Source organism: Mytilus galloprovincialis, chromosome 2 (assembly GCF_965363235.1).
Source record: "Mytilus galloprovincialis chromosome 2, xbMytGall1.hap1.1, whole genome shotgun sequence".
NCBI lineage: Eukaryota > Metazoa > Mollusca > Bivalvia > Mytilida > Mytilidae > Mytilus > Mytilus galloprovincialis.
In genome coordinates, this window is record NC_134839.1 from 90,284,729 (window position 1) to 90,398,963 (window position 114,235).

Here is a 114,235-nt window from a genome sequence, read left to right on the forward strand (position 1 = left end):
ATAATGGCTCTTAAACTCTTTTTTTTTTTTTTATAACAAGAAAGAAGTCATTTAAAAACATTAGGAATACATTTGACATAAAAGTCATTACTTTCTCATTAAAACAAAATGAACAGAAAATTCATTAGAAAAATCAAGCAAACAAATCCTAAATAAATTGCAAAATAAATTGTCCTTTTGAAGATAATCCTTTTTATCAGACTTCAGCACAAGGATTTCTGCATCATTGATTTATTATATCTCCATTGTAAAATTCCTCTATAAAATTACCCATGTCAACTCTGTAATGGGATTGATTTCAATGAAATGATGTGTCTTCATGATTGATTAGTCATATTATTCTAGAAAATTATTTCCAGATTGATGCTTAACACTATTATATGTATTGTATTTTTATGATATTTTAGTAATGATTTTGTAGTAAAGTACATCAAAGGGAAAACTGTACACTTATATTTCTTTTTTATATTTTGAGTCTATCATGAATAAAATTATTCTACTGCAGACAAAGATGTTCAGAAATGACAATTTATGCACATGGGTTTCTTAGAGATTCCCTTAGTCATGCTTCATTGATTTCAGAATGTTTACTTATTTAAAATGCATTGTCTGATCAAGTGTATTTGATTAGTAAAGACTAACTTATACTAGATATTTGAAACTTATTTTCAAGTGCCTGTGATTAACATTCCCTACATTTCAGTTTTGAGGAGTATATTAGACTTGCTAGCCTTTAGTCCAGCTTCAGTGACTGAATTTTTGCAATGCCCCTATGTTAATAATTAGGCACGTTAGTAATGAAATTTTATGCATCAGCATGCATCCTTTGTTTCAGTTTCAACAAGTAGAAATTATGTTGTGCATTAAAGTTTTTAATAAAGTTTCATTCAATAGACTATAATTGGCATTTTTAGATATAACATTAAAAATCTAAATACTTGTTTTTTATTGTTATACAACCTCAACAAATTTGTTAGGATTGTATAATGGTATGATGTAGTCGGCGTCATCGTGGTCCAAAGACACATTTTGCTGATGATGGTCCCAACCGTTTAGGAATAAGGGGCCCAAAACAAGATTTTTTTTACTTTCAGGATAATTACTTGTGTATAAGTATTTCAATTGCTCTGAAATTATACCACAATGTTTAATACCACAAGTAGAAGATTTAGAAGGAATTAAGGGCCAGAAAGGGGCCAAAAACAAGCATTTTTGTAGTTTCTGTACAATACTTGTGTGTATGTGTATGGATTTCTCTGACATTGTACCACAAAGTTCCAAATCACTGAAGGAAGACTATGATAGAGTTTGGGGGTTATCGCCCCATTCATGTAGGAATTAAGGACCCGAGGTCGAGTTTTGGGGTAATTGCTCCCAGGGGGGATTTAAAAAGTTTTTGGGGCTCCAATTTTTTAAGGGGTTCAATTTTTTTCTTTCAAAATCTCTCAAATTTCAAATTTTTGAAAAGTTTCAAGAAGAAATCTTTAATTGCACTGTATTGTGTAATATATTTGTTTGATCTTGACATTTGTTTTGTGTCAAAAACCTATTTTATGTCAAAAATTTGCTCACAATCCAAATTCAGAGCTGTATCAAGCTTGAATGTTGTGTCCATACTTGTCCCAACTGTTCAGGGTTCAACCTCCGCAGTTGTATAAAGCTGCACCCTGTGGAGCATCTGGTTAAATAAAGCCTACTTTTTAGGTCATCATTAACTTAGATTGAAAAAAAAAACAAAAAAAAACAATTCTGTCGCTATGTCAGAAGTTTAAGAATTAGGGTCAAACTTTTTATACTAGGGTATCTGTATCATTGGGATGGTACAAATATTTCATTACACTTCACCAGATATAATAACAACCTTTCTATTACAATAGGCTTACATTTTCACAAGTTCATCAGAATCAAACATGAATTCAAATAGCAATTTGTCCTATTGGTATTAAGAAAGGGTCTTTTTTGATAAGCACATTTGAATTAACACCTTTATATTGCATCCTAAGTCTGCAAAATCCTCCACAAAACCACTCAAATTTTAAACGATTTTCTATCTCCATCAAAACCAGCAACAGAACTACTAAGAAAATAATTGGTCTGTGTATGGTGTGAATCAATGGTGTTTTCCACGATCATGTACATGCTCTGTTTGAGTACATGCAATCTCCCTATTCACATGTTATGGGAAGGAACATGATGACCCAAGATTATTGTTGAGCCTGCTACTTTTGTATTCTGACCTTGAACTCATGTTCATGCTTCAGTGGTAAAGGTTAAGTGATTGTGTGTTGGTCCTTTTTGTCGAGCCTTCGACTTTAGTCGAAAAAGCGAGACTAAGCGATCCTACATTCCGTCGTCGTCGGCGTCGTCGTCGTCGGCGGCGTCCACAAATATTCACTCTGTGGTTAAAGTTTTTGAAATTTTAATAACTTTCTTAAACTATACTGAATTTCTACCAAACTTGAACAGAAGCTTGTTTATGATCATAAGAAAGTATCCAGAAGTAAATTTTGTAAAAATAAAATTCCATTTTTTCCGTATTTTACTTATAAATGGACTTAGTTTTTCTGCGAGGAAACATTACATTCACTCTGTGGTTAAAGTTTTTAAAATTTTAATAACTTTCATAAACTATCCTTGATTTGTACCAAACTTGGACAGAAGCTTGTTTATGATCATAAGATAGTATCAAGAAGAAAATTTTGTAAAAATAAATTTCCACTTTTCCGTATTTTACTTATAAATGGACTTAGTTTTTTTGCCAGATACAAGACATTCACTTTGTGGTTTAAGTTTTTAAAATTTTTATAATGTTCTTAAACTATCCTGGATTTCTACCAAACTTAGACAAAAGCTTGTTTCTGATCATAAGATATTATTCAGAAGTAAATTTTGTAAAAAAAAAATTCACTTTTTCCGTATTTTACTTATAAATGGACTTAGTTTTTCTTCCAGTTAACATTACATACAGTCTGCAGTTAAAGTTTATAAAACATTTATTAGATTCATAAACTATCCTGGATTTTTTACCAAACTTGGAAGCTTCTTTCAATAAAAAGACAGTATCGAGAGGGAAATTTTTATTGATGTTTTTCCTCATTTTTGTTGAGTCTGCGATTAACAGCAAACGTAGGCGAGACACTGGGTTCCGTGGAACCCTTATGAATTTTTTGGCATACTGTAGGCAATAGGTCAACTTCATTTAGTGTATTGAAATATGGGGTATTTTAGGATATACATGTCAGTTTGGCAGGTTGTATTTGACCTTGACCTCATCCATGGTTCATTGCTCAGTGTTAACTATACACAGTAGGTCAACTATATTTGGTGTATGGAATGATTGTGAGTTGTATTTGTCTCTCTGGCAGGTGTTATTTGATCTTGACCTTATTTGCATGCTTCATTGGTCAGTGTTAAGTTTTCATGGTTAAGTTTGTTTCTTAGATTCTAAAAGCAATATGTCAACTACATTTAATGCATAAATTGTTTGTTAGTTGTACATGTCTGCCTTGTATGGTGCATCTGATCTTGACCTAATTATACCCCCGCTTTAAAAAAGGGGGGGTATACTGTTTTACCTCTGTCTGTCCGTCCGTCCGTCAGTCCGTCCATCAGTCCGTCAGTCCGTCCGTCAGTCAGTCCGTCCGTCCCATGAAACTTTCGTCACATTTTTCTCAGGAACTGCACATCCACCCTTTCTGTAATTTGGTATCAACATTTATATATGTCAGCCATACCGTGTGATGCGTTTTCAGATTCATCACTTGACAACTTCCTGTTTACCGAACACTTGTCTGATTTTACACATGATAGCCAAGTTGAAAATTTTTCGTCACATTTTTCTCAGGAACTACAATACAAGGATTTCTGAAATTTGGTTTCAGGATTTATATAAGTCAGCTATACCGTGTGATGCGTTTTCAGATTCATCACTCGACAACTTCCTGTTTACCGAACACTTGCATATTTTTACACTATTAATATTATCCACTTGAGGCGGGGGTATCATCAGTGAGCAGTAGCTCGCAGTTTCACTTGTTTTCATGGTTCTTTGGTCAATGTTAAGTTTTCTGGTTAAGTTTGTTTCATAGAAACTATCACCATAAAATCAATATTCAGTAATGAAAGTGAGACATTCCAGCGTGTACTCTCTTGTTGATTTTTCATTGACAACATGTTTGGTTCAACTAACAGTTGGAAATTCCTATGGGAGCCAAGTGCACTTATTGTAATTGACCTGTTCCTGTATTGATATGAAGAAGGCTTCATTTATTACCTTCTCGAGAAGAATGAACAAAAAGCTAGCATTATCCTTAAACCTCAAGTTCCACTTGGTATATGATGTCCTCCTACTTAATAGTGAAAATTTTGGTGACTACATTGATCCCTTTGATCTGATTGAACTTGAATACTTAGAAGAATACTGCAGATATATAAGTTATGTTGCTTCATATCTTGACATACATCTGAAATTTAGATTAAGGATAGGTTGGGAGCTACTTAATTAACAACTAAAGAGATGATTTCAATGTTTTTATTGTAAACTCAATGTTTAAGCACCAAAATTCAGGCAATAAGTAGTTTGTTTTTCCCATTTGATACGTTATTGCAGGATTGGTCTTTCCTACTATTTCCTTGATTAGATGATAATCGCTTACAAGGAAGCATTTGAAAAGACTCCTTCCAGGTGGTAAAATTCGAGTCATCTATACGAAAGTTTTACAGATGCCATCATGATTTGGATGACAGAGAACGATCCTCATCAACGACCCTCACTATCCTCATCAACAACCCTCATCAACGATACTCACGATCCTCATCAATAACCCTCACGATCCTCATCAATAACGCTCACGATCATTATCATCGACCCTCACGATCCTCATCAACAATCCTCATCAACGATACGCACGATCCTCATCAATAACCCTCACGATCATTATCATCGACCCTCACGATCCTCATCATCAACCCTCACGATCCTCATCAACAACCCTGACTATACTCACCAACGACACTCACAATCCTCTTCAACAACCCTGACGATCCTCATCAACGACCCACACGATCCTCATCAATAACCTTCACGATCCTCATCAACAACCCTCACGATTCTCATCAACGACATTCACAATCCTAATCAACAACCCTCACGATCCTCATCAACGAGACTCACAATCCTCATCAACAATCCTCACGATCCTCATCAACAACCCTCACGATCCTCATTAACGACCCTCACAATCTTCATCAACGACCCTCACGATCCTTAACAACAACCTCACTATCCTCATCAACAACCTTCGCGATCCTCTTCAACAACCCTGACGATCCTCATCAACGACACTCACAATCCTCATCAACAACCCTCACGATTCTCATCAACGACCCTCAAAATCCTTATCAACAACCCTCATGATCATTATCAATAACCCTCATGATCCTTATCAACGACCCTGACGATCCTCATCAACGACCCTCATAATCCTCATCAACAACCCTCATGATCCTTATCAACAACCCTGGCAATCCTCATCAACAACCCTCTGATGCCTTTATGGCTACTACTTATTTTTAGCTCACCTAGCCCAAAGGGCCAAGTGAGCTTTTCTCATCACTTGTCGTCCGTCGGCCGTCGTCGTTAACTTTTACAAAAAGCTTCTCCTCTGAAACTACTGGGTCAAATTGAACATAACTTGGCCACAATCATCATTGGGGTATCTAGTTTGAAAAATGTGTGGCTTGACCCGGCCAACCAAACAAGATGGTCGCCATGTCTAAAAATAGAACATAGGGGTAAAATGTAGATTTTGGTTTATGACTCTGAAACCAAAGCATTTAGAGCAAATCCGACGGGGTGAAATTTTCAGATCAATCGGACAACCAGTGGTATGGTTGCTGTCCCTGAATTGGTAAATTTAATGAAATTTTGCTGTTTTAGTTATTATCTTGAATATTATTATAGATAGAGATAAACGGTGAACAGCAATAATGTTCAGCAAAGTAAGATATACAAATAAATCAGCATGACCAAAATGGTCAGTTGACTCCTTGAGGAGTTATTGCCCTTTATAGTCATTTTTACCAATTTTTCGTAAATTTTGTTATCTTTTAAAAAATCTTTTCCTCTGAAACTACTTTGCCAAATTTAACCAAACTTGGCCAATATCATCATAGGGGTATCTTGTTTTGAAAATGTGTGGGATGACCCGGCCTTCCAACCAAGATGGCCGTCGTGGCTAAAAATAGAACATAGGGGTAAACTGCAGATTTTGGCTTAAAACGCTGATACCAAAGCATTTAGAGCAATTCTGAATGGGTTAAATTGTTTATCAAGTCAAGATATAACTGCTCTTAAATTTTCAGATAAATCAGACAACCGGTTGTTGGATTGTTGCCCCTGAAGTGGTAATTTTAAGGAAATTTTAAAGTTTTTAGCTATTATCTTGAATATTATTATAGATAGAGATAAACTGTAAACAGCAAAAATGTTCAGCAAAGTAAGATCTACAAATAAGTCAACATAATCAAAATTGTAAGTTGACCCCTAAAGGAGTTATTGCCCTTCATAGTCAATTTTTAACTATTTTCATAAATTTTGTAAATGTTTGTAAAATTTTTACAAAATATTTTCATCTGTTTACTAAGTTCATTATAGATAGAGATAATTGTAAGTAGCAAGAATGTTCAGTAAACTGAGAACTTCAAACACATTACCATCACCAAAACACAATGTATTCATGCACCCATGTGTGCTTGTGTCCTTTGTTTAATATGCACATAGACCAAGGTGAGACACACAGGCTCTTAAGAGCCTCTAGTTTTATACACTCAACAGTTTCCCTTCGATATTTTCACTTTTATAGTTTTGGTATTCCATAATTACCTGTTGATAGTTTGTATTGTATCACACATTGGTATTCAAATCTCCTTATCTTTATAATAAAAGATTAGTATTCTTCACATATTCGTACCACTTAACATCTTTTAACATCATATATAATTCAAAAACAAACTTATCTTAGCATTTTCTCAAATTGCACTCATGGGTTCAAACTACTGGCAAGATAATTCCTCGTGATTTCAGCAGGGGATCAAGAATTAATATAAAACTTGTTAGAAATGAATATCCAATGTCACTTCAGTGAATTTGTTCATTGCCTTTATGTCCTTACATTTTTTTCTTATTGAAATATTATTGAGAAATGTCTAGTAACTCCGTCAGCTTACTAACAAGATATCCATCTGACTAATAGTTGTTGCGTGTTATTGGCACTAAAGTAAAAAATAAAGATATTAAGGCAATGGTTTCAACAATAAATATAAAGAAGTCAAGTACGACATTTAACAAGGCCATACAATCCTGACTTACTTTATCATCAGTTATAAGTATAGTGAAATCACAGATCTTCGTTCGATTGGGTCATCAACCTCATTCCTTTTTTGCATGTGCCATGTTTACGCTAAATTTCCTCTCGAACGCATGATTGTTAGTTGGCTTTTAGTTATGGCACGCCGTTATTATATTTATTCAATTTCGAGATATCTTATTTAGTTAAATAAGATATCTTATAAACTAATTGAGATATCTTAATAACAAAATGAGATATATTATATATTAATTGAGATATCTTATTTATTAAATAAGATATCTTATATATTAAATAAGATATCTTATATATTAAATAAGATATCTTATTAAAATGTTTATAAAGATATCTTATTAAATATATAAGATATCTTATTTAAAATATAAGATATCTCTATTAATTTATAAGATATCTTATTTACTTAATAAGATATCTCCATAAGTTAATAAGATATCTCTATTAGTTTATAAGATATCTCTATTAATTAATAAGATATCTCTATTAGTTTATAAGATATCTCTATTAATTAATAAGATATCTTATAAAGTATGTATTTAAAAGATATCTTTATAAAGAAATAAGATATCTTATATACTTTAATAGATATCTTATTAATTAATAGAGATATCTTATTAACTTATAGAGATATCTTATAAACTAATAGAGATATCTTATAAACTAATAGAGATATCTTATAAACTTTTAGAGATATCTTATTAACTTATAGAGATATCTTATTTAATTGGTTATAAAGATATCTTATTTAAGATATAAGATATCTCCATAAGTTAATAAGATATCTCTATTAGTTTATAAGATATCTCTATTAATTAATAAGATATCTTATAAAGTATATATTTAAAAGATATCTTTATAAAGAAGTAAGATATCTTATATACTTTATAAGATATCTTATTAATTAATAGAGATATCTTATTAACTTATAGAGATATCTTATAAACTAATAGAGATATCTTATAAACTAATAGAGATATCTTATAAACTTTTAGAGATATCTTATCAACTTATAGAGATATCTTATTTAATTGGTTATAAAGATATCTTATTTAATATATAAGATATCTCCATAAGTTAATAAGATATCTCTATTAGTTTATAAGATATCTCTATTAATTAATAAGATATCTTATAAAGTATGTATTTAAAAGATATCTTTATAAAGAAGTAAGATATCTTATATACTTTATAAGATATCTTATTAATTAATAGAGATATCTTATTAACTTATAGAGATATCTTATAAACTAATAGAGATATCTTATTTACTTTCAAATTAAATAAGATATCTTATAAAAATTAAAGATATCTTAATACTTAATAAGATATCTTGTTAAATAAATAAGATATCTTCAAATTGAATAAATATAAAAACGGCGTGCCATATTTAGTAGCTATACCGTCGGACCCAGTTAGGATTGGTAATGAGGGTGGTTTTAAACGACCGTGACTTCCCATTTAGGTCTTGGGAATTTGTACTTCTTGTCTCTTTTCCTATGGTTTCAAACATTTGTCTCGGAACAGACCTGATGATATGTTAGAAGTGAATTGTACGTTAAAAAACAATGGCTATTTTACCGGCTCTGATTATAAGGCCACTGAATTCAAACAAGGTTGTATAGTAAGAAGGTCTTACTATAAACAAATCCTTTGTCAACGTGAAAATAAGAACTTTATTTTATTGTAACAAGAAAGAAAAAATAAATAAGAGGCTCCCAAGAGCCAGAATCAAATACCTGTTATTTTTGTCATATAAACTTATTTGTAGATCTCACTTTGCTGAACAGTTTTACTGTTTACAGTTTATCTGCATCTATAATAATATTTTCGATAATAACTGAAAACTGCAAAATTTCATTAAAATTACCAATTTAGTGGCAGCAACCCAACAATGGGTTGTTAGAATCATCTGAAAATTTCAGTACTGATAAAACTTGACCTAATGAACAATTTTACTGCATGTCAGATTAGCTCTAAATGCCTTAGTTTTTGAGATGTAAGCCAGAAAACTGCATTTTACCCCTATGTTCTATTTGTATCCATGACGGTCATGTTTTTGACGAAACAGAAAATAAAACACAAACTTTATTTTAGATAACCTAAGGATCATTCAGCTTAAGTTTGGTTGGAATTTGTTCAGCAGTTTCAGAGGAGAATATGTTTGAAATAGTCTACACTGTACGGACGACGACGGACGCCAAGTGATGACAAAAGCTCACATTTCCTTCGGAAAGCTGGGCTAACAGTAGAGAGCATCCATTTGTAGTAATGCAATCTTATCCAATCTTATTAAAATATAGAATCGGATTTCGTTGTATTACAAACGTATGTAATATGACCAATCTAATTAGATTGTAATACCGGTATAACGAAATCAAAGTTTCATGTTTTAATTAGATTGAAATCATATCAAACATGTAGTTGCAATTATTTCTAAAATCAGTCACTGTCTAATGCTATATGTGTGCATAATAATAGAATAATATATTTGTTAACTGTACGGTTTAAAAAAAAAGTAAAAAAATATCAATGCATCATAAAAATCAAAGATTTTACAATATTACAAAATCAATTACATATTAAACAGTTATTTGCTTCTTTATTTCAAATGTAAATTTATTTAAAAAGGGACACGTGCTTGTGGAAACAGATGTCAGCAGCATTAGGCTATAAAAAGTAAAATCATAAAAATACTGAATTCAAAACAAAATGTCCCTAATCAAATAGCAAAATCAACTCAACCGATAACAGCTTTTGGTCATATACCTGACTTGGTACATGCTTTTTCTCATGTAGAAAATGATGGATTAAACCTGGTTTTATAGTTAGCTAAACCTCTCACTTATCATAGACACAGTCGCATCAAATTCTATAATTTTGTGTTTTATTAAGTTGCAGTCCAGTCGAATGTGCAACTATTACATCTTTTCGTGAGGTCACAGAAAAACTGATTGACGTATGGTAGTCACAGAAGAACCAATTGACGTACGGTTGTCACAGAATAACCAATTGACGTACGGTGGTCACAGAACAGAAGAACCAATTGACGTTCGGTGGTCACAGAAGAACTTATTGACGTCGGGGTCTCAGAAGAACCAATGAACGTACGGTGGTCACAGAAGAATTAATTGACGTGCGGTGGTCACAGAAGAACCAATTGACGTACGGTGGTCACAGAAGAACTTATTGACGTACGGTGGTCACAGAAGAACTACTAGCAATTGACGTATGGTGATAACTGAAGAACCAATTGACGTACGGTGGTTAAGAAGAACAAATTGACGTACGGTATCATGGTTGACCCTTATGATCATCCAGTCACCCTTGAACAAAGCTGGGATATATTTATGGTCGCATAACAGAACTAGTCCATAGCTGACGTCAAGTCTATTGACAACACTTTTGCTTTTAACCTTAACTGAATGCAATCAAAAATGTTCACACAATTAAACGCACTTTGGTCAGAAATTTTTAGATGACGCACTGTAAAATGCAGCTGTTGTTTCTGATAATACAACCCTTTTCACAAGTATTACCCATTCAAAACAAAAAGACAAATCGTTTTCTGCTTTAATTTTTTTACATTTGTAATTTCGAGGTCTTTTATAGCTTACTCTGTGGTATGGGTTTTGCTCATTGTTGAATGTAGAACGGTGGCTTTTATTTGTTAACTTCTATGTAATTTGTTCTCTGGTGGAGAGTTGTATCTTATACAATTTCATTTTTATATTTGATTGTTTTGTATAAATTCAGATATGCCTAAATTGTTAAAAACAATAAAAATAGAGATGAGGACAATTACTGAAATGTTACATAAAGTTTGTATATCATAGTGTTAATATATCACGAGGCTTGAAATTATATATATATATATATATATATATATATATATATATATATATATATATATATATATAGTGTCTAAAAATAGCAACAATCAACTCCTCGGAATCCAAACTTAACTATCGTTTGGGACAACTAAAAACACAGCTGAAATCAAGAGGATATAAAACCAAAAACATCACAGACGCTTTTGATAAAGCCCAAGAAAAAGATCGAGCTAGCCTCATGGAATACAAAGATAAGACGACCCGTGCAGATAGAATTCCGTTTGTTGTAACCTTCCATCCCGATTTGACAAATATTTCATCTACTATCCGAAAGCACTGGCGTCTTATCGAAAATGACTCTTCCTTAAAAGAAATTTTTCCATCACCTCCTGTTATTGCCTATCGCAGACCCAAAAATCTCAAAGACATACTTGTGACATCAAAAGTAAAGAAACAAGAAACTTCTAAATTTGGGTGTTACAAACAATGCGGTAGAAGCAATTGTAAGTGCTGTAAAGCCGCCAACACTGACCACTCTTTTAGCAGCACAGTAACAAAGCAGCGATACAACATCTATGTTACATCTAATTGCAAAACGGAAAATAGTATTTATATTCTTACTTGTGGAACTTGCAAGCTGCAGTATGTTGGTGAAACAGAAACTACATTCAACATCAGACTTAACAATCACCGGTCGTTCTATACAAAAGGAAGAAACTGTCCAATTACGAGACACCTCTTAAGAACAGGACATACTTTTGATAATATCACCTTTCAAATAATTGAGGTAAATCAAAATTGGGACTCCGACAGGAGAAAACAGAGAGAAAGGTTCTGGATGCATCAGCTACGTACTCTTGAACCTGATGGACTTAATGAGAGGGATGAAAAACAGTTCTACCCAAAACCAAAGGAATAAATCATGAATTTCATTCTATTTAACTAAAACAACTATTTGTTTAGATTTAAAAATTATTATGTACAATAAACGGCAAAAATATCTTGTATATACCCCATCAATCAATATTTTAAACTTTTACACAAAAACGTCAAGCTACAAAGATATTTTTTTGTCATGCATCCGATTTCACCTAGATAGATGCACACGCCCGATGAAGCTAATTTGTTTAGCGAAATATTGCGTGAATAATATATAAAATATAACAACTAATTTTATAACACTCATTAGTGTGTTAAAGTTACATTCTTAGACACTTATATATATATATATATATATATATATATATATATATATATATATATATATATATATATATATATATATATATATATATAATTGATATATTAACACTAGGATATATATATATATAATTTCAAGCCTCGTGATATATTAACACTAGGATATACAAACTTTATGTAACATTTCAGTAATTGTCCTCATCTCTATTTCTATTGTTTTTAACAATTTAGGCACATCTGAATTAATACAAAACAATCAAATATAAAAATGAAATATATATAGGTGCGGACCCACGATTTCGAAGCAATATTGGTGGAAAAACGGGGGGCGGGGGCGCCTGGCAAGACAACGTTTGGCTTTGATCATTCTAAGTCCGCATCCAGTAGTTGTATATATCTGGTATATCAAGATATAGGACACATTTATGTTTCCTATATCTTGATATACCAGATATATACAAGTACACGGATGACCCATCCGCACTATCATTTTCTGTGTTCAGTGGACCGTGAAAATGGGAGAAAAGCTCTTATTTTGCATTCAAATTAGAAAGATCATATCATAGGGAACATGTTTACGAAGTTTCAAGTTGATTGGACTTCAACTTCATCAAAAACTACCTCGACCAAAAATTTAACCTGAAGCGGGACGGACGAACGGACGCACAGACCAGAAAACATAATGCCTATAAATGGGGCATAAAAAAGGAAATCAAATGTCGTTTTCTGTCCTGTATCTGTTTTATTGTTTTGTGCGTTTTAAACTAAGCCGTGATTAATGAAAAGAGGATAAGGCATTTACGCATACAGGACAGCAAACCAACGACACAAAATTCATGCATCTAAGGATCAAAATGTGGACTCCAATTAACAACAGACAGGTGTCAAGATTTCAGTATTCTTCAAAATCCAGTTTGTTTGAAGTGTGTTAAGATTTGTCCGTCACTAATTAATTTGGTCAATTCTTTCAATAAATTCATGTTTATTGTTTCTCTAACAGTTTGGTCAAGCAATGCTATAATTAACTGTATATAAATGGAAAATGTATTGAAATAATGTCATGTCATGAAGGTGTGAAAAAGAAAAAAAACTGACACTTTTCGGTCATACGGAGTAGCAGTATTACATACCGGTATATCTTAATAGTGTTCCATGTTGGTGACATTATAATTTTGTTTGGTTTAAGAGTGAACAACAACATCTCGTTTACGTCAATGTGTCGCATCTTCAACTATAGGCATATTTGTAGAGTTTAGGCGTTCCTATAAAGGTAAATATAGAAAAGTGCTTATAACGAACCAAATTTATGAAGTATCATTTTCATTCACAAATTTACTACATTTTAGACATGATATATAACCAAAACAATAAAAACTTTAAAAACATGTTTTAAAAAATATCATTTCACATGAAAATAAGTATAGAGGAACAGAATATATAAGCAACTGTTAGTGTAGTAGATATTATAGATACGAGCAAAACACATTTAATAAGTGAAAACAAATTATCATATCAATGGTATTATACTAACTTTTAAATTTTTTACATCAAATAAAGAATAAGAAAAAAAGAAAGTAAAAGTGTGGTTCCTGCACAAAACGACTGTGTTTTGAATATTATATATTTTCAAGGGTAAGACAATTAATTTAATTTAATGTTTTGGATATATACATATATATATATATATATAATTTGATTTTTTTTTTTATATCTTTGTAAATGTATATAAAGCTTCTAATGATGATTGGGCCCTTCTTTTTTTTTTCTTCTGGTATACAGTTACAGCTTCGTTTAATATCGAAGATTACGAACCGAGTGTTGCATGCGCAGAGTATGTGATTAAAAAATATTTATTGCGAATCCTATCATAGTTTTCCACAGATTCACCTGCAAGTTACCTGTCCATTTAAACTTTTGTAAGTCCTATTGTCCCATCTAACAAATACAACAACTATTGTTCTCTGTTTAGTTTATTCAATGGGACCTTTAAATTTCTTGCAAGAGAAATCTATCACTCACTGATTAATTTACCTGAACAAAAAAATTGAACTGTCAATGATGGAAATACATGTACAAATAAGTAATTATGAAACTGCATGTGATGTTGTATTTATTCAATCAATAACACATTTTCAATTTGTTTGATATAAACACTGATTTAAAAATTAAAAGTTGATTTCTGATCTAATTTCAACATTTTACCTATTAAAATTTGCTTTTTTTTTAGTCTGTTCATAAGTAAAAACTTGAAATGATAATGTTTAAAAAAAGGTCTTCACAAATGTATTCTTTATAACTGAACAACCACAAAAAAACATGCAAATTCTTTAAAACATAAATGCATGCAGTAGTTAAAAAAAAAATCAGAAATAAACTTTTTATAACTAAAACAGTGCTTATATTGAACAGATTGAAAATATATTATTGATATTGAATAAATACTGTATCACATGCAGTTTATGTGAGTTTATACATGTATTTCAGTGAACAAAGAAGATATTTTTTTGGTCAGGCAAATTAATCAATGAGTGATAGATTTTTCTTGGAAGAAATTTAAATGTCCCATCAAATAAACTATACAGAGAACAATACCTGTTGTATTTGTTCAATGGGACAATAGAACTTACAAAAGTGGACAGGTAACTTGCAGGTGAATCTATGGAAAACTATGATAGGGTTCGCAATAAATTGTGGATCAGAAGTTAATAATGTAGAATATAAGGTTATACCGTTTATAAAATATATGATCTTAAATCTCAACTTTTTCTTTTTTTTTTTATTCTTCCCTTCTGATCACTGTAAATATCAAGAATCATGCTTAAGGATTGTATACTTAATAGACTTACTATAAATATTCTTGAGAAGATTGCGAAGAGTCCTAAAAAATACATGTAACTTTGTTTTGCTTAAAGTATTTTTCCGGGACAAAGCACATTTTAGACAAAGTTTCGAATCTCCATGACTTACCTGTGACAATTCAATTTTATAGACAAAAGAATATTCAAAGATATTATATATTGTTAGGAAAGCAGTATGTATCATCGTGACATACAGTCTTGGAAAAAGCATTATATTCACCTCTATTGAAAGCCTTTACTGCATGCTGGACTGACTTGAAAAATATATTAGCAAGGATTTGTATAGTATTACTATACAAATTGTTGCAATCCTTGCTTTAAGACTTAAAATCAAGTAGTGATATTACATTGTTTTACTATAAAATTCCATTGGGATGCTGTTGCTCTGTCTTAAGTCTCACGGTTTCCTATTTCGTTTGGAAATAGATTTATAGAATATTTGTGGTATTTTTTGAAAATATTATACGTCTTGCATGCGTGCAATCACATCAAATTTTAATATCAATAATAAAAATATCACAGAATGTTGTCTTTCGTTGACACAATAAAATGGGTTGTCATGACAACAAATCAATAATAGTATATCAACACCACGCACCTGTTGAATAAAACAACTCCGACCAATTGGAGTCAAGATTACATATATCTGTAGACGTGAAGTTTTGCAGGAAGTGCCAAGGTAAATTATCAACAAAAGACTTAGAGATTTGACAGACCATGCCTTACAGAAGTTTTACATCGTAGTTTATATCTAACGTATATTGACAAGGGAATATTTAAATTTAACACTACAGTTTCACTCTCTGACACTTGTAGCCTAATTCATGGACGAAAAAAGGGAAAGGTAAAGATTTGTTCAACGCAAATGATCAAGTACTAGTGTACAATGTACCTAACTTTTTAAAATTTTGCATACCATAAAATGTTACATTTATACATTTAAATAAACACATGGATTCCGAAATGAATTAAATTATTCAAGCTGAACATGAAGAGTTCTGTAAATCCACAATTTGATATACATATATATATATATATATATATAGAGCTTTAAAGAATTATCTCCCTTTGATACTTTTAAAATTTCTGCTTGTAATAATATACTTTACAAGAACTGAATATTTCTGTGTACAAAATTTAACTAAGAATTTCTAGTAAATTACTTATACCTATAGGTACATTATGATTTACTTCTGTAACTCAACAGTAAATGCAAAATATTAGATTGCATAGGGAAATTAATTTGTATTATATGTAAGAATCATGTAATGAGTGACAGGGACGAGTGATGTCTTTTGTTTATAAGAGTAGATGGGTTGCTGTCTTTTTGACTTATCAACATCTCCTTTTATTTAGACTCCTGTAAACCAAACATAAAAAAGTTAATTTTATATGTTCTGATATATAATGCCAAAAAATGTGCTCTGGAAACTTTTTTTTTTCCGAATTGGACAGAATATCAAATCATTTATTTGTGTAATAGCATAGATTAACCTTCTCAATTTATCTAAAATATGGAGTGAATGGCTTCTTTCCCAGAAAAAGCTTTGTGGTGCCTGATACATTTGAAGCTCATCAAATTGTAAAAGGTATTCTTGTGGAATTTTGCATTCTTCAGGTGCCCTTCTTCAAAATTTTTGTTTTTAAATCTGAGAGAAAATCTAGTCATCATAATTGTTTGATGCCACATGAGAGAGACTGGATTTAAATATTCAGTCAACCACAATATAGTTTAAGTCATTTTAGGCTTTGTTTTTTTCCATTAATTTTATTCAAATAAACAGATTAAGGGCCTCAGTGGCCCAGTGTTCTAAGTTGTCAAATTACTGTATCATTAGCCTGTCAACACTGATGTTGTGAGTTCAAATCCTGCGTGTGGCAGGTGTGCTCAACTCAGATCTTAATAAACAAGGTTTTTCAATTTTCCAACCAAAGGTTGACAACAACCCAACCAAAGACCAAAAACAGTTCAAGACCACAAATGTGTCTACAACACAGCGAGATAATCCCATGCATATTCTTAATTTTGATGTTTATTAATCAATTATGTTGGTAGACATTTCTGCATGTCCATTCTTGACTCCTATTTGTAATGTAAAATAGTGGTGAAATACCCTCATTTCAATGGTTGTTTTGTGTATTGATATTTCTGTACAGCAAACAAGAATTTAGTCCATTTACAACAGATTGAGTTGACTTACTCTGATAAACATATCATACCAGGAAGTTGTTAGCATAATCTCTGTCAAATATGCATAGTAATTCAAAACATTAATGTCTAGATAATCTTCACAAAGTCTTCTTGGTAATTAGATAACAATGTATAACAAAGTCACTGACCATCTTCAATGATATGTACATCCTACAATGTATGAAGATATTTTCACACATGAATTGAAACTCTCCAGATCTTATTTTGAGCCAGCCAAAATTCTAGTTCAAAGTCTTTAGTACTATATGTTTAAATACTAGTCTCCAGAGGTAAACAGACAGAAAGTCACAGGACATAGTCACAAATTTGGTAGGACAAAAAGTCACAGGATAAAAAGTCACAAATAATATGTTGACAATTGTTTTGAATATATAAGAGAAATATCTTGAAATATTTACTTTTTAACACATATATTCATATTAAAGTTTAGGGAATGTGTCATTATACTTGAAAAATGAAGATTTATTTAATTTTAATCAGGCAAAAGAAAGATTTCTTGGCACCATGAAGCCATTTAAGTGCTAAGCCACTTTGACATTTTTTTTTTTTTTAACAATTATTTGATTTACTTTGACATTTTTTTTATAATTTTTGTTTATAAAGTTAAGATTTTATACAATAGTTCATGAGAAATACAAACATATTTTTGTAGAAATAGGCATTTTTATTCAAATAAAGTAGTCAAAAAAACTGAATTGTGACTTTTGTCTGTGACTTTCTGTCTGTGACTTTTTGTGCTGTGACTTTCTGCCTACATTTGTCTCCAGAGAGTGAAGTCAATCCTCCATGACTTGGTGAATAGCTAATACTTACTCTGTCTTTTGCTATTATTTAAATAACATAACAGAAAACAGCACACGATTAATTTTATGGTATATCACATTTTCTGAAGTGGGAGATCAGACTTGAACTTTTTTTGTTAATATCAAAGTTGAAACCTAAAAGTAAAATATAAATTAAGTAAGAAACAACTTTGAAGTACCATCAGCACTGTAGGCACTTTTACCATAAAGATGATATGCCAATATACTAAAAATCTGTTAATACATGTATACAATTTTGAATAACGGATAATTTGTAAAAAAAAATGGAAAAACATGCATACATGACCGGCAAAAAAAAATCAAAAATTTTAATTGCTCATTATCAAGTTTTTCATGCCGGTATTATACCTTCAGAATAATTAAAAAAGTCCTCTTCATAGTTTATAATGCTACAAACTAAATTTTGTCAGATCTTTGATTTTTTAGTATCTACAATCAACCATATTCCATAAAAAAAATAATAAGCGACTGTGTTTGATTTGACAAGTTTGGTCTTTGTTCATCTTATTCCCTAGGAGACTTTGACAAGAAATTCTCATATGTTGTGTTGTAATTAGATTGTGTGATCATTTGTGGTTATAAATATTGATTCTAACAGACAGCAATAGAGCAGGTGTGCAGGTAAAATATTACCTGTGTTCATCATATTTACAAATTGACCAATTGACCTTTTAATTTGGATAGAAATTGATTTTAGAAATATTTATATCAATTTGAGGAGACAGGTGTTTTTTTTTACCTGTCTAACTGAGGTGTATGCAAAGGATTATTTGATGTTCATTTGATTAGGTATTTATTGCAGTTCTCAGTTTGTTCAATTGATTAAACTTCATAAAAGCAGATAAATTGAAAATTGGATAATTAAAATTGTGTGTAAATGTTGAACGTTAATGTATATTTGATGTTTTGAGTGAATTGTTTCCAAAATATCTATTTTACATATTGGATTTGTGATATTATTATTATTTATGGTACATATCTGTTGATCTATTAGATTCATCTATATTTGATGTGAAGACAAATGATAAAAGCCATTGATATTGGGAGTTATTTTGGTAACTAAGCGCTGTTTAGGGAATTCACGTTTATAAGGTAAGGACAAATTATGGTATGACAGTGATGGCTGTACTGAATGTTAAATGAAATTTATTCCTTTTGTTGAAACAAAAACAATATCTTATTGTCTATATCAGAACTAGACCAAATGAAAGTTGAAAAATCCTGCTCAAAATGAGATACCATGCTCAGAAAGCACAAGATGCTTTCATGAACACTGATTTCTAAAAAGTAGAATTATATCATTTTTACATAGAATCAACTGATAGATTATAATCAAAAATTTATGTGCTCTTAAAGAAAAGTCATGTGAACTTCCTGATCATACAGTATATATCTTTCGCACTCCTGACCAAAAGTATTAAATCTACATACATAAAAGAAAAGATCATCTTCAACTGGAAATTACTAAAATTATCATCAATGTAAACATCAGATGACAAATGTTGTATATCAAACTGCATTTGTGTGCATTTACAAAGAAAAGTACTTTTGTTTCTGTATGGTTTTATCAGTATAAGGTTTTAGAATTTCAAATGTTGAATTATTTTAAAATTATTGAAATGTGTATTTGGTACAGTTAAATATGCTATTGATGGTTTTTTCTGAAAGAGCTTTAGTTAGATTGAATGTGATAATCATATTCAGTGGTGGGCCCAGGGGAGGGTTTCGGGGGTTGGAACACCCCTTTTTTGGGGGTGATCAAGGCATTTGACTGTTGGAACCCCCTCCCCCTTTATCTAGGGTTTGGAACCCCTCCTTCAAAAATGTCTGGATCCACCCCTGATATATATTCAAGAAGCTGCTTTTCTATGGTGTATTATGTTTTTCTTCAAGTATAGGTATATAATAGGATGTATATAAACTCATCTTATGAATTTTTATGTTTGTTAATTTTATAATATTTCACTGAAGGCTCTTTCCAGAAAAAAAGATGTCAAACTAAAATTTCAAATTGTATGCTTTTATAATAATTGTGCAGCTATCAAAATAATTTAGTTTATGACATTTTATTTTTTTTTTAGAAATCTTAACAATTTTTCAAAATAGAATCAATTACTTTTTCAAAGAAAATAAAATATTTTTAGGCTTTTCTAAATTGTCTATATGGGGTTAACTTCAACCAAACCAACTAACATGGCCACTGTTACTATAGATACAAATAACAACATAGCGGGTAAAATAGTAAAAATCGGCTGCTTGTAAATGTTTTCATGCATTTCAGTATGTAGTACATCTAAGTGATGACCAAGGCTTATAAGTTTGTTCCAGTAGACATTCTTGAACAGGATAGTTTTCTGCTCTGTTCATCCCTCCTAAATAAACATTACATGCATTAAATAGACATTTTTTGTGAGTCACAAGTTCAAAATTACAGATCAAATTATATACAAACAAGGTATTATCTGGAATAATTTTGAATTCTGGAAAATTGAAGAGAAATGTATGATGAAAACTAACCAAACTAAAGAGGGCTACCCATGTAGGCTGCGATCATGGCTCTCCCATGATTAAGGATAATTTTATTTTCACTGATATTTCAGTTTGTGCTGACTAACCATAAATACTCGGCTAACCATCCTATATTTGGTTAGTTTTCATCATATATTTCTTTTCATTTTTCTAGATTTTGAAATTATTTTTATTTTTTTTAATAATACCTTGTTTACAGTATAAGTAGTTTACAAGTTTAAAAATTGGAACAGTGAGCCTTTGACAACTTAATTTTTCTTAATAGAGTTTAAAAGGTTTTATTTGCTCATTTGAGTCTTAAATTATGTTTGAAAATACTTTACAAGTGACTATTTTAACAGTATTTTCATACCAACTTTATTTTGCTGAACCCTTGAACATTGGTTTGAAATTGAATCTTGTTCATTCTTTAGTTCACCTGTATACCTTGAGAATTTAGTTTCTGCTCATGGGAAAATTATATTATCCATATAATTTTATATCTAGTGGATATTAAAATAAGGAGATGTGGTATGATTGTCATTGAGAAAACTATCCACCAAAATTCAAATGAATTGGATGTAAGCAATTATAGTCAACCAAACGACCTTCAACAATGAGAAAACCCATACCGTATGGTCAGTCAACATATTGTTATCTCTTTGGTTCCATTTAGTTGTATGAACTCTTCAACACTTGTAAAGGGAGTTCGGTGGCTGAGTGGTCCAAATAGTGGAACTTCTATATCACTAGCCTGTCAACACTGAGGTTGTGAGTTCAAATCCCACAACATGGCAGGTGCGCTTGACTCCAATCTTAATTAACTATTATTGTCAGTTTTAACTACCAAGGGTCGGTTACGCTTGGCACTCCTCCACCAATAACAACTGACTACCATGTAATTGAAGAGATATTCATTTGTTAAAATGTGAAATTGTGGATCAGGTGTGGTATAAATGGTACCATAAATGTTGTAAGAGTCAAATACATTTTAGTCTTTATTGCTATCTTGCAGAAGTCAAAATATATATGTGCAGTGGTATAGAGAAAACTTGTCATCATATATTTGTTCCTCCTAATAGTATGTAGTTCCCCTGAAAATTTTTGTTGAAAATAATGCCATATTAATATGTTCCTGTTGGAACAAACATTCTATACCCTTTATTTTGTAAGGAACAAATACCGTACTGTTGGTACTGTAATATTTGTCCCAGTGGTTTTTTTTTTTATAAAAGAAATTAACTTCTATTTTATGACATACTTAGTATTAGTATCATGTATGATGTATTTTCCCGTGCTAATACACATGTTGTCAATATTTTCTAAATTATAAGAACTGATTTTAGGTAACGACTTCATTAATGGCTTCATTATTATAATTTTAAGCAATGCAACAGTTTGAGCATGTCAATTTATGGATTAGAAATAAGTGAGTTGTTACGATAAATAAGTAATGAGAAATTTCTTTACCCAGATCTCTAATTAGTATTAAAACTTATCATTAAAAAAACCTGCTGTTATGTATTGTAAAATACCTTATAAATATATGGAAAAATTGTAAATCTTGTTATAAAAGTTCTTTTTCATGTCACAAAAAGACTAATGAATTAGAGAAATAAGGTAGTATTTTTGTTTTATTATCCTTGAATTTTTGTTTATCATCAACATTTGTTTTTCTTTCCAATTTGAAAGTGAATGATTTTGAAACTAAAGATAATTGAAGATTTATTTTTTCTTTGCAGTAGGTGTGAAGACCAAATGATGATCGATAGAACAGATTATACTATAGATTTGATGACAAAATGTTAGAATTCAGTATTGCTGGATCATCTGTAAACATGTGAAGTTAACTTTTTGAAGGTAAGTCATAACTATTACCCACTCACTTCTAAACCTTTTTTAACAAACTATTTGTTTTGATTTTGAAATATTTCATATTTGTCATTGATTTCCTAAAGGAAACAAAGGATTTTTGAAGAAAAGAGAATTTTACTGATCCATTGCTAAGTTATTTTGTTTGACTTAATTCTTTTGGTTTTGATGACCCTAGCCTCCATCCAGTGTGGTTGTCAATGATAAATTGTAAATTTGACCAAAGATTTAAAAATAAAAGTTAGAAATCCTGTGAAGAGCAAACTACTAGCCAAACTTGGTTATAGATAAATATAGGATCCCTCTAAGAATCATGCATGATTTCAACCAAACTGCCAGGCACATAGCTACTTTTACGCAAAACGCCAGGGCGTACACTTGAATCTTAATCAAAAACTATTTTAGTCTAAATAAAATTAAAAAAAAATGATTAAAAGTACTGCAGCCTTGTAATTCTTTCTTCAATGGCTTGACATTGCGAATAAATGAGATGAAATTTACTTTTCAACCAAATGGTATCATATTATATATTTGTTCCGTGAAGGTCTAATCTACTGTGAATTCTACTCTCTTTTGTTTTGTTTGAAGTAATTCATTATCTGCTGAGATTCGATATGTGGTTTGCATTTTTATCGAGTCTGTGACAAAGCGATCCTAAATTTTGTTGGTGGCATCAATATTAAGTTCAGTATGTGAGTTAGTTTTCGTGAAATTTTACAGAAGTTTGACAGAAACTGATTATGATCAAATGAGGATCCATAGTATAATGATGAAATTTTATACAAATTTATCATGCTTATGAGTGGTATTTTCGAAACATACCGCTTCAGAGGTAAACAAATTTCCAGATCCGCTAAACAAGGGATTTTTTATACCTTTCAACAGGTATTATGGCAAATACTCCTTGTAAGCATGATATATTTGTTTAATTCCACCAAATGCCACTAATATTTAAACTGGAATTCATTGTATAAAATAAAGTGTTATTCTTAAAACTTGAAGGTAAGGGCTTATTTTGTGCAACTTGTTTACATGTGTGTTTAAGTGCATGAAGATTATGATTCACTGTTTTTGTCCAAATTGTTTACAGAGATATTGCTGTTTTTTTACTCTAGTGAAATGACCATATTGTTTCATATTCGTCTGTGCTCGTAACCCCCACACCATTCTCCCCTTTAATGACCCTCCAATCTAATCATAATCTATAAAAGTTCATAATCTTTTCCATCGATTATCATTTGGTCTTCAAACCATTATTAACAGCAAATAAGAAATCATCAATAATCTTAGGAATAATTTTTAAGTTTCATATATTTTCCTCTAAAGGGTCAGTTGCCACAAGACATCAAGTAAATAAAGCACCAACCATCCCCTTAAAATGAGGATTGATTACCCTGGGTTAATTATCAAAACTTACTTTTATTTTAAGAATAAAGGTACAAAAAATATGAAAAATTGCAATTAGTTTTGGAAAGTGGTTTTTGTTGAGCCTTCGATTTCGCTCGAAAGCGAAACATAGTGATCCTGGATTTCTACCAAACTTGGACAGTAGCTAGTTTATGATCATAAGATAGTGTCCAGAAGTAAATTTGTAAAAAAAAAAAGTCAATTTTTTCCGTATTTAACTTATAAATGGACTTAGTTTTTCTGCCAGGAAACATAACATTCACTCTGTGGTTAAAGTTTTAAATTTTTTTTAATTACTTTCTTAAATTATCCTGTACTTCAACCAAACTTGAACACAAGCTTGTTTATTATCAAAAGCTTATCTAGAAGTATTATTTTTTTTTTAATTTTGTATCTGTTTATCAGTATCTTACTTATAAATGGACTTAGTTTTTCTTCCAGTTAACATTAATTACATTCAGTATGCAGTTCAAGTTTTTTAAACATTTATTAGATTCATAAACTATCCTGGATTTTTACGAAACTTGAAAAGAAGCTTCTTACAATCAAAAGATAGTACTAGTATCAAGAGGAATATTTTTATTAATTTTTATTTCATTTTTGTTGAGCCTGTGATTAACAGCTAAAGTAGGTGAGACACTGGTTTCCGTTGAACACTTACCAATTTTTCTTACAATTTACATTATAAGATAACATAGAAGTTTGAAAATGGAACTAAAAATTTATTAAAATAACTGAAAAATCTTGTAAAGAGACTTTGGCTTAATTATAACGTATGATGTCTTTGATCAATTATTATAATAAGTATTAAATCAAAGTAGCTTATAACTAACATTGTAAGCGGTTATTGTATTTAGTTTATAAAATCATTTATTTTTAATAAATCAAGATATTTGTGCAGCTTTGACGAAAAAGTTGTGGTTAAATTTTACTGTGTCAAATTTTGACTTCTTTTGGTTACCAATTTATTATTTATACAACCGCAAAAAATTTTTTGCGTCGTATAATGCTATCATGTGATCCTCGTCTGCGTCATCTTCATCCGAAGACGCATTTAGTTTCGGGACAATAACTTTAGTTTTTGTGAATGGATCTTTATATTTTTACCAGCTGGTTCAATACCACTAAAGGAAGGTTGGGATTAATTTTGGGGGTTATGGTCCCAATAGTTTTGGAATTGGAGGCCAAAAAGGGGGCCCAAAATAAGCATTTTTTTCAGTTTTCAAACAATAACTCGTGTTTTAGAGTTTGATTCTCTCTGAAATTATTCCACAAATTTCCATACCATGAAGGGATAGTTAGTATCAATTTTTGGGGTTATGGTCCCAATAGTTTAGGAGTTAGAGGCTAAAAAGGGGGTCCAAAAAAAGCATTTGTAGTTTTCAAACAATAACTTGTGTTTAATTGTATGAATCTCTCTGAAATTATACCACAAGTTTCCATACCATGAAGGGATAGTTAGTATTGACTTAAGGGGGTCATGACTTAATATGTTTTGGAATTAGGGGCAAAAAAAGGAGAAAAAAATAGGTTTTTCTGGTCAATGGACAATCAAGACAATTTAAAAGCAGTGTAAAGGAGGTAATTTAAAAATATTTAACATGCAATGTTGGGTATGTTTGGATTTACCTCCTTTACACTACTTGTAAGTTATGTATAAAGGAATGTCAGGTTTTGGACTAATTGCAAAAAAAAGGGGGGGTGGTAGTAGTTTTCAATTTTTTTCTCCAAATTTAAAATTTTAGAAAAGGTTGAAGAAGAAATCTCTAATTGCACAATATTGTGCAATAGATTTGTAAGATCTTGACATTTGTTTTGTATAAGAAACCCTTAATATGTCAAAAATTTGATCACAATCCAAATTCAGAGCTGTATCAAGCTTTAATGTTGTGTCCATACTTGCCCCAACTGTTCAGGGTTCGACCTCTGCGGTCGTATAAAGATGCGCCCTATGGAGCACCTGGTTTCCCAAAAAGTTAGTGTTCAATTAGTTTTATTGTTGACTACCTGTAGCTTACATTTTGTTAAACAGCTGTACTTTGACAAAATATAAATCATTAAAGACAAACACTATTAGGATAATATGTATATTGACTTAATTTATATATGAGACATATCATATTATTGCATAGCAATATAATGTTTCCCACAGAAAGTAACCAAAAGTAAGCGTGCAATAAATTCCAATATTGCACTAGTGCAATGAATCTTCAAAATTCATGACGTCATCAACGACAAAATCTTTGTTTAAACCCATTTTTGTCGAGCCTGCAACTTTTGTTGCAGAAAGCTCGACATAGGGATAGTGATCCGGCGGCGGCGGCGGCTACGGCGGCTACGGCGGCGGCGTTAGCTAACTTCTTAAAAGGTTTATATTTTAGAAGGTGAAAGACCTGGATGCTTCATACTTTGTATATAGATGCCTCATGTTACGAAGTTTCCGTCAGTCACATGTCCAATGTCCTTGACCTCATTTTCATGGTTCAGTGACCACTTGAAAAAAAAAGTTCAGAATTTTTGTAATGTTGAATTCTCTCTTATTATATTAAAGTAATATGATAACTATATTTGGTATGTGCGTACCTTGCAAGGTCCTCATGCCCGTCAGACAGTTTTCACTTGACCTCGACCTCATTTCATGGATCAGTGAACAAGGTTAAGTTTTGGTGGTCAAGTCCATATCTCAGATACTATAAGCAATAGGGCTAGTATATTTGGTGTATGGAAGGACTGGAAGGTGTACATGTCCAACTGGCAGGTGTCATCTGACCTTGACCTCATTTTCATGGTTCAGTGGTTGTAGTTAAGTTTTTGTGTTTTGGTCTGTTTTTCTAATACTTTATGCAATAGGTCTACTATATTTGTTGTATGGAATGATTGTAAGTTGGACATGTCTAGCAGGCAGATGTCATCTGACCTTGACCTCATTTTCATGGTTCAGTGGTCAAAGTTAAGTTTTTAAGTTTTGGTCTTTTTATCTAATATTATATGCCAAAGGTCAACTATATTTGGTGTAGGGAAATATATTATGATCTATATGTCAGTCCCGCAGGTTTTATTTGACCATGACCTCAATTGCACGGTTCATTGCACAGTGTTAAGTTTTTGTGTTTTGGTCTATTTTTCGTAAACTATAAGTTATAGGTCAACTATATTTGTTGTATGGAAGCTTTGTTAGCTGTACATGTCTGCCTGGCATGGTTCATCTGACCTTGACCTCATTTTCATGGTTCATTGGTCTTTGTTTAGCTATCTTGGTTAATGTTAAGTTTATGTGACAGTTGTAATAAAGCATTATACTTAGGACTATCAACATAATATCAATGATTAGTAAAGAAGGCGAGACATTTCAGTGTGTGCACTCTTGTTACTTTCAAATATTATATTGCTATACAATAAAAGGGTAATTGCTTGAATATTGGGGAATATTGTCTCTCGGTAGAAAATATACTAGTATTGCACTCGCAAGCTCGTGCAATATAACATTCTACTCGGGACAATATTCCCCAATATTCATGCAATAACCCTATATTATAATATTGCAATAATTCAATTTACGGTAGTGGTGTAGGTTTGCCCATAGTTTACTTTTTTATGTTGTTTTACTATAATCATTTTATGTTTTAACCAGACAGGATCATTGAAGTTTATTGTCATTTGTTGAAATGTAACTTGGCCTATTAATTAATGCAAACCAATTATTTTTTTATGAAACATGTACTTTATTTCATGTTTAACCACATTTTTAGCCAACTTAATTTGCATCATTTTTTTTCACGCAATCTAGCTCTTAAATTCTAAATCTTCCAAGGCTGATCACTTCCTTTTTGATACACAAAATAAAGTGCATTGATTATAACATTCTATACAACCTATCCATGAACATTTAAAGAAGTTTATCAATGTAATATATGCTCAGATATTCTAGTCACAAAACAATGTTACACCTGTCAAGAAAATTATATAACTTTCGCAAGGTGCAGGAATCTAATATCTGTTCTGAAAATATAAATGATATCATTGTTAAGTTATATTTCAAAAATTGGAGCTATCTCCCATTGTCCAGAACTACGGGTTGAATCAACTACAACCAATACTTTATTGACAATGCAATATTTAATTTTACTTCTTACTTATAAATTAACGCAATCTTTACCCTTCTGTTCTTACAAGCACTTTGACTATCTAGTTTTAGGGAAGATAGAACATTAATACATTTGCAAAGATTTATGTTTGTGTTATCTTTTTATTTGCAAAAAAGGCAAAAAATAATCGCCTAGGAAAATGACTTGTTTACTGTATATACAGTGTAATTGCTTTCCCTCATTTAATTATAATACATTTATCAATAAATGAATGGGATATTATTATCTGGACACGTCTGTTATGATGTCACTGTGATATACATTTTGAAATTGACATGTTGTTATTTACAAAAATAAACATGAGACATGTCCTATTCCAAAAATATATTTTTCAAACATCCTGACCTCATAAGAGATATCTTGTAGCTAATTGTCTTTTTTTGGACAAACCTTGATTCTATTTTGACAGTTATTGCTGGTTTGCATTAAAAGCAAAATGTGTGAAGCTTGAAAAACACATGAGACAAAATAGAAAATGAAAAATACTGATATCTGACAGACTTAAACTTGCCAACACCTGAACAAAGTCGTTCTTTTAATCTGAACATTACATCTTATATTGCTATTGTGTTACTACCATGTAGAGAAGAAAAATTGCCAAAGAAAACAAACTACATTCTAATGCAACAACATTTGTAACGTTCATTTTGATTGGATAACATCACTTATTTACATGGCATCAATTGACAATTGATGCTATGGGACGTACATGCAAGAGCAGATGGCATATGACAGATTTTAAATACATGTTTTAACGTTATTTTCTGTCGGTTTCATTAGAATGGAGATAACAATATTGTATGTTAAGTTCCGACACCTCAATTGGGGATTTGATGGTCGCAAATACCCGTTTACTGTCTCTGCTAACGCATCGCCAGTAAACTTAATTTGCGACCATCAAATCCCCAATTGATGCCGTCGGAGCTTAAAATACGACCGCAAAAATTGAAAATTTTTTGGTCGTATATTGGTATCACATTGTCGTCGGCGTTGTCATCGTCGACATCCAAAGACATTTGGTTTTCGCACAATAACTTTAGTATAAGTAAATAGAAATCTTTGAAATTTACACATAAGGTTTATGACCACAAAAGGAAGGTTAGGATTGATTTTGTGAGTTTTGGTCCTAACAGTTCAGGAATCAGGAGTCAAAAAGGGCCCAAATAAGCATTTTCTTGGTTTTTGCACTACAACTTTAGTTTAAGTAAATAGAAATCTATGAAATTTTGACACAAGGTATATGACCACAAAAGGAAGGTTGGGATTGATTTTGGGAGTTTTGGTTCCAACAGTTTAGGAATTAAGTGCCAAAAAAGGGCCCAAATAAGCATTTTTCTTGATTTTTGCAAAATAACTTGAGTATAACTAAATAGAAATCAATGAAATTCAAACACAAGGTATATGACCACAAAAGGAAGGTTGGGATTGATTTTGGGAGTTGAGGTCCCAACAGTTTAGGAATTAGGGGCCAAAAAGGGCCCAAATAAGCATTTTTCTTGGTTTTCGCACCATAACTTTAGTATAAGTAAAAATAGAAATCTATGAAATTTAAACACAAGGTTTTTGACCATAAAAGGAAGGAGGGATTGATTTTGGGAGTTTTGGTCCCAACAGTTTAGGAATAAGGGGCCCAAACTTTGTTTGATTTCATCAAAAATTGAATAATTGGGGTTCTTTGATATGCCGAATCTAAAGATGTACTTAGATTTTTGATTATGGGCCCAGTTTTCAAGTTGGTCCAAATAAGGGTCCAAAATTAAACTTTTGTTTGATTTCAACAAAAATTGAATCCTTGGAGTTCTTTGATATGCTGAATCTAAACATGTACTTAGATTTTTGATTATGGGCCCAGTTTTCAAGTTGGTCCAAATCGGGTCCAAAATTAAACTTTATTTGATATCAACAAAAATTGAAGCCTTGGGGTTTTTTGATATGCTGAATCTAAACATGAACTTAGATTTTTTATTATAGGCCCAGTTTTCAAGTTGGTCCAAATTGGGGTCCAAAATTAAACTTTGTTTAATTTCAACAAAAATTGTATATTTGGGGTTCTTTAATGTATGATTAATCTAACCATGTATTTAGATTTTTGATGTTTGGGCTGGGTTATCAAATTGATCCACATTGAGGTCTAAAGGATCCAAAATTGAACTTTATTTGATTTCATCAAAAATTGAATTCTTGGGGTTCTTTGATATGCTGAATCTAACCATGTATTTTGATTTTGGATATTGGACCATAATAGTTAATGTCCAATTTAAAATTCAAAGTTTTTAAGGTTAAGTTCTTGGACCACATTCATTATGTGTCAGAAACCTGTGTTGTGTCAACTATTTAATCACAATCCAAATTCAGAGCTGTATCAAGCTTGAATGTTGTGTCCATACTTGCCCCAATGTTCAGGGTTCGAACTCTGCGATTGTATAAAGCTGCGCCCTGCGGAGCATCTGGTTCATTTTAATCTTATTCTGAACTAATCAGTTTCTGCCTTTTATGGTGCCACTATGACATCATTAGGATAAGAGTTGTTATGCTAAACTGGTCAAACTTGATAATTTTTCTGCAATGCAAAATAAATTGCTGTATGTTTTCTAGTTAAATAAATCAAGAATTTGTTATTAAATGATTTTTTTTCATGCAGTTAGTACACTTTGATCATGATCAAAGATGTAAAATAATCAATTTTATTTTCAGATGCTGGAAAACCTATATTGTTAATCTGAGTTAGGAAACCTTTTTTTTCCATTGCTAAATGTATTCTTTGGCTGTTTCAAGATTGTCAAAGTGTACTGTAGATTCATTAATATTCTAGGGATACCAATTTTCGTGGATTTGGTGGTAACATGTGACCCTTCAATTTAAATGATCAACGAAGTACAGAATTTCTATTGGCTATTACATGTATATGCTGACTTTGGAGAAACCACGAAATCAAATATCCAAGAAAATACATTTTTTTCAAACCACGAAAATTGGTACCCACAATAATAAATGAATTCTCAGCATCATTTTTTAATTTTAATAGTCCTGAAAAAGTTTATTCAATTGAACAAAAGTCCCAAACCACATTATTTAAAGTAAATGGATTGAAATATTAACTCAACAATTTTTCATTTCCTGCCAAATTTCTAAACTAACTCATATGTCAGATATTTTGCCATTAGATAAATGCAATTATATTTGCTTCATTTTAAGGTTCAGTGATAAGCATTTTATTGGTAGACCTGAATATTTGTTCACCAAATAATAAAGTTTTTTTCAAGGGAATTGGCCCAGGGAAATATGATTGGAAGGCTGTGCAGAGTCTTATGTTTTCAAATTTCTACATCATTTTGTCTCTGGTTAATTATATACAGTATTAAAGTTGTCTCATTGGCATTCAAATCATCATCTTAATATCATTTTGATAATTTTTTTTAAATACCAAGCTTATAGAGTGAACTAGGACATATCATATGGTTATAGTGTGAACTAGAAATGGAGTTGTCCTATGCTGAAAGTATAAACTTGGTATGTACATATCATATGCTCATAGTGTGAACTAGGCATGGATATGTCCTATGCTTAAAGTGTGAACTTGGTATTGACACTGATAAGCTTGTAGTGTGAACTTTGACTAAGGTATGGATTTATCATATGCTAATAGTGTGAACTAGGTATGGACATTTCTTATGATTATGCTGTGAACTTAGTATGTACATTTCATATGCTCATAGTGTGAACTAGGCTTGGACATTTCTTGTGCTAAAAGTTTGAACTAGGTATGGACACATAATAAGCTTCTAGTGTAAACTAGGTATGGATTGATCATATGCTTATAGCTAGTGTGAATTAGGTATGGACATATTATGCTTATAGCTTGAGCTACAGAGGAACATATTGTATAATTTATGACTGCATGACATTAAAAGCCCTCATAGGAGGGATTGTTGATAATTGTCATATGATGAAGACATTATCTTTCATTCAGTTTAATTTTAGAATGGAGTTGGCATTTTAGTTACTTAGCTAGTAGTCCCTCTTTGTTTAACATTTTTATTTTGCTTAGTGTCTTCTGCATGTTCTGGTACCTATTCTAACATTGGAATTAGACTTATTTGAGTTTCACTGTGAGTTTCACTGTGAGTTTCACTGTGAGTTTTACTGTGTGTTTGTTTATTCCATGTTGCCTAGAGGTATAGGAAGAGGGTAGAGATCTCACAAAACAATATTTAACACTGCCACATTCTTTTGCCTATCCAAAGTCAGGAACCTCTAGCCTTTGTTAGGATAATTGTATCTTTGAATCATTCCCTGTTTCCATTGTCCATTCCTTATATGGTTATCACAGTGTTTATCTATTTACTTTTATTTTATAGATATGGAGTCTGAAAAAGTTCCTCATCCACATCTTGTCCTAGACACAGGACAAGTTCAACAGAATGGTCATATAATACAGAAATTGGAATCAAGATCTAGACTACTAAATGGAAATACTGACAGGAATGGAAATGACAATAATTCTCATATTGTTAACTTGGAAGGTACTGTGTCACCAAACAGTCTTCGTCCAGACACACCCACATCGGCTACAAGGAAATCAGCATGGGAAAGAGCAAGGGACAAGTATAAAGCTCAAGAATTAGAATGCAGCAAAAAGAAAACAAAAGTAAAACCTTTTGTTGATCCTGATGAGAAAGTAGAACAGAAGAAATTTCTAAACTTAAGTGGTGTTAAAGAAGTATTTTCATCTAGTCATTTCCAAAATAAGGATCTTGAACGATTATACCAGCGGTATTTCTTCAAACTTAATCAGTTGAACCTATGTATTTCTTTGGGATTCATTTGTGTTATTAGTATAATACTGCTAGTGACTTACTATATTTATGGAGCTATTATGCCGGCAAGAGCCATTAATTTTGGCATTTTGTTTTTTTTGTGTATATTTTTAGAATTTTTATGTAATCGATCATCTTTTGACCAACAGCAAATGTTGATAACCTTGTTCATCATTATTTTGTTTTTCTGTGCATCATGTGTTCTTGTTTCTCTGGACAACTCACCCAAATCAGGATCTGATGGAGTGTGGATGAATGTTATATTTATATACATGATCTACACACTGTTACCTATTAGAATGAGATTTGCATGTCTGACTGGAATCACACTGTCCATTATTAGTGTGTCTTGTACTGTCAGTTTTACAGCAGACAAAGGATACAGAGTTAAGCAGGTATATAGTATAAACTTTTTATACGACCGCAAAATTTGAAAAATTTTTCGTCGTATATTGCTATCACGTTGGCGTCGTCGTCTGCGTCGTCGTCTGCATCGTTGTCTGCGTCGTCGTCGTCGTCGTCGTCGTCCGAATACTTTTAGTTTTCGCACTCTAACTTTAGTAAAAGTGAATAGAAATCTATGAAATTTTAACACAAGGTTTATGACCACAAAAGGAAGGTTGGGATTGATTTTGGGAGTTTTGGTCCCAACATTTTAGGAATTAGGGGCCAAAAAGGGCCCAAATAAGCATTTTCTTGGTTTTCGCACTATAACTTTAGTTTAAGTTAATAGAAATCTATGAAATTTTGACACAAGGTTTAATAATTATCACCACAAAAGAAAGGTTGGGATTGATTTTAGGAGTTTTGGTTCCAACAGTTTAGGAATTAGGGGCCAAAAAAGGGCCCAAATAAGCATTATTCTTGGTTTTTGCACAATAACTTTAGTTTAAGTAAATAGAAATCAATGAAATTTAAACACAATGTTTATGACCACAAAAGGAAGGTTGGTATTGATTTTGGGAGTTTAGGTCCCAACAGTTTATGAATTAGGGGCCAAAAAGGGACCCAAATAAGCATTTTTCTTGGTTTTCGCACCATAACTTTAGTATAAGTGAATAGAAATCTATAAAATTTAAACACAAGGTTTATGACTATAAAAGGAAGGTTGGTATTGATTTTGGGAGTTTTGGTCCCAACAGTTTAGGAATAAAGGGCCCAAAGGGTCCAAAATTAAACTTTGTTTGATTTCATCAAAAATTGAATAATTGGGGTTCTTTGATATGCCGAATCTAACTGTGTATGTAGATTCTTAATTTTTGGTCCCGTTTTCAAATTGGTCTACATTAAGGTCCAAAGGGTCCAAAATTAAACTTAGTTTGATTTTAACAAAATTTGAATCCTTGGGGTTCTTTGATATGCTGAATCTAAAAATGTACTTAGATTTTTGATTATTGGCCCAGTTTTCAAGTTGGTCCAAATCGGGGTCCAAAATTAAACTTTGTTTGATTTCATCAAAAATTGAATAATTGGGGTTCTTTGATATGCCAAATCTAACTGTGTATGTAGATTCTTAATTTTTGGTCACGTTTTAAAATTGGTCTACATTAAAGTCCAAAGGGTCCAAAATTAAACTAAGTTTGATTTTAACAAAAATTAAATTCTTGGGCCTCTTTGATATGCTGAATCTAAACATGTACTTAGATTTTTGATTATGGGCCCAGTTTTCAAGTTGGTCCATATCAGGATCCAAAATTATTATATTAAGTATTGTGCAATAGCAAGAAATTTTCAATTGCACAGTATTCAGCAATAGCAAGAAATCTTCAATTGCACAGTATTGTGCAATAGCAAGAAATCTTCGATTGCACAGTATTGTGCAATAGCAAATATTTTCAATTGCACAGTATTGCACAATAGCAAGAAATATCTAATTGCACAATATTGTGCAATAGCAAGAAATTCCAATTGGATTTCAATTGGAGTTATCTTTCTTTGTCCAGAATAGTAGTTGAATCGACTTAAATCATTGTTTTATACAATATACAATGTATATTCACTTTTACTACCAACTGATAGATTAAAACAATCTTTACCATTCAGTAATAACAAGCACTTTTTTTTCATTTTAATATTTTATGATGTATTTAAATGAGTAGTTATTGTTGCAAACTTCATTAGAAATTTGAATTGAGATCAGTTTTGAAATAAGGGAAAGGGGGATGTGAAAAAAAAATCGGGGGGTCAATTTTTTTCATTTCAGATTTCATAAATAAAAAGAAAATTTATTCAAACATTTTTTTGAGAGGATTAATATTCAACAGCATAGTGAATTGCTCAAAGGCAAAACAAAAATTTTAAGTTCATTAGACCACATTCATTCTGTGTCAGAAACCTATGCTGTGTCAACTATTTAATCACAATCCAAATTTAGAGCTGAATCCAGCTTGAATGTTGTGTCCATACTTGCCCCAACCGTTCAGGGTTCAACCTCTGCGGTCGTATAAAGCTGCGCCCTGCGGAGTATCTGGTTGAATTTAGTTATACAATTTCATCTTTTTTGAAGTTTCAACTAGAAAGAAGGCCTTTAGGGAAACTGGTTATGTAAATTTGTCTGTTTGACCTCTTTAAATAAAGGGGGTGCAGCACTGCAATCTAAGAAAATGACATAAAAATTATATTCTTCATGTTCCTTTTTAGCTCACCTGGCCCGAAGGGTCAAGTGAGCTTTTCCCATCACTTTGTGTCCGTCGTTCGTCGTCGTCCGTCATCGTTAACTTTTACAAAAATCTTCTCCTCTGAAACTACTGGGCCAAATTAAACCAAACTTGTCCACAATCATCATTGGGGAAAATAGTTTAAAAAATGTGTCCGGTGACCCGGCCAACCAACCAAGATGGCCGCCGTGGCTAAAAATAGAACATAGGGGTAAAATGCAGTTTTTGGCTTATAACTCAAAAACCAAAGCATTTAAAGCAAATCTGACATGGGGGTAAAATTGTTTATCAGGTCAAGATCTATCTGCCCTGAAATTTTGAGATGAATCGGACAACCCGTTGTTGGGTTGCTGTCCCTGAATTGGTAATTTTAAGGAAATTTTGCTGTTTTTGGTTATTATCTTGAATATTATTATAGATAGAGATAAACTGTAAACAGCAATAATGTTCAGCAAAGTAAGATTTACAAATAAGTTAGAGTGACAAAATGGTCAGTTGACCCCTTTAGGAGTTATTGCCCTTTATAGTCAACTTTTCACCATTTTTCGTAAATCTTAGTTATCTTTTACAAAAATCTTCTCCTCTGAAACTACTTGTCCAAATTATTCCAAACTGGGCCACAATCATCTTTGGGGTATCTAGTTTAAAAAATGTGTCCGGTGACCCCGCCATCAAATCAAGATGGCTGCCACTGCTAAAAATAGAACATAGGGGTAAAATGCAGTTTTTGGCTTATAACTCAAAAACCAAAGCATTTAGAGCAAATCTGACATGGGGGTTAAATTGTTTATCAGGTCAAGATCTATCTGCCCTGAAATTTTCAGATAAATCGAAAAACCCCTTGTTGGGTTGCTGCCCCTGAATTGGTAATTTTAAGGAAATTTTGCTGTTTTTGGTTATTATCTTGAATATTAGTATAGATAGAGATAAACTAAACAGCAATAATGTTCAGCAAGGTAAGATTTACAAATAAGTCAACATGACCGAAATGGTCAATTGACCCCCTAAGGAGTTATTGTCCTTTATAGTCAATTTTTAACAATTTTCATAAAATTTGTAAATTTTTATTAACATTTTCCACTGAACCTACTGGGCCAAGTTCATTATAGATAGAGATAATTGTAAGCAGCAAGTACAAACACATCACCATCACCAAAACACAATTTTGTCATGAATCCATCTGCTTCCTTTGTTTAATATTCACATAGACCAAGGTGAGCGACACAGGCTCTTTAGAGCCTCTAGTTTAAAGAATGACCTGGTATTTCTGCATTTGTAGCCAGGGCAATTGCAGTACGTAGACTTATCTGTTGGGCAATAACCTTTATTTAAAAGCAAACATCTATTAACATTTTATACATTACACTGCCGACAGAAAATTTCTTTTTAAAAAGACACATATTCCACTTTTTTATTATTGCGATAAATGTGTCGGGGTTATAATCGCCTTTATTAAAACTCGCATATTGAAATTTTTAATATGAATCAAACAGGATTCTTCTGAATATCAAAAACTTAAATCACATTTCAGTCTAAAATGACAAAATTGCAATAATAGAATTCTGAATTTACAGTATATGTAGAGTCAAAGCAATGACCAGATTTGTGACTCTGTCACTGACTACACAATTAAGCTTCAACTTCTATTTTCCACTAAATTCAATGAAAAAGAGTCAATTTCCTTTGGTTTTCAGATAGAATTATAACTTCATAGCTTTTTCAAGAGTTCAGCATGATCGTTACCTAGTTTTTTCTGTCTCATTCAAAGAGAACATTCTGTGATTAAAATATAAAAAATTGTAAAGAAAATACAAGTCGACCAACTCTTTTGTCCAGTTTATTTTTTTCTTTTTTATTGCCAATTTTACTTTAATTGTTCTACATGACAGAATTAATTTGATGGAGATATGATAAACATTGCATTTGATGAGATGTCAGAAATTTTCTGTTGAGATTAAAAAATGATAGTAAACCATTTTATAACATGTAATGAGCACTATGTTTCTAATTGCAAATCATGTTGTTATTTTATTACTTGATGCAAACATTTTCTGTTGCAGGGGATTGCAAATGCATTGATATATACAGCTACAAATTTGGTAGGGATATTTACACATTGGCCAACAGAGTACAACCAGAGACAAGCTTTTCTGGAAACAAGGCGATGTATAGAGGCTCGTCTGACAACACAGAGAGAAAATCAAGAACAAGTAATAAACTTTTGTATATTTTATCAAGCACAGCAATTTTATTTATTGTTGTTTTCAGTGTAATGTCTATTTTCATTGGTTGAAACCAGTCATTTATTTATGATAGAGGAGGAGAGTGATGGGGTGACCAAGAGCAATTTTGCCCACTTAATATATCAATTGATTTATATTGTATTGAAAATAACATTATTTCATCTCAGCTTCCTGCAAATTTTTAATCCCCCTAAGCCTTGTTGACTTTTTCCGTGATCATTCTGTATTTGTTATCAGCCTCATCCTCTTTATTAATTGAATCTTTCATTGTATGTTTGCATGTTTCTCAATCAAACTTGTATGATCAAGTTTATTGTTTCTAAGTGGAAATTGTTTGTTGTACAGCAGATTTATTTAGGTTATAATGAATTCTAAAACTTGTGGTATAGATAATCTTTTTGTTATGACCCAGGTTTCTCAGTGACATTTGAAATGTGATTTAATTTCTCGTCCAGATTTCATGTAAAAGAATCTACTAATCAAATTCTCAAAGAAAATCTCACTTTATAAAATGTTATGTCTCAAAAAACCTAGAGCCTTTATGTCTAAATCATTGTATAACTGCAAGCAATTGAATACTAAAGGCGAAAATTTCCAATATCTCTACTTCTGTTCAGGGTATTGGTATATTTAATTTAATTTGGAGAAGTTAAAGTGAATTTCATGGGATACTGATTAGAACTATTGTGCTAAGGACACTGAGGAATTGAAGTTAAGGAAAAGACAAATTACATTTGTCATTGATGGAAAAGACATCTTAGCAAATTAATGCTGATTGCTTACAATGTCTTGTTTTCTGTCAAAATAACAAACGAGCTACAAAAGATATTTCAATCCTTTGATAGGTGGATATTGGCAGATTAAGTTAAACCAAAGAAATGGAACTCTTTATTATAGATTGTGAAATATTACCAAAATGTCAAATTAAGATTGTGTTGAAGACCCATTATTGGCCTTTGGCTGTTATCTGCTTGTTTGTTGGGTTGTTGTCTCTGAAATATTCCCCATTTCCATAGTCATTTATACTAAATTGGTGATTTTTCTATGTTAAATAATACATATTATTGTGTGGATAGGGGTAATAGATACATTTGTTATTCATAAAGTTATCTTTTATCAATGGGGTCATGATACCTTACATGACTTATTTTTGGGGTTTTACAATGACCTTGGCTGGCTATAAAGCCCTTGCACGGTCAGTACCTTACATGATAAACAGTAGTCCATCCAATGTAAACCTTGGTTTTAATATCTCAAGATTACCTACCTGTTCTATTGTAACCATGACAACTGTCTCTAATGACTGTTAATACAGTAGTCTGCTAATGAACCTTTATATGGTAGAAATGTTTTATTTTAGAAGGAATCTTGTAGTTATTGATTTCTATCCCTATTCTCACAGAAATGTGTTAATCAAAAAAGATTAAAATATTTCTCTTACTCACAAGAGAGATAGAAGAAAAGTAACTAAAGTTCAAATTATATGCTTTGGCTCAGAATTTGTGATTATCCATCCTTTAAATAAGAATAAAGATTTGTTCAGTGACTGATGAAGAAATAACAGAATATGATTTTCTTTTCTGAATTGTTTCACATTTTGTAATACCAGAAACTCTATAACAGGTTATAGGTTACATAATATATTGTACAGGTTTTGCTCATTGTTGAAGACAATTATATTATATGTTATTTGTAATTGTTCACAAACTTGTTCTTTTATCTTTGTGGATATTTATGTCATTGTCAATTATTATATTTACAGTACTTCTAAGGTATCTCCTCTGCCCTGATTACATTCTTATAAATGATTAAAACTTTCTTGTGATTAAAGCAATCACTTTGAACATGGAAGTATTGTATAATATAATACTTCCATGCTTTGAACAATAATGTGTTCTTCCATTTGTTTTTCTGGAAGTTTCTGTTGTTTAGAATTATTACATCATGTACATGTTGGACTGATTGTTGGTAAAAGTTATAGATTTAGGGATTGAAAAACTCGCCTATTTCACTGGTTCTTCTGACAACACTAGACAACAGCAATTACTTCTATAAGAGGAATAATGATGATTTAAGTCTTATTGTAAATCTTAAAAAGGGTGAAACACTGACTTAAAAAAAAAATTGACTTTAGGGCAATAACTCCTATAAGGAGTCAATTGACGTTTTCATTCATATAGATCATATGACGCTGTTTACAATTTAAATATTCTATTTTAAATTTCAATATGACAGGCAAAATTTGGTTAAATTTTCTTTGATGAATTGGCGACATATTCCCTTTAGAACCCTGCCCCTTTTTTAACTCACCTGGCCCGAAGCGCCAAGTGAGCTTTTCCCATCACTTTGCTTCCATCGTCTGTTGTCTGTCATCCGTCGTCCATCGTCGTTAACTTTTACAAAAATCTTCTCCTCTGAAACTACTGGGCCAAATTAAACCAAACTTGGCCACAAGCATCATTGGGGTATCTAGTTTAGAAAATGCGTCTGGTGACCCGGCTAACCAACCAAGATGGCCGCCATGGCTTAAAATAGAACATGGGGTAAAATGCAATTTTTGGCTTATAACTCAAAAACCAAAGCATTTAGAGCAAATCTGACGTGTGTAAAATTGTTTATCAGGTCAAGATCTATCTGCCCTCAAATTTTCAGATGAATCGGACAGACTTGGGGTAATTGTAATTGTAATCATAAATCAGCTGTAATTGATTACAATTTTTCAAGTAATCATTGTAATCATTAATCAGCCAAAAACCTGATTACATGTAATTTAATTTAATCAATTACTTTTCAAAACACCCTGTAATCCTGATTACTTTTAGATTACATTTTGATTACAATGCATGTCTTTTTAACTGTGTTTATGGTCAAGAAATTAACCTTTTTGATATTTTTATTTAATAAATATTAAGCATGTTAAGATAGTTTTGTTTACTTTATAAAGCACGTATTAATTTGTATACTTTAGTAAAAAAATTAATTGTTACAGCATTAGCCTTAGAAGAGACATATAAATACAATTATGTCTTTGGCCTTAGTAAAAGATATTGTACATATATTGACAATTTAAAGATGTACATATATATTTATTTGTAACTGTTATATTCTAGTAATACTTCTCTTTAAACCTGAATTATAATCTTTTGTTAATATTGTGATTTTTGTCAACTTTGAATTGACAGGTAGGAAACCAATTAAGGTTTGTTTTTATTGCAATTACCAATTGAGTATAGCTGAAGGACAAAAAATTCTCTAATTAGCACAAACAAAATTATAAGTTGGAAAAATATTGTTTAAAATAAGCAAAATTTTATATGTATTTGGACTGGACATGTAAAATGCAATGATGTTTATTTAGTACTTGTATTTTGTTTACAATTTGAATAAACAATTTTATTGAAATTTTACATAGATTTTTACTGCTAACTTTATTTCATCCATATTTCAACTTCCATAAACTGCACCTTGAAATACATACAAGTCTGGAAGAGGTTAGAAGACAAAAAGCAAACTCTTTATAAAGTTTTATTCAATTGAAGTCAAAATAATTCATAGATCAAGGATGACAAAGTGTAATGGATTAAAACCTGTGACACAATGTTCATGTATGTAGTGAACTTTTGTGCTTTATCAAATAGATGAAGTTAAAAGTTATCATTTTATAATATATGAAACATAGTCCTTTCTAAAATTGCTATAATATATTAAACGTTTATTCATTCAAAATGTTTTGTTTTTAAAATTCATTGTAATCAGATGTAATCATGATTACTTTGCCAATGTAATCATTAATTTAATCAGACACTTTCAGAAATGATGCAATCATTAATTTAATTTAATCGTACAAATGACAAAGTAATTGTAATTTAATCAATTACATTGAAAGTAATCGAACCCATCTCTGGAATCGGACAATCCGTTGTTGAATTGCTGCCCCTGAATTGGTAATTTTAAGGAAATTTTGCTGTTTTTGGTTATTATCTTGAATATTAATATAGATATGAATAAACTGTAAACAGCAATAATGTTCAGCAAAGTAAGATTTACAAATAAGTCAACCTAACCGAAATAGTCAGTTGCCCCTTTATGAGTTATTGCCCTTTATAGTCAATTTTTAACCATTTTTCGTAAATCTTAGTGTATCTTTTACAAAAATTTTCTCCTCTGAAACTACTGGGCCAAATTAATCCAAACTTGGCCACAATCATCTTTGGGGTATCTAGTTTAAAAAATGTGTCCGGTGACCCGGCCATCAAATCAAGATGGCCACCACGGCTAAAAATAGAACATAGAGGTAAAATGCAGTTTTTGGCTTATAACTCAAAAACCAAAGCATTTAGAGCAAATCTCACATGGGTAAAATTGTTTATCAGGTCAAGATCTATCTGCCCTGAAATTTTCAGATGAATCAGACAACCTGTTGTTGGGTTGCTGTCCCTGAATTGGTAAATTTAAGGAAATTTTGCTGTTTTTGGTTTTTATCTTGAATATTGTTATAGATAGAGATAAACTACAAACAGTAATAATGTTCAGCAAAGTAAGATTCACAAATAGGTCAATATGACCAAAATGGTCAATTGACCCCCTAAGGAGTTATTGTCCTTTATAATCAATTTATAACAATTTTCATAAAATTTGTAAATTTTTATTAACATTTTCCACTGAAACTACTGGGCCAAGTTCATTATAGATAGAGATAATTGTAAGCAACAAGACTGGTCGTATATTGGTATCAAGTCATCGTCGGCATTGTCTGCGTTGTCGTCATCGTCAGCGTCATCCAAAGACGGATTGTTTCCGGATAATAACTTTTGAATAAGTAAAAAGAAATCAATAAAATTTTTGACACAATGTTTATAACCACAAAAGGAAGCTTGGGATTGATTTTGGGGGTAATGGTACCAAAGGTTTAGAAATAAGGGGCCCAAAGGAGCCAAAAACAGCATTTATCTAGTTTCTGGACAAATAGTTGTGTATTAGTATTTCAATTGTTCTGAAATTGTACTACAATGTTTAATACGTAGAAGGTTGGGATTCATTTTAAGGGGTTATTGGTAAAACAGTCTAGCAATTAAGGGCCAAAAAGGGGCCAAAAACTAGCATTTTTCTAGTTTTAAGACAATAACTTGTGTGTAACTGTATGGATCTCTCTGACATTGTACCACAAGTTTCCATATAACACAGGAAAGGCTGGGATTCAGTTTGGGGTTAATTTTTCTGAATATGTAGGAATAAGGGGCCAAAAAAGGGCCAAAAAGAAGCATTTTTCTAGTTTACAGACAATAACTTGTGTTTAAGTGTATGGATCTCTATAACTTTTTACAAGAAGGTTCAATACCACTAAAGGAAGGTTGGGACTGATTTGGAGTGTTATGGTATGAATAGTGTAGGAATTAGGGGACAAATAGGGGGCCCAAAATAATAATTTGTGTAGTTTTAAAACAATAACATATGTTTAAGTGTATGAATCTCTCTGAAATTAAACCACAAGTTTCCATACCATGAAGGGATAGATAGTATTGACTTTGGGAGGGTTATGGCTCAAAATGTTTTAGAAGAAGGGGCAAAAAAAGGGGGAAAACTAGGTATTTCTGGTCAATGGACAATTTAGACAATTTAAAAGCAGTGAAAGGGAGGTAATTCTAAAACATTTTACATACAATGTTGGGTATGTTCAGATTGACCTCCCTTACACTACTTGTATATGATGTATAAAGAAATGTCAGGTTTTTTTTCTCCAAATTTCTCAAATTTAAAATTTAAAAAGTAAAAAGAAAAAATCTTTAAATGCACAATATTGCGCACTAGATTTGTAAGATCTTGACATTTGTTTTGTGTCAGAAACTTATTTTATGTCAAAAATTTTATCGCAATCCAAAATTCATAGCTGTATCAAGCTTGAATGTTGTGTCCATACTTGCCCTAACTGTTCAGGGTTCAACTTCTGCGGTCATATAAAGCTGCGCCCTGTGGAGCACCTGGTTAAAATGGCTATTTTAATAAACCTCTCTTGGTTCATGAAGATGATAACAAAACTATTATTGTATTTTAGGAAAGATTGCTACTTTCTGTATTGCCTCGACATGTTGCCATGGAGATGAAAGCAGACATTGCTGGTGCACCAAAGGATACAATGTTCCATAAAATCTATATTCAGAGACATGACAAAGTCAGGTCAGTAATGTTTAAAACTTACATGAACGTTCTCATGAACTGAAAATATTAAGTAAAGCTTAGGTCTGCTGAAAAAAGGGAAACTGGATAAACCTTAGTTTTATGAATAGTATAGTTGACTTAGGATTATTTACAAGTTTCAAGTGGATTATGTTATTCTTGTATATTTTACAATGATATGATAAGAAATCCCCAAAGGGGGGGATTATGGGTTATTTTCATATGATGAAGATATATTCTTTCAGTTTTCAGTAAAAGATCATTTTACTGTGCATATGTCTGTGTGTTTATTTATTCTTATTGGCTAGAGGTATAAGGGAGGGTTGAGATAGCACAAAACATGTTTAACCTTGTCTTATTTTTGCATCAACATATTAGAATGAATCCAGTTTTATCAAGACCATAATGTTTTGTACAGTACACCTTCAAGTACCATAACTTTTATTCAACATGACATAACATTGTACATATGAAATGTTGGTAGTATGTTGAAAACAACGATTCTGTCTTTACACTACCTTTATCCACTGTTTGATTGGAATCTGTCTCGTGTTACCTGTTCACAATAAGACAGAGAATTGACGTTACATATGTTATACAAGGAAGCTTTTGTTATACCACACATGATGAAGCTTGTTATAAGGTGTTAATCATATATTTATATATATGAAATAATAGCTGAGATTGAAATTGAGTATATGAACTATATGTTCCTAGGTTAATGATTTGTTGTAGGTATGTTTCTGTACTAATGAACCCTCACAGACGATTATAGACATTGTATTCAGTAGCAGGAGTAAATTTACTTTGTTTTGTCCACACAAAAGTATTGTCAGTGATGGATGGAATCATAGATAGTATATGTTTCTAATACACTTACAAAAACATATGTCTTTCTTGCAATGAATGTTTCAGACTGATATACCTAGGCTTGATAATCTAGCGACAGTGTGAAATGTTTTTGATAAAATTTATTTTTGATGAGGTAAAATATTTGGTCAGTTAACGTTTATATCTACATCCAAGCATGACATACACTTTACTTTGTTTATCTACAAATGGTGTTTCTCTGAAGGTATTGTGGCTTCCCCCACCAGTAAAAGCTGTCCAAGGTATCTGACATTTTAACTTGTTTATCTACAAATGGTGGTTCTCTGAAGGTACTGTGGCTTCCCCCACCAGTAAAAACTGTCCAAGGTATCTGAGCCAAGAGTATCATTAAACAACCAACAAACAAGTATCTACTTACAAATATGGAATACTTAATACATTGAAACATTTTCTGTATATATGTTTACAACTTAGAAAGACCTTTACATTATCACTGAAACTAAGTCTGTATAAATTGTTTAGACATCTTTTTTAATGGCTAAAATTTGTGTGTTACAGTATTGTGTTTGCTGATATTTGTGGCTTCACAGCTTTATCCTCCCAATGCACTGCTCAGGAACTTGTACAGCTACTCAATGAATTATTTGCTCGTTTTGACCGACTTGCTGCAGACAACCATTGCCTTAGAATTAAGATTTTAGGAGACTGTTATTATTGTGTGAGTGGACTTCCAGACATCAGAGCAGATCATGCTCAGTGTTGTGTAGAGATGGGTCTCGATATGATAGAAGCTATTTCGTAAGTAATATTTTTGTGGAGATGATGCTTAATATAATAAAACAGACTCTTTATGTAGATACTTGTGATTAGCTTTATCTGAAGTTAGGATGTTATTTGATAAAAGTTTTTAGGGAGGTCAGTATTGTATTAGGTTATATTTTTTTTTTTTAAGATGGTTATTTGGTATGTCAATGTGTATGAAATTTGAACTTGATGAAATAAATGTTAGAGATGGGATATTCATGTTTCTATTTCTGAAAATTTGCAAATCATCTACTCAATGGTATGTTTGTAGTCAAACTGAATAATGTTAATTATATTGTTATTTACTCTTTGAAGCTTATTTTGTTAAACATGGCTTAATATGATGTGGGCTAGTTGAAACGTAAACTAAGTGTTTGCTATAATTATACAGGAGTTTGATTTGCAGCTTTCTTCTTACAGTAAATGAATGTGACATCTTAATGGAAGGTTTTTCATCAGAAAAGTTTTGTTAGTTGTATTTCTCAGCCAGTTGAGGTGTGATGAATGTTATTACAAATCTTTTGAAATTTTATATTGCAGTCCTTTCACTGATGGAAATATTTGTAGCTATTTGCGCTAACATAAAAAACAAAATCACTGAAAATTCAAAGGTTTTGTTTAAAAAACTTAAATCTAATGAAAAATAAGAGATATTGTGAAGTAATCCATGTAATAAAATCCTACATGCACAAAACTTAACCTATAGCAAATTTAAGAAACAGCACTATAATTGGCATTTATTGCTGTAATTCACTTCTTGTTGGTAATCTCAGAGTGTTTATTCTGTAATCCATAATGTGACTCATATCATTTGTCGTACTAAAATTTATTGTGACTTTGTAAAAATTAAATAGAAACTTGTTATTCAGTTTAAGAGACACAATAAAGCTATAGAAATAAAACCATAACTTGTACATGTAATGATTTGGTATGACTATGTTCACTAGACATGCAATAGGAATAGCATATCTGGATTAAATTGAGAAGATATTGTTAAAGTTATTGCATAATTCGTCATTTCAATATTTCTGTCATTAACTACAATTGTTTGCTTTATGGTGGTAGACAGTTAAATGAATATTTTACAATAACTTTTGAGGTCTAACATTTCAAGAATTATGCAAGCTATTGACTATGATGAAATTAGCATTGATAAGAATTGTAATATAATACAAGTAATTTTTTACCTCCCTTATTTTAATGGGTTTACCAAACAATGAGTGCCTTTTAACAGTTTATTTTTGAATACATGAAAGAGACATCAACAGAATAAGTGTCTCATTTGTTTCAGAATTTGTAATGAGGAAACGATATTCTTTGAGTCATTAATCTTATGACGTTAAAAACAAAGTGTTTTTTTATTGTATTTTACTGTACTTATTTTAATGGCTTTGTCCTTTCAGAATTGCAATTGGACATAATCTCAAGTTGAAGGTTAAATTCAAATTTTACTTTCAAACTGATCAACTGATGAAAATGTTCAGGCCATTGATAGTGAAATGGTTTTTATTAGTAGATATTTTGAATCAAATGGAGCACAATGAAATATAAAAAAGAAGATGTGGTATGATTGCCAATGAGACAACTGTCCACAATAGACCAAAATGACACAGACATTAACAACTATAGGTCACCGTACGGCCTTCATCAATGAGCAAAGCCCATACCGCATAGTCAGCTATAAAAGGCCTTAATAAGACAATGTAAAACAATTCAAACGAGAAAAAGTCTGTTAATGCAATGTATCTTATGTCACACATTGAAATTATGAAGAATATTTTAGAATAAAAAGTTCAAATGATCAATTGACAAAATTGTTATTTCAGACTTGTGAGAAATGTAACGGGAGCAGATGTTAATATGAGAGTTGGAATCCATTCTGGAAGAGTCCATTGTGGTGTTTTGGGTCTAAGGAAATGGCAGTTTGATGTCTGGTCCAATGATGTGACATTAGCCAATATAATGGAAGCAGGAGGACTCCCAGGGTTAGTATGTAGGTCTTGGCAGTTTGTACTATTAGGAAGTAAATCATTATGGCCTGGACTCGATTTCACAAAAAAAACTAAGATTGATCGTAAGTTATGAACAATTCAGTATACTTACGACCAATATTTATCGTAAGGTATTTTTGTGAAACTGTCTCCTGTCTTTCTGATAAAATCTTAGAAATTATCTAATTTTACAATGGACAAAAATGGCATTGTTACAGCGCTGTAATATTTTTTTCCTATATGATTGTTTATACAGAATGACAATTATTTCAGATATCATTTCTATGTCAATACTTTAAAGTAATTGGCTTTTTACTGTCTAACCATCAGTAATCTGTTGACCTTATGCTTTTATTGTCACATCCTAGAAGGCTTTTTTTGGCAGTTACATTCAGATACTATTTGGGGTGAATTTTTGAGACCTCTATAACTTTGTCCTACCTTCATGGACTGTTATGAAGCTTCTTCAAGATCAAGAAATAGTAATAGAAATAGTATTCGTAGAAAAAGGTTCAAGTATGTTTTATTTTTTACTTATTTAGCTGACTAAAGGTCTTTAGTATTCTACATTACAATTTTAATATTCTGACAGCAGAAATAGCAGATGAGACGCACCAAATGTTTTGATCAAGCATACGACAGCAATAAATTATACAGATTTACTTTATTTATAGGCGTGTCCATATCACTGAGGAGACGATGAAACTTCTGAAAAATGACTATGAAGTTGAGGAAGGCAATGGTGCTGATAGACATCCATATCTTAAAGAACATAATATATCTACTTATCTTATTGTACAGGAGGAAAATCGTACCAGTAAGGTGAGGGTTTACTTAAAAAGTAAAAACTTGTGCAATTCCAAAATATAAGTATTGATAGGATGTAGCTCACTTAGTACTATAGGAAAAGCCTGTTACCATGATAGAACTTTGATTTAAGTTTTATTCTTATTAGAAATATTATTTTGATTGAATATCTGAAATATGTATTTATGATATTTTGAAGGTTGGTGTATAACCACAGAATACCATCATGACTAAAAAAAATTTGGCTGGTAGGCTGAGATTGTCAATATCGTTGAACATTTTCACCTTTGAAACATTTTTCATCTTGATAAACTTACCTTATTGTCAGTTGTGGAAGATTCACTGTAAATACACACATTGTTTTTATACGACCGCAAAAATTTTAATTTTTCGTCGTATATTGCTATCACGTTGGCGTCGTCGTCTGCGTCGTCGTCGTCGTCCGAATACTTTTAGTTTTCGCACTCAAACTTTAGTAAAAGTGAATAGAAATCTATGAAATTTAAACACAAGGTTTATGACCACAAAAGGAAGGTTGGGATTGATTTTTGGAGTTTTGGTCCCAATATTTTAGGAATTAGGGGCCAAAAAGGGCCCAAATAAGCATTTTCTTGGTTTTCGCACTATAACTTTAGTTTAAGTGAATAGAAATCTATGAAATTTTAACATAAGGTTTATGACCACAAAAGGAAGGTTGGGATTGATTTTGGGAGTTTTAGTTCCAACAGTTTAGGAATTAGGGGCCAAAAAAGGGCCCAAATAAGCATTATTCTTGGTTTTCGCACAATAACTTTAGTATAAGTAAATAGAAATCAGTGAAATTTAAACACAAGGTTTATGACCACAAAAGGAAGGTTGGGATTGCTTTTGGGAGTTGAGGTCCCAACAGTTTAGGAATTAGGGGCCAAAAAGGGGCCCAAATAAGCATTATTCTTGGTTTTCGCACCATAACTTAAGTATAAGTAAATAGAAATCTATGAAATTTAAACACAAAGTTTATGACCATAAAAGGAAGGTTGGGTTTGATTTTGGGAGTTTTGGTCCGAACAGTTTAGGAATAAGGGGCCCAAAGGGTCCAAAATTGAACTTTGTTTGATTTCATCAGAAATTGAATAATTGGGGTTCTTTGATATGCTAAATCTAACTCTGTATGTAGATTCTTAATTTTTGGTCCCGTTTTCAAATTGGTCTACATTAAGGTCCAAAGGGTCCAAAATTAAACTTAGTTTGATTTTAACAAAAATTGAATCCTTGGGGTTCTTTAATATGTTGAATCTAAAAATGTACTTAGATTTTTGATTATTGGCCCAGTTTTCTAGTTGGTCCAAATCAGGGTCCAAAATTAAACTTTGTTTGATTTCATCAAAAATTGAATAATTGGGGTTCTTTGATATGCCAAATCTAACTGTGTATGTAGATTCTTAATTTTTGGTCCCGTTTTCAAATTGGTCTACATTAAAGTCCAAAGGGTCCAAAATTAAACTAAATTTGATTTTGACAAAAATTGAATTCTTGGGCTTTTTTGATATGCTGAATCTAAACATGTACTTAGATTTTTGTTTATGGGCCCAGTTTTCAAGTTGGTCCAAATCAGGATCCAAAATTATTATATTAACCCTTTCGCCGATTAGTCCCGGTTTACCGGGATTCACGCTTCAGACAGCTGACGACGAGTCCCGTTTTACCGGGATCGGAATACCTCTTTTATATTTCCCGCTCAAAACAGTGCAAACATGAGTTATCTTTCTTTGATGAATACCCGGATGAAAGTGTAAACATGGTGCTTCCGTTTGTTGAAAACCGTGTCAAAATCAGTCGAAATTTACGAATTTTACGAGAATTTGAAATGAGGGAACATTTTTTTTGAAAGAATATGGAAGAATTGAAGCGAAACTAGTATACTTTTTTGACATAAAATGTCGTTTTATGTACAAAACACTTGGAATGGACATCGTTCAGTGTGAGGAATTTGTACAGCCTCACAAAATTTTTCAAAATTTTGCCGTTTTGGGTTAAAAAATTACGATTTGGGGTCTAAGAGCAGAATTTTGAGAATTTCACCAAAATAATGCCGAAAATTTGAAAATTTGAAAATTTTATGAGGAAAAAATTATCAAAACATGAACAAAACTGTGAACATGGTGTTAGTGAATGAAATAAATACACAAATAACTACAAACAAGTTTTCATTGACATTTATTATGAAGATCTCCCACTTGAGTAATAGTAGCCAGGGAAGCCATCGTCTCAGAGTAGCTTCTGTCTGGGCAGCAATCGGTGAAAGGGTTAAGTATTGTGCAATAGCAAGAAATTTTCAATTGCATAGTATTCAGCAATAGCAAGAAATCTTCAATTGCACAGTATTGTGCAATAGCAAGAAATTTTCAATTGCATAGTATTCAGCAATAGCAAGAAATCTTCAATTGCACAGTATTGTGCAATAGCAAGAAATTTTCAATTGCTCAGTATTGCGCAATAGCAAGAAATCTTCAATTGCACAGTATTGTGCAATAGCAAATATTTTCAATTGCACAGTATTGCGCAATAGCCAGAAATATCTAATTGCACAATATTGTGCAATAGCAAGAAATTTTCAATTGATTGGAGTTATCTTTCTTTGTCCAGAATAGTAGTTGAGTCAACTTAAATCATTGTTTTATACAATATACAATGTATATCACTTTTACTACCAACTGATAAATTAAAACAATCTTTACCATTTAGTGATAACAAGCACCTTTTGTTACATTTTAATATTTTATGATGTATTTAAATGAGTAGTTATTGTTGCAAACTCCATTAGAAATTTGAATTGAGATCAGTTTTGGAAAAAGGGAAAGGGGAATGTGAAAAAAAATGGGGGGGGGGGGGGGGGGGGTTAAACTTTTCTTATTTCAGATTTCATAAATAAAAAGAAAATTTCTTCAAACATTTTTTTGAGAGGATTAATATTCAACAGCATAGTGAATTGCTCAAAGGCAATAAAAAAATTTTAAGTTCATTAGACCACATTCATTCTGTGTCAGAAACCTATGCTGTGTCAACTATTTAATCACAATCCAAATTTAGAGCTGTATCCAGCTTGAATGTTGTGTCCATACTTGCCCCAACCGTTCAGGGTTCAACCTCTGCGGTCGTATAAAGCTGTGCCCTGCGGAGCATCTGGTTTGTCTTGCATTGACGGAGTCAAAAAACGAGACATAGGTATATTGTTTCTGGCTGTGGCGACAGCTGCCGCAACGGTGGCGTCAACAATGTATTAGTTAGTGATTAGATCTAGTTTATGGTGAACCACAAGTGGTAGGTCAATCATATTTGGTATGCAGTTGTATAAGCATTGGCACATCTCATTTCCATGGAGATTATTTGGCCCTGCCCCCTCAGTCATGGTTAATTGACTTCAAAACTTTTGCTTACTTACATGTATTTGTTTGTGGTTAGGTCAGTTTATGGGGAACAACAAGTAGTAGGTCAATGATATTTGGTATGCAGTTGTGTAAGCATCGGCACATCTCATTTCAATGGAGATAATTTAGCTCCTCCCCTTAGTTGTGATCTATTGACTTTGAAACTTTTGCTTATTTTTTCATTTGTTAGTTTGTGATTAGGTCAGTTTATGGGGAACCACTAGTGGTAGGTCAATGATATTTGGTATGTTGTTGTGTAAGCATCGGCATAACTCATTTCCATGGAGATAATTTGGCTCCGCCCCTTAGTCATGGTCTATTGACTTTGATTTTTTTTTCTGAGTTATCATGTTTTATTTTGTGATAAGGTCAATTCAAGGGGAACCATTAGTGGTATGGCAATGTTAATTGGTATTCAGTTGTATAAGCATTGGCACATCTCATTTCCATGGAGAATATTTGACCTCACCCCTCAGTCACAGTCTAATGACTTTGAAACTTATCTTAGTTTACATATATTAGTTTGTGATTAGATCAGTTTAAGATGAACTGCTAATGTTAAGTCAATGATATAGTCATTTGCAAGCATCGTTTCCATGGAGATTATATAGCCCCCACCCCCTCTTATTGACTTTGAAACTTTTCTATAGTTTACTAGTTTTAAATGTTTGTATTTAGATTTGGGAACAACTTATAATAAGCCAATGGTCATAATGGTATTTGGTATGCAGTTGTAAAAGCATTGGCACATCTAATTTACATGGAGATTGTTTAGCCATGTAACTCAGTCATGGTTCATTGACTTTGAATATTTTCATAACTTGTGTAAGATGTTAAAGTATTGTTATTTTGATTTTAACATTTGCATAAACAAAATTACAAAAAGGCGAGACATATCTCTGTGATAACAGTTTATGTTGAGTAGTTTTGGTTTTACACTGTCATAAAATCTAATCTGTTTTAAATTTTTAAAGGAAAGACCACCTTCACCGAAGTCTGCTTTTCGTAAGAAACATTCCATTGGCATGTTTAATGGTAGTGCTAAAGATAAAAAGTTTCACAGTGATCCTAATGCAGCTATTCATCAGAAGTAAGTATAAAAATTGTTATCCACTGTAAGGGGATCTACTATAATACATGTAGTAGTTTACAAAAGGTATTATTATACGCATAACAGTAATTTGAAGTATTCGGATTCCTATCCACATTCAGTGTTTATAATTCACAGTGAGAATATTTTACAAAGCTGTTCAAATTTGTCATAGGCATATCAGGTTCCTTTTTCTTCTCAGTAAATAGTTATGAAGTATTTTTTTTAAGTATATGCTCTATGAAGACATTGAACTTGTTAATTTTATAAAAAAAAAAAAAAAGAATCCTTGTGTGTCATTTTTAAAAGAAGATGGATTGAAGGCCTTGAGCACAGAGCTTAATGGTGAAAATTGAGTGATCAGTAAATAAATAGAAATAGGAAATTAAATGTTGGAACCTTGAGTCAAGTGCAATTGCTATGTCATAAATCAGGGGGGAAATATAAGAATATGAAGAAAAAGAGGAACAGGACAGAATTGAAAACTTTCGTTATTGCGTATTCTTTTATTTTGATCATTTGATCATTTTAACACATGAAGTTCAACACTTTGTTACTAATAACAATTATAATACAAACCTTTCAATGTTTTGAAATGAAACTTTTATTTTGCTTAGACTTGGTATTGGTGATGATCAGAATACTAAAGACCCTAACGATGAAGTAAACGACTATCTCCGTCGAGCTATAGATGCCAGGAGTATAGATAAACTCCGTTCAGATCATGTGAAATTCTTCTTTCTCACATTCCTAAAGACTGATTTAGAGGAAAAGGTACGTAAGCTAATATTATGATAAACACATTTGCACAATTTTACATATTACATCACATTTCTAAGTAAGTTGTTTGTTAGGTACTAATGATATTTTACTTGGTACATATCACAATAGGTCTATAGTAGACCAGTTAGTTTACTCACAGCCAAAAGGTATGAAACAGTGAATAGTTTGAAGTCTCTTTTGCTTGAAGAAATGGATGCATCACAGAGATTAAACTGTTATAGTGTGCATGTTATTTTAGGAATTAGTTGTTGATTAATCACATCTTTATTAGTCTCAACTGAATTAATTCATATCTTTTATTTAACCCATAGATATATTTTTATGGTGGTGTTAAGTATAATACATGATATTTGATTTTATGAATGAATTGTTCTGAGTGACCTCGTGTCATTTTTGCAAAAACATGTTGTATGACATTGTGATGTAGAAATATTTGCTTTGTGACTTTAATTTTTTACTGGAAACATCATTTAATGGAAGATCATGTATTGACATATACCCCATTTCTACCTTTGGCCTTGAAGCTATTTTGAAGCACAGGAACTTACATTTTACCAGGTAATACTCCATATGGTTTGGACCTCTGGTATCTTTATAGATGTCTAAAGTTGCAATGGCCATTATCCAGCTGGAATAGCAAATATAGGGATATCAAAACAGTAGAAATGTCTAAAGTTATTCAGAATTTTGATTTACATTTTTAATAAAGCAAGAATAACCAATGCTATTAGCCAATACATAAATATTTTTATTTATCTTTTCAGTATTGTAAAGTACGAGACACAATGTTTACACAACATTGATATTAGCCAATATATATATAGATATTTTATTTGTCTTTTCAGTATTGTAAAGTTCGAGACAGAATGTTTACACCACATTGATATTTAAGGAATGACTGTAATATTTTTTCTGTCTATGAAGAAATAACATAAAAAATTTGGTGCACACTGAATAATGCGCGTAGCAGTGTGCACCACATTTTTTATGTTATTTCGAATAGACAGAAAAAATATTACAGTCATTTCTTATAATTTAATTCTAAATTCCATTTTTAACCGTAAAAAACCATGAAAAACCGTTGATGATGTCACGGTCACATGACTAAATTATGTCTATGGGCTCATAACAAAATTATGTCAGCCAATCAGAAGACGCATTACATCCAAAATTAAATTATTAGCCAATATATATGTATAAAGATATTTTTATTTATCTTTTCAGTATTGTAAAGTACGAGACACAATGTTTACATCACATATTGGTTCCACACTGATCACTTTACTATTTGTTTGCACCATACATTTAGTTATTTTACCACAGTAAGTAACACCACTCTAGTAGGTTTGTCAGATTGTCACATGTATTGATGTTTATAGTTATTCTTATGTTTTATAGTGTAATTCAATTTATTTCTACTGAATATAGAGAATATCAGAAGAGTACATATATTTACATCTGAATTCAGGTCACATATTAATAAATTGACGCACAATGGCAAATTGTAAACTTTTGCGGCCAAAACAAAAAAAGACCATGACATTAGTTGATACATACCTCAATGCTAAAGTGTCATCTGCAGACCAATTCACATATAAGATTTTTCAACAGAATGCTCTTCAGTACATGGTTAACACTGAAATAAAAAATTACATGTTGTATATAAACGAAACTGTAAGGGTGATTTAAAGTTTGACACAGAGGCTCAAGTAAAATGGGGATTAGCATGGCAAGAAAGGTCTCAATGTAATATATGTGGATTCAAAAGTGTATTTAATAAATTATATGAAGAAGAAATAAGACTTCTCTTTAAAACCATTATTGTTTTACCATTTTAAATCAAACAGTCTTGGTAGGGTTTGTGTTTTGGACACCTTGTTGGGTGTGTACCACGACAAACTTGGCGGTCTTGGTTGATATGAGGTGGCTCAAAAGAAAAGTTTTCAGGGTTGATGCATCTCTTCTGATGACAAAGATGAGACACATCAACTTCCTCTGATAGGTCAAATTTCTCAGTGTGCAACATGTATGCAAATCTGTGACCATACAATGGTTTTTTTTCTGTCCCAAGGAAATCTAACACTATAAACTGAATACAGCTTCGTCTGTCCACCCATTTGACTTAGCAAACATCCGTAAACCCCCATTTTAAGGCAATTTTCCCTTAAACATGTTTTTTGTGTCTCAATCCATTCCGAATAGTACATGTTTACAACGTGCGAACTGGTTTAGTAATAATTTTTAAAAATGAAAGTACAATAAGGTCATGATTGCACATGTAGTTTCCCTAAATAGGTGTAATACCACCATTGATTTTCTCCTATTAGTCTATGTTAAATTGGCACTTTTAAAAAAATTGTACAGTATTTACCTTTATTTCAACCAAAGAAATACTTTGCATGTATAAAGTTAAATCTTTTCCAGTGCTACAGTGAAAATTTCACACTACATTTCATTGCATATTAACAAAGTAACCATCACTGGAAGTAAACAACCCAATTTTTACACTGTTGTTTACTGGTTACCTGCTTTGGTAACTATGTAACCTTAACTTTCCAAAATATCAAATAAAAAAAGAATGATGCTTTCAGACACCCAACATACATGTTTATGACTCAGAAAATTTAAGTGCGATGAAATGCAGAGTTAATTTTCTACAACTGTCAAATTCAAGGGAATATTTTTTTAGGCCTACTTTCGTATACAACCAGATGTGGCGTACCATGATTTGGTGGTATTACACCTGTAAGATTTAGGGATAAAAAAGAAGCCAAAAACAGTTAGTTTCTGGACAATAACTTGTGTGTAAGTGAATGGATCTCTCTGAAATTGTACTACAAGGTTTGATTTCACAAGGGAAGGCTGGGATTGAGTATGCTGCCGATTGCCCCAAACGTGCAGGAATTGGGGGCAAAAAAGGTGCCAAAAACAAGCACTTTACTAGTTTCCATACAATCACTTGTGTTTAAGTGTATGGATCTCTCTAAAATTGTACTACAAGGTTCCATACCACAAAGGGAAGGCTGGGATTTAGTTTGGGGGGAAATATTTCAAAGGCCAAGGGGATTTTTTACTCAATTATTTTTTCAGGGGTACATATTCTTTTTCTTCCAAATTTTTGGAATTTCAAATTTTTTGAAAGTTTCAAGACGAAATCTTCAATTACACAGTATTGCTCAATAAATCTGTAAAATCTTTGTCCACATTTATTTGTTGTATCAGGCTGCACTCAGCAAAGCATTTTATTTTAATATTTTATTTTTATTAAAGCTGAGAAAATACTAATTGTAAATAGGGGAGAATTGAGCACTCACCAACATGTTTAACCATGTCACATTCTGTATGTGCCTGTCCAAAATCAGAAACCTGTTATTCAGTGGGTTCATGTCTGTCTTACCACTTAACTCAGTTTAAGTTCAAATTTTAGCAGTATCACTTTTAGTTCTTGAGTTATGTCCCTTAATAATGCAATATGCTAGCCTGGACATCATCTGTGTCTCTATGGGACACATTCCCCGTTTATTTATTTTTAAGTTCTATAAAAAAACAACAGTATTGCTTTGTATGATGTTTGACCAAATACTATTAATTTATTTGCAGGTCAGTTGTAATGTTTGTAATATTTCCAATCTCCTGTCTAGCCATACTTGGTTTATTTTTTCTAATGTTATCAGAACCATTTTTGGTAAGTTAGTACAATACTTTATATTTTTGAGTACTGTTATTGTGTAAAATAATAAAATTTACCGCGCAGAACAAAGATGTAGAAAATTGAAAGTTTCTGACCCATCTGTCTGTCACCTGAATAGAGTTTATCAAAACCTTTTATGAGTTCAATAATCAGGAAAATGATAAAAGAACTTCTACTATACAATAATATTTACAAGGGGAAAAAAATAGAATTTTCTTTTATGTTTGACTGGAAATGGGCATATAATGATTTCCATCAATTGAGACCATTTGTCAGCATACATGAATCACCTCATTGAGATTACCCCTAGTTTTTTGTGGGTTTGTGTTGTTTATTCTTTAGTTTTCTTTGTTGTGTCATGTGTACTATTGTTTGTCTGTTTGTCCTTTTCATTTTTAGCCATGGTGTTGTCAGTTTATTTTCGATTTATGAGTTTGACTGTCCCTCTGGTATCTTTCGCCCCTCTTTTATTTACAAAAGCAATTATTTTATTAATAATTTGTTGAATGAAGACAGTTTTGAAACAAATAAGTGAAAATGAACACCTTATTTTACAATGTCTACAAATCATTGTAAATATAACAACTAGTGATTATTTTCAAATCATTGTACATGTGATTCTTCACTTAATTTTTTTTGTGAGAAAAAATAAAATTCACGAATTCTGGTAATCAGAATCATGTAACTTTTGCTCAAATCAGGAAAATTCATAGCCCCAATGAAAAGCGCTTTCAAAAAAAAAAATGTTAAAAGAACAACAAATTTTCATACCAAAGATTTAAAGCGTCAAGAGTGAAAACAATTTTTTTTTATATAAAATGGATGAAAACTTATTTTAAAGGCTTAACATCTCACCCATAAAAGGTGAATATTAAAAGTTTGATCAAGTTGTATAACTAATAGCCTAGATTTATCTTTGAATGATTAACATGCCTCAAGACTGTATTGCTATCATCTATTAATTTTTAGTGGACACCAAGGAGAATCAAGGCTATAGCCAGAACAATAGCTGTGAATCATTGGTATAATCAAATTGTAGCTGTGATAGTCATTATATTTCTATATTCTAGTGCCTTATTTCCTATGGTAAGTTAACTTTGACCTTTGATCTTGACCTAGTTTCCTATTTTTTGTACCAAGGACCTCAAATCAACAGACCCTAGGTCACTAACAGTTATGGTTTACCAGTTACAAATTCATAACACTTATTCCAAATGGTAAGGGGAAATAACTCTCATATGGAGCCTTTGTTTCGCTTCCGTCAAAATTGGACAAAAAATCCTGAGGAATATTGAAAAATTTGGTGAAATAAATTTGTTGATTTCTTTTATGGTTAAGGAGCTGGCCTCGAAGTCATAAAACTTTCAAGTCAGTTTTTTGTACTCATACTACAAAATCAACCAATCAAAATGCTAGATTTCATGTTTTGAGCATGATTTTTGTGCTCTGAGCACTGAGCAAAGTTTTATGACTTCAACCCCAGATCTCACCACAAAAAAAACTGTGTTTGAGAAGATAACCCTTACAATAAATAGTCTTAGATTAAACAGGGACACCAATGTGCCATAACTGAGGGGAGATAGGACCTTTATCAGGACTCTGGGATCTGGTGTTTTTAAGCTCGGGATTTTGGGGTTGACCTTTTATGGATCCCAGAATTCTTTTTTTGAATTTCAGGATGTTGTGATTTTATATTATTTAAATTCGAGACCTCAGGATTTCATGCTTTTAAGCCCCGGATTTCAGGATCAGGACCTGTCCTACCCCTCCTAATAACTGATATTATATACAAAAAAATCTAAGGGACATCTTGTGAAACCATAAAACAGGGACTGTAACAAATTTGGCAGAAGAAGAAAAAAAGTACAAATACATCAGCTCTTTCCACAGAATAGTGGAAAAACCTAATTATACAATTTTATCCAGTAATTATATGATTAGGTTGGATACTGAAATGATAATATCACATTTAATTTTACAGCTTTTACTTCTCAAATAATACCTTAAGTTTATCAAGGGAACATATTTTGAGATCTGTTTTATTATTGATTAGTATATGAAGAGTGTCCCAAATGTTATATTTGATTTTTTTATTACTAAATGAATGCTTCCTATATTTATTGTCAGCTATATTGTAATTTCAGGTGTCTGTTTATCAGTATGATTTAAAAGAATGTCTTTCCACACATTTTGGTATTCCTGTATCATCAGTAAACCTAACACATCTGGACCAAGCCAATATCAGTCTTGGTATCGAGTATTCAATATGTAATCCTTTACATAAAACTTCACATTTTCCAGAGGTAAATATGATTTTTATTTTCTATAATTCTTACACATGATATATCCTTTTCCTGACATGTTGATTATTTATATTTAATTAATGTGTGGTTCTTTTCATCTCAGTTCTTCATTGGTCAAAATTTGACTTTGATTTCGAAGGACCTTGTCTGATGACATCATATTGGAAGAACACATTTTATTGCAGATCATTTGGAAAGAAGGAATAATTTTGTCTGCATATTGTTTAAAAATTATTAGAGAAACAGATTCTACCACTGATTTAAATGTTTAATTGTCTGGAGCGGATAAATATCAAAGGCTGTACTGTTTAAGGAGCATTGTTTGGTAGTCCCAACTTTTTACATGTTGTATTTTGTAGTTGATGACAACAACAAACCATTGTGTGGTCTATTTAATTTTCTATTATGATCATTCTTACATGTAGTTGGTGTTGAGTGGTTATACAAGCCAGCAGTGGTCTGTTTTCTTTTCAGTACACATCATTTTGTATATTGTTGGTGATGATAGCATAAGGTCTAGGAGCATGTTATTTTATTTTTCAGTATCTATCATTTTGTATATTGTTGGTGACGGTAGCATAAGGAGAGCATGTTATCTTATTTTTCAGTATCTATCATTTTGTATATTGTTGGTGATGATAGCATAAGGAGATCATGTTGTTTTCTTTTCAGTACACATCATTTTGTATATTGTTGGTGATGATAGCATAAGGAGAGCATGTCATTTTATTTTTCAGTATCTATCATTTTGTATATAGTTGGTGACGATAGCATAAGGAGAGCATGTTATTTTATTTTTCAGTATCTATCATTTTGTATATTGTTGGTGACGATAGCATAAGGAGAGCATGTTATTTTATTTTTCAGTATCTATCATTTTGTATATTGTTGGTGACGATAGCATAAGGGAGAGCATGTTATTTTATTTTTCAGTATCTATCATTTTGTATATTGTTGGTGACGATAGCATAAGAAGAGCATGTTATCTTATTTTTCAGTATCTATCATTTTGTATATTGTTGGTGATGATAGCATAAGGAGAGCATGTTGTTTTCTTTTCAGTACACATCATTTTGTATATTGTTGGTGACGATAGCATAAGGAGAGCATGTTATTTTATTTTTCAGTATCTATCATTTTGTATATTGTTGGTTATAATAGCATAAGGAGAGCATGTTATCTTATTTTTCAGTATCTATCATTTTGTATATTGTTGGTGATGATAGCATAAGGAGAGCATGTTGTTTTCTTTTCAGTACACATCATTTTGTATATTGTTGGTGACGATAGCATAAGGAGAGCATGTTATTTTATTTTTCAGTATCTATCATTTTGTATATTGTTGGTGACGATAGCATAAGGAGAGCATGTTATTTTATTTTTCAGTATCTATCATTTTGTATATTGTTGGTGAGGATAGCATAAGGAGAGCATGTTATTTTATTTTTCAGTATCTATCATTTTGTATATTGTTGGTGACGATAGCATAAGGAGAGCATGTTATTTTATTTTTCAGTATCTGTCATTTTGTAAATTGTTGGTTATAATAGCATAAGGAGAGCATGTTGTTTTATTTTTCAGTATCTATCATTTTGTATATTGTTGGTGATGATAGCATAAGGAGAGCATGTTATTTTATTTTTCAGTATCTATCATTTTGTATATTGTTGGTGACGATAGCATAAGGAGAGCATGTTATTTTATTTTTCAGTATCTGTCATTTTGTAAATTGTTGGTTATAATAGCATAAGGAGAGCATGTTGTTTTATTTTTCAGTATCTATCATTTTGTATATTGTTGGTGATGATAGCATAAGGAGAGCATGTTATTTTATTTTTCAGTACACATCATTTTGTATATTGTTGGTGATGATAGCATAAGGTCTAAGAGCATGTTGTTTTATTTTTCAGTATCTATCATTTTGTATATTGTTGGTGATGATAGCATAAGGAGATCATGTTATTTTATTTTTCAGTATCTATCATTTTGTATATTGTTGGTGACGATAGCATAAGGAGAGCATGTTATTTTATTTTTCAGTATCTGTCATTTTGTAAATTGTTGGTTATAATAGCATAAGGAGAGCATGTTGTTTTATTTTTCAGTATCTATCATTTTGTATATTGTTGGTGATGATAGCATAAGGAGAGCATGTTATTTTATTTTTCAGTACACATCATTTTGTATATTGTTGGTGATGATAGCATAAGGAGAGCATGTTATTTTATTTTTCAGTATCTGTCATTTTGTAAATTGTTGGTTATAATAGCATAAGGAGAGCATGTTGTTTTATTTTTCAGTATCTATCATTTTGTATATTGTTGGTGATGATAGCATAAGGAGAGCATGTTATTTTATTTTTCAGTACACATCATTTTGTATATTGTTGGTGATGATAGCATAAGGTCTAAGAGCATGTTGTTTTATTTTTCAGTATCTATCATTTTGTATATTGTTGGTGATGATAGCATAAGGAGATCATGTTATTTTATTTTTCAGTATCTATCATTTTGTATGTTGTTAGTGATGATAGCATTAGGAGTGTTCATACAAGCAAGCAGTGTACTGAAGTTATTGGTGTGGACTGTGATGGTATTCTTTCACTTGTTATTGGTGGAAGTATTCTTTGTTGATCTCCTTAACAACAGAGATTTTCTAATTAGTGCTAACAGAGGGTAAGTTGATAAATAATCTGGATGTTCTAATTTGAAAACTTTTAAATAGATAATCAAACACAAAACTGTATGGTTATAATAGAGTCTATTATTCACAAACACAAGGGAACTAACTCTATCTCATGGTCTAACTCTTGACTATTGTATAACTCTGGTGACACTTTATTAATTTGATACATTCAAGCACTTTTGTGGATTTACCTTCATCAGGAACTGACAAATTCAAAACGTTGAAAACAAGGAGTTGATTTCACTAAAAACCTTATGAACAAGATTGATTGTAAGTCATGAACAGTTCATAGACTTACAATCAATCTTAGTTGTAAGTTTTTTTTATGGAACTGACTCCAGGGATGTATCAATTCTTGAATATTTGAGGTGCTATATCATCAATAGGAACATATAAAAAAGAATAGGCAAAATTTACCTAAGGTCAACTTTACCGGAGGGACTTTAAATCTTTGTCTCTAAATAATTTCTTAATTTATCAACAATGACTGTTATAAATCCTGTAAGTAAAAATTGAAGTATTACTGCGTTGATGATACCCTTGGAGATAAGCAGTCGGAGTCCACCAGCAGTGGTATTGACTGAGTGCTTAAACTTCTTTTGCTATCAATTTTCCAGACAGAAAATACACATAGCAACAGTGCAGTATGATAGAATAGGTAATCATTGGGGCGTTCTAGTAGAATAGGAAATCACTGGGGTATTGTTGTAGAATGGAAAATCACTATGTGTATAATGCGGTAGAAAAGGTAGTCACTGTTGTATTGTTATAGAATGGGTAATCACTGGGTGGGTGTATAATGTGGTAGAAAAGGTAATCACAGGGAAGTTGTGGTAGAAAAGATATTTATCACTAGGGGATTGTGGTATAAAAGGTAATCATTGGGGTATTGTGGTAGAATAGGTAATCACTGGCATATTGTGGTAGAATAGGTATTCACTGGCATATTGCGGTAGAATAGGTATTCACTGGCATATTGTGGTAGAATAGGTATTCACTGGCATATTGCAGTAGAATTTTCCATATCTATTTGTTTTACAGTTTACTGTGGTACAATTTCTCAAGTATAAACACTAATTCTAATGCAACATCACTTGTTATGTTCATTTTGATTGGATAATGTCACTAATTTTCATGGCATCAATTTACAATTGATAGGATGAAAATGTACCCACAAACGCAGACGACGTATGGCATATTTTAAATGTATGATTTGACTTTGTTTTCTATCAGTTTCATTAGAATGGAGATAACAATATTGTATTTTAAGCATGAATTCCTGATTTGATGGTTTCAAATACCCATTTACTGTGTTCGCTAACATGTCCTTAGTAAACTTAATTTGCGACAATCAAATCACCAATTGATGCTGTTGGAGCTTAAAATACAATACAGTTATCTCCTAATTTGACTAAATAAGTAGCTGTAATTTTTTTTCATTTGTAGAATTATTAGCTGTGATACCTGTATGTTGTCTATTTCTAGTATAAACACGTGGGATACCTTGACGGTGATACCTCTGAAATGGGAGATAATTTTGTTTTTGATTTTCTTTGTGGTTTTGCTATTTGTACACAGTCAACAGGTTGAAGCAACTGCAAGATTAGATTTCTTGTGGAAAATTCAGGTATTTATAAGTAAAGACTATTTGATAAATATTGTTTTTGCTGTAGTAACTTTTCTGTTGGTTTCAAAAGCTACACTAACATACATTTAAAAAGGATTGGCAATCATTAGTCAAAATTTACAGGCAGCACTAATATGGTAATTAGGGCTCTCAGTATTATCATTTTATACCATTTAGGACAAACAGCTTTCATTTTAAGTCATGACTGGCAAATAGGACTGTTTCCCACCTGTGGTTACTGAATATTCACTAATTTTATAAACATGCAACCAAACACTTTAAAACCTGTCTCTTTCCAATGAATCAATCATTGTTTTATATTATAGGCTACAGAAGAGAAAGAACAAATGGAAAGTTTACGAGCATACAATCTCAAACTGATAGCAAATATATTACCTCTACATGTGGCTGAGAATTTCCTTAAAAATCAACACAAGAAAGATGAGGTAAATACACCCTCATATTTGTTTTATGTTTGTATAAATGTTTTTCAGACTTAGACTTCTTTTAAAACAAGTTTTACTATGCATATTGCTGTGTGGTTTTCTTTTTCTACATTTGCTAGAGTTATAGAGGGGAGGGTTGAGATCTCACCAAACATCCTTTACCTTACCAAATGTTTGAACTTGTCCCAAGTCAGGAAAAATCACCTAATATAATTATATCTTAAAAGAAAAAAAAAATGAGATGTTATTGTAAGCTTTTACTTCTCAGTAGTATCTTGTGTTTGACACCGTTCAATAGATAAGTAAATTTTATCAAAGGCAGCATATGTTTTTACCATTGAAGAAGGGATATAACAATGATTTTATTTCTTACAGGATCTGTATCATTTAGATATAGATAACACAGGTATAATGTTTGCATCTATTGCCAACTTTAATGATTTCTACATTGAGTTAGAGGGCAACAATGAGGGAGTGGAATGTCTGAGGCTGTTGAATGAAATAATAGCTGATTTTGATGAGGTAAGAGTTATACCTTCAATTTTACCTCAGTTTATATGCTAGGTTCTATAAGATTGCCTTAGGTTTATCCAATATGCTCTTAGTGAGTGTGCAAAACAAAACAGTTCTTTAATTAAGCCCTTCATTTATGTTGCTTTAGGGTTTGATAATAAGCCCTTCATTTATGTTGCTTTAGGGTTTGATAATTACTATTCGTTTCCAATTTCTATACATAACTGGTTTAGAATCATTCTTATATTTGTTTCTATAACACTGATTTTCATGAGTAAATTATGCCCCTTTGATTCAGGACTGCAGTTAAGATAACAGATTCATATGTAAAATTTCATCAGATTTACACCACTTTTTACCTTTTGTCAGTATAACTTAAACTTTGGATAGCATTTTTCAGAAAATATACATTCATACAATTTCATTGATGCTTTATTTTTTGTTGAAAGGTTCCAGCAACACGCTTGACTTTTGAGTTGAAAATGAAATAAACGACCTTCAGTAGCTGCTCAGGTCACATGACTACTTTCACTTTTGATATAAACAAACTGTGAAAAATTAAATTTAGATTTTAATGATTAACACTACTACTGCTGCTTAGAAATTGTTTCTGGCAATATTGATTTAATATTGTTCAAAAATAATATACTTTTTAACATATTTTTCTCGTAAAGTGCCTTAATATCACTGTGTAGTTATTGTTTATATTTTCAGATCATCAGTGAAGAGAGATTTAAATGTTTAGAAAAGATCAAAACAATAGGATCGAGTTACATGACAGCCTCAGGTTTAACTAAGGAAACAAACTATGCTGACATGAGGCATATTGTAGCCCTAGCAGAGTTTGCTTTTTCACTCAGAGAACAACTCCAGTATGTCAATGAACATTCATTCAATAACTTTAAGTTAAGGATAGGTAAGTCTTAAATCAGGTTTGTTAGACAAATAGGGTTGAATTAGCTGTAAATATCCATTAAAAAGCTAAGCTTATAGTGTGAAAAAGTGTTATAATTTAGAATACATAAAGGGCAGTTATATGTTATTAAAGTTGAAAGTACAAATGATAAATTGCTCTTAATTTTGGATTCTTTTCATTAATTGCTATGTTTAAACACACAAAGTTAATGCATTTCTGACATTATGGGTACAAATAATTGATAAAAAGTGATGTTAGAAACTCAAGTTATGTTAACATGATTTATTCTTGAAAACTAATTCACAAAATTATTTTCATAAACACTGAATAATTCTACTGTTTTTTAAAGTGAAAATTCTATGAAAATCTCTGTGGAAGTAATTTAACTATACTTTTTGGAAAAAAAATATGTTTTTTTATATAAAATATACAGTAAATGTACAAATAACTTATAAACTTCAATTTTTAGGTAAAGATGGCATGAAATGCAATCAAAACCTTATGGGACTGACTTGATATATAAATGTTCCAAGCCTTATCACTACCTTTTTTGATATACAAAATATAGTGCATTGATCAAAACATTCTATACATCCTATCCATGAACATTTCAAGAAATATATGGATGTAATATATGCTGAGATATTCAAGGCACAAAACATTACACTTGTCAAGAAGATTATATAACTTTTGCAAAGTGCAGGAATCTCATATCTGTTCTAAAAATAGAATGATTTCATTGTTAACATCATCTTTAAAAATTTGGAGTTATCTTTCTTTGTCTAGAATTGCTGTTAAATCAACTACAATCAATGCAATAATTAATTTTACTTCCTACTGATAAATTGGAGCAATTTTAACTGTACAGTTCCTTCAAGCACTTTGATTAAATTTAACTACTTGAAACTTATCTTCAATTGTAATATTACTTGTTTGTTTAGGCATGAACATTGGACCTATAGTGGCAGGTGTAATTGGTGCTAGGAAACCACACTATGATATTTGGGGAAACAGTGTTAATGTGGCAAGTCGTATGGATAGTACTGGTGTTCAGGATCGTATACAGGTAATCAATCTGAAATTTTTTTATGGATAAAAGTTTAGAAAAGGAAAAATTTAGTAAAACCAATTAGTTGTCAACCAAACATCACTGGTTTACAAAAAAAAACTCTCCATGATTATGACCTTCAAAAATGATGAAGCATTCAAACAAGAAAACTTATGGCCTAATTAATGTACAAAAAATGAGTGAAAAACAAATATGTTACACAGCAACAAGGCTTACTTCTGAATTATAGATCATATTTGTATAATCTCTTCTAGGTGGAGGATGAGTGCAAAGTAGGTTTTTGATAACACACTATATATTTGTAATCAATTTCATATCTTACAATCAATATCAATTTTTAAAATAGAAACCAATGTGACCTGTAAGTGCATAATCATTTGATAATCCATGAAACTTTTTAGAACTTCTTTATTATCCTATTGGCAATGTGGTGCAGGGAACTTGGAAATACTGGATGTAGCAAACTTACCAGAATTTTATGAAATTTATACCAAAGAGTCATTTTAGCAATTCCTTAGAAAAGTTTGAAAATCAGTGCCAAATATTTAAGAGTTATGACCATTGGAAATATGATATATTAGAAATATTTCATTGTAAGTGCCCTCAAGCCTACATTTGTTGTAGGATTATTATTAATAACTTTTACTTGCATATATTTATAGAAAGTTAATTTTTCTTTTGAAATAGGTCACCCAGGAAATACACAATATTTTACATAAGAAAGGGTATGTTCTTGAGTGTCGAGGAATTGTTAGGGTCAAAGGAAAGGGTGACATGACAACCTATTTTCTTACAGACAGGCCATCAGTTGCTTACAGTAAAGCTTGAAACATTCCACATAATTACAATTAGTGATGTGCAAAACAGTATGAAGACATATGTTGTCATGGAAACAGTTTCTTGATATGATTGCATAATCTTCTATATTCAAGTTTGGAGAGAAAACTTGTGAATGGTAGACCTTGGCTCTATACTGCCACTAATTGTACTATATTGCTACTAATTGTACTATACTGCCCATAATTGTACTATACTGCCACTAATTGTACAGCCGGTTTTGAAAAATTAATCTATAAGGATTGTGATCTTCAAACTTTGTATTATATAAGGATTAAAAAAAACAGAATTACAAACAATATTCAAGACAACTACTAAAACACCCTTTTAAATGTTTTTTATAAAACTTTTATTTTTGTCGGAAGAAAATTATAAAAGTAAATTGATTTTTTGTGAAGCATAATTGATTTTATTGATGTTAATATTTTACCAAAACAAATTTTAACCAGGTCAGAGACAACACAGTTGCTTCTGTGCCTTATTTCAACCTGTCACCAACAAATAGGACACAGACTGTCAGTGGTAAACGTCTTGTGTCAAATCTTCAATGACTGGTGATAAGCCAGATTAATCTAAAGGGTCTTTATTTTTATGCATAGTTATGCACAATGTTCAGTTCTATGGAGACCAGCTATCATTTGATTTTAAAAAAATCAGATTTGTCATTTCATAGTTATGGAACCTAAATTAGAGGAAATTTGATAAAGAAAAAGCTTGTCTTATAATAAATAACAAGGTTGTTTTTTTCATTGGTGATTTAAGGGATACTGCAAATTGTCATTCCAGGGTAATAGGGATAAATTTGTTAAAAATGAATTATTTGTAATGTCTTTAACAAAGTCCATAATTTATTTCATAAAACCTGAAGGGAAATCAGCAGCAGAATGAATGAGCATGAAAATCAATAATCTGAAGTGACTGCATAAAAACTATATAACATAAGTAACCAACAACAGTGGCTATGGCTTACTAGGAATAGCTGTAATTTGGGACAAATACATTTATACATTGGTCCCAGCTATAACTTAATATGTTTGGTAATACATATCATATTTTTTAGTCCTTTGATATTATGTATGGTTCTATTTAAGTATTATGTAAGTGCAATTATATAATTTATTTTCCTGCCAAAATGTTTATATTTTATTTTCATGTCAAATTTCTCGTTTGGCTCATCATATTTGCTAATTTATGTTAAAGATCTAGTCAGTTTTGTCATGTTATTGTTATAAGTTTAGCATACTATTAAGATCATTTGTTATTATGGTATTTCCTCTAATATAACTGCAAAACTTTTGTGATATTACTTATATATATATATGTTATGGGTAGTAATCTTTCATTTATAATAGTAGAGGACAATTAAAAATAAAACTAGCTATGCCCATTTCAAGACAAAAATTATTACATTATTTTTTGACACAAAAGGTAATTAGTTGAGTCTAATATCAAGAATTCACAATGTAAAATTTTTTTTTTTATTTGCTATTGGGCATTCCTGATGATGGTAAATTTGATAACCTATGGTACATTTGGACACTATTCATTTTTGTTTTTGTATTATAAATTGGTGCAGTATGAAACTTTGGTTGGGATTGCTCTCATTCCAGTTCTATTCATAAGTCAGTGAAATATTTTATCAGTATCAATTATAACAACAATGAATTGATATCATTCCCTTTCTGTTGTGATCTCATTTAATTTTTATCAATATATGTTATACACACTACAATATAATATTGTTTTGTTTCATAAATCATGTAAATGTAAGATACATTTTAATATACACTATCACATTATTCTTGATGAATGTCATGGTTGTGTTTTGTATTGTATCAGTGTCATTATCAATAACATGAAATCCTTGTTATAAATGTGATTGCTCAGATAATTTATTAATTGTTTAATTTATGACAAGATTTTTGTTGGACACATTTTTGTGTTTAATTAATTTGAAATTCAGTAAAAACATTCATAACAACTATTGTGAATCGGTTAAGAACAAGATTGACAGTCTATTACAGTAGAATGAAGTTGTAAATCTTGTTTATAAATAGATTGCTAGATTATTCCTTAATGTCCTACAATGTGGCAAATATTTTGTCAATATTCAGGACTAGAACTTAAGATGTATTAAATCAGTAAGGCAGATGCAAACAAGGGGAGAGATCAGTTTGCGCCAAAAATACGTCCTTTTGCGCCACAACTTTTTTTCTTCAATGCTACGTTTGCGCCACCTGTTTTAAAATTACATGGTATCATTTGCGCCAAAAATAAAACATACGATTGCGCCAATTAGAAGAAAAATGACTTCCCTCCTCCTTTATTAGGACTTTGAACCGGCAGTTTATACATGGCAAATGTTTCCTTTTCTGAAACATACTTTCTTCTTACTGCTGCTCCATGGGTACAATGTATGTAGTAGCTTGTGACTTCCCTTTATTGTCCAAAAAGACAAATATTGAAGAATTAAATGCATAAAACCGTTCATAATAATTACTGGGGAATGCTTCAGCTCCATTACTGGTACGTCTTGCGGTCGATAGAGTTTCAGTCCATATGGATGGTGGAAACAAATCACTGTGTTATCAACATATGTGGTTAAACATAATCAGCAAAAGGTTTTATTTTCTTCTCTTTTGCATAACTTGAATTAAATATTAAGCAGAGCAATAAGTTTTCTTCTCTCTATGTATATGGACTGTCTAGTGCATTTCAAGTCATTTCTCTCCAGATGCTCATCTTCATGGTGCAATATCTCTGAACATATGATTCTTTTTAAGCAAAAATGAGAATAAATAGATAGATATGTGTACAGGTAAATTGGCGCTAATGAGTTCCGAAAATTGGCGCAATTGATACATTTGGAAAAATATATTTGGCGCAAATGATACCCCTGAAAAACAGTAATTGGCGCAAAAGGACTGCTGCCCAAACAAGTGGCTGTAATAGGAGAAAGACATTAGTTTTGACAACAACTAGAAATTGATGACATGATGGAAAGGTTTTGAAAGTTTGCATTGCAACTTGTCACCTACATAATCCTATTTACTGCAAGGGTTCTTGCTGATGGCAATGAACATAATCCAGGTAAAATCATAGTTAATAGCCTCATTTTGACCTGATGTTTTTTAAAAGTTTGAATATTATCAATTTTTTCAGAATCCACCATTTTGAAAACATTAAAATGCACTGATATGAAATCCATTTACATAGTTAAATCAGAAATCACACAATTTATACAAGAGTCCTCTTCTCTGCCCCACAATTTCAAGAAAATTACATTTATGATGTTAAATATTTTTCCTTTGACATTTACATAAATTTGAAATGTAACCAATTTGAAATCAGCTCTCCTACATGGGTCCTAGTGGTATGGTAATTTTGAGCTGTTCTTATCTTTTATAGGCTGTTATGTATTTTATTGTATATAATCAGCAATACCTTTCTCTGAAATTGCAGACTGAATAAATTATAAATCAAATGGAATAATGATTACTGCAGAAAATTAGAATCGCCCTGTTTTCTTTAATTTAATCTTTGTCAGTAGACAATGACTGTTCATTATTACTTTTGGAAATTAAAGATAGGTCTGTTTTCTTGCTTGTGATTTCCAAAGTAAAACAATAATATATTTTTTTTAATGTCTTTACATTTTTTATTTAGGCTTAAGTAATTAATCATCATCAACATAACCTCTATAGCTCAATGAAATTAAAAGCTCAATGAATCAATGGCATAAATCATAAAATCATAAAGAAGGAACTCCATTATAATTCCAATATGTTATACGGTCATAGACCAAGTCTCATACTAATTCTAGTCAAGTGTTTTATGCCTGAAGATATTTTTTATTTTTTACTAAATCATGACATAAGACAATTACAATCATTTATGATATTATTATTTAAGGTTTATAACAAAATCTAGTCAATTATACAAACTATTTATTGATTTGTAATGTTCTACTGTAATATTTAATTTTTACTGACTTTGCTTTCATTGACGTGCATTTATTTGACTAGGTAGAAAGCTTTAAGGAAATAGGATATTTGTTTTGTAAAATGAAAATGGTTTGAAAAGAATACATGTATTAAAACTTTAACTTCTTGCTTTAATACTTAAGATTTATCATCTTGCTTTAATGTTAGTGTAATAACAAAATGTAAATCAAACATTCCATTTGAAGTGGTGAAGTACATGGTGTTTTAAACTAATAAAATATTTATATTTTAAGTGGGAATACAAACGTTTAAAAACATTTCAAGTGGGGTTAAAAGATAGTGAATGTTTTAATCAGTGAATGAACCCTTTTATTTTTTATTGATGTTGATATTTCATTGTTATCTGAATAAATGTTATATTTCTTATAATACATTATTGTGTTATCATTTACAACCTTTTCTGAAGACCTCAATTCCACCATCTTCAGTTTCATAGTTTGTGTTAGAGGCACATACTCATTCACAGTAAAATGAATAACAAGAGAGAAGTATAAGTAGCAACCAAACGTATAGCAAAGAATGTGGTACTAGGTTTAAAGGAGATGTGGAATCTGCAGAAATAAGCATCTACACAACAACACATAAATTGCCAAAAGGTTTTAAGAAGTCAAAATACTGTCTTCAAAAACAGGAAGGTGTTAATTTAATATGCCATGCTCTAAAATGTCCCTAGTCTACTAAAGATATGAATAAAACAGAGGCAATATATACCAAAAGGGATATTGAAACCCATAAGTAGAAAACAAACAATGCCATGGCAAAAAAGAAAAAAAGATGAAAGACAAACAACAGTACACAAAAGACAACATAGTAAACTAGACTGGGCAGAAACTTTCGGTGGTCTTAGATGTTCCGGAAGGATAACAAAATCCTGCTCCCATTTGTCACCCTTTGTGTTGCTCAGACATGCATGTACACATTTGAGGAAATTAGGATGTGGTCTCAACATTTGGAACATATCTGTCATCATCTGGGAAAAAGATATTTGGCATAACGGTCAACCAACTTGTGCATAATTGTGTCCGTAAAACATTTGAAAGTATGATTTCAACTTCATACTTGGAACTTTTTGTTTCACTAGCTTCCTTGTAAGCAGAAACCCTCTTTGAATTTGAATAAGATAGGACAAGAAAGAACTGCTGACAAGGTGCCTGACTGGGGACATGCACTGGAATACATGGCGTAGTTAACTAGTTTATTTGATATCTCAATATCCTACCTTTCAATGCCAACATGTGGATAAAATAAATGTAGATGAAAGAGAAAACAATGAAAAATGGGACAGGAAAATAACCTCTTTACTCTAATAAAATTATATTGTGGGTATTATGAATAACAAAAGCAAGCACAAAAACAAATACTAATATACCGTATTAAAGAATGCTCAAAGTAATTAATAGCAAGTTCAAAAACTTTATTTGGATCTTAAATAAAGATACGATTTACTACAGAATCAAGTACAAACAAGACAATAACACTAATATAGCTTATTAAAGAACAAACAGCGAGAAACCCTTCAATTTCCAGTCAAAATTGTTTGAGCTATAAGCAATTATTTCACCAAACTTCAATAGTTCAATGATATCTGATGATTATTGTTTGTTATTTGTTGCTGTATATCATAATTTCGTTTATTGTTTTGTACATAAATAAGGCCGTTTATTGTATCTTTTGAATTGTTCTACATTTTTCATTCCAATCCTTATATAGTTCACTATGCGGTATGGGCTTTGCTCATTGTTGAAGACCGCACAGTGAGCCATAGTTGTTATCGTCTATGTCATATTGATCTCTGATGGAGAGTTGTCTCATTGGCAATCATACCAGTCAATTTATATTGTCAATAATTCAGCTAGAGTAATTTCTTTGAAAAAAAAGAAGTTTTGTAGGAAAACAACTTCGGTTAACTTGATAACCAAAACAATTGCAAAATTAATATGAAAATGCTGTTTTGTCGCGTTTAAATCTTTTCAATGTGTTATTTGAACACAATTATAATATTTCGTACTTATTTGAATTTGCTTCTAAAGATACTAAATTACCCCATACTATGTTTAAGATAAGAATTTATACTGGGGATCATCATCATACAACCCCTTATATGACACCAATGCGTTGAAGAGAAATATTTGAAAAAGCAAACAACATTCAATCATCACTATCACCTTTCAGTTTTCAGTTTTCAGCGGTTATCGCTATTACAACAGATGGTTTCTAAAGATTTTATATTGACTTTAGAAAGTTAAAATAAATAACCAAATAAAACTTATATCCTTTACCGTATATAGATGATATATTAACATTGTTATGTAAAATCTTTGGAGTTTCGAATGTTTGCAAAGAGCTGAATTTCCAGTGAATTCCATTGTACAAAAATAGAGATTTATACTAACTGAAGTGGCATTTTGTGAAGGCTTTTGGGGTTTACCATTTTGATAAAAAAAAATTATAAAACTTCGAACTTCGAAATAAAACCACATCTGTCAAAATGTCTGTTTCGAAATGAGCCATCATTCATATCCAATTTTACGATATGGGCAAAGTAACTTGGGAAATGGCTTCCATTACCGCCTACCTGAAATGAACTGTGCATCTTAATCAATTAGTTACTTTCGGAAGCACAGAAGGAGGGACGGACATACGGGCGGACATCGCGATGGCTATTTACGCTCCTGCAATTTTTCGGGGAGCATAATAAGACATGTATTTCGAAAGTGGCAGTGAAAACAACAATAAAGTGCCTCCCTCACTGAATTACATTGAGTATGGAAAGTATTGACCAACATTTCATTATTTCCTGATGCGAAATACAGAACACTCAAACTTTACACAAAACTACACGCATATACAATTAAAAGACTAGATATCAACAAAAATAAAAATTACTCTACAGAATGCAAAACTCAACTAATTCGGAATCTTATTATTTCTATAATGAGAAAAGTTCACATGACTGTTTGATCCCTTAGGTAAGATTATATGAAAGGATCGTTAACCTTGACAGACTGAGAAAGTACATTTTCCAACGTTTTATGTTCTCATAAAGGAAACCAATTATTACTTTATTATTCAAGGAATGTTCACGATCGTTCCTGTCCTCAGTGATTTGGTACAGTATTGAGTAAGCTTACAGTTGAAAATTACTTCATCAGGTAAAACTTCACATGATGCTTGACCTGAAATGTACAAAACACCATTTTAATGTAACTTCTGAAGTACAGCCCACATAATGATTATTTTCATTTTAAGTTGATGTGGATTTAATGAACATCTTCATTCACCGACCCAGTGAGGACTGAAAAGCCAGTCAAGGTCGTTAAACACTTCCATCATCATCATCTGAGGAAAAATGTGGACTTGTATTGTCGAACTTAACATGATTTCCCATAGAAATTAAAACCACATAATCATGGCAATACATGAATTAAGAATCATCTTTTCAAAATTGTCATTCATCAAATATCCGCATTGCCTTTGGGCCAAGTTTTTCAAAACACAAGGAGAAGAAAAGAGTTAGTTTTGCCTGAGAAGCTTTAAACCATGTGTCCTAACAAGCAGCGATCCTGTCAGTGCTGAAACCGACCGTTTGATGGGTGAAACAATTTGTTCAAAGAGTGCTGCATTCGACCACTTGGTGGATGAAAGCATCTGTCGAAACAACAAACGGAGATTGAAGAAACATAAGATATGTCCCAACAACAAATGAAGAACATGTCCGTGCTGAAGCCGACCACTTGATCGATGAAAACATCTATCTAACAACAAACGGGGAAATAGTGTCACTTACTGTTTGGTTTGATATATGTAAAATATGCATTCCCCTTGATAGCATTACATTCTCTTCTATTATTTTTCATTTTCAACATATACAGTTATATTTTCGAAGATTTTGACATTTAACAAGTCTTTTAAAAGCTTAAATTTTTGAGACTGATATTGATGCAAAACTGATATGTCGGTAAACATTGCCTTACATGAATTATTGATAAGTAATCAAGTTTTGACAGACTGATATAACCACCAAAGAACAAATACCCTGTATGTTCCTTAATATGAATTTTGAGCATGTCTGTTGTGCTCCCGTTGTCATTATGTTATCATTTTTGATTTGTTTTCTGCGTTTTATTTTGTTGTTGCTTTATACCTATATGATGAGTTAAGTCCTTTTCGACTGTTTTTTTTTTTATAGTTTGTTTAATATGTTTAACCATCTTGTTGAAAATGGGTAATCGTGTCGCTTTTTTTGTGCAGAAAGTAAAGAGTATTCTTAATATAATGTGTTGAAAGTGTGCATACTTATCGGCCTTATATGCAGGAAAACGACCAATTTGTTTAACAATCGTCCCTAGATTACCTTACATTTCCCATTTCCTAGTTGCCTGGATGTAGACTTTGATTGCCATTTTATGTATATGAAAAATACATTTTACATAGAAAAAGCAAAATTATAATCCTGAGTTAGTCTATAATTCCAACAATTTCATTTGTGAAGAAAACATCCTAGTAAAGTTAAGTTCGTATAGTTCAACATATCAATATCTTATTGTGTTTTTACCATTAATAACATCCATAAAATGTTGTTTTTCCAGTCTATAAGCCTCAAAGTATCGCGGTAGACCATTTTGTTCTATTGTATCCAATAAACGTCCATCTTGATTCCACAACTGAAGATGTGTGGTAGATGGATTCTCTATACAAAGCATCCCCTTTTCTCCTAGTACCTACAAACATTGTACATCGTGAATCTTGAAATTAAGGTATTCTTATTATTCCAGTATTAGTATTCTACAGAATAAGTAAGATATTAAAAAAAATATCAGAATGGTACTCTTAGGTTATAGTTCAACATATCAATATCTTATTGCGTTTTTACCATTAATAACATCCATAAAATCATAAAATGTATGAGTTTGACTGTCCCTCTGGTATCTTTCGTCCCTCTTTTATGTCTGTAATAGCAGTACCGATTTGGTGACTTAAAAATATATGATATCGATTTCTGAGTGCCCTGCATGCGTTTCTCGAATAAATTGCATCAGCTATGTTGGAGAACTAACATTTGGATAGCCAATAATTCAAACTAGAGCATGAACATTAAATACTAGGTGTTAGATTTGAAATGTAATTCCAAATTGTTGGGTTACTTCATTTATTATTACTGAAGTTATTTATTTTATTTGTAATACTTGTAGATATGATTTTTTGGTATTTGCGCATACATGTAACGTTGCGCTCTTATGAATTGTTATATTTCCCGTTTTTAAAGTTTTATGACGTTTAGCCTTTTACGTACGTTACGTTGTCTAGTTTTTATTCATTGCAAGTTATTTGATATTCGGAGACACATCATTATTTTTATAGAGAGATCATAATCGTTAAGAGATAATTTATGTACATTTTTAAGAACAATATTTATTTAAAGAAGAAATATTAAGAATTGTAAAAGTATTTTTAATTTAACAAGTTATTCATGAAGCGTGAAAGAAAGTGTTTTCTATTGTTTGATTAGTATTATGCCTTTAGTGTTTTAAGTTACATTTTAACTTATGTGTATTTGTATTTTATTGTAGAGAATCGGTTGATATGATATATAGTATAAGAAGCCAAAATTAAATGTATTTGAAGAATAAAAGATATATAGACCGCATACTCGAATTATCGCCTTATTTGATGCCTGATTGATGTGATCCGTTACAATTCTCGATTTACTCCAAAAAGATGGATAGTGAAGAAGCGGAGCGAGCGTATGAAGAATCCCGGAAGAAAAGAACAGTTAATTTGTCTCAGCTTACTAAGTTATACAATGAATTGGAAACAAAGATGATTTCACGTGATAATGTGGAAACTGTGAAAATATGATTCACAAAATTGTGTGACCGCTATGAACACTTTAAAGCTGCACATTTGGAATGTTTGGATTTTTGTACAAATTCGGATATAATTGAGACATTAGAAATGAACTTTGACAGCTCACAGAAAAACTTCATAGAATTCCGTGAAAGATATAATGAGTGGATTCGCGAACCCGAAAAGAAAAAAGAGGAAGAAGACAAGAATAGCCGTATTACGTCTGTGTCTCGGACTTCATCGTCAACACAGTATAGGCTGAAGCTAGCGAGGGTTAACCGCTTAAAGGCCGAGGTTCAAGTGAAGAAAATGGCAGAAAAGCAAGAACTAGAACGCGCTCGTCGAGAAATAGAAATGAAAGAACAGATGTTAGAAAGAAAAAGTCAGCTAGAAGAAGCAAAGTTGGAAGAATCTGTGTGGCAAGAAGAAGAAGAAAAAGATACCGAGGTAACATTTAAGAACTATCAGAATATAAACGTGCCGTTAAACACAGAAAATAAGACACTTAATAACAATGAACATGTTACAACAAAGAGTACAGAAAATGCCGTTTCAAGGATAGAGTGCACCACTGCCGGAAGTTTACAGTCAAACAGCAGCATCGATACTGCATTCCAAAGATTAGCATCAACGCTACAAGAAGGATTCAATCTACCTAAACCTGAACTTTTGACTTTTGATGGAAAACCCACAGATTACTGCAAATTCATAAAGAACTTTGAAACGAATGTTGAATGTAGAGTTACAGATGATCAGTTAAAGTTAAGTTATTTAATTCAGTATTGTAAAGGTGAGGCTAAATCTTCGATCGAAGATTGTGTATTGTTAGAGAAAAGGGGTTATAAACGTGCTAGGTCTATTTTACACTCACGTTATGGCAGGTCACACATGATAGTTAGGTCATATATAGAAAATCTTGTATATGGTGCTCCGATAAAGGCGTCAGATTTTGAGTCACTTTCAAAATTAGCTCTTGAAATGCAAAAGTGTGAGATAACTTTATCACAATTAGGATATGTTTCTGATATAGATAATACTGATAATCTTAGAAAGATTGTAAAGCGTTTACCTATGCATTTAAGGGTAAAATGGGTTGATATTGCTCATTCCATAACTGAAAATGGTAGAGAACCTAGATTTTCTGATTTAGCAAATTTTATTGATAAAAAGTCTCGTCTAGCTTCGTCAATGTTTGGTCTAGATCTCGTAAGAGAGAACTCAAATACATATAGAAAAGATATAGACAAACATACTGATATAATTCTTATATCATTTGCATATCTATAAATACTTGAATTGGATTGGTCAAGTAGAGTTTTTCTCTTGGTTTACACTTCGATAAACCATGTTTCCGAAACTACTTTTGTAATCTATTCATGCGCGATACACATTCTTGCAGGGATACTTGGATTCTCTGCAAGTTGAGATTATAAAACAATTGCATAACAGTTGTTTATATTCTAATGCATATATAACCAAAAGAAAAGAAATAAAATAAATGCACTAAAGCTTCGAAAATGAATAAAAATAAAATTTAAATAAAATTCCGGGAAATTTCACGAATGATTTGACGAACTCACGTCATGGCAAAACACGACGTCATACGATTGAAAACTTTCAGACGGAAGATTATTTCGTTACTTGTACGCTTCAAATTCGGATAGTTTCTAATTAAAATGAAGTTTTTGAGGTAGGTGCTAGTTCATTTTAGATTCTGTTGCATTTATCAAACATTTAAGTTTTTATAGAAAGTCAAGATGGCGGCGTACTCCAAAGTTACGACATGCCATTGTGCTTCTGATGGTACATGTAGTAGCCATCAAAGTAATAATGTAAATTAATAATCGCGTATGTTTGGCCGAAGAATTATAAGGATTAAACACATTTTTTCTAGAGGTTATTGATGTGTAAACCGGGTCTCTAACTCACAAACTTGACATAAAAGTCCTTCGGACTTTTATTCAGTTTGTGAGTTAACCGCCCCGGTTTACACATCAATAACCTCTAGAAAAAATGTGTTTAATCCTATAATGAATACAAGAGAGAAGGTATCTACATTTGCTTCTAATAATATGTATGTCAGCAAGGCTACGACACAAGATCGTAAATGTATTTATTGTAATGGTACATGTAATAATTTAGAATTGTGTGTAAAATTCAAGTCTATGAATTTAACCGATAGAGTCAATTTTGTAAGAACTGCTAAGCTATGTTTTAATTGTTTAAAGGGTAAACATTTTTCAAAGGACTGTAGAAAAGCTAAAATGTGTACTGTAGAAAATTGTAGCTCTAAACATCACATTTTAATGCATAGTTGGGGTAAAAATAACAACACTGATCACACGGCTACAAAGGTAAGCATCAATTGTTCATCCGCCGGGACAGTTATTAAGAATTGTCTAGGAATTATACCCGTCGAGGTTAAAGGGTCAAATGGGAAAACTTGCCAAACTTATGCCTTGATTGATGATGGAGCGGATAAAACGTTATGTGACGAGCGTTTGATAAAAATGCTAGAAACCGAAAGTAGACCGGTTACATTTAAAATGACAACAGCAACAGCACAGCGAGTCCGACATGAAGGTCAAGAGGTTGACTTACATGTACAATCAGTTGGCAGCAACTGTCCGATAACGCTTAGTAAGGTATGGTCCGTTAAAAATCTACCGATATCGACACATTCAGCCGCAAATAATAAAGATATTAAGAGTATTAAACACTTGTCAGATATTTATATACCAGAAATAAGCAGCAATAAAGTTCTGCTTCTAATAGGCACCGATACACCAGAAGCACACATTCCCATAGAAGTGCGTTCAGGAAGTAGTCATGAGCCATATGCCGTACGAACACGCTTAGGATGGATCGTTAGAGGACCAATCAACAACACAAGCACCAGTGATGTAGTTAACATCAATTTTGAGCATGCAGATAATGTACTTTTGCAGCAGCAGTTAGAGCGACTTTGGACCACTGATTTTCTCGATCAGCCTAGCACGGAGAAAGTATGCATGTCTTTGGAGGATAAACGCGCCTTGAAAACAATGGAGTCAACAATAGCCTATGAAGATGGACACTACAAACTTGGATTACCGTGGCGGTATGAAAATGTAAAATTGCCGAATAATTTGCCTTTAGCACATGCTCGATTAAATCAATTACACCGCAAATTGTCACATGATCCTAAGTTGCATGAGATGTACACAGCAACGGTAAGTGATTATATACAAAAAGGATATGCAAAGGAAGTTACTGATGTAAGTAATGAGTCAAGTCACATATGGTACCTCCCGAACCACCCTGTCACAAATGAACATAAACCCGGAAAGGTGAGAGTAGTCTTCGACTGTGCAGCCAAATTTAAAGATGTTTCGTTAAATAGCCGATTATTACAAGGTCCAGACTTTATGAACAGCTTGGGAGGAGTTCTAATGAGATTTAGACAAGACCACATTGCATTAGCTGCTGATATGCATCTGTTTGGTGCAACATCATCGCCCAGCTGTGCCGCATACGCATTGAAAAAGACAGCTATTGACAACGGTGAGTTATTTGAAACAGAGATAGCATCAACTGTAGAGAGAAACTTTTATGTAGACGACCTCTTGAAGTCAGTGGACACGGAAGAAAGAGCCGTTCAGCTTGCAACGGATTTACGAGAAATTATGAAACGTGGTGGATTCCGATTAACGAAGTGGTTAAGTAACAGTAAAGTCGTTATAAACGAAATACCGAATTCGGAACGAGCACCTTCAGTTGAAATTTTGAAGTCAAACACAGCTTTGCCGACCGATCGCGCACTAGGCGTAATATGGGACGTAAATGATGATGCCATCAAATATAAAGTCAAACTCGAGGAGAAGCCGCTGACAAGACGCGGAATAACTTCTACGGTAAGTTCGATATTTGATCCACTGGACTCATAGCGCCAATCATTTTAAAAGGGAAGATTATATTACAAGATCTAAGTAAACAGTCAATTAAGCTTGGATGGGACGATCCTATACCAAAAGAAAAAGAAGAAGAATGGATAAAATGGAAATCGACACTGCCAGAAATTGAAAATATATCAATACCTAGATGCTTCAAGACAAAAGACATGAAAGAAATATCTGATGCTCAACTTCATATATTTAGCGATGGTTCTGAAATTGGTTATGGAGCATGCGCTTACTTACGTCTAGTAGACACTAATGGAAAAGTGAACTGTTCACTTATTCTGGGAAAATCGCGTTTAGCGCCATTAAAACAGACAACGATTCCCAGACTAGAGTTATCAGGTGCCGTTGTTGCTTGCAAACTTTAAGAAATAATAAGAGACGAATTAGAGATTAAGATTGACAGCGTAGTATTTTGGACTGACTCTATGATAGTACTTGGATACATTAAGAATGAATCTCGTCGTTTTAAAACATTTGTTGCAAACAGATTAAGCAACATTCACGAGTTGACATCACCAGGTCAGTGGCGATACGTAGATACAAGATCAAATCCTGCCGACATAGCATCTAGAGGCATTCTTGCAACAGAAAATAAACAGATCAAATTTTGGCTCCATGGACCAGAATTCTTGTTGAAAGACTCGTTTGAATGGCCGAAACCAAAAGCTGTATCAACGGTTGACGAGCAAGACATAGAGATCAAAAGGGTCGTTATGATTAATTCAACTACAACTGATTCGATACGCGATATAATTACATACTTTTCAAACTGGCAAGTATTACAACGGACTGTAGCATGGCTAATCCGTTTCAAGAAATATTGTATACGTCGTTTCTTAAAACGAGACGATGAAATAAAGACAGACAGCTTAAATGCTGATGAATTACAAGAAGCAACAAGGTATATATTGATACATGTACAACAAGAATCATTCTTAAATGAAATCAAAATGATTGAAAAGCAAAATCCTGTTAAGAAAGATAGTCGTTTAGCACCTTTAAATCCTGTCATGCATGATGGGTTATTGCGCGTCAAGGGACGTCTCAACTTGTCACTAAGCAAATGTCCGGTCATTATACCAAATTCTCATCACGTGACCACTTTAATAATCAGGTCGTTTCACGAACAAAATGGTCATACAGGAATGGCACAAGTGCTAGCATCATTACGGGAAAAGTATTGGATTTTAAAAGGACCTAGTACTGTCCGAACAGTTTTGAACAGGTGTGTAAGATGTAGACGATATCAAGCACCGCTTTGTTTTCAGAAGATGGCTTCTGTTATAGACGATCAGAAAACTCTTGATAAACCACCATTTACCTTTGTTGGAATAGACTGCTTTGGTCTATTAAATGTTAAAGTTGGACGTTCAGTCGTTAAAAGATACGGTTGCCTTTTTACATGTCTTACAACAAGAGCTGTTCACATAGAAGTAGCTCATAGTTTGACTACAGATTCTTTTATTTCTGCTTTCCAACGTTTTACGAGCAGACGAGGCATACCTGAAAAGGTGTATAGTGATAACGGGACAAATCTTGTAAGTGGAGAATCGGAACTTCGGAAATATATTGAACAATGGAACAAAACAAAAATATCCAGTTACATGTCACACAAGGATATTAATTGGACTTTCAATCCGCCAAACGCTAGTCATCGTGGTGGTGTATGGGAAAGAATGATTCGTACGACACGCAAAATTCTGAGAGCTCTTGCAAATGAACAACTAATTACCGATGAACAGTTACTTACCTTTATGGCTGAAGCCGAAAGAATCGTCAATGATAGACCGATATCACCAGTCAGTAATGATTCTCGAGATTTGCCAGTTCTCACACCGAATATGTTATTACTAATGAAAAACAACACTTCAATACCGCAAGGTGTGTTTGATGAGAAAGATGTGTATGCTAAAAGGTGGTGGAAGCAGATACAATACTTAGCCAATGTATTCTGGAGACGTTGGTTACGGGAATATCTACCAACTCTACAGCAGAGAAACAAATGGCAAAGAGAACAACGAGATGTAAGGCTTGACGACATCGTAATCATTGCAGATGACCATACACCGAGAGGACAGTGGCCATTAGGACGAGTAATTGAGGTCATTAGGAGCCGCGATAGTCTTATCCGTAGTTGTGTGATCAAAACAAAAGAGTCAAAATTTTTAAGACCAGTAACTAAATTATGCCTACTCGAATGTTCAGAATAGAATTATAATTTTTTGTGTGATGACAATTTTTAAGAAATGTCATGGTGGGGAGTGTTAGTTTTCTATGTTGTGTGGTGTGTACTATTGTTTTTCTGTTTTTCTGTTTGTCTTTTTTATTTTTAGCCATGGCGTTGTCAGTTTGTTTTAGATTTATGAGTTTGACTGTCCCTTTGGTATCTTTCGTCCCTCTTTTAGATTTGAAATGTAATTCCAAATTGTTGGGTTACTTCATTTATTATTACTGAAGTTATTTATTTTATTTGTAATACTTGTAGATACGATTTTTTGGTATTTGCGCTCTTATGAATTGTTATATTTCCCGTTTTTAAAGTTTTATGACGTTTAGCCTTTTACGTACGTTACGTTGTCTAGTTTTTATTCATTGCAAGTTATTTGATATTCGGAGACACATCATTATTTTTATAGAGAGATCATAATCGTTAAGAGATAATTTATGTACATTTTTAAGAACAATATTTATTTAAAGAAGAAATATTAAGAATTGTAAAAGTATTTTTAATTTAACAAGTTATTCATGAAGCGTGAAAGAAAGTGTTTTCTGTTGTTTGATTAGTATTATGCCTTTAGTGTTTTAAGTTACATTTTAACTTACGTGTATTTGTATTTTATTGTAGAGAATCGGTTGATATGATATATAGTATAAGAAGCCAAAATTAAATGTATTTGAAGAATAAAAGATATATAGACCGCATACTCGAATTATCGCCTTATTTGATGCCTGATTGATGTGATCCGTTACACTAGGCTAAAACAGAGCAACTCGAACACTATATGGTCAACTTAGATTTAGGGAGTTGCAGCCATTTAAGTAAGAAGATGTGATATGAGTGCCAATAAGACAACTCTCCACCCATTTCACAATGTATAAAAAGTTAACAATTATAGGTCAAAGTACGGCCTTCAAAATGGAGCCTTGGTTTACACCGAACGGCAAGCTATAAAGGTCCCCAAAATGACTAGTGGAATACTTTCCTCACTGGAAAACCAAAAGTCTATATAAAAAATTAGAACCACAGCAACAACGACAACCTCTGATCAACAAGCTCCTGACTGCAAGTACTTTCCAAAATATATATCTTAATTCAATTGTTACATATTTATTGCTGGTAAACAATTGTCGAAAGGTGTTTCAATTGTATTCATATGACATTTCCTAATTATTCAAAGTATAATTAAATAGATTATGGCATTATGCAGCAGTATTCAATTCTATAATAAACTATTGTTTACAATTATTAATTTGTAGTATAAGTATAATTTGCAGATTCATAACATGTCATTGCCAAGCTTTTGCTATTTCAACGTTCTTACTGATTCTTACTTCAAATCTCTGATCGTAGCCATAAGGAACCCCTCGTACATTTTCAATATATCCAACAAGTCCGCTAGGGAATTTAAGCATGATCATGGCACACTCGACATCGTTACATTCTTTAAACATCGGATTTTTGGCATGTCCAAAGCATACTGCACTTTCTGGTCTTTCTCCAGACAACCAGCATATCAAGTCAAGTTCGTGTATAGCACTGTCTACAACTATACCTCCTATAATGGGTAGAAACTCAGTAATGGACATACTAATTGTTTGGTCACAGAACTAACTTTTCATATATATTAAAACATAAACCTTTAAAATGTTGGAACCGAGAAACTTACATGTCAGAGGTTGATTTCATGGATTATACTTTCTACCTGTCTTAGACGGAGATTACATAGACAAAGATGAAAACATTTCTTACAACACTGTTTACAATTGCAAAATATTTAAGTATAACTGATAAAATTTTGAAATAGTTTCAAATCAGATTGTATCATAAAATGGTAAATCCAATGGCAGAATCGAGAACTACGCCTTACTGTTGCTCGGATAAATGGTATACAGGTATTTTTTTTCACCGAGATTTTGTCTCAATCTTAAACTATTTATGTTTCTTGTATTCAACATTTGCAGTAAGGCAATATTTCTCATCAAAAAGGCATGCTAAATAGACACGTATTAACATTAATTCCCATCACTGATAAAGGTGAATATCGCTTTAACAATCGTATAAAAGGTAAAGAGGAAAATGTGTGTTATACAGTGAAACACCCCCCCCCCCCACACACACACATATACAACATTTATAGAACTTACCGCTCGACTTCAAATATTCGGCATTAATCCATGCTGGAAGCTCACGTGCAACTAGTTTTATCATGCGAAGTTCGCCCAAATCCCCTGCTTTAATCTTGTCATACATTTTACGTATGCTGATATCGAAACGCCTGTACAAAAAAAATGGCTGGGGAGATATTCTTCATCAATTCAGCTTTTATCGATACAATTTTAATTAAATGTAGTTCTGAACCTGTTTTTTTTTAAACAACATGAACATGTATGTTATAAACCTGTTTTTCGATGCCAAGTATTGGATAACCTGTATAATAACGAAATATTGACAGTTCTTAATTAAATTTGAATACGTTACAAAAACCATTTCAGTGAAACAGATCATGATAGTTTGTAATTTGATTACTTATCAAATCCACATTGAAGTGTTTTTCCATGTTCTTCTGCCAACTTGTAACATTCTTCCACAACGCTTGGATCAAGGTCAACTGGTTTCTCACAGAATACATGTTTTCCTATAAATTTTCAAAAATATCAAACCATGATATGAAACAGTCATTAAATATTTGAATATGGCCTTTGCATTTATTTAATAACAAATACTAGTATCAAGAACTATGATTATTTAGCAGATACTTTTTGAACTTTAGAAATGCTAAGATTGTTTTTGCATATCTGGTACGCCGAGATGAAGAAAATTGGTCATAAATTCAAACCCAGGCTGATTAGCCATATCAGTCCTATGTGACGCCACGTGGTAGGGTTCAGCCTGAATGTGTTCGTATATCGTTTGTTTATGGTAAAAAAAGATGTCTATAAATAGAATTTTAAGCTACTGTAATACAATGAGAGGTTTAGCAAGCTATAAAACGAGGTTCAATCAAACATTTCTATATCAGTAAATGCATACACCATCTATTCGTTTGATGAGTTTGAGCTTTTAATTTTGCCATTTGTTTAAGGACTCTCAGTTTTGAATTTTCCTCGAAGTACGGTATTGTTGTTATTTTAAGTCGTTTATATATATATATATATACAACTCGTCTAAACATCAACCCAACAATGTTAGATCTGTAAATTTGCTTTCGCAAATTTATGGTTCTTCCTTCGCCGGGATTCGAACCCATGCTACTGTGATATCGTGACACCAAATCGCCTGCACTGCAGCCGTCCCGCTAGACCACACGACCACCTGGGCTCTTATAAAAAGAGCTTTCGCTGGCCGTGTGTTACCTTTCCATGTCAGTTTTAATCTAGCGGCGTACTGCAGTACATGATATATAAGGCATGAAGATGTTATTGTTACAGATCAGCTAAATTATCTATAGTAAAGGATCCTACAAATTAATGTAAGATACAGTCACAGAAAATAATTATATTTATAAGTACGTCTGAGTTAGTGACAACCCTACAACAGATGTATCCATCGGATCGCCATCAATGATGGTGATACATGGCTGTGTACATAATGTATATACAACTCGTCTAAACATCAACCCAACAATGTTAGATCTGTAAATTTGCTTTCGCAAATTTATGGTTCTTCCTTCGCCGGGATTCGAACCCATGCTACTGTGATATCGTGACACCAAATCGCCTGCACTGCAGCCGTCCCGCTAGACCACACGACCACCTGGGCTCTTATAAAAAGAGCTTTCGCTGGCCGTGTGTTACCTTTCCATGTCAGTTTTAATCTAGCGGCGTACTGCAGTACATGATATATAAGGCATGAAGATGTTATTGTTACAGATCAGCTAAATTATCTATAGTAAAGGATCCTACAAATTAATGTAAGATACAGTCACAGAAAATAATTATATTTATAAGTACGTCTGAGTTAGTGACAACCCTACAACAGATGTATCCATCGGATCGCCATCAATGATGGTGATACATGGCTGTGTACATAATGTATATACAACTCGTCTAAACATCAACCCAACAATGTTAGATCTGTAAATTTGCTTTCGCAAATTTATGGTTCTTCCCTCGCCGGGATTCGAACCCATGCTACTGTGATATCGTGACACCAAATCGCCTGCACTGCAGCCGTCCCGCTAGACCACACGACCACCTGGGCTCTTATAAAAAGAGCTTTCGCTGGCCGTGTGTTACCTTTCCATGTCAGTTTTAATCTAGCGGCGTACTGCAGTACATGATATATAAGGCATGAAGATGTTATTGTTACAGATCAGCTAAATTATCTATAGTAAAGGATCCTACAAATTAATGTAAGATACAGTCACAGAAAATAATTATATTTATAAGTACGTCTGAGTTAGTGACAACCCTACAACAGATGTATCCATCGGATCGCCATCAATGATGGTGATACATGGCTGTGTACATAATGTATATACAACTCGTCTAAACATCAACCCAACAATGTTAGATCTGTAAATTTGCTTTCGCAAATTTATGGTTCTTCCCTCGCCGGGATTCGAACCCATGCTACTGTGATATCGTGACACCAAATCGCCTGCACTGCAGCCGTCCCGCTAGACCACACGACCACCTGGGCTCTTATAAAAAGAGCTTTCGCTGGCCGTGTGTTACCTTTCCATGTCAGTTTTAATCTAGCGGCGTACTGCAGTACATGATATATAAGGCATGAAGATGTTATTGTTACAGATCAGCTAAATTATCTATAGTAAAGGATCCTACAAATTAATGTAAGATACAGTCACAGAAAATAATTATATTTATAAGTACGTCTGAGTCAGTGACAACCCTACAACAGATGTATCCATCGGATCGCCATCAATGATGGTGATACATGGCTGTGTACATAATTTATATACAACTCGTCTAAACATCAACCCAACAATGTTAGATCTGTAAATTTGCTTTCGCTATATATGTCTAAAATCGTTATTTGGTCAATAGTTTCCTTGGTATAATTATTTAACAATGATTGTTTAATTGTTATCATAACAGGAACGGTAGGTTTTGAAAATTTACAAATATATATGTCTTTTAGTTAACAAACCTGCCTGTATAGCGAACTTTACTAATTCGCTTTTCTTGTGTGGTTTTCCGAACACAGGAGAGCAGATTAAGACAGCATCTAATCTAGAAAAGGTAAAAAAAGTTATAATAAACATTACATATATATAAACCATTGAAAGTATGTCGCTAAACGGGCTGTTCAACTATAAACGTTTGAATCCTGTTTGACGATTTGTATATTTCGTGTAAATTCTAAATGGTATTGTAAAATACACACCCTATAAATGTATTGAGAATAAACTGCAGAAAAGTTATGATGAAAATAACAATTCTAATTGTTACCTACCAGCATTACTATACTGGTATAGCTGCTTGTTAGACATTTTGAGCCTTCATACAATTATGTATAATGCAAAACTCTCAAAGGAAATATCGATATCTGCATGATAGACTCATTTATGTTTTGTTCGTGTAGCTGTTTTGCCCATATTTGTGACACTTTTACCTATTGTGTCTGTTTTGTTCACACATCGTTGTCGATGCGACTGTCCTCGGAGTTCAGTATTTTTGTGATTCTACTTTTTTCTACTCGTTTAATATATTGGTGGGGTTCGTGTTGTTTATTCTTTAGTTTTCTATGTTGTGTCATGTGTACTATTGTTTGTCTGTTTGTCCTTTTAATTTTTAGCCATGGCGTTGTCAGTTTATTTTCGATTTATGAGTTTGACTGTACCTCTGGTATCTTTCGTCCCTTTTTTAGCTCACCTGGCCTAAAAGGCCATGTGAGCTTTTCTCATCACTTGGCGTCCGTCGTCGTCGTCGTCGTCGACGTCGTCGTCGTCGTCGTCGTCTGTCGTCGTTAACAATTTTTCAAACATCTTCTCCTCTGAAACTACTGAATGGATTTGAATGAAACTTAACATGATTGTTCCTTAGTATATCCTGCACAAAATGTGCGCTTCGATTTTTGATCCGTCAAAAAACATGGCCGCCGTTACTTAAAATAGAACATAGGGGTCAAATGCAGTTTTTGGCTTATATCTCAAAAACGAAAGCATTTAGATCAAATCTGATATGGGGTAAAAATGTTCATTAGGTCAAGATCTATCAGCCCTGAAATTTTCAGATGAATCAAACAAACCATTGTTGGGTTGCTGCCACTTAATTGGTAATTTTAAGGAAATTTTGCAGTTTTTGGTCATTTTCTTGAATATTATTATAGATAAAGATAAACTGTAAACAGCAAAAAAGATCAGCAAAGTAAGATCTACAAATAAGTTAAAATGACCAAAATTGTCAATTGACCCCTTAAGGGGTTATTGTCCTTTAATGACAATTTTTCACAATTTGTTTATCATATTTGCTAACTTTAAAAAATCTTCTCCTCTGAAACTACTGAATGGATTTGGTTAAAACTTAGCATGGTTGTTCCTTAGATTATCCTGCACAAAGTGTGTGCTTTGATTTTTGATCCGTCAAAAAACATGGCCGCCGTTACTTAAAATAGAACATAGGGGTCAAATGCAGTTTTTGGCTTATATCTCAAAAACAAAAGCATTAAGAGCAAATCTGACATGGAGTAAAAATGTTCATTAGGTCAATATCTATCAGCCCTGAAATTTTCAGATGAATCAAACATCCAATTGTTGGGTTGCTGCCACTTAATTGGTAATTTTAAGGAAATTTTGCAGTTTTTGGTCATTATCTTGAATATTATTATAGATAAAGATAAACTGTAAACAGCAAATATGATCAGCAAAGTAAGATCTACAAATAAGTCAATTTGACCAAAATTGTCAATTGACCTCTTTAGGAGTTATTGCCCTTTAAAGACTTTTTTCACAATTTGTTCATCATGTTGACTTACTTTAAAAAATCTTCTCTTATGAAACTGCTGTATCAATTTCAGCCAAACTTAGGCTAAATGAGTTTCAGAGTTTCAGAGTATCTAGTATAAATTTTATATTTCATTTCCTTGTATGTCAAGAAACATAGCTCCTATGGCTAAAATAGAACATAGGAGAAAATGATTTTTTTTTGCTTTTGAAGAAAATAGGACGATTCAAAGAACATTTAAATAAATTGAAAAGCCAAAATAATCATTGATGAGAGATTAAACCAAAAAAATTCAGGTGAGCGATTCAGGCTCTTGAGAGCCTCTTGTTAATATACTTTTTCGAATCTCAAAGGCCATAAGAAAAAAGGTCCCACTATTCCATTTCCTTTTGGAATTCATTGTTGCTCACATCTGCTGACCCAACCTAACTGTATTGTATCGTATCAACATAATAATGACAATAAAATAATAAATCTGACTTACAATTTATCGCTCAGCATGTGAGTGACTTCTTCCGTGTTGATCACTTTTACATTTTGCAAACCATACTGCTTCACCAAATTTCTGATTTTGCCATGCACCGGTTCAATATCCACTAAATACGTCACATTTACTTGTCCACTCTGGACAAGGTGACATAGATGTACCTCTCCAATACGACCAATGCCGATTATTCCTATATTTTTGCGTTCCATTGCTTTCAGATTACACGACAAATGTGACCAGATCACCATAAAACATCAATTAATGAATAGCCATTTGAATATTCGAACTTTTTTCTAAACTTATTAAAACTTGTATTAGTACATAACAAAGTGTGCCCAAGTTAATTGATGTTTTTGTTATGCGTGTCCTATGAAGGTAGATAAGATAATCACATGGCTTATACTCATACACATTGCACACTGACAGTGTGTCGTCTTGGTCGACAAGTCAAAAATTAGATAACAAGGTGCAAGTGAAATCTAAAGTCTTTAAAAGACAGACAGCCTCATATATGATCAAAATTAAAAAGAATGACAAATCAATACAACAGTTCACTTGGAAATTCAACATATACCTTCACGAAACTTACTAGAAAGGAAAATCTGAAATATTCATAGGTGTGTTCTATATGTTCTTTTGAATTTCAATCAAAGATAAACAACTGGAGCTTCCTTTTTTTTTTATTGGATACCTAAATTACATAAGAATTCTTACAAATAATATCATAGAGCTGGCATGGGTCTTCCAAGTGCTACATGAAACATCTTTCTAAGGTGTTAACACCAATTTTACCAGCAATCTAAACCAGTCTTTAGATTTATTGGGAAAATATTTACACCAGGGGCTATATGAATTTTGTGCATTTTTCCTTTGATCTTTTTTTTGTGATAATTTTTCATATCATGCTACTCGCTTGAGATGAAAAATTATCCTTTAACTTCACGTTCCCCTTTATAGCTGAAGTCCTCTCACTATAAACACCAAAGTTTGTTGATTATGTTGATGGCATATATCCCACCGAACTTGACATAAATGATACAGTTAATTATAACTCATATCTTGACTTGCATATAGAAAGTGACAATGAAGGTAGATTGAGAAAAAAAATATATCATTCAATATTCCCACTTGTGAACTTTCCATTTCCATGAAGCAACTTTCTAGCAGCGCATGCATATGGGAAATTAATCTCCCATGATTTCCTTGACAGGTGTTTGCTGCTTAACAGAGGGGTCAAAGTTGTGAAGTTTAAGTGATCCTCTTCGAAAATTCTACGGCAGTCAACGGCATCAAATATGAAGACAGATATTTTCCGAATGTCATAACATTATTCCAGTCTAATTCTCGTATGTATAATCACTGAATTAGACTTTTTATCGAATTGTATTAACATTATAAACATGATGGGTGTCCAGCTCTGAGGTGGAAGAAGGTGAATAAAAGGTAACTTGAATTACCATAAAAGCGGCCACACTAACCAAGCCTGCTTTGTTCCCTTATCGTTATGACGTATTCTTTTTCTTCAAACAAGAATGTGTCATAAGTACATAGATTTCCCATTCGTACAATCATTTTCTATGTTCAGCGGACCGTAAAAATTAGGTAAAATCTTTAATTTGACAGTAAAATTATAAAGATCATATCATAAGGAACACATGTGTACTATGTTTCAAGTTGTTGGATTTTAACTTCATCAAAAACTACCTCGACCATAAACATTAACCTGAAGCAGGACGGACGGACAGACCAGAAAACATAATGCCCATAAATGGGGCATAAAAATAGTAAGACTTGTTGCATACCTGCCAACTTGAGTCAGTGAGTGGACAGTATCAAAGTAATTCAGGTGTTTGTTTATTTTTAACACCTTCTGCAGAAAGGAAAAAAAAATGCCCATCAAAAACTATTAAAGAAAGATTTTATCTTTCTCAAACAAAATGCATTTAACTTTTATATATCTAGTGGAAGCAAGGCATCAAAACTTTCCAAACAGCACAGGTAAGTCTGTACACAGAGCGGTTTTTGAGGTGAAAATACGGCCATATTTGTCCATTTGTTCAATACAAATTGAATTAATTGAATACAAAAATAACATATGTTATAACAAGTATTATGTCAATAAATTAGTAAAAAAAATACTATTTATTATCATTATGGTAGTACTGCATCATTGAATTTTGTCAATCAGCCATGCTTTTATCCTAAAGCTGTGTAAGAACCTCCTTGTAGATGAAAATTCACATTCCATGTTCACGATTTTACAACTAGATGAAAACTGCACAAGTTCAAAATGTTAGAATAATCTTCAGAGAAAACGTTTTTGATTGGCTTAATAATTTGATCATGAGAAACACAGAATTTGGATGGCTGAACACGATTGTCTTAACTTGTGAACAAAAAAAGGAACAGATGATTTTCACTAAATCGTGTTTTAGATTTTTTTTAACGATACCCTTAAGGGAGCTACCATTTGATTTTTATGGGGGTGCTAGGATGAAAAATTTTGTCCTGGATTTTTTTTTGGCTGTAATCTCTGTCCTGCCTTTTTATTTTTCACTCTGTTCGGTCCTGCATTTTTTTTTTAGTTTATCCTGACTTTTTATTACCTAAATTGTAGTTCTGCCTTTTTTTTTTGCAAGTGTCTCATCCTGCCTTTTTTTTTGTTCAAAACTCCTGTCCTGCCTATTTTTTTTCAAATTTCATCCTAGCCCCCCCCCCCCCCCCCCCCATAAAAATCAAATGGTAGCTCCCTATTATTAATATCTTTTAATAAATGCAAGGACGTATTATAAAACGTCCTTGATAAGAGTAAAGAGAATGAAGCGAAAGAACTCAGGACGAACAGACCAAGGGCGAACATGTAAACAGGGCGAGTTGTTCCCATACCTAATTCACGCATGCGTACTACAAATATCTACATTAAAAACATCCGGTTACAAGTAAACAAATAACGTTCATGTAGATGAGATAAAATCTAATAATTTACATAAATAAAAGGGTATATATTTACGATAGTGATTGTTTTTCAATCCTAATTTACAAATTGAATGATTCAGATGCTTAATCATGTGTAAAAATCGGTGTCAAGAATCGGAAGTTGTTATGAAATTGTAATACACAGAAACGGATGCGGCATACGGAGGTGGTAACGGTTAAATGGTTTTAAAGTCGGCACCATAAAATCTTCTTCCACCAAAAATATATCTGAAAATATTAAAATATAAAATGTCATACAATCATGGTTAAGATTAATATCAATTAATAGTAACTTCTAAATTTTGTTTTACAGCTAATCATCTCAAGACAATCATCATTTCTTAATACATAATTTTCAAGCAGTGTAAGGGAGGTAATAACACATATAAATAACAGTATTCTTTGAATGGAATTGTATTACCTCCCTTACACTGCTTTTAAATTGTCTAAATTGTCCTTTCACCAGAAAAACCCTTGTTTTATCCCTCTTTTTTGCCCCTATTTGCTAAATGATTTGAGCCATCCCTTTGTAGTATGGAAACTTGTAGTATAATTTCAGAGAGATTTATACACTTAAACACAATTTTTTGACTGGAAAAATGCTTATTTGGGCCTCTTTTTTGGTCCCCTACTTATTGAAATCCCCCTTGGAGCAAGAACCCCAAAACCTAATTCCAGCCTTTCCTTTGTAGTAAGAAACCTTGTAATATAATTTCAGAGAGATCCATACACTTAAACACAAGTTATTGTCTGTAAACTAGAAAAATGCTTCTTTTTGGCCCTTTTTCTGGCCCCTTATTCCTACATAATCGGGGGAGTTAACCCCAAACTCAATCCCAGCCTTCCCTTTGTTATATGGAACCTTGTGTTACAATGTCAGAGACCCATACAGTTACACACAAGTTGTTGTCCTGAAACTAGAAAAATTCTTGTTTTGGCCCCTTTTTGGCCTGTGATTTTAGTAAAAAAAAAAATTTGATTTAGGTCTTCATATTTCTTTTTAATAAATTGTAAATTAATAAGTTAAAGAACTAATGACTGGACCGAATGACAGGACCAAATGAAAAATGCTAATCACTTTTTCATTTCTCAAAGGATTGATCTCAAATTTGAAATATAATAAGATTTTATCATTTGATAAATAGATTTAAGAAAATAAAATTAAAACGTTTGTAAGAAACTTAAGAAAACGTGACATGACCAACTCTGATAATGACAGGACCAACATCGAGAATGACAGGACCAAATAAAAGTGCTAATTACTTTTTTATTTTTCAAAGGAATTATCTCAGATTTGAAATGTAAAATGGTATGTCATATTTTGAAACCAAAATGTTATAAAAAATACAGATTTATTTTCAAAAACCTTTCGAAAACGTGACATGACCATCGCTGACTGACAGGACCAACCTCGACAATGACCGGACCAGATGAAATTGCTAATTTCTCTTTTATTTCTAAAAATATTTTCTGAAATTTGAAATGTAATAAGATTTCATCATTTGATAAATAAATTTAAGAAAAACAAAAAAAAATAATTATAAGAAACTTCAGTAAACGTGACATGACCAACTCTGATAATGACAGGACCAACATCGAGAATGACAGGACCAAATAAAAGTGCTAATAACTTTTTTATTTTTCAAAGGAATTATCTCAGATTTGAAATGTAAAATGGTATGTCATATTTTGAAACCAAAATGTTATAAAAAATACAGATTTATTTTCAAAAACTTTCGAAAACGTGACATGACCATCGCTGACTGACATGTCCAACCTCGACAGTGACCGGAACAAATGAAATTGCTAATTTTTCTTTTATTTCGCAGAATATTTCTCTTAAATTTAAAATATGTGAAGATTATACCATTTTATACATAAATATAAGAAAAAGGTATAAAAAGCCTGCTGAAATGTGACCTGGTTAACGTTGTCAGTGACAGGACAATCCTCGACAATTAATGACAGGACCAAATAAAAACGGCGTGACTTTTTACCCCAATATACCCCAATATACCCCAACATACCCCAATATACCTCAAAAAACAGTTTCAACATATTATTATTTAATAATAACATTATTTTAGGCATTTCCAAGTTATTTTAACACCAGTAATACTTTTTTTTATAAATATATTTAATTTTAAATCACTTTTTCCTCGTAACTTGGTCAATTCATGTCAGCCGCTTACGATCACAAAATGACTTTTTACCCCAATATACCCAAATATACTCGAATAAACAGTTTAAATACAATTTCAATGATAAGGAATGATATAACATTCAAATATAATAAAATTTAACACGACTGTTTACTTTTGTTGTGCATTTTGAGGCTTTTAAAACGTTATTTATTCATGTTTTGACGAAGGTTTCACTAAACACCAGAACGAACGAACCTTACCTTACCTCTGTATCTTTACCCCCTTCAAAGGAGAACCACACATTTTCTGTGTGTTGAACGGGTGCTTTGGGTGGCGGTGCTCATTATTTACATTGGTGCTGTGTCTGTGGGTCCCATCACCATAATTTATCCATGAATTTTTTGGATCATCCTTCCACCATTATGTACATTATTTACATATATGAATATCACTAAAGATAATGTTTGCAATCCGCAACGACACCTCCCGACATTTTAAAATTCATGTATGTTATAATAAAAGTTCATGGCGATTTTTATCAATGTTAAAACAAGTCTATCCACACGGGGTTTTGTGTTAATATATAAAAACGGCTTCTTATTAATCGCTTATAATCTAAAATCTAGAATGTCCTCACATACGGAATATATATATAGAGAGCGACTTTGCCTGGTTAAAATACGTATTTAAAGCTCCATGTTTAAAAAATGTTTGCTCTTAAAAATCTAAAAGTTCAATGTTCATACGAAATTACTGCATTATGATAAAAGTATATGTACGGTAAAATCTAAAAGTATGTCCACTATGAATCTGTGGGCAATCCGGTGCTTTAGGACCCAGAGTCAATGGTATCCCTACCCCTCCCCCTCTCCATGCTAGCTTATCTTCTACGATGTGCCTCTAAGTCTTTTCGTCCAACAGTACATTTCTCTTTATGTGCAACTTGAAGAAAAGGTTTCTGGAATGGTTTTCCATACGGGCTACGCTGGCTGAGTTATGTCTATTTAGGTTGATGAGTTTTGCACTGTCGAGGAGCAATTGCATTTGCGTTGTAATGTCCAGGTCATGGAACCTTATGGTATTATTCATCTCATTTTGCCATATGTCATTCACCTCTTTAAGTATCACCGCTCTAACGGACTGTAACTTCTCGCATTGCATTACAAAATGTTCTAGTGTTTCCTCCTGTAACCCACAAAGCAGGCAGGTCGGGTCTGTTTCTTGTCTGTAGAATTGAATCCGTTTTGTTTGAAGTACATAAGTTCCAGTAATAAGGCGTAATCTGGTAGGGATTCTGCTATTGTCTAGAGCGGATTGACTCTTGTGTTGAAGGATTGGGTGAAGTTTTCCCTTGATGAGGTTTTGACTGCTCAGGTACTTTAGGCCCAAGTATAGTTCGGATATTTGTACAGTTTTGATGCTCCAGTATTTCATCACAGCGTTCTTTATCAATGTGATCCACTGAGTTTTCTTTGTTGGGTTGGCCAAGTAGGTGTTTGCTTCGCTGAGATCGTATAGACGTAGCAACTTGTTGACGTGTATGAACCAACTATTACTATCCTCACTGCAGACTGTCAGTTGTCTTCTGGCAAGCTTTTTCTCGGTACTCTCTTCTGATTGATGGCAGATATTGTTAAAGAAAGTTAGCGTCTTAATGTGAATTTGGGCTTCAACCGGAAGAATTCCTGTGAGTATGTAGACTGCTGGATCAGGGCATCTTGTTGGCAGCGATAATATCTGTTTAAGCATCCTTTTTTGGAAGATCTCAAGTTGTTCAAGAGGCTTACCGGATGGGGTTAGAAGTTCCATTCCGTATAGTAGGACAGGGAGTATATACGTCTTGTAGATATGCAGTAGCGATTCAGGGTCCAAACCATTGTGTCCATGGAACCCGGCTCCAAGTAGGCTGTATGCACTCCTTCTTGCCTTTGTTATATTTTCGTTGGTGTTACTTTGTATATTGTTCTTCCGAGTTGTAGTTCTGATGATCCCAAGGTGTGTAGCCTGCTCAACATTAGGCATAGGTGTGTTACCCATCATCAGGTTGTCTTCTTCCATTTTGGTGTTATTGCTGTTTCCGCTTATTTTAATTACTACACTTTTCTTTGGTTGCAGCTGGTATCCTTCTGAATTGGCAAAATCAAGGGCCATGTTGACCATAATTTGAGCATCAGCTGGCTGCATACTCAATATTGCGATATCATCTGCGCATCCGGTGTTGTTTGTGTTCACATTCCCTATAGTCATGCCGTAGGTTGTGTTTTGGAAGTGGTCTAACAGAGGGTTGATGTATAACTTGTACAGGTCTGTACTCAGTATGCCTCCTTGCCTGACACCCATGCCTACTGTGAAACGCTCTGATGTTTTTCCGGACCATTTTATGCTACTTTCTGCGTTTTGATGAAGACTCCTAATGATTGTCCATGTCCTGTCTTGAATCCCAGCATGATATACCCTGCGGAATAGATGTGAGTGCACCACAGTGTCAAAGGCGGCTTTTGCGTCGAGCAAGACTAGGTAACCGTTTTGCTTTTTTTCCGGGAGAATTCGGTACATTTCCTCCACAGGTAGTGCTGCATTCATCGGGGAGGATCCTTTAGTGAATCCTCTTTGAGTTGGGTTTTGCACCTTCTGCACTTTTGGTTGTACCCGATCTCTAATGATGGCCTCAATTATCTTGCTCTCTACGGGTAAAATAGTTATTCCTCGGTAGTTTAATGCATCATTTTTGCTGCCTTTGTTCTTAAATACAGGAGAAAGCAGTCCTATTTTCAGAATTGTTGGTATATCTCCTTCCAAGAATATGATATTGATGAGTTGAGTAAGGGCGGATAAGATATTATCTCCAGCATATATGAAATGTTCGATGGTTATATTATGGTAGTCTGCGGATTTGTTTCTATTTATTGTAGAAATAGCTTTACGGACATCATTTTCTATGACAGGGCGTATCGTTTCTTGGTCTACCAGTTTGCAGATATTGCTTATTTCCATTTCCACTTGGGAGTGGTACTCCGGGTTGCTGAAGGCCTCTTCTTTAAGTGTAGAAAGAGTACAGAAGTGTTCCTTAAATCCTTCTATGACTTTGTCTCCCGAGTATGTGGCGCCATTAACGTTTATATCCTGTATGTGTTCAATTAAATTATTTATCGAATGCATACCTTCACCACTTAAAAAAACATAAATTTCATGTCCTGGGTGCACTTTTTATGTCCTGAGTGCACTCAGGAGGTCCTGAGAGGTGTTTAGACGTACGGTCTACCGCTCAGTTTCTGTCTGTTTACCAATGAGGCTATCATGTACTATTTGATAGAAACATATTGGCTATTAAATAAATTGTGTTTTACTACGTATTAAATCAATTTAAAAATACTGCTTGTCCATTAAATACTGTAGCTCATATTAAGGATCCCACTTAAGGTAGCACAATACAAAGATTTTTCATCCCCAGTCAGACATCTTTAAACTGATGTAATTCCACTCATCTTTCTTTAAATTTTATAAATGAGGTACCAAAAGAAAGAAAAAGGATAAATCTTTCAAATGGTGATAATTTCATTATGACATAATTATTAAATCATTAATTGTTATGTAATTAGTTGCCATATTGTGATATCTATACTTGAATGAATTTAGCTTCTTTGTTATTCATAGCATCCAAAAATATTTTATAGATTCTTGCACAACACAGTTTGACCTCCAAAACTGTGTCTCAGATTTTTCCTATTGTATTTCATTCTCTCATAAATCTTCAATGAAGTTTGCAACATAAATTCATAAGAGACCACTAAATTCAATTGGGTATAAAATTTGTTCTATTGATGTTTTTGGAAATCTGAGACACAGTTTTGGAGGTCAAGCTGTGTTGTACAAGAATATATAAAATATTTTGGGATGCTATGAAGAACAAAGAAGCTAAATTCATTCAAGTGTGGACATCACAATATAGCAAGTAATTACATAATAATAAATTATGTAATAATTATGTCATAATGAAATTATCACAATTTGAAAGATGAATCTTTCTTCTTTCTTTTGGTACCTCATTTATAAAATATAAAGAAAGGATGAAATGAATTACATCAGTTTAAAGTGTCTGATTGGGAGTGACAAAATCTTTGTATTGTGCTACCTTAAATCATGCATGGTCATGCTTTACGAATTTCTTTGGTACATGGTACATTCTGTATAGCTATATAGGTAGTGATATACCTTGACATTTCCGGGTATTGCAGATCAACATATACAATGTATACTACCCGCTCATCTTTTATAATGGCGTTCAATACCTTTCTCTGATATAATAACATTTGATAACATTCTCATTTCTGAATGTTTTGTATATCAATTTCATATTTTATTTTCAGACCGAATGAGAATATGTTTATATTCAAGGAAACATATTGAGTGTCGGGTTTTTATTTAACTTGGTATTTAATTAAAGACATTTAAAAATACTATTGCTTGTCTGGTATTAAGCAGTATTCTTGTCTGTTAGCGTAGACATGCATAGTGCGCCCTACTGAAGAATATGAATGACAAGTCTTGCAAAGGAACAAGATATGCAACACATGGAAAACCCGATTCTTCCGGCAGGGGTGCGTCTAAACACTCCCCTGCTAAGTTTTAGTTTAGATTTAGATAGTTTAGATAGTTTATTCTCATAAAACCATGCAAGTACAGAGAAGTTAAAAAATAATAGACATAAAATTAAAAAGTGCATTAAAGGAGTCCAGTATGTCTTCAACAGTTCACCAATCTAATAAAAAAAAAACGGTCTCTCATCGCTCCCGTTTTCTGATATGTCGCTTGGGACGCGACACATCAGAAAACGGGAGCGATTAGAGATCTGTTTAAATTAGATTTACAGTTCACAAACATTTTAAATTTCTTGCACTAAATACTAATAAGGAGCACGTTTCAGCTAAACTATTGTTTTTACGGATTCATTCCAGCTACATAGGCAAAGTAGACTTTAGATGTTTGACCGTATGATACGAACATTTGTCATAATTATTGATTATTACTCCTTAAATGACATTTCGTCCTAAATAGGCATGAAATATTTACCACTGTACGTTAGGCAATCAACAATCAATCGATCAAATTTGCACTAAAATATGAATTGTTGAATTTATTTTTGTGCAGAAATGAATTCCATAGAATAGTTTAAGTATGTAAATATATTCAAAGGGTATTTTGTGGTCTCGTGGTATAAGGAACTATTTTTCGACACATTAATTTCACAAGTTTATGAATTCCAAAATGATGGTTCATTTTATATTTGTTGAGACTTAAATAGTAGATGTGGCGATGAGCACGATTATATTCCTGGAGTTGATTGTATAAATATGAGAAGTGTTATAGATTTTACACTTAATAGTTACTGTACTACATTTATTAATTTTTTAACAAGTAGCAATTGTTGTATGTTGAAAGGTAGAGTTGGTAAAAACAATGACCTCATATGTGTTAAGATGTGGGGTGGCTCCTATTGGCCCCCTCCTATTAGACTGGAAACTGGGAGGTATGAAAATTTGACGCTGGAAGAGAGATGTTGTTTTAACTGTTTTAATACTATCGAAGATGAATATCATGTTATTTTACATTGTCCTGATTATAATGATCTTAGACAAGTTCTTTTTACTGAGTCTCTTAAAATTGATGAACATTTTAATAGTTTTACAGATTGTCAGAAAATGTTTTTTTTTTTTATTTTCGAATCACGATATTATAAGATTATGTGCCAAAACCTGTAATTTTATTCTTAAAAGACGCCGAGAAGTTTTAAATTGTAAATAATAATTGGATACTTTTGTTGTATAATTTTACCATTCAGGTTTAATATTTATTATGTACATATACATATTGTTTTAGTTGATTATCGTCTCTCATAAATCTGTACAGATTGGCTTATGAAGAACAGAGAATTAAAATATTGTTGAAGAGAAAATACATATATATCCGTGTTGAATTCGCCTCAGTTTGTTTATTCAAGTTTGGTATCCAACTTCTTAATCCGCAATCAACATTTACCCGACAACCTTGTATATTGTATATTCTTTATGAACTACCATCATGCTCATGTGACCATCGGGGACTGAGACAAATATTTTTTGGTATAAACTCTGTCAAAACCAAATTGATTGAATATATCTAATCTTAATTCATTCATGTAGTAAAACATTTCTTGAATGAGTGAAATTATGAAACTATTATTTTTTAATCTTAATTTTATCCTTGGCCAAATTGGGAAAAAAACGGGAAACGGACTTGTGATAGACAAATAGACAACTATACAAACATATTTATTGTTATTTTCTTTAGTTATGAAATGTAGAAAATACCCGATTTAGATATCCTCATTACACATAAACTATATGTTGAATGCGTTGAATGCATGGGAGTTTGTATTTTTTTCTCCTATATTCGTAAATAATTTATTCATCTACAGTGTAATCGATGTTATATTGTTCTTATTAGTCCTGAATATCATAGTACGAACAGACACATGTCTCTGGTACGAATCACACCTCTAATACAACTGTAAGAAGAAAAGGAAGAAAACCATGATGAATGACATAGTACAAAACTCCCATATTAGATTTTATCATGGCCATTATAACGCTTAATCTATATATTGGTTACTTCAAAAATGAAATCGACAATCACATTATACCACCAGCTATTTTATTGCAAAACAAGCACACATTATGGTAAGCGGGAAGGTATATAGAAGAAGAAAATTCAGAGACATAATAATTGTTCTATTTCCCAATTACACGTATTTAATTATTGTATTCAGTATGTCCACCATATACGTTTGCTTCATCAAACGGCGTTTAATAAATTTAAATAAGGTATTTCGCGCCTGTCCCAAGTCAGGAGCCTCTTTAGTTTTTTGTGTACAATTTGGAGTTTAGGGAGTTACCATTTGATTTTTATGGGGGGGGGGCTAAGATGAAATTTGAAAAAAAATAGGCAGGACAGGAGTTTTGAGTAAAAAAAAAGGCAGGATGAGACACTTGCAAAAAAAAAGTCAGGACTACAATTTAGGTAATGAAAAGTCAGGATAAACTAAAAAAAAAAAGCAGGACCGAACAGAGTGAAAAATAAAAAGGCAGGACAGAGATTACAGCTAAAAAAAAAATGCAGGACAAAATTTTTCATCCTAGACCCCCCCCCCCCCCATAAAAATCAAATGGTAGCTCCCTTAGTATGGCGTTCATTGTCACTGACCTAGTATATATGTTTGTTTAGGGGCCAGCTGAAGGACGCCTCCGATTACACTATTTGGAATCTCGAAGAAAAAGAAATTTCTTTAACTCTCCATACTGAAAGATTCGACCATGCAGGTTCGACCTCTTAACCACGTATACCATCAGTAAACGATATGTGTCCTCTTGGCAAACCATAGATAGGGAACAAAAAATAAAGATAATATGCATCAAACTTAAAATTATTCTGTTTGATTAGCCTATAATTTACATTTATCTCACATCTCCTTTCATCCTATTAATGTTTGCCTATGACCAGAGTACAATTTAAATCAGTACTTTTGGGCTCGAGATATGTGTTTATACTTGTGTTGCATTATTACATGCCATTGGAAACATTTTTTTATATAATATTTTATGACATTCTGCAAAGATCGGGTAAATTCAAAATTTCTGTTGTGTTTTGTTTAATTCCACTTTGTCTTTTGGTCGTTTTTGCGTTTAATTTTGCCTGGTATTGACGGTATGTTTTCGGCTTATAACTTTGAATTCCCAATTGGACGTTATATTTTGCCTCCCATAGTGTGCAGCAGCAAATATTTCATGCTAAATCGTGGTCGAAAATGTGAACAAGTTACCTAAAGTCTATTTTCCATAATTTCTCTATTTTATTTTTTCAACAACAGCATAACCTTTTCATTTGTTGGCCGATTTTCTCCTAATAATTTACTATATATCCGAACCTTTACAATCAGACGCATTTTATTGCTTCCGCGTCACGGCATTTTTTTACTCGAGACAGGTAAGGTATTATTAATTATCGGCTGATAAGACGAGTGCCTGATAATTTAAATATAGTTATGATAAGTAATTAGTCTATTGGGGGGATGTCGCCAAATACCATCTACATCATAGGTCCGCACTACGCGCAGTGCCATGCTTTTGATATTTCAAAAGAAAATACATAGGGCGCAGTGTGACATATTCTGAGTACTTACCTGTAGCTATAAATGCCGGTGCTTTAAAATTTATTGTGTTTATGCTTTTTAGTATGTTAGTATTTTATGGTATTCAAGCAAAAAAAAAAGTAAACGACTGCACAAATTAAATAAAAAAAAGAAATGACTTCCCAGTTACATGCCAGCGATACGTCTAAACACTGCCAAGGACTCGTTATTGCACTAAGGACTATACAATGCCGCTAAGGACTAGAAGGAGTGCTGTTATATGTATTATTTGAACATATCATGTTAGAAATTGATATTTAATGCATAAATTTCAAATTTTATAAAAAAAAATAATCATAAAAAAAAGAGATTCAACATTATTTAGGCACGTGTCCGTTTTTCTTTGATATACCCAAAATCACTGAACCGATTGACACATGCCAAATAACATAACAACTGATTAAACAATCATGCTTTTTTTTTAAAGTAATTAACAATTGTATCGAAAAGATTAAGGTTTAAATGTGTTGTTCTTATTACAAATAATTAAAATGACAAATAATTTCGAATTTGTTTTATTTCTTTCCCAACATAGTTGTTCACGACTTCCCATTCTTACTGAACGTGGCTGCGTACTTGCACTTCCAACACAGCTAACTTCGGCGAGGGTTTTACTGCCCTTTGGATTTAAGACTATCTCATGCGCAGAGGGCAATTCATATCGATTCACATGACATGAGAATATTATCCACTTTTATATACCAGCTGTTGGAGTACTCATCTTTTGTCGCTATAATTGCCCGATTCCTATTTTATTCTCAATTGAATAAATGTATCTTTCGAAATTGTAAGGAATAGAGAAATCTTTGCCTTGTTGATGAGTTAACTGTTAAATGGATTCTGCCCCCAAGCAAAATATATATTGCAGCGTCTGCAGTTCGTTGTGGTAGAGATATCAGATTTTTAAATGTCTTTTTCTGGAAATTCTCAATTTTAAAATATCTGTCTTAGTAAGAACTTCAAAGCCGTATAGCATTCTGGGTATGACAAATGTTCTCCACAGTTTATATGAAATAAATGGATTTGCTCCATTTATTCCATGTATAAGTCAGCTCCCATGAGAGAACACATGGTTGCTCTAGCAGTAGATATTTCAAAGGCAAGACCGACATACCCAAAATGTATAGTCAACAGAATTCAATACCCAGATGCTTTATGGTCTACGTCCAGATACATATGTATCGGGGTTATACGAGGTGGTTATTGTAATAGTAAAATTGTGAATGGAAATGGGAAATGTGTCAAAAATACAACAACCCGACCATAGAGCAGACAAAAGCCAAAGGCCACCAGTGGGTTAGTCCCAGCTCCTATATACAATATTTGGATTCTGGTGAAAAGTTGTCGCATTGACAATCATACCACATCTTCTTTTTTGTATGTATATATTTTTTTTCAGTTTTCAGAGCTATTCAGATCTTTTCATTTTATAAAACGGCAGTCTCTTTCTTTAATATAATCCAATTTTGCAGAAGATCCATTGAAAATATAAGAGTTTTATATATATATATATACAAGTTTGCGGCAATAAATCTAACAATATATTTTTAGAAACATTTAGGCCTTTTTCTTTTTCCAGTTCACTTCCAAGAACAGTAATAGCCTACAATAAATTATTGAAATCGACACTGACAGTTCCAACTATATTGAAGCTTTCAAGACATTGATTAAATAGATGATGGAATTTTTTATCCTGCACCGACTGTACAGCATGCACCACCTTTTTCATCTTTGATCTGTTACTGTAAATAGACATTCGACACCTATACTAACACACATGTATTGAATACTCTTTATTGAGGTTTTTTAACTACTATATTGAAGAAGAAGAAGATAGTCCCTAGTGTTGACAGTGGGTTACTTGCCATTAATTTTTATACCCCTTCCAAATTTATTTCTCCATGTTTAATGCCTCAAATTGCAAGTAGGGGATGAAATTACACTGTAAAAAAATTTGGGTCCAGAATTTTAAAGGAAAGTAGTGATTTGGTCCAGCTGAAAAAGGTTGAAAATTAGCAGTTCGGAAGCTGTCAATAGATTTCAAGACGCCCTAAACATAAAATTGTCCATATTTTGAGTTAGAGCCGATGAAGTTTTCTATAATTTTGATATAATTTGTCCCAAAAGTAGTACAACACACTGTAAAAGTTTCTTTGAGAAAGCGCAGGTGGGATTTTTTTTATTTTCATTTATGTTCTAAAAGAAATGCACTACGAAATAATTGTGTTCTCGGACCTAAGAATGATCTGCAGAATTGTAGATACAATTCGGGAACATTCAGGCTTTTTTTTTTAAAGATATACCTCCCATCTAAAATTATGTTTTTCTCAATTTCAGTCCTAACAAAAGGCTGGAATTAGACAGTAGTGAAAGTTTTAACGACCTTGACTGGCAACACAACCCTTGCCCGGTCGGTCTGGAATTAGCGATAACTTATGAAGATAAATAAATAAATGATTTTTTTTTTAAAAATCGGAATTTCTTGTCTTGATGTCTTTTATTGTTATCATGTAGGTCCATGGTTTTTTTTTTATATCACAAACATATAATTTTTTAAAACTTTGGTTAATTTTAAATGAATAACCTCGACTTTATAAAAAGAAAGACATCTATTGAATACATACTTATTAAGTTTAAATGAATTCCTACATTAGATTGGTGTCCATTCAATTCTTAATCTCCCCATTCATGCCTGAGATGTGGCATCAGAAAAATAATTTTTCGTCTAGATCATGTAGATGAATGAAATTTAATAAATTTTATTTTTACAAGTTTTTAACTTGAAGTTTATCTATTGAAACTACGAACTTTGTAATTTCTGGTCCGTCCAAGTTTACATCAGTTTTAAACATGTGATTATTAAATAAAATTGTTCAATGAAAATTTCAAAATCTTATTTCATGCAAGAGACTATTTTCAAATTTAATTTGAGACATTTATTTTAAAAATATGAGAGAAAAAAATCAAAATTAAAAAAATATTTCAAAATAAATAAAATATTTCTAATTTTATCTACATATATGTATGAAAAACGTTTCAAATTTAATAATGAAAATACAAATGTTCTTGAATAAAACTTAAATTTGAAGGAGTGAAAAAGAAATAGCGATTTAAAAACTGCCCTGTATATTTTCAGGTCCGTTCTGGTCTTTAGTGTTACCATTATCAGTTTTCGAGTTAACGATAGTTTTAAAAGCTTTTAAATACACACAAATGTGCATACGGTTGTTTTTTTTTAAATAAATATGAGTAAAATATCATTCCACAACATGAATATTGCACTGAAACGTTTTATTTGAGTATATTGGGGTAAAAAGTCATTTTGTGATCGTAAGCGGCTGACAAGAACGGAACAAGTTTCAATGCAAAAAGTGATTTAAAATTAATTATATTAATAAAATAAAGTATTATTGGTGTTAAAATAACATGAAAATGCCTAAAATAATGTAATTATTCAATACTATTATGTAAAAACTGTTTTTTGAGGTATATTGGGGTATATTGGGGTATGTTGGGGTATATTGGGGTAAAAAGTCGCACCCAATAAAAATGCTAATTATGCATAACATTTGTCAGAATATTCCTCCCAAATTTGAAATAATGACAATTTAGACCATTCAGTATATATTTTTATGAAAATATTTAAAACTACCAAGAAATCATGCATGCAAGGGTCTGGTATACTGTATAATGTTTATTTGTTTATTTATTATGAGGGAAAAAGACTATCAAGATATACCCTGCATATACTCAAGCCATCTTCGCTAGCCAAGGGTTACGATCCACTCCCGTTATATTCACGTGAAGAGAACGGGAGTGGATCGTAACCCTTGGCTAGCGAAGATGATACTCAAGCATACATGGAAATAATTATTTACTGTTCTGAAAATATTAATAAAACAACAACATGAACTATTAAGTGATTTTAATTACTGTCATCACAATCTTTATTGGATTTATCAACTTATTTGTGGCTTATGTCACACCTTTTGTTTTTTACCTTATAATTGTTTTCAGACGTGTCAGATTATGACCGGTAATTAATATACAAAATATTCTGAATGATTGAATGAATGATCTTTATTCTCATCAAACCAAATACATAGTTACAGAGGAGATATTACAATGATATATATAACATATATAAGATATAGCATGTGTGAAATATCAATTAATATGATAAATATTTACACCAAAGACAAATAAACTTATAGTTTTACCAGAAACATGTATATGTTACAGTGAATTTGTATTATCAGGGAATATGTAAATCACTAAAATCATTAGTAATTATATATAATCCCTGAAAATGACCAGTGATTTTACATAATCACTGAACATTTTAATAATTATTCTACAAATTTCCTAATATTTTTTTCAGGGATTATGAATAATTTAAGGATCCTTTGTTTGATAAAAAAGAAAAATACATATAGATTAATCATAATTTTTGGAAAGATTAGAACTTGTTCTAAATCTTTACTTAGGCACCGACCTCCCTAACAACAGGACAGGTTAGCTACTGTTACTAAATGTATTCACACTGAAATATAGTTCCCTATAGTTCTCATGTTTTTGCACATAATACACATATACACTGAAAAAATGGGTATATTATTGGAGCAGTTCTTTCAAGAATGTATGTCATTAAGGTGTGTTGATGTGCAGGCTTTTTAAAAAAACATTTTGATTAGGTAACTGGGTATTGATTTAACTAGTATGATTGGCAACTTTCATTATCACTAAACAATCAGAGACAAGGTGGACCTTTAATTACAATGCCCCACCTCCTAAACTGCCAATCAAATTGACCACATTACCTATCAACCTCAGTCTTACATAATTCTACAGACCAATCAATGTACATATAATTCTTAATACACAAGTATTTGACCTCATAATTGAATACACAAATGTGTATATTAGATGTTTGATATTTATAAGGATGATAGATTTATTTATTGCCAATTACTTTTGATCTACATTACATAAAGTGATTCAGTAAATTATATCTGAAAGATAAATGATTAATGGATTAACAAGATCTTAAAAAATTAAATATGAATATAAATATGAATAAATAAAAGGTATTCAAGTAAGGCCTATAATTTACTTGATAAATTTCCAATAATCATCTGTAATTAATCATTAATTAAATTAGAACACTTTTTTTTTTTATCTGAAACAGTATAAAAATTTTAAAACTTTTAATTATAACAAACCATTGTTTATAAGTTTATTTCCCATCAATCATTATGTCTATTTTAGTCATTTGAATGTTTTTTTAGAAGTGAATATATATTTTTGCAATCAAGAAAGAATCCACATTTCAATAAGATAAGTTTCTTAATTGAAAAGGTACATTTTCAATGCCCTGTGTTGAAAAATACTTTAAAAATTGATCAAAAGGCACTGTAAAACTTTTAATCTTCAATGCCATATAACCTCTGTTTCAACTGACAAAATGCCCCAAAACAACATTTTTCATTTTTTTTTGGTTGACACTTTAAAGTGTTAAGCTGTTGGTCCAATTTATGTTTTACAAGGATAGTTGGTAATATTTACTAGATAATTCAAACTACTCTTCTAATCTTTCCATGAGTGATTTCCATCACTTTGATTTACTTTCATAGTTTAGTTTAAACATATTTTATTTGCTGAATTAAAGCAAAATTGATTAGACACAAGTAAATCATACTTTTATATTCCTTGTAGATGATCTTAAAGATACAACCAACTGAAGGTTTAGAGATAAAGTTGAACACTTTCAAAATTAATATTATCAAGATTCACTTTAAAGCGATAACTTTACATGTACAAACAAATGTATTGTTTGTTTATTTAAAGCCAGAGTCCAATGGATATTCATGTTCTATTTGTGGTACATGGAAAACAAATGGTGGTGACGATTATGGAACATCTAGGTTTTTTTTTGGTTTTTTTGTTCAAATGAACAACAAATTTAAACAGAGAGAACTTGCGCTTCTAAATGTATAGAAAAACTAAGGATTGACAATTAGAACAAAAGTTTAGAGGAAGCTGGCATTTGGTGTAATGTTCTCTTAGCATGATTCCACAGGGTAAAAAAGGAAAGGGGATACCAAACAAAATGATAATTGTTTATCAAAATTCTGAAAAAGGATATCGCCTGGCCAAAAAACATGGTTTCTTATAGCTTGCTCGAACCAGTTCGGTGTTGCTAATTCCCTTTTTTTTTTGGGGGGGGGGGGGGGGGTACCTACAGATGTTTTTACTAAACACTTTATTTCTCTTAAGCGGGTCATAAAATCTGATTCGATATGTGAATGAAAATGGTTTCTAAAATGTGGATATTGTGGTAATAACAGATGTGAGGCATTTATTTTAATATATGTGTTTAACATTTTAATATATTGTGCCCATCATTTAAAAAAAATAGGGTTATCATTTTGATATTTTGTGCTTTAATAACACATTTTGCAGTTTATGTTTATACAGTGTAATGCTGTTTTATTATGATCATTTATATCATAAATTATTTGACTTTTATTCATTTTCTTTATAAATTACAGTGAGTTGCTTATAGGTGTTACTGTAAAAGTTTACCTATAGCTCAACCTGTTTTTAAAATTGACAATACAATAGGGACATTTAAATTGACCAGTTGGTATTGTTAGATTTAAATCTACCTTGATGCTACCTGTAAAAAAATTTATTCACCTAACCCAAAGTTTCAGCATGCTTTTTTCCTGAACTTTTTCTTACCTAGGATTATTCTATTGAGAGATTTTTATTTTACTGTCATTCAAAATATTAGGAGTTATCAAGCCAAACAAGAATGACTATATCATATATGTTATTTTCTTGCAGTTTATTTAAAATTGCATGGCCTAAAATGCACTACATTTCATCTTAATGTTTGCATAGCCACTACTAGCAGTGTTTAATACCCTAAATAATCCAGTCGTAATATTTCACTCACTTTATGAAACATCAAAATCATATTTGAATAAACAATTTCATTTATTTTTTTACACTGATATTTGACATCTCATCTAGAATTCCAAAGTTTTTAAATAATTCCCAATTTTATTCATTTTTCACTACTTCACTAAATTTTTTTTCTAAATCCATAGTATAAATTCTGATTAACTTCCCATGATATACATCCTAATTTAACAGGTGCAGAATCTATACATAATTCAGAATCTTGTAATTTTTTTTTTATCATTTCCATTACTATATTCCAAATAGTTATCCTCACTTTACAAATATTTTGTAATATTTTATTTATATTTTTACTATATATCACTTGATTTTTCTATATCCACAGTAAACATTTTATTTCATTTCCTATTATAAATTTCCAAATCAAACAATATTTGATCCAGAATTTTATAATGACTATTTCCAATTTCACATTCACTTAAAACATTTCCCCACGTTAGGAATATTTAAGAATATTTTACTTTCATTTTTCACTTTATCACTAGATTAGACTATATCCACTGCATTAATTCAACATTTTATTTCATTTCCAAGATCCCATTTAAATGGTAAATCATCTTAAGTTTGTAATAGATCCCAAATTAATAATGAATGTTTTTAAAATCACATTTAAAGCCACAGAAACATGTTGGATGAACTCACACTATATCTCCTACTTGAATTCCAGTTTTGAAATTTTTTAATCTTTAACATAACTAAATCCCATCATATGAAAATTTGAATTTCCTTGAGCAAACACAGCATTTTATGCACAAAAGTCCCACTAATATTATAATAGATTTCAAAGAAAAAACACAGCAAGGTATACTCCAAACTTATTTTCGAATTTTACATGTACAACATCATATGTAAGCCCCACAAAACAGTTTGAATGAATTATTTCCTCCTTGATGTCCTTCGTGACAATAAAATCTTGAAAAAAACACATCACATTTTAAGAAGCAAAATTGCTATAAAAAATCTAAGAAGTGAATTCAAATAAAATAAATCCAATATTGTATGCACAATGACACCAAAAGATTTCAAACATTGCAAATAATAATCCAAAATGAGAATCTTGAAGGGACATGTGAAGAAATGAACAACATATCCATCTGAAAATTTAAACTGTAAACACCTGAACAGCTATTTCTTGTTTCACTGGCAGCTGGACAATACTATATATAAGGGTTAGAATTTTAAAGAAGCATTTAGTGTGTAAAAACAGTTTAATTTTCAAACATAGTAATACATATTTAATTTAATCTTTTACTGATTTAGAATTTTAGGTAAAAAATTGATAAATTATATATATCAGGGATTTAAAACAATGAAAACCAAAACTATTTTCTTCCCTATCAATTTTTTAATAGAATAATCCTAGGTAAGAAAAAGTTCAGGAAAAAAGCATGCTGAAACTTTGGGTTAGGTGAATAAATTTTTTTACAGGTAGCATCAAGGTAGATTTAAATCTAACAATACCAACTGGTCAATTTAAATGTCCCTATTGTGTTGTCAATTTTAAAAACAGGTTGAGCTATAGGTAAACTTTTACAGTAACACCTATAAGCAACTCACTGTAAAACTATTTTTTTCATTTCAGTTATTATGTATAATCCCTGACTTTTTTTCTAGTGATTATACATAATCCCTGAAAATTTTAGTGATTATATATAATCCCTAAACTGGTCAGTGATTCTACATAATCCCTGAAAATTTCAGGGATTCTACATAATCACTGATTATACAAATTCACTTTAACATATATATGTCTCTGGTTGTACTAACCAAAAGGATAGACTTTCACAGAAATATCTACCAAGTTTCTCATGCTCAACTGCAATATTTCTAGGACCATATTTCCACAACTTTAATACAATATACCAATAAAAAGTTCAAATAATGCGGTGGGCGTTCGCAAACCTAACGTTTTCCCCAAGTTAGCTTTTTTCCTTTATTTTCTAAAAACTTTTAAATCATTCAATCTTAATGTGTGTTTTTTTAATTATTATTACTAATTTCAGCCAGGATTACTATAGTAGGAACTATGGTCATTTCACGTTTTCGCAATAAAAAAAATCTAGATTTTTTTCTCAAATTGATGTATTAAAAGATGAGATCTTATTATATTTTAAATCTGACATAATTCCTTTTCAAAATTAAAAGGTGAATAGCATGTTTATTTGGTCCTGTCCTTGTCGAGGTTTGTCCTGTCATAGCAGGCTTTAATAAAAACAAATTCTATAATTTTCCTATCTTTATGTATAAAATGGTTATAAGCAAAGATTTGTATAGTAAGATCTTACTATACAAATCCTTGGTATAAGTGACGCCACCTTCTTCTTTCCTCCACTATCTAGAGTACCACTGATTTTGTAGCACGGATAAGCCACTTATTACTGTAAGCAACTGCATGTGTGCATGTGCAGGAATAATTTACACCAAAATTTTAACATCACCTGTGTTTTGTGGTTATAAGCATTGCATAAGAGTTTCATACAATTTGGTTCAGGCAAACCAAAGAGTCCCTGCTCTGTGTTAGAATGACACATGGTTAATTTTAGGTCAATCTTAAAGAATCATTCTGC

General features: G+C 32.0%; 2 protein-coding genes across 6 annotated transcripts; one reads left to right on the top strand and one right to left on the bottom strand.

Annotated features, from left to right (window-relative positions):
- Positions 1-15,867: 15,867 nt before the first annotated feature.
- Positions 15,868-69,391, top strand: LOC143064823 (adenylate cyclase type 5-like). 5 transcript variants are annotated; one of them, XM_076237950.1, is made up of 22 exons: positions 15,921-16,117; positions 19,304-19,401; positions 22,560-22,677; positions 32,600-33,453; positions 37,776-37,925; positions 44,011-44,132; positions 45,522-45,761; positions 47,594-47,752; positions 48,433-48,580; positions 52,947-53,062; positions 53,680-53,836; positions 55,070-55,167; positions 57,446-57,530; positions 58,506-58,622; positions 59,681-59,839; positions 62,339-62,514; positions 63,971-64,151; positions 64,478-64,597; positions 64,973-65,119; positions 65,825-66,026; positions 66,968-67,092; positions 67,783-69,391. In XM_076237950.1, exons 4-22 carry the CDS (start codon positions 32,602-32,604, stop codon positions 67,921-67,923), a joined length of 3,495 nt encoding a protein of 1,164 aa, XP_076094065.1. In that variant the 5' UTR covers positions 15,921-16,117; positions 19,304-19,401; positions 22,560-22,677; positions 32,600-32,601; the 3' UTR covers positions 67,924-69,391. The 5 variants fall into 5 exon arrangements, with proteins under 5 accessions (XP_076094068.1, XP_076094065.1, XP_076094067.1 ...); XM_076237954.1 differs by having other exon boundaries at positions 15,922-16,117; positions 64,010-64,151; XM_076237951.1 differs by having other exon boundaries at positions 15,933-15,952.
- A 5,559-nt stretch (positions 69,392-74,950) lies between these two features.
- Positions 74,951-91,700, bottom strand: LOC143064824 (putative oxidoreductase YrbE). The gene is made up of 7 exons (XM_076237956.1): positions 91,335-91,700; positions 89,055-89,137; positions 86,472-86,580; positions 86,090-86,220; positions 85,277-85,500; positions 76,492-76,657; positions 74,951-75,112 (listed from the first exon to the last, which is right to left on the bottom strand). The coding sequence occupies exons 1-7, from the start codon at positions 91,583-91,585 to the stop codon at positions 75,006-75,008; spliced, it is 1,071 nt and encodes a 356-aa protein (XP_076094071.1). The 5' UTR covers positions 91,586-91,700; the 3' UTR covers positions 74,951-75,005.
- Between the last annotated feature and the right edge of the window lie 22,535 nt (positions 91,701-114,235).

What these genes read in the sequence shown, in the direction of transcription:
- LOC143064823 (XM_076237953.1), top strand. Translation starts at nt 32,602, where the DNA reads ATGGAGTCTGAAAAAGTTCCTCATCCACATCTTGTCCTAGACACAGGA. An exon ending in TGTTATCAGAACCATTTTTG is followed by an intron (nt 57,531 to 58,505) that starts GTAAGTTAGTAC and finishes ATTAATTTTTAG; the next exon opens with TGGACACCAAGGAGAATCAA. An exon ending in CTAGTGCCTTATTTCCTATG is followed by an intron (nt 58,623 to 59,680) that starts GTAAGTTAACTT and finishes TTGTAATTTCAG; the next exon opens with GTGTCTGTTTATCAGTATGA.
- LOC143064824 (XM_076237956.1), bottom strand. Translation starts at nt 91,585, where the DNA reads ATGGTGATCTGGTCACATTTGTCGTGTAATCTGAAAGCAATGGAACGC. An exon ending in CGAATATTTGAAGTCGAGCG is followed by an intron (nt 85,501 to 86,089) that starts GTAAGTTCTATA and finishes TACCCATTATAG; the next exon opens with GAGGTATAGTTGTAGACAGT. An exon ending in TTTTATGGATGTTATTAATG is followed by an intron (nt 75,113 to 76,491) that starts GTAAAAACACAA and finishes TGTACATTTCAG; the next exon opens with GTCAAGCATCATGTGAAGTT.